The following is a 122,009-nucleotide window of genomic DNA, read 5'->3' on the forward strand; positions in this document are numbered from 1 at the left end:
AATTGTACCGTGGAGAGTGTGCGACTGCTGCTGAATGTAAAATTAGTTCCGTTTCTGTTTTGACCTTAGTGGAGTGTGCTTTGGTGCAAAAGAGAGAGAGGGGGAGACTGTTGGGGAGAATAATGAAGACGATAGAATGTTCATCAGCAAAGATTGCAGGTGTTTGGGAGCTCTCGCTACACACCTGAGGGGGTAAAACTGTCTTGAAATAGAGCAGGAAAAGAGAGATAAAACAAAAACCTTTGGGCTATTTTTTTAAGTGAGTACTCTGTTGATTTAGCATTGTTCTTCTCCAGTATGACTATATCAGACTGACTGTGGATTGTTGTAAAAAATCAATCAGAGATATTTATTATTCCATGCTTCCTATTCTTCGTCAAATCCGGGTGTCTGCCTTTCCCACAATGCAGCTCATTGGTTTTAGTCATTTTATGCTAGTGGTGTCTACCTGTACCTTTTGAGCTGTAAGTCTGAAGCTGAGATGAGGAGTGGACTACAAAGGTCTGGAGAGCTCACTTCCTCAGGACTTTTTTTTTTCAAATATAAAACCTTCAATTCTCCTCTTAAACTCACAGAGGACATCACTGGAGTCAGCACACGTTCCTCCACCTTGGAAGTTTTTGTAACTTCAGCTGCGGTCACATGCGGTCTTCATCTGTATACTATTACTCGAGTGACATCACTTGAGGCAGCATCAGTTTCTATAACATGTTGTCGCTGCAACCCAGGCAGCAACTTCCGATTTTGAAAAAATGAATCTGGCTCCCAAGAGACCCGGAAGTCACATTCACATCTCGTTCAGAAATGCCGGTTTTTTACAAGTCGGTCTGATAATTAATCGTCCTCGTCGGCACACGCCGTAAAAGGGGGGAATTTTCTTACAACTCATCTGTTTTGATTTCATAAGGGATACCGGTTTTGCATGGTTTATGTGCGTAACTGACCTCATTGATGGCGGACACGTTGTAACTGCTTATCAGGAGGTTTATAACCCGCCTCAGCTCCAGCTCTTACCGTGTCGCTAGGTTGACTGAAAGTGAGGGTGAGACAGCATTTCATTGCGACCGCTATCCGCAAGCCTCCTGCAGTAACAGACAGGTGATGTCACTCAAGCTTCATCCGCTATTAGAGGCGAGAAGGAAGGCCGAAGATGGGACCTCTTAGTCATAAAAAGAGGCCTTACCTTACCTTCTTATTTACACTCTATGCAGTAACCCTGAGCCACAGAGGTTTGGTGGGCACACTTTTCTGGGACTTTCTTTTACAATCTTAGTCCTAAAGTCTTCAGCCTCAACCAATGATGACTCAAGTGACATCGCTTAAGTCACTCCAGTGACATCACTTGAGTCATTTAACAAAATTTGTGTTGGTGTGTGTAACTTTGTTGGCTCGTGCTAAATATGTTTAGTGAGTTTCTATTTAGCCTTTTGTAATTTCAAACTCAGCCTTAAACTCTTATTAAAACTGTAACGGAAACACGAGTTCCTGTTAAGACTGGTCAACAGACTTATAAGGGGACTTACCCTTCACTTTGTTAATTATCTTATGACCCCCTTGGAGTGTCCCCTCCTTTATGCTGAGGGTCATCTATGAAGAGAAAACAGAGGATTTCGATTTCAACACGAACTGAGGATCTACACGGTGGAAATGCTTTCTGTCAAAAAGCGTCCGTGTTCGCTCTCATGCATGTTTGTCCGCATGTGTTTGTGTATCTGTCTTATCGAGGCAGAGTGTGAACGTGTGTGTCAGCGTTTGATGGATTTGCGTGAGAAGACAGGATCAGAAGGAATGCTGTGACCCGTCCCCGGGGTCCGTCTTCATGACTGAGTGGACTTGCACTTTGCAGATTCAGGTTCAAAACCGCTGCTTATTATAGACACACTTTAGATCCTAGCAACAGGCTCTTGCCTTTTTCCACGCGGCTCAAGGTTGAATGGAGCATGTACTTGTTGAAAATCTAACATGTCTGTGCTAAACTACAACATGTGCATCCTTGGTCCTTGAGGAGCACTCTAAAAGAGGCAAAGCTCTCTGCTTCTGCCTCAGCTGGCTCCATTGTTGATCTCTGGCTCCTGCAGATGCAAACGCATTACAGCAATATATTTGTCACATCCAGGCCAGTGTGTGTGTTTTTTTTTTTTTTTTTCTCAGAAGAGTCCTTTTCAGGCTGCTGATATGGCTTAGCTTAAATCCCTCGGCCCTGTGACGACACACCAACGCAAATGGAGCCAGACAGAGAAGGGTTCAGGGTTTAGACAGCAAGGGATGAGGCGAAGCTGCTAATTATTGCTACTGCTTCCTCTTCCTCATCAAATCAAAACAGATGTATCTCTTAATCGCTAGCTCGAAATAGACAGAAGTATTGCAAACAGCGTCAGGGTGTTTGGCCATTCTAATCTCAGATATCATTTGTTCTCAGGCGTTGTTTTTGAGTGCTCACTCTTTCAGGATTGGGTAAATAAAAAGATTTGCAAGCTGTTATGTAAAATCTTTATCTCAATATATTATCTTTAAACCTAGATTAAAATGTGTATTTACTCAAAACTATGTTTTTATTTACTAAATGCCAAAAAGGCACATTCCATTAACCTAATATTAATGAAGGACTCACACAGATTTGTAACCTATGGTTTATCCCAAAATATGGTGGAATTTCCAAACTACTGTTATTTGGTACCTCCATTTATTTTTCACGTGAAAACAAGCAAACTGCTCATTTCTATTTTTAAACATATTCAAATTTGTTTGGCCTCAAATGTATGATCTGTACAAGCAGAATACACCTTTAAACTCAAAGTGTAGGAACATTTTTTTTTCAAAAGCTCACCTGATACGTTAGATATATTGGTGTCTTTTCCATCTTTTTGCCTCGTATTTCCTAATTTTCTTCTCCTTTCTCTCCTTTTACTTCTTCTTCATCTACTTTTCCCCTACTTCGCCGTACATTGACTGATGTGTTTTTATTGGTTGCGTGCCTTCCCTTCACTTCTGCATGGCTGGCTCATTTTTCCGACTGGCCCGGGCGTGAGTCAGGGCTCCTGCGGTGAAATAGGAGGCTGGGGGGGGGGGGGGGGGGGGGGGGGGGGGGGAATGATGGCTGAGGGTCTGCATGTGGACACTGGACAGGACGAGAGGAGCTGGGTGAAGAATGGACCCTGAGGCCTCGCTAAGGATGCGGAGCAGAGAATTAGAGATGGGAGCACCTATAGGCCAGGGAGAGGGAGAGATGAGGAGGCTGCATGGCTGATTCAGAGACTGACAGGCTGGCTGGCTGATTGACAAGCTAACAGGCAGAGCAAGGAGAGCGTGGGTTCACAGCTCCACAATACTGCCAGCAGGCATCCATGCGGCTCTGAGGTCCACCAAAGGCCTGGGTGAGTAATAAGTCATGTAGCTCTGCCCCCCCCCCCCCCCCCCCACACACACACACACACACACACACACACACACACACCTTCACTAAAGGAATGCATAGATGATGAGGAAGAAGAGGAGAAGAAAGGGAGGAGTTACTGTAAGGAAATGTAGGAGGAGTCAAGATCCATGATGGTTATGTGCATGTGTGTTTACATGTCTCCATGCAGGAGGGTTTGCATTTTACAGTATTAGTCTGCATTTAGTGTTTTAATATATGGAGAGATCTCTGCTGGAAGATGTTTGATCCAATCAGGCTTTGCCCTGATCCCTCTCTCTCTCTCTCTCTCTCTCTCTCTCTCTCTCTCTCTCTCTCTGTCTCCCTCTCTTCTTTTCCCCTCCTCTAACTCTGCCACAGAGCTGACAGCTTGGCCCCAACAGCTCGCTAACCACATTACCTGAACTCACCACAGTCATTATCCTGCACAGGACTCACTGGAGCCTGAAAGTCATTCCAACTTCTCTGCTGGTAGAGGTTAATAGGTGTGTGGACGTGAGATTACATCCCAAAAGGCTAAACGTGGTGTCGGGCAAATCCCGAAATTCAATTCTTCCACAGGAACAGCTTGGAAGGACAGGTACCAGAGGGTGTTTTTTTTTTTTTTTTTTTACCCTCTCTTTTTTCTTTTTAATGCAGCTCACGCTTCCTGACTCGCACGTCAGATTTGATGACAAGAGACAGCCACAAGTGTCTGGAACATTTCTGTACATCTGAAGGCATAAACGGTGCACCTCTGCTCCTGGAGGACATGACGTTTCTTATGGACTAAATATTGAATAGCCTAAATCTGCTCTTAACTCGACCTATAGATGAATATAGGTTGAATACAGAACAGGACAAAAATACAAACATTAATAAAAATATCATCTAATTTATTGCAGAGAACATTTTTCCTATGATAAGTATGAAAAAGAAGGCTTTTTTAAGTATCCTGTTGCTGATTGTGTACAGCTAGTGGCTTTGTATGATGATAAGATAAGCATACCTTTACTTTGGAATGTTTTATTGCCATTAACTTACAATTCATTCAGTGTTTCTAAACAGATTGAGCCTCTCTAGTTATCTAGTAACATAAAAGAGCATCAAATAAAAATGAAAGGTAAAAACATAATGAACATAATAAAATGTTAAAGTGTAAGAGGGGTACATTTACCTAAAATAGAATAGCAATGGAACTATGACAAGTGCAGCGACAAAGGTAAGCTAGACCATCTAGAGAAGCAATGACATGAAGTTTAGAGCAGTATTGTACGTAGGCCGTAGGTAAACATGAATTTAAACATTTTATTTACTCGATTTGATAACAAGTTCAAATCAGGTTGTTTCTTGAGATTTTGACTTCTTCAGACCATTTCCTCCAGATACCAACGCTGCTTCTCCAAGTTCTTTTCCGTTGGTCTCTAGAGATGTTGACTTATTTTTCTCTATCTCAGGATGACAAAATAGGTTTTCCCATTATATCAGATTCATTTATCACGTTATCTTGAGATTACAAAGCTTTGTTTCTTGATCATTTTTCGGGGGATCTGAAAAACAAAACAAATAAGCTGATAACTGTGATAGGCCAGACCATGACACGCCATGTTGCCATTTGCCTTCACTAATGAGACAAGTTAAGCATACTTAAGCATACTTTTTTTTGCGCTTTTCCGATTCTGGGGACACGAAATAAATGAATCAAGACCTTCAGAAAAAACAACTGGAAATGACTTGTTATCATTGGACAACTGGGTAAATCAAATATATGGATGCATGTCCTTTTAGAGCACCCGTAGTGTTCTCAATAAAGCAAAAAAAAAAAAAAAAAAAAGTAATCCAAATCTAATTAAAACATTTTTATTAAGCAGTTTAAGCTAAAGAATTTATCATCGCCTTTTTGCATGAATGTTTGTGCAAAAAAATCACACATTTAAAACTGTTATTCAGAGTGTATTTGGAGTTTTGTTTATCTTGGATGAAAATTCAGTATAGGCAAAGCAATGTGTTGATTGAACGCTGTTAATAGAGCTTGAATTCTGGTTCGACTCTTTATAGTAGATGAAACTAAATGGATGCGACATGGATAGATATGGAACCAAATGTTCAACATTAAAGACACATTATATAACTCATAACCGTTTCCCTGTGAGGCTTAATGAAGTCTCTCAACGTGATCCCATAGTGCCAAAAAAAAAGGCTTACGCTGTTGCACAAACTAAAGAAACTCTAGCTGGCTGTGCATCCGCTTTATGTGCTGCCCTACATAAAGTTTCATTCTATATGCTGCCAATTTGCCCGAGATTGCATGTTAGCCGTCAAGTGAGATGTGTTGAGCACACAGCACAGACATGATCTGCAGAGCCAGCGACGCAGCCACAGAGAGTATGGTCGCTTACACAAACATTACATCAGACTCGTCACTACGGATACGGCAGAGAGGCAGAGACGGCTGGACGTGTTACCTTCACTGCTAGCTGCCACAGTGCAGCAGAAGTCACGTATTTAGACACTTTTTTTTTTTTTCATCCGTTTTTTCCATACAGACGAGTTGAATCTGAAGGAACAGTTGCACGGCAGACATACAAGGGAGGGAAAGGGATGTTTTTGACACAAATAATCATCCTATCCTAAACTTTCAAAAGTCCAAGCTGACTGATAATCACCGGCAGGATTCTGGGAGTGCTGAGCCCATTAACAAAAGGGGATTTTTTTTTTTTTTTTTTTTTTTGCTTTAAGGGCAGAAAATCTCTATGTTTAACTCCTCTGCATTAGGAGCCAATTACACGGCTGAAAAAAATGACCCGGGGTAGTTTGGTGTCCAAGGTTGTTTGTGCTGACATTCTGCTTTTTCAAATGCCAGTCTGTTAATTATGCAAATGGACTACAAGGCCTCCTGTATAAACATATACGAAGGCCTCTTTATGTGCACATAGTCCTGTGTATTCGGCGGTATTAGAGACAGCCAACCTCGTGTTTCAATGTATTTAAACAAAAATGGAAATATGAAATGACCCCTCTGGCTTCAGTTTCTCTTCAGACTCTCAGGCCCATACTCTCCTCCTCCTCCTCCTCCTCCTCCTCCTCCCTGTCCTCTTTTTTCCTTGTGGTGCAGCTCTTTGCGCAGCGATGCTATGCGACACTGGCCAGCTTTAGAGGAAGCCGAGTCCACATTGCATTACTTCAGAGAGGGAGAGAAATCCAGTATCAGATGTAATGGGTTTGATTCCAAAGCCCCGGGGCTGTGTTCTGCGCCGCTGTAATGGTGGTGGGAGTCGGCAGAGATCCCGCACTCATCAGACCGCTGCCTCATACACACACACATACACACACACACTTTCCCTTCCTTCTCATGTCTGCTCCCTCTTTCCTTCCCTGCCCCTCTCCTCTCTCCTCACTCACCCCTCTATTTCTCTCTCTCCTCAAATGACCAGAGGTGTCCTCCAACCCTCCTCCCGACTCTTCCCAACCGTCCTCGCCATGTTGTTTCCTAATTACTGTCTCCAAACAAGGGGGCTTCGTCCCCAGCAGTCCTGATTTAAGTGTCTGCGTCTTATTCGCAGATGAATAATTGTTTTTTTTTCCTCTTCTCCTCTTCAGCTGAGGCCAGATTTAGTCAGGTATTCTGGAGGAAGGCATCATGGGATAATTTCGAAATAAGCTCCAGGGTAAGTTTCTCTTTCTTGTTTTTTGCCACTTTTTTTTCTTGTTTTAATTAAGAGCAGCCTGCCATCATAAGCAGGGCACCTCTCCAAGACAACATATGATTGGTTAGAGGAATAACAAGGCTTGTTTGCCACAGTCACTGTAGATAACAGATAGAAAAACGGATCCACTAGTGGCTAATCATACACACCAGAAGTGTTAATTGGTATTCAATGAAATATCTGACCTATATAAAATGTTCAGGTGCAATAAAGACACCTGTGACTTTGCAGAACTCTGCAGCTGCACGCTTTATCATGCATTTAACAAGCGAAGCCTGGTGTTGTCTTTTTAGGAATGGGTGCAAGATTTGGCTCATTGGAGTGGAGGTAAAGCTTTATGGCTCTTTGGCAACCATGTCCCGCATGCTTTATGAGAATAAATGGATGGATATGAACCTTTTTGAAACCCTGTTCAAGTGTCCAGAGACATCTGGTGGAAAGTCAAGAGACAGAAGTAATTAAACAGTGTCTAAGAATATCTCCTGTGATGTCTGTTGCCGATTGAATTACGAGCTGTGTAGTGTGTTTGCATTGATGTAAAGCACAACTATTCAGTTAATGGTCTGTGGGCAGATGCAGGCCCTTTAATGATTTCACTCCAGTACTGTCACAGCTTATTCAATATTGGGAAAAAAGGGATTTTAAAAGGTGATCTTTTGCATTTAGATACTTACAGCCATACAGAGGTAATGTCAGGTCATCCACCAGTAGATTGTTTTTTAGGGTCCAGATCAAAGTGATCCAGATGTGTTTTGATCAAAGCTTTCCCAGTCTTACCCAGTACTTCCAAACAAAATGTACTGGGCGTTTGGTCCAGGAAAAGCCCAAACTAGATGACCTGATTTAATCTGATTTCAGGATCCGTTTATTTAGTTTGAGCGCAGATCGTGATGATTTGATCCAATCCAATAGCAATATCCTGATCAGTTTACTTCTCAAGATCTGGCCCTATGGAGGATACACATTTTATACATATGCAATTTAGCCCATTCATTAGTTACATCTGTTTTCAAGCACATAAATAAAATTCTAAAATAAATTGTTTGGACACAGGCAACATAACAAATCAGGACAGTACACTTAATAATAATAATAATAATAATAAACCTGTAGTAAATAACACATATGTGTTTATCAAAACAACATTGTGTTTCTCTTCTTAGATTCCAAAGATGCATACATTCAATTCCTAGCTTCAGATGGCAGCCATAAGAAAAGTACATGCCCAGCCCCTTTTTATATGTAGTCGTGATGTAGTGTACTTCCTGGTCTACTTTCCACTTAGTTTTGGAGGAGATTCCACCTTCTGCCACACGTCCCAGCAGCTGAAAAATGGCCCTTAAATGCCTCTAGTGTTGCATAACACAAACACCCAGAGAAAGCTGATATCCCCTGCCCCCCCCCCTCCATCTCCTGCATCTGGAGCCTTGGGGGAAAACAAAAGGGGTTTCCTGGGTCTGCAAAAAAGATGTGGAAGCATACGTTTACAGCTCTCTCCGTCTGCTGGGGCTCCCCTTATTATTGTGATGGATGGGGAGGGAAAAGAGGAGAGCGATGGCCCCTCGCCTCCTCATCACCTATCCATGAAGCGAGCAGCTCGACCGACGGTGGGGTAATTACTCCGTCATTATAAAGCGCACTTGTGCACAAGCATACACACTCTCACACTACATAAACACAGTCCTCGACTCACCAGATGGGGTCCCCGATGTCCTCAGCCAATGCCCCACTCCTTCCCTCCCTCCCTCCTCCCTCCACACTCCTCCATACATCTTGCTCTTCTCTCCTCCTCTCTACTCCAACGAGGGAATTCCATTCTTCCAGGGAAGCTTGCCAGCTCTGGACCATGCAGTGTGTCTGTGTCTGTGTGTGTGTGTGTGTGTGTGTGTGTGTGTGTGTGTGTGTGCAGTGTGTGTGTGTGTGCGTGTGCGTGTCTGTGAGTGTCTGCTTGCATTGTGTGTGCAGTGTGTGTCTGTGCATGTATCTGCACAGGCTCCCATGCATGTAAAACACCTCTGTGCAAGCTGCTTGCAAATGCAAACAGGGCCTGTTTAGCACTGAGGCCTCTCATCTCTGACAGGCTGACAGATGTGGATGCAGACCCCTTTGCATGTATCACCCTTAAATCACGTTAAATAACAACCTATGGATTGAACATACTAGTTTTCCAATTAAAGAAACATTTATCTCAAGTGATTTGCCACACTCTGCATTTGACTCACGATTATTATTATTATTTCTAAGGAGAACCACTCTTTTGCTTTTTTGCAAAAAGTTGTTTAAAAAAAACATTAGCACAAACTTGATTTTTGAAGTCAACTTGTGCTAAGGCTGGGTGTGGTCAACAAATGCTCCAGTGCATAATCTTTCATAACATCTTAACTGGTAGTTTTCCCACTTTTTCTCAGATTAAACAAACACATAACGAAAGATGAACAATAGTTTGAAAGCCTAAGTGCTGGAAGATTGCTTTGTTTTTGGCTTGTGGACAGAGCCAGGCTCGCTCTTTCACCCTGTTACCAGTCTTAATGCTTTGCTAAGTTGACCTCCCCTTGACTTTCGCTTCATATTTACCTAAACATATTAGTGATAATGCTTGTTTGTGTTTACAATAATTTCCCAAAACTATAGAATCGATCTCAAATGAAAGCTCTTGTGAAGAACTTTGACTTTGTGTCCATTACATTCTGCTTTCCTTTAACATCCAAATGTAGCTCTGTTGAGAATCTTAGCCTTTGAAAATGTAAAAAATAAAAAAAAAGGAAAGAAAGAAGGGTGTTTTGGCAGCATGATGTCAACCATGTTGTTTGACAGCTACCCCAAACTACAGGGTACAGCTATTTGAAAAAACAATATAGAGAAAATCAATTTTGTCACTGATTGCTTATAGATAGGTCATACCGAGGCCTCACTATTCGTTTTCTAATCGTTTCATGATCACTAAAAAAATCCTCACAGGAGCTTTAAATCACTCCAATTCTTAGACTGGGTGTCTGTGCAACTGTTTCACAACGTTTATCTGTGGAAATATAGTAAGATAGTCACATAGTAAGCATCACTGTTTCATGAATAGATGGTTGTAAAATGTGATTTTGGGTAAACTTTTTAATTAGTACAGTTTTGTTCCTATTTTGTGTAGCAGTGAAATGTTAAAAAAAAAAAAGCTTTTTATTGTATTTAAGCATGTACAAATTGTAAGTCAGAAACTGGTAGTCTGTTGCCTGTGAGTAAAATGGTATATAAGCGCAGGTGCAGAACTGATGTATCACAATTACATAAAGAATATGAGAACTTCACATCTGGGTTAAAAAGCAACTGCGCAGTTCTAGCTAGGCATGCAGGCTAAACTGTGCACATTATAGCTACTGAATCAAAACGTACCACAAATAAAAATCTTCGTTCCTCTGGATTCTTGAGCTGTATCGATTCAAGAACGACAGCCAGGAGGAAATAAAAACAGTGACGATGCTGGAGATAAAGAGCCACTGCATGGAAATTCAGCACAGGTAGGCCTAGAGAAATCATAAAACCTTCAAAGTCTTTTACCTGTCCTTGGCTGACACACACCTCTTGTTGCTTATTTACGACACAAATTGTAAGGGGAGTTGGTAACCAAATAAAGAAGGGGAAGGTGTCACACTTCTTTTGGTTGGGTCACTGAACACACACCTGACAATGCCATTGAAGAGAGCCAGTCAACCTTGAAGAGTTGCACCATTTCTTGCCACGGTTACTATGCTCTAGTACGTGTGTTAATGAATTATGTATATTGATAGATTCCCAACAGAAGCTGGAGGATGGGCATTTTTTTTTTCTTTCCATGAGAATAAACAAGACAAATTATACACCGTGGAAGCGTGCAGCCAGTCTATGAATAGAAGCGAGTGAGGTTGTTATTGCCCCGGGATGTGGTTGCATTTTTACAGGTTGGACTGTGATCTTCTCTTGTCTCTACATTGTATCCAACACATCTCTGGGGTTCTTAAGGGATCCCTTTAATCTCTAAAAAAAAGCAGGGGTGCATCTCATGAAAGGTGTGTGTGGGGGGGGGGGGGGGGGGGGGGACTTTTATGAGGCCCCCCCAAAAGGATTAATTTAAGATTGGAGACATCATACTTTTAATTTATCTGTTTCCGGAAAACAAAATCGAGACCCCCTGAGAAGCAGGGATCTCAAATTGGAGCTCCAAAAAATGAAATCAAATGCATGACATGAGCAAAAAAGTGAGTGTCGCCTGCTAGTCTGTTCCCCCTAAAAGCCTTCACAGGAAATCAATAGTGGTCTCCATAAGACTTAATCTGGGATCCACACTACTACCGTGGCAGGCGGCCAGCTGAGTGATGTGTGCGGTTTAAACGGCCCCCGCATCCTGCCCGCTTATCTGTAGGTGTCCCGATGATCAGCTCCGCGCTCGACTCATTTTGTCTGACCATTTCTTTTTTTTTCTTTTTTTTATGCTGTATCCCAGCCCTCCTCCATTCCCTTCCACCTCTTCCTCATCCCCCCCGCCCTCTCTCTCTCTCTCTCTCTCTCTCTCTCTCTCTCTCTCTCTCTCCTCTCTAAGTTCGATGTGATCGGCTCTGGGCCCTGCCGTGAGTTCTCGGTGCGGGCGACAGCGCTGCTGAACATGGCGTCAGACGGGATGATTTTAACGAACCACGACCACCAAATCCGGGTTGGAGTCCTGACAGGTAAACGCAGCTACACCCGTCGGCTCTTTTACATTTTCGCTCACATTTCCATGAATCCAATCCCGCCGCTTGGATCTTCATACATGTCGGCTGCTTTTTTTTTCAGCGGCGGCGGCGCTTCTCGGTCTCTTGGTGTGTGTGTGTGTGTGTGTGTGTGTGTGTGTGTGTGTGTGTGTGTGTGTGTGTGTGTGTGTGTGTGTGTGTGTGTGTGTGGTGTGTGTGTGTGGTGTGTGTGTGCAGCCTCTGATTTAAAGCCTTCCTTCACCGGGATGCATTTTTGCCACATTACACCCGGTTTCTAATCTTTCTTAAGCGGTCCTAAAAAATGTGATCTCTGCATCGCTTCATGTAGATGCCTTGTCGAGCCGTTTTCCCCTGCTGCAAGAGAGGAGCTCAGTTTATGTGTATTGAATAATTCATGTCCCCTATCTGCTTGTCAGAGCTGGAAATTACAGCTGACCGTGTGTTGTGCGGCTGCTAAAGATGCCCGGGCCGATAGATTGCATTATTGACACCACAGCTGACCACAGCGATTTTTTTTGAAGTGTTGCTCACGACAGTTTGCTGAAGGTGGATGTGGTGGTGGTGGTGGTGGTGGGTGATGATGATGATGATGATGATGATGAGCGCATTCTTGGCCTATTAAGATGATGTCAGAAAAAAAATGAGAGAAATGCGCGCAGACTTTGGATGTGGCATTCTTTTTGTGAATGACAGTGCCGGTGTTTGAGTAAAGGCTATACATGATGACACATGATTGCGGCTCTTGCTTGGATCGGCTCGGCTCGGCTCGGCGTGGCTGCACTCACACATACAGACATGTACACACACACACACACACACTACACACACTACACACACTACACACACACACGCGCGCGCGGGTAAATCCTCCTGACATTCCTCCAAAGGCGAAGAGATGACAGCGCGTCTCTCGCCGCTCCAGACGTTATGTGCCTTGGATGCGATGTGCGGCTGTGAAGCAGCGGATGGTGTTAGATCTGGCCTTCATTTTTGTGTGTGTGTGTGTGTGTGTGTGTGTGTGTGTGTGTGTGTGTGTGTGTGTGTGTGTGTGTGTGTGTGTGTGAATGTGTGTGTGTGTGTGTGTGTGTGTGTGTGTGTGTGTGTGCATGTGTGTGTGTGTGTAGCTTAATGCTTTGTCATGTTTCTGATCGTCGAGGCGAATCCAGCGGTGGTTGCCATGATCGGAAAGTAAATGAAACACTTTTTTTTTTTTTTTTGGAGGAGGGAGGGCGGTGATGATGGAGGTGTTGGGGTGGATGCATGATAAAGGCTGTCCAGAGGAATACCCCACTCCCTCCTCCTCCCCCCCCCCTCCTCTCTCTCTCTCTCTCTCTCTCTGTCCATCCTGTGTGTGAGGCTCGCTCGATCAATATTTCATGAAAGCCATGATCTCACACATACGGTATTCCTCTGGTATGGAAAACCCAGCACTAAAGAGGAAGAGTTGGAAGAAGGAAGAGGTGGTGTGCGACGAAGGAGCGACTGCACAGATAGACTATCTCCTGAAATCTGCCAGGGAAACCCCCATCACCAACCAAACAACAGCAACACCACAACCACCCGTCGCCCTCCTCCTCCTCTTCTCCTCCTCCATCCCTCCTCCTCCTTCCTCTGCTACACTCCTCGCGCTAGAGAGAGGTAGAGCGCTGTCCGTGGTGCTGAAATCCAGCGTCACTCACAAATCAGTGCGGTACTGACCCCACCACAGTAAATACTGCATCAGATAGAAACACCAAGGGAGGTAGAGGAGGAAATACCTACCTCAAGATACTTCCCCCCCCCCCCCCTCTTTATCACCATATTTGAGAGCTGAAATTAGTGTTTGATGAGTAATTTTAGGTAAGAACGTGGTCAGGATTGGATGTTTTTCAGGGTTTTATTTGGTTTTTGAACAAGCAGAGGTCCGGCCACATCAGAGGGGTTCATTTCTCCGAGTGTCATCAGAATCCCAATGTGTAATCTCTCCGTGCTGTGTCGACAATTCCTGCACATCGAGGCAACAGACAGGCATATATTTGTTCATGTTCATATAAATGTGTGTAGTTGGAGATATAGACGGCTAGCTGTATTAGAAAGAAAAACTGACAAAAAGGAAAGAAATCAGTCCCTGGTGGCTTTAAGATGATTGACCCTTAGCCAGCTGAACTCATGTCAGTTTTTGCCCCGTTTCAGCACTATTTTTGGTGGCTGAAATACGTGAATAAGGAGACACAACTGCTTTGGTTTGGATTTTTTAAGGTTGTTTTTCTGTTTTTTTTTGTATAGCCATGTGGAGGTTAATGCCACATTAGAAGGGTTAAATTCTCATTGTGTCATCAGAATCCCTCTCTGTCTTCCCAACGTGCAACCTAGCGGTGCAGTGGTGACAATTCCTGAGGCATACAACAAACAAACAAACGTATTTGTCTTGTTCATGTATTTGTGTGTTTGGAGTTGGAACGAACCTGCCCTGTCATGGAAAGAAAAACCAAAAAAATCGGTGCACGGCGGCTTTAAGTTGCCAGGTTTTTGCTTGACCCTTAGCCTTTTAAGAATTTAATCGTAGCAGGATTACTCATGGCACTCGTGTGATATTATTTTTTCGTGACGTGATGTGTTTTGACAGCCGAAAGCTCCCCTGCTGTGCTGCCATGAGGATGCAACGCTCCAGATAGTCAGGTTGGCTCCATCTCTCCCTCTCTTAAAATGCAGAACCTTTAGTTGCCACACCTCAGTCTTCTGCATCCACCAGTGTTTCGTGCAGCAAGCTTGATGTGTGAGCAGAATGCTAATAGGAGGCTGGAGCAGTGCTCAATCTCCCTCCTTCCTGTGGGGGTCAAAGGTCAGCAGTCCACTCCTGCATTCAGTCCAGGGGGTGGATGAGACCTTGGCTCCACTCTCCTCCATCACTTAGCCCCACATCTCTCTAGACAGGTGACAGAGCCCAGGGGACGTCTCTGTTTAGACCCTGGACACACGGAGCAGGGAGGTGAGACTGACGTGACTGTGTGTGTGCGTGTGTTTGAAATAATCCTTTTCTTGGAATGCTTGAAAAAGAGGCGGGGTTTATCTACAAGGCAAGGGAGGAGGTAGAAATCTTGAAACAGGATAATTGGGGTGAGCGTGCTGTCACTTGTCAGAGATGTCACACTAAATGTGACCTTTGTTAGAAGTAGATGAAAGCTCCTCCTGCTGTGCTCTGCCTGTTGTGAAGTGTGTGTGTTTTATTTTTTTCCCTCTCTACCTGTGTGTGGGTATTTATCACGAGTGCCCTGTAACTATCTGCCTTTTTTTTTTATTTCTTCTTCCTGTTGAGTTTTAATTGTCCTGAGTTTCTCTCCATGGGCCTGCCTCGGGGTCCTTGCGCTCAGGTATACACACACGCACTGCAGCTTAATATGCATGCATTAGTTACTAAGTATATGTGTGCATGGACACAGATGTAAATTTGGCCTCACATTTGTGACCAAACAACAAAGTATTTTAAAGATAAATTGCTGCTAGACATTTACTGCCTTGCAGAAATACTAGTTTCATAATATGATGATCCATATTTAGCAACATATTAAACTCTCAAACTGGGTTTTCTTTAAAGAAATGATCAGCACACATTAGAACCAGCATGTGATATACCAAATGTTGGACTCACATATGCAGATTTTTTTGTTGTTGTATTTGTTAGCATGCACCTGCTTTCTGTGTGTACCTTGTCGTATGTGCACATGCATGTGACTCTCTGCTTTTTTCTACAAGAACACTGATAGTGAGCTCTGGCTGGAAACCCCTAGCGTAGCAAATCGTCACAACCCCAAATATAGCTGTGGTTTATGCGTACCGCCCATGATCACTCACACAGGAACAGAAAGAGAAAGAGATGGTCCTGCAAAGAGCGTTTGATCTGCATAACCCCGGTGTGTATTTATATGACCATACAGTTTTATTATACTGCAGCCTTCTCCATGCACGGGCCACAGATGCTCTCGGATGTGTGTTGCTTCACAGCCGATAGAAAGCCCCATTGATGTCGGCTGCTGACATGTGTGTTAACTCCAGCCCTTCCTCATAGAGATGTGGACACACACTCAGTTTTCAATAAGGAGCCAGGGCAGCAAAAGGTCAACCCTGCGACAGACAGCAAACATTTTTACCCCTTTCTATCTCTCTCTCTCTCTCTCTCTGTCTTCATTTTCTTCTCCTAATTTTCCATCTCCCTCGATTGTTACAAAAGATACGAGTTCAGACATGTGTGGGCGGCTTTCTAAACTTGCATGTCTATCAGAAGGACATGAATTAACTGGCAGACAGGCTTCCCAAAAACAACCACATTTGGATCCATCTCCCAAAACGTCTGTTTAGTTGGACTAAATCTGCGACTCCCAACAGAGCAGAGTGGGAGCTTTTATTTTGGCGGGGTATGGGGGACATTTTTTTGAACATGTGGTGTGCACTTATTTTTTTTGGAGTGCCTCAGAAAGTGGGAAGGGAAAACATATTGGGAGAAGAACAACAACATTTTCATTACATTAATATGTCTAAAACACATGTTGACAGGAGCTCATAATGAAAGTAAACATGCTAAAAGTAAGAACAAAATGAGACTTCCGAAGCTTAAGATGTGAATTCGTAGTCCTTGAATGTGTTTGTGTGAGTTCCCCTTTTGAATCACTGCGGGTGAACGTGCATGTGTGGTTTTGCGGACATGTATATGTGCCTCCTTGTGGGTGTGTACTTGTCTGGCTGCAGATGGGATAATAACTATTTAATCTGCTTTTCCACATAATTTAATCTCTGGAGGTTGTCCCAAACTCACCTTAGCAGCTCAGGCGCTGAAGAGGCTAAGTACAGAAGCAGGAGTCAAGTCAGCAAGAAGCGCCGCAGCATGCCAGAGCACCTTGACCGAAAAAACTAGGAGAGGCCGTCATCTGACAGCGCATGGCGTGGGAGGCTGCCACATTATGGAGCAATCTCCTCTCGCTGTGTCTTCCTGAATGACTCAATCTAGCGTCTAGTCGATGTGGTTTTCACAATTAAAGAAAGATACAATCACAGTTGTAACACCATCAGACAGTGACATTCAGTGTGACATGAAGATATTTTGTCATTGTTGTGCTTTTTACATTAATGGAATCAGCGCAAATGTCAAAAATGCTTTTTCATAAGTATTACTTCAGGATTCTGTGCTAATTTGTTTGGACATTTCAGCAATTGCTATGAGCAATATTGATGGAAGATTTCTCCGATTTGATAAAAAAGCAATGATGCTTCCAACTTGGTTCATGCTTTCACAACAGGCCATATCTGTAGGTGGGAAGTTGTTGAAGGATTATGTCCGTGTGTTGAACTCTAAACGGGCGACTCAGTTGCCTGCATAGTGAAATGAAATGGAACAAGGGCTTGTCAGAAATGACTATTGTTTACGGACTACTTCTAAGATCATATCGGTTGTAGTTTGATAAAAAGCTGTTTTGCAAATAAATTATTCAAAGCACGTTATTAATTTAAACTAACTAAATCTGGTTATGTTGTGAAACATTTCACTTTAGTCATTTCCTTCTTTTGCCTTAAGAGTTTTTAGTTTATTTAGTTTATTATTAGTGGTTTGTGTGAACTGGCTTGAACATTTGTTTCTTCTAATCGTACTTACAGTATTGTTTACCTAGAATGGCTATGCAGAATCAGAAATATATTGGATATATATGTTTCATTGCCTTAGTAGCGTGAATCTCTGTATATAAAAGGCAAGTTCAGATGATGGAAAATGAAGTAAATGCAGAAGTGCAAAAGACAGCAGATCCTCAAGTATCCACTTCATGCTGGCTGCAAAAGCCATAGAATCCCCATTAAGTCCTATTTTAAAATGTCCACTTTTACAGCAGAAATAAATATGTTAACAGCCTTGTTCAAATAATGGTTTCGGTCTGAATGAGTAATTTCTTTATTGGTGAAAAACTGATAAGAGGTTAAATGAAGATGAAGGAAGTTTGAAAAACGTGTTATTTTAATGCTATTTAGGCTAATAGTCGTGCATAATTTGGGGCGTGGTTGATTTGACTGACAGGTGAGCGCATTGTAGCTTAGCCAGGAAGCTAAACGCTCGCCTTCACTCTACCTCTTTGCCTGTAAGCAGATTGATTGAAAGTTATTTTTGAGATGGCATGTCCGATACGGCGAGCAGCATTGTTCAACTTCAAAAGCCCTCTTCAGAATCCAGTGGGTGATGCTACTGAGATTATACGTCCATGTTCTTACACAGTCTATGGTTTCACCCAATGAGCTCCTTATTTAAAAAAAAAAAAAAAAAAAAAAAAAAAACCTGCTGATGAATGCTAATCAAAAATGTATTTTTGTTTTTGGTGCATTAAAATAGACGTAAAAATAAAATAAAAGAAACTTTGAAAATATCAAGCAATATTAAATGAAATGGTTAGATTATATAGATTTTCACATAAAGTGTGAATGAGCTGAAAGCAGCCCAAAGGCTATTAAAGCTAACTGAGGTTTTGATAAGAGCGTAGTGCATTTGAAACTGTGATAGAACAAAACAAAGTTACCTTAAAAACCTTTCTCCTTTCACTCAGTAGTAGCATAGGTAATACGTTTTGTCACATATTGTCTGCATTTGGCCAAATATCCAATGAGAGTGACAAAAATACACCATCCGACTATAAAGCGGACCCTGAAATGGACTTCAAATGAACGCTATTTTGAACATGTAAAAAAAAAAAAAAAGAGAGAAAAAAAGATGTCGCCTTTAAGATCAGATAGAAGTTGCTTGTTCAAAGGGAACTTCAGTTTTAAATGTACCAGAGCCTCAATGAAATGCCTCAGGACCACTCAGCCCACCTGCACATTATGTGAAGTCTTTGCTAACTCCCTGATGGCCGCTAGCCTGTCTGTGTGCTCCCATTAGCATCACAACGCTATTATTCATCCTCTCCATTTTAGCCTCTGTTGACTCCGAGAGAGACAAACGTAACATCCTGCCATAGCTTACATCATGCCCGCATAACAAAATACACAAAATAGATGTTAACATTCGGTTCACTGGTGGTATAAAGATACGTGGTCTGGATGGGAATCAGAGAGCCCCAGGCGTGTGTCTACCCACTAGCATGAGTTTATTCCTTCTTTTTTTTTTTCCTGCTTTGACCCAAGTCTCTGTGTCTGTCTGTGGCTGAATCATCTCTAAGCTGCTACTGGGGTGTTCCCTTGCAACAATATGTGGGCATCTGTTCAGCAATATGCTAGTTTGAGAGGGATACACTTGGAGCAGAGGAAAACGCACACATGAATTGGGTTTATGCTAGTTCCTGTTTTGTATTTCTCACCAAATTCTTTTTTAAACAATGAGCCAATTGTGTGGGACTGTTTCGTACAGACTTGTATTATTGTCGCCAGTATCGACCTTGACACGTTTGCATCGAGAAGTGGAAACATTTTCAACACTGTCGTCCCAAAAGCCTTAAACACAAAATGTTAGGACTTGAGCAGAAGAAATACAGCCAGAAAATTGGACTTACACTTGTTTATTCTTCATATTTCCCATCAGATTCAAATACTTTTGTCATCATCGTAAAGCCAAATGTGAGGGACTTTTTTTCAGGATTGTGACCTTGACATGCTTGCACTACAACAACAGAAATATTTCCCAATCCCAATGACCTTAGAGACAAAAAGCTTTGTACGAGAATAAGGAAGCACCTGGACGGTTCGCGTGATCCCTTGGATTAGAAATATATTTGTTCTCTTTGTTTGCATGTGGTCGAACAAGGATTTATCTTTGGTTTTGGGTGGGGCTCGTACTGTAGCAGTACTTACCACGGACTGACCCTTTTTGCCTGTTATTTCTCTCTCTCTGCATCACACATGTACACACACACACACACACTCGCACACAGCTGTGTGACAGTGGACAGCAGTAAGGCAGGACCAGAATAGACAACACGGGGGCAGCGACACAAACACAGAATGTGAATTAAGTCTTCTCTGCAAAGGAATTATTTTCGGCATCGAGTAGTGGGGAGTGTGTGAGACTCTCCTCCCCTTTTGCACACACCCCTCTCTCTCCTGCTTTCTTTCTGCCCAAAGAAATAATCCTCCCGTACTGTAAATACTCTTTAAACGTGATGCTGGTAAGAACAAGAGGCAGACAGTATTTGGCTAATGAGGAGCTGCGTCTCCTCCACTCTCGTAAGCTCTCGTCGTCTCTCCAGAGAAGAGCTCCGTCGGGGCTGCCTGGTATTCCCAGACTGGATGCGTAGGTGTAGGAGAGTTGGTCGGTTCCCACTCCCTCCAGGCCCAAAGCACTGTAACAGTCTGTCATTCATTTGAGGTGATAATCACAGAAAGCTCGCTGAGCCAAAAAAAAAAAAAAAAACACAGAGGGAGCTTGCGTTCAATATTTTCGGGAGTAAGCAAAAGACCTAAAAGGATTGTGGTGTTTTTTAGTGTACGCACATCTCCTGTTGATTTGACAGAAAAACAGCCATGTAGGGGCTTGGAGCCATTGTTTCAGTATGGTGAAGAACAGGAAAGTCTTTTCTGGAAGGAGTAGCAACACCTTCCAGTACGTGTTTGATATTTCGTGAGGAGATGCCCAATCCCTTTAATTTCATATTATGTGCAACCTCCCAGGTGAATGTCCTTGTACATCCCAAAATCTTAAGAAATGTTGCAGTTTTGGGGATTATATGCTATTTTTAACTGTCGATTTTGAAAGTTTTTGATGCTTTTTCAGTTCATGTTAAAGATAATTTGTGACTGTATCACACTGCTGCGGTCTAACGACCATTTGTGCAGCTAGCTTTTAGCTTTTTTAATAGCATAATCAAACAATGCGCTGTTAGCATACATACACTAGCTAGCATATGGTACTGAAATTACTGAATGCCTGCACACACACACACACACAGACGCACACACACACACACGCACACACACACAAGTAGCAGTCATTTTTAACTCTCTTTCCATGTCAAGACAGGACGTGTTCAGGTATAGTTCTGCTGTGTTTCATGCATGTTTTGTCAGCACTCAGAGCCCACGACACCAAAATTGTACTCATGCTTGACTAACACAAGAAATTGTAATTAAACTTTAAAACATATTTGCTTCAAGTCACAGTTTTGAAGGTAAAGTGCAAGTCAGCCGTTACACCAAACAAGTACACTGCTTGGTAGTTCAACATGACTCTGGTCTTGACAAGTCTTTCTTCATGGGACTTTGTCAAGAATAGAATAGATTTGCATTAAATTAAATATTACATACAATGATCTGAGTTAAGGCTATCACCTAGTCTCTATGGCAAGGAGCTCTTATGTGGACTTATATTGTGCATTTTCAAAATCTCTTATTTCTTAAAGTTGAAAGATATCTGTTTAAAGTTTTAATGCTAGTTCCCTTTGTTACATTGATAGCAATTCATTTCTTGACTTTTGGAGATGTATTCCAACTTTCAGCTACTGGAGCTGAGATGATTCAAGGAACCTTTTGCTCTTAAGATAGAAGACACTTCCTGGTTTTCTGTACTGGTTCAGTATTTCACACTTCTCTGAGAGACAGCAATTGTGTCCTCCCCTCCTCCCCGCTTGTGCCGCGATAACCTGAGCGGAGAAGAGGCCGCTGAGTGATGGCGATGGAGATCCAGATAAAAGATACAGCTGTGGGTTTTAACTGATGAGTCACTCTTGTAGTCCGCAGCCACTGGATCTAGTGTCCCGGCTTGAGGTGTTAATTAAGGACAGAGGAAGTCGAGGATTCAGGAGGGACAGGGAAGAAAGGAGAAGAGAGAAATGGGGGGGGGGGAAAGTCAAGTCATTGATTCATCAGTGTCCCTCCTGTGTGCTGCCATGCCGCCTTACGTCTTTATCAGTCCTCATCTAATAGGTGTCTGAAACGTACACTTCTCTCATGTTTCACTCAGAGGGGAGGTCAGCTCGCCTGTATCCAGCATCCATCACTGTGCTGATGTGACCGGGAGCTCCTTATCGATAGCAGGGGCTAGCTCACAATGCTAACAATCGCAGCAGAACAATGTATAACCTGCTTAACCATTTTGAGCAACTGTAAAGTCAACACACACATTTTATGACTTTACATATTGCAAAAGTGTACAGAGTATACATCAGAGTTGATATTTCTGGTGGGCTGCTTAGTACGCCTAAGGTTTTACAGTTTTCTTGACAAGCTTTCATCCCATTCTAGAAGTAAAGTATTTCTAGATCAGATACATTGATCATGTTTTCTATACATTTGAGGGACAACTTTCCTACTTTGATCTAATTCTGCTTTAGCCTGCTCATGACAGCTACAGTAGTATACTATATCTATTAGGTTAAAACATGTATGTCATCATCACAATGATGATCCAGAATGATCTCTTTCACCGTCTAAACTGAAGAATGTCATTCACAGTGATGTCCTGATAATAACCATTCTACTTTTTATGTGTACATGTTTTATTTCAGCAGATCATGAACGTCTTCACTGCGTTTCACTGTCCTGTTCTGCCAATTAAGAAATCCCCCCCACCCCCATCGGGGAGCCAGGCCACCACCCCTAACAGATAAACCTAGAGAAAACACTGCACATGTAAACTTATAGCTCATTTGCTATAGCTTTTGAATATAGTCAGACATATACTGTAAAGTGGTTGCACATGAAGATATGCATATCGTAGCAAAGATTTTGGCCTTAGGTGACGATCTGCGTTCTCTGAGTGCCACTAGTTTAATTAGACATATCTCTGTTTTTATAGTTCTTTGACTGATATAGGCATCATCAGATCCTGAGGGATTGTGCATTTACTAGATCATGTGTAGCACTACTCAACCATTGAAAACCGTTGTCTTTTTTCTGCTGTGGAGGAGCTTTGACAAGTCTGGAAAAAATAAAAAAATCACTCACGCGACATCGCATGGAGCTTGGAGCTTAATGAACTTACAATGCTGGGACAAACAAAAGATGCCTTTTAGTTCTAATTGGTCTGAAGCTCTTTTTTTTCTGGAGTTTGAACCATAGGGACCAAAATGTTGAACAAAAAGTCAGCATTTACGTTTGTTTACCTTTTTAATTCCAAAAACGTCTTCTCACCTTTTTTCCTCTCTTTTTTTTAATCCACTTTTTCTGAGCTTTACCGTAGAGGCTAAAAGTTGTTATCAAAAGTCGACATATGGTTTCTATATAGCAAGCATTCTTTTTTTACCTGACTGTAAGATGCTACTGCTGACTAACTGTTGATACTTACTTTAAACATCTTTTGTACGCATTAATCTACTAAATAACTAACTTGTGAAAAGCTGTCAGATTTTGACACCCCATGGGCCACATTAGCTTTGACAGGAATAAGCAGTCGAGCGGAGGCCTTTTAGGGGAACTACTTCTAAGATCTTCCATGAATTGCCACAGCTATTAAATCTCAGCTCAGTGTAAGAAGAGACAGGGAACTTCATTTATGTCAACATCACTCAGCTTTTCAGTATTTCGACATTTTGTTGTTGTTTGCCAAACAGAGAGAGAGAGAGAGCAAAGTGGAGTTTGAAGAGGGTCGGGTTGGAACACAAGAGACAGAAGAAACAGAGCGAGTCAAACGGAAGATAAGACGAGAAAATAAATTGCACTATCAGGCTGTTGCTTTTTTTCCCAAAACTATCTGTTTGATTGCAAATTATAGCTTCACAAGTGTTAGTCAAAAATGTAAATAACACCCAACACCAAACGTTGTGCTTTGAAAACATCACTCATTCTTACAGCAGGAACAAAGACGTGCGTTACCGTCAAGGTGGGAAACACAGCTGTAGCAGTGTAGCTCTGTGTGACTTCTGGCCATCACCCTTGGCAAAGGCCCCGTCAGCTCTGTCCTGACACACTGCCAGGGTGTCCATTGGTTTGTCACTTCTTGAAACCCCTCGCCTTCTCGCCCTCCCTTCCCCTCCATTCATTCCCCCCCCCCCCCCCCCCCCCGAGGGCCACAAGACCGGACATGTCGAGGTGCGACGTGTTGATTGATGTGTGTGACACACGCTCCTGAGGAAACCACCACACTGTCTGGTGAGCGTCTGGGGATTATATTTTTGTAACAGATGCAAAGGTGACAAAGTGGGGGTGATGATTTTTTTGGGAAATGTCCAAATTTGACTTACAATGTCGATGATGGTTCTAAATTGAAAAGGCTTTTCCCTGTTGTGTTACTGTTGCTATGGAGCGACTTTCAGTTTTACAGCCGTCAGTAGATTAGTTCAGTGTTTCGCTAACTTTTCCTCTAACGCACCCCATTTGGAGGAGGTATTATTATTACATATTTTTCATGCAAATTTTTTTTATGCATGGGTTGTTTTTTTATGTTTAAAGAGGGGTCGGGACAGTTTACATGACGGACAAACTCGCACCTGCTTCCGCACACTGAATGCACGCCAGAGTGAGAGAGCGCTGATATTCTATATTCTATAATTGCTAATGTTTGACCTCACACAGATTTGTAAACTGTGCACAAGTCCCCGTGCACAGTTTATGAAATCACTGCCCAAAGATTTACAAAGAGTACATCTATCTTGTTGCTGCTTTAGGAGGAAATGTAACTCAACTGATGCACTACTAGCCCGGTTTTACACAAAACTACAGTAGGTTATATACAGATTCAAACCTGCACACACCAGATGACACTTGTGATACCAACATGCTCTCGCTCACTAATCCCCTTAGCCTACTTAACTTTTCTTTTTAATTTCTGTTTCTTGGGATTTATTGAGTAGGATTATCTTTCAGTGGGATATATTTGATCGAGAACCTCTGACTTTAAAAAAATAACATCTTAAACAAAAGGTATATCTGCATTTTTATATAATACTACAGTAAAGAAAATGAATGTGCCTGCTTGCAGATTGTATGTGCATTATATCACAAATCATTTCATATGAATTATGACTGAAACCGAGTCGTACAAGACTTGAAACTTAAGATATGAATAGAACATATTCGCTCTTCATTTTTTCACTTTTATATCGCATTTTTATCTCAGACCGTCTCCCTTTTCACGCTAGCTATTTTCGTCCACGTCTCCGCATCTTTTTCCCCCCTCTCTTCTGTTCACCTTTTTTCGCTCTTTTAACTTTTTTTTTTTTTTTGTCCATCTTCGCTCAACTCACTCCCATCTCCCTGGATAAACCAAGGAGCGAGGGGAGCATGTTCAGGTGAATAATGGAGGAGGGCAGCGTCTCCCTAACTAGGTGCCTTTGATAGCCGACCTCAGCCTCGGCCTCTCTGTGTGTAAGTGTGTGTGCGTGTGTGTGTGGTCAAGGTGTGCTTCCATTCTCCTCTATAATTCAACGTCATGGCTCTTTCCGTTTTTAACCACAAAACCCTTTCAGATTGCGGCACCTGGGAATCAATTGTTAATACACATCAGAGCCACACATGCTTGTCACATCCATGCGATATCCGCTTTGATTGACATGACGTGACATGCCTCGACAGCGTTGTTACCACTTTGCATCATTTATGCTCTTACAAAAGGGCATGACTGCTGTTTTTTTGTTGTTTTTTTTCAACCTGAGCTCATGACTGTGTACGTTTGAAAGAGTGAGTCAGTTGAGTAACCGGGCTTCTCACTCAATTTGCTCTGTTCTGCTTCACTTCCCTACCTGTTCCTTTCTATTCTGTCTTCACTTACTGTGGCAGCTGATTTATGGAGACAAATAAGTCTCAAAGCTGGTGACCCATGTATGGAATTCTATATTCAGAGTTTGCCGGCAGCACCTTATTGCTATATTTTGCTGTTGATCTGAGGATTTGTCAAGATTGTTAATATTACTGCTGAATATATTTGTCCATTTGTTATTAGTATTTTTTTATCATTTTGGGCCAATTTAGCTTTTCTCTATCTCGCATGAGTCTAACGCAAGCCTTTAAAGATCCTGCTTTGGATGTGTAGAAGCACATTTTGCTCTGTTGTCTGTTGTCTGGATTAAGTAAGGGGCAATGCCTTTTGAGGTGTTTATTTACAAGCTGCAATAGATGAAGAGGACAGAACTGTCTATATCATACTTTCATATGAAACTAGGCCTGTGCGATATGAGAAAAATATGCAATGTGCAATAACATTGTTTGTGAATTTGATGACAATATGAAGTGATAGATATACAATTATTTAAGAGTTGTGACTTTTAGCTTGAAATCACAGTTGCTGTGTCTATTTCCTGTGCGTCACGTTTTACACGTTACCTGTATCCTTACTGTATCCTTTGTGAATCCAAAATAATCCAAACCCCTTTTTTCAACAGTAAAATGTCACCAATTCATTTGAATGCAGCTGATACTGAAGCAAGCTTGAGCTTCATCTGACTGCATCAGACACTGAGTGCTTGTTAACATTAAGCTCGTCCTTATTTAATACAATAAATCCAGGCTTTTGCATCACGTTTGTCACCAATGGTCGTTTTTTGATAACCACAAAAATTGCAATTTGTTGCGCAGCTCTAAATGAAAATATGCAGAACACACAGTGTGTCCAAGTATAAGTCAGAATTTGAGAAGAGACAAGTGGAAATATTTACTTGATTTGCTGTTTTGTGCATTGATAGGAAAACAATCTTCTCCTCTTCTGATCATTTGTTACTTCTGTGTCTAGTTTAATGCAAAAGTTGCAAAAAAATGAACAGATTCCAGCAGACAAATTGTGAGGACTTGCTGCTGTCTTACAGTATATAAAAAGTAACCGGAAATCTTAAGTTGTTAACTTTTGGCCGACCAACTTTTTTCACTTTTATTTTGTTACTTTGGCTGGGAAACAACTCAATTGCGTCAAGTCAATTGTGTGTTAATGTAAGACCTGTATCCCTTTATTTAATTGCTTAACAGAGAGAGATGACAAAGTGAGTTGAGACATGGATGAAATGACTTGAAACTGTGGTCCAGAGCAGGACTCAAACCAGAGACCATTGTGGTTCGTGGTTGGTGTTGCAACAGCGAGGCAGTGAGAACACCCCAAACACATTTGAAATAGAAACCAAGAAAATCATACAGCAGATTAAGCAATAATGAGAACAAGTGTTGGTTGCAGGCCTAAGGGATAGAGAGACGCATTTGTGATAACCATCATTTATTTACATGTATCCTTGTCAGTAGTAGTGAGACTTCTTTTTCTCCATACAAGTTAGTAGAAGTCGCAGGTTTTAAATTCCTGAACAGCATCACACTGAATCCAATCCCTGAAACTCCCAGAATGCTCCAGGGGCTTGCCTCCTGGTTTTCCCTGCGCTGACTTGTATGTGTTTGTGTGTTTCAGTGGAGTAAGTGATGAGATGTGCGAAATATGGCAAGTGGAGCACTCTATTAGACCCCCACCACCACCACCACCACCACTTCCGCCTGCAGGCCTCCTTCTGCTCCAACATACAGAGGCAGCGACAGACTGAGACGTCACAGAAGATGTGCTGATGTGTTAATGGGTCTCAGTTTAATGTTACGGGGAGTTTTTGTTAGAAAACGAAATGGCCTTTTGTTAATATAAAAGTCCAAACAAGGAGAGGAGAAGCTGGAACTCCACACTGCATTAACCTCAACCAGCATTAGCCTTGAGAAGAAGGACACGCTTCCAACGGTGCGCGTGTGTGCGCGTGTGTGTGTGCGCACATGTGAGCTCTGACAGTAGGAAGCTGCAATGTAATTGCTGGCACTGTCCAGAGGATTGAATGTAATGAAGGTAGCTGCTTACAGGCTGCTTCATTAGTACAGCGCGGCCCAGGGCACTCCCTGTGTGTGTGTGTGTGTGTGTGTGTGTGTGTGTGTGTGTGTGTGTGTGCGTGTGCGTGCATGTGTGTTTGTGTGGTGTGTGTGTGTGTTTGTGTGTGTGTGTGTGTGTGTGTGCGTTTTTGGTTTGTGTGGGCATCTAGAACTCTGCATCCTGGGAAATAAGGGGAGTCCAATGGTTTGCACACACACAAATGTATTAGTAACCCACCACTCACACATTAACAAACACATCAACAAGCATTGGAAGTGTGTGGTACGTGCTGATTTCAACTTGAACCCATATGAGTTCATCTGCCCGGAGTGTTTGATACTTTGAGTATGTCTTTCTCGACAGCATTACTTCCTGCATAAAGGCCTATTTGCTGTAGTTTTGAAGACTTTCTGAGTGTACGTATCTTATGGTTCAAGAGAGAGGCCAATATGGCTTTATCTTAATCCTTCATTATTTGACCTACGGGGGGCGACTACACTGGTAGCAAAAAGAAGTCTGATTATATGACACAAGACCAGGAAAAGACCTTCCCCCTTACTCTTTATTTTCCTATATAAACATTTTGCAAATAACTTAATCATCTCAACTTCTAGTTTCACGTCTTCTCCACTACAGAATGATGTTATTTTGTGTTCTATATTCCAGTTTAAAGTTTACTTGATGTTAAAGAGGATGGTGCTTTAGGGCAAGGCTAACTGTAACTGAGGTTAGAGGCTAGAGCCAATGAAAAAATGGATATAACAAAATAAGTCCACCCGATACGGGCACTTCTGGATTCAATTAACTAAAAAATGACAATGACTAAAATGTCAAATTCAAGGCTTCAAAACAGTGATCCCCAAACCAATGGATGACATCACGTCCGTTTCGTTAATTCCTGACAAGAAAGGAAGAATTCATAGTATAAAACACATGATCTCTTTGGTTTTGTTATCAATTAATGATAACTTTTTAAACTGTCCATTGAGTCACTGGGCGTTTACAAGTATGTCATGATAAATCTAAACCCCAACCAAATCTTTTCATCAATTTAGCCACTGGCAGTTCTACATGTACTACATCATCCGTATGCCAAATAAGCAGACATGCTGTCAGAACTCTTACAGATGTGGGCAGATGATGAACTGTATGTCACAACTTTCCGGTTATTGGGGCTACAGATGAGACAGTCAGAGTTATTTTAGCAGACTTGCCTCGGGGTCATTCATGATTCACTGTGCAAAGTTTTTGGTATTGTCACTTTGACCAGATTTTCAGATTCAGATCAGCCTCTGTTGTCCACCCTGAGGAGAAATGTGTCTTTGGCCATCTGAGAGTACACAGTGGGTGAAGCAACACCCATGTCTAATCAAACTACAGTTAAAACCACTGCATGAAAAACCAGATTGTTGGCAGTAGTTATCAGTAAATGGCAGTTTACCATGAAGGGTTAACCCTGTGCCATAGACACACCTATATATTCCAGACCATTCACTCAAAGAATACTGCATTAGGCCCTACCAAGATGTTGTACTTTTTCTCAAAGGGAGCCGGTGTCTGCAAAGATATACTGAGGAAATCAACTATTATAGATGGCGTTGACCTTCAACAAACAGTACCAGAAAGTTCCTCCTCCTCTAAGAAGCCTTACCCTTAGTTTAAATGTCTCTTGTTTGTTACTGCATAGTTTCGGGTGCTGCAGAGTTCCGCTTTGCTTTGTTCCTCTGATTTCACAATGATTGCGGGCACAATATGCTAAAGCTGCAGCTGTGCTGATCGGGCTTTTGTCTCGGCTTTCAGAAGTGTGGCTGGCATGAAATGGGATTTGCGGGCCGGGAGCTGGAGCTGGGGCTGGTCATGAGCAGGGCATGCGGTGGACCAGACAAGGCTGCCATCTTTGCCGCATGGGAACCAAGTGGAGATGCAGTTTAGATTCACTTTCCACTTGATGAACAATTTGTCACTTACAATATGGTAGTTTCTGCAGCTCCAGAGATTGACTTGACAGCTGCACCTCTTGAGAGGCGTTTGCACCAATCAGTGTGGGAAAGGTGCATTTGCCTTCACCATCAAACAAGTCCTCTGGTCAGCGAGGGTCAACTTTGATCAGAAAACCTGCTATCGATTCTGAGTGGCCATCTGCCAGCCTCACCTTGACCCTAAAGACGGACGGCAGTCAAACCGCAACCCCTGACCTCCATCTATCCATCTCTCTGCCTCTGTTCTTCCCTCTCTTCTTCTATCCTTTCAGTGAGAGATCACAGAGTAGCAGGGAGATCGTTAAGCTTCCTCTATGAAGACCAATCAATACCTGATCTGATTAGACCTCAGCACATACGTTTCACTACAAACCCCTAAAAGCCAGCAGATAAAAAAAAACATTACTAATGTTAGCCAATAGCTATCCATTTCAGCCCCCGCCCCCCCAACCCTTCTGTCTTTAGTCATATCCAACTGAAATGAATGAGCTAAGTGTTTTTTTTTTTCATACTTGTCCAAGGATGCAAAACTGGAATCTGCAGCCAAGCTGTGGTAGTTCTGGCGCAGCCCTGGGTTTCCCTGCATCAGCAGCTTGTAAGGATGAAGGAGTAGGAGGAGGAGGAGGGGGAGGGGGAGAGACGGAGGGATGCGATGGCATAAGGGGAGAGAGGAGGGAAGCTTCTAAAGGGAAGAATCGGAAAAGTGCAGTGATATTGATGCCAGTGTAAGCACATTTCTATTGAAATCAATAGAGTTGCTCTCCAGCTCATTTTGGCTTCTAACAAGAGAACGGTACCTGGCTCACTAATGGAGCAGACATAGATAACACACACAGAAGGAGCTGAGCTGAAGAAAAAAAAAAAAAAAAGGAAAGAATGTGCCAGTTAGGTGTGAATTCATTTGTTTATTTGTATTTCTCTCAGTCTGGTACTTGTTATCTCTTGCATATGTTGTTTTCTTTGCTGCAGTCAAACCTGTCAAAATCAAAGGGTCAGTTCACACAAACTACAAAATGAAAGATCATTTTCTCACCTAAATCTAGAGGCATCTGGGCATGCATAGAATTATTTTGATGCCCAGATTATTTTTTTTCTCATGAATCTCTGCTGCCGCCTCCACATAGGGAACCTTTCTCTAAGGATTCAGATGGATAGAGGGTTTCATGTTAAAGACGGCTTCCAGTATACAGAACCTGAAGTGACTAAATCCAATAAACCAAGACACCTTCAAAAACTTTAAAGTTATTTTCGGGGGGGCCAGTTTTGACTTTATTTGATAGGACATCTGAGGAGAGACGGCAAACGTTGGGAGGAGAGAGAAGTGGGATGATATGCAGCAGAGGGCCGCCGTCGGATTTGAACCCTTGGCCGCCGACGTGGACTGTAGACTCCGCACGACAATACAGCTCGGCTATCTGCCACCCCTACAAAACTTTTTCAACTTATTTCTCTCCTCATTCCTGTTTATTAGAAAGTACCACTGCACACGATTATTCAAACAACACGTGCAAATAAAAGTAAGACAAAGATGTTTTATCATTGGAAAGAGATATCACTCTGTATGATCTCTTCACAACCATCATTATACTTTGATTGTAGTAGTTTAAGCATACCAAGTGAGTGATCGAGAGTTACTACGGTGAACTGTGCATCATGCAGAACATGTAAGATCTACTGAACTTAACATCTCCTGTTACATTTCATCAGTATTTTCATCAGCATTTTGTTTCAACATGTAGCTTAGTTTATAAGCTTTGAAGTTACAACATTTAATCATGCTTTTTTGTTCTGTGGGTTTCTGGTTTTTCATCCAGTGAAAGATAATACTTGATACTTCATGCATTTCAAGGTTGAGCTACTAAATAAATAAATAGTTTTAGTACCACAATTTAGATTTGATTAATGCGATTAAACTCCAACACATAGTTTTCTGGAAAGGAAACAGTTTGATGCAACTTCTAATACTTTTTGACCACCATTGATTTTAATAAATGGTAAATGGTCTTGAGCTTATATAGCGCTTTTCTAGTCTTGACTACTCAAAGCTATTTTACACTGCATGTCACACCATTCACACCCATTCACACACTGATGGTAGTGATCGCTTTGTAGTATCTTCCATCAGAAGTAACTAATCCCATTCATACACCACCGCCTGAGCAGCAGGAGCAATTCGAGGTTGAGTGTCTTGCCCAAGGACACATCGGACATGTTGCCCAGCTGGGGATCGACGACTCTACCAACTGAGCCACAGCCGCCCCAGAATACTATTGTACCAGAAAAAAAAAAAAATTAGAGGAAAGCAAGAACATGTCTTTTATTAAAATGTGCATAAACTTGTTTCTAAATCAATGCAGGTAACTCTATATTCCATATCTGTCCTGTGGCTCATGGTCTTCCATATATAGCTTCAGCCCTCCTTTTAACCTGCGTGCTGCCCTTTTAAACAGTGCTTATTCTCAGCTTCACCACCGAGTGCTACTTTACCTGTAATGTGTGCTATTAGTTAAATGCTACCTCTATTTGTTTTCCCTATCTCGTACTGACAGATACTTCAAAGGCAAATAATATGGCTTTTACAGTAAACTGCACAGGTAAATGGCTGCACTGTACAGTTCTTGCGCTTGTGTGTTTGGAAACAAATAACGTACATGTACTTTGTGTGTGTGTAAACAGCTGCTGGAAATGCCACAGCGAGCTGGCTTGCCGTGGGCCCTCTGCCATGGAAATGTCATGCTACATGTGGAGGAAAGCTGCATTATATACCTCATCCACTCACAGCTGCACACACACACACACACACACACACACACACACACTCCCTCTACTACTTACACACACGTGCACACTCCTGCCTGGCTATATGATAATGCCACAGCGAGCAACAGACACATTCATCAAGCCCGTTGTCATTAGAAACAAGCCTCATTATACTCACAGCCTGTGATTTATGATTAATATTTGCAAGGGGGTGTGGCAGATCCTCAAGCCACTCCAATCCATTGATTTCACTGAAGAAGAAAAAACAGGTGAGGGGGAGAGGGATGGGGGAAGAAGAGGAGTGTAAAGTGTGGAGGACGACATTGAAGCTGCAGGGGCATGCCGTTCATGGCGTGGGAAATGAGATGAAGGAGAAGGAAAGTAAAAAAAAAAAGAGGGTTGTACGGTGCCATAATCAAGGTCCCTGTATTCCCTTATGCTGTAAATTGTCTCTGAAACTTTTCTCTGTGGCTTCATTAGTAAGTGTCTTTTCAATATTTATGGCCCCGTTAATAAAACATCAATACGAGAGGCCCTTTATGTAGAGCTGGAGGCTGTTGGATGCTGCAGTCTTGGGCTTTGCGCTGATATTTAGATGATAAAGAGAGGGTCCAGGTGAGTGCTATGCGAAATGTGAAACGTGACGGAGAGTGGGCTGAGTGTGGGTCTGTCACGAAGTGTACACTGTGGAAAGTTTTTGGACATGCACTGGAACAGTCAGGGAAGTTTAGTTCACATCTAGAGCGGAATAAAAATGTATTCTGTGCATTGATGCCGGTGATTGCTGTGTTGATTACTCAGTAGAGAAATAAATGTTAAAAAAATATATTTTTTTGTTTTCACAATATCGAGCCCCCCCCCCCCACACACACACACACACACACACACACACACACACACACATTGATACTTTAAAGCGATTAAAAAGGTCCTTTAATTTCCCTTAAATTCCTGCAATCAAATAACCTCCTCACAAACGTGCAAGAAGGAGTTAGTTTTGTTTGTATTCTTCTCTTCATATTCACGCTGTGTGTGTTTGTGTCCCCGTCAGACCCACAGCTACACCGCCACGACAAAGACAGATGGTTTATATTCACGGCTTGGCAAGTACCGATGTTTGTAAAGTCCTTTTGGCGTCTCATTAAGATGTACAAGTTACGTTGGTGTCTGTTACAGACCAACACACAAGTGTTTTCATACTTCAAAGCGATTAAAAAGGTCCTTTAATTTCCCTTAAATTCCTGTAATCAAATAACCTCCACACCTGTGGCCGGACGCCGGCTCTTAGACCCTGAAGCTGCCTTGAGCAAGACCATAGACTGTAAATACTAATGGATGAAGCCCGAGTTACGTCACCCATCTGTTACTGCAGGGGGGTTTGGCGGTCGCCATTCGGGAAATCCTGTCTCACCCTAACTTTCAGTCAACCTAACAGAAGACTAAGATCTGGACAAACCGTTTCACTGTGCCCGCCTGACAATCAGCTCAACTACGTGGCTTCTTGTGAATAACGCTTATCCTTCATAAAAATCAAAACTGATGAGTCATCAAAAATGTACCCCCATGTACAGTTTGTGCTGATCAAGATTTACTAATCAGACCAATTTTGTGTTTTTTTGTACCAGGTTGTAAACATGTTCATTTCTGCTGTAAAAACTGTTTTTTTTTTGTTTTTTTTTAAATGGGGTGTGTATCTGACTTCTGGTGCTTCTGCAGCCAGCTTCAAGCGGACTCTCGATGAACTGCAGGATTCTGTACTTTGTATTGGCTTCATTTTTTTAACACCGGAGGTTGTAACTTAAGCGAGGCAGAAGGCAGTGATGGTCGATGAGATGACACAGATGACAGGGAAGCGAGTGAACATGACTAATATAAAGCGTTGAAGCGAAAGAAATAAGAGGTTTTTTTTAATGGTTGTTACTTGTTTCACAGCTGTAACGTTCTAAAGGACTATATTACATTTGTCTGCAGATCCTCACAAATGTGCAAGAAGGAGTTAGTTTTGTTTGTATTCTTCTCTTCATATTCACGCTGTGTGTGTTTGTGTCCCCGTCAGACCCACAGCTACACCGCCACGACAAAGACAGATGGTTTATATTCACGGCTTGGCAAGTACCGATGTTTGTAAAGTCCTTTTGGCGTCTCATTAAGATGTACAAGTTACGTTGGTGTCTGTTACAGACCAACACACAAGTGTTTTCATTCTTGTTTAGTCCTGTCATACAGAGTGTTTGCTGTGGGCTCTTAAGTACCGCACAATGACTGACACACAGAGATGTCCCAAACAGAGCAACATGATGAGAAAACCTGATATAGACACATGCACTACACAAGTTAACTGAGTTCTTCTCTTTACTGTTTGCCTGTGTTGGTCTACTGTTATTTGTTTGTGTTCAGGGACTTCTTTCTACCGTCATTGTGTGAAGGTTAAAAGCAAGAAAGTTCACAATTTTGGGTGCCAAGGGCTTTTTGTTGTTGCCATTATTTCAAAACAGGTATTGATAGTGTTTTTTTTTCTAGTTTGATAATGAAGTATATAATTCTGTTTATGTGAAAGCCCTGGGTTCTATAAAATTGGAATGGAAAATCCAAATTCAATAGTTTTGACTCAATAACAGCAAACTGCACCACTTTTCATTTTTCAGTCAATGATATAGAGGAATTACAAAGTATAGCGATAGCCTGATCCTTACCAATGCCCTACTGTAGAGTTTGTTTGTTTGTGACGGTGGTGCGTGTTTATAGGTGACGCTGACTTTGTTAAATGTGCTGATACTCTATTCGTGGTTTGGACTTTCAATAAATACAGATGTCAGTTTCCGTAGTGTAGTGGTCATCACATTCGCCTAACACGCGAAAGGTCCCCGGTTCGTGACCGGGCGGAAACAAGCAGATGTTCTGTGGGCGGCAGTAGCTCAGTCTGTAGGGACTTGGGTTGGAAATCGGAAGGTCGCCGGTTCAAGTCCCGGCACAGACCAAGTCCGGAAATTGGTCTGGTAGCTGGAGAGGTACCAGGCCACTTCCTGAGCACTGCCGAGGTGCCCTTGAGCAAGGCACCTAACCCCCCCCCCCCACAAGCTCAGGAGCGCCCGCCGTGGGCAGCCCCCTCACTCTGAGACCTCTCCATTAGTGCATGTCCACAGGATCCTGTTTGTGCATGTGTGTGTATTTCAGTTCATGTTTGTGTAGCATGTTTACTAGACAGAGTGTAAAAACGAATTTCCCCTCACGGGATCAATAAAGTATAAATTCTAAAATTCTATTCTAAATGAAGTTAGTTGGAGAATACTTGTTCTGTTATGAATAGTTGCTTTGCCAACCATGGATCCAAATGCCTCTTTGAGCCTTTCCTTGTGTGTTGTTTGTGTATCTTCTTACCCATTTTTAGAGTCTCTGTGCAGTCTGAAAAGTTTTGGCCACACTCGTAAAAGAAGAGATTCCGTCCAAGTTAAACTGAAACAAACTTGGCCTCCTCATGCTTGCTTATGCATGCCAAGGCAAAAACAGACGATTACATCCTTGGAAAAGTGATAAGATCCCATAGAACAGGATGGAGGCTAGTCTGCCAACTCCAGATAACTAATGAACTGTAATGGTAAAAAAAGAACATTTATTAATACTAGGTACGACTGCAAAGCCCTTCGGCTGAATTTTTCTAGATAACATTTAAAAATAAATTGGTTATCTCAGCGATTCTATTTCAGATTGTTCACCCTTTTATGTATAACCCTGATCTACCTCTTTTTTGAACTATCTATATGACAATAAAGGGGGAGGGGCATGGCACTTAGTTGAACTCTCTCCGTCCTGCATGGTTGCTCCCATCATCTCTCTCATCTTCCCTCCTCGTGTTCTCTTTTTTCCCCTCTATTTTCTCTAACCCCCACCCCTCTCCCCCTTGCATGTGTTATATTTATCCCCTCCTCTTTTGTTTTATTCTCCCCCTGCCAGTCATTCCCCCTTTTACCTACTCCCTTTCCTCTCCAGCTCTCTTCACCTGCACTCCCTTCTCTTGCTCTCTGAGTATTCCCAAACGCAGCTTCCCCCGTCTCTCTGTTCCCCCCCTCCTCTCATCCAGTGTGAATTGCTCTCTAAATCCTGTCAAGGTTAGGCTCCGGCTCACCCTCCCCTTAACTCGACATGTCCGTCCTCTCCTCCTCTGCCTCCTCCTGTTCTGGGAGAAAGGGCTCGGGACAGTTTGAGGAGCTTACCTTTCCTGCATGGGGACACAGCTGTGAAGAAGAGTGTGGTCTTCCCACATTCTGTCTTCCTTTCTGTGCACATCTGGTGTGTGAGAGAGAGAGAGAGAGAGAGAGGTGCTGGCCCTTGTTGTGCTCTGTTATTTTGTCCTTGGCTTAGCATGGGCTCCGGATTTTGGCCTGGCTACGCTGGAGCAGGTTTGGATTTGAGATGCGGATCGGCCCACTCTTGTGCCCACATGGATGAGCTGGGCTCCTTTGGCGTAGTACGCTGTGGTTATTAAGCCGTTGGAGTAATTATAAGCTGCAGTATTAGAGTTGGCCCAGTCCTTTTGGGTTTTTCTTATTTTGATTTATTGTTGTTGGTTTTTTTTTTCACTTTTTCTCTTCGTAGTGTTCCAATGGCAGGCTTGGCAGTAGCAGGTGGAGTGTCGCACTCCTTGCATTATGTAACTCTACCCCAATTTAGATCTGACTTCAAATAAATGAAAATCAAGCTGCTGGTTGGCTCCTTTCCCCACGGTTATAAATAGCATTTTCAAATCTTATCTAGAAACAGTGTTGTAAGGGGGGGGCTTTGAAATGCAGCCCGACGATTAGGATCCCATTGTTCCGCTCCACACCCCCTCCATTCTCCAGGCTGCTTACAGTAAGCCAAGGGATCTGTGTGTGTGTGTGTGTGTGTGTGTATCTATCCCTGCACATGTGTACGCATTCATCTGTATCACAGTGTGATTGAGATAGCGGCTAATGGTAAGATAGCATGAGAACGTGCCTGGTGTCGTGGGTTTGGGAGTTTGTGAGTAATTGGTGTGTGTTTGTGTGTGTTGCTGCTGGGTGTGTCTTTGATGATGGATGCTGCTGCTTACCCCACTGCTCCTCTCAGAATTAACAAGGTTGCTAAGATACAGTGGGCTTATATTAGATTAGGTTATCTGCTGTTATTGCTGTTACTATATTTTACCCAGCACCGTGAAGCCTTTATTAATTTGGAAATTTACCCTGCCATGGAATGAAGATGCTGGCATGTGTGCACCGCTGCTCCTCTGCTCCTCTTCTTCTGACTAGAGGGGTTAGTTGTAGTACTTAAAGCCCCCCCAAGCTAGATGTCTACCCCACCCAATTACAATCAGGAGGCGGGTCCACACCTCTATTCATCATTAAAGCCGTTTAATCCAAGGCCGGGGGCCTGAGTGTTTCTATTCGACACAGAACAAGCCAGTAAGGAGGGAGGCAGGAGGCAGTGATATCACTTCTGTGGCGGCTTATTGGTGTGCATAGGTGTTGTCCCTCCCACCAGCAGATGTCGGCCCAATCCAGTGTTTGACCTCCATAGTAGCTTCTCCAGGGCTGGAGGGGCCATTGGCACTGCTGTCAGCTGATAAAGAGCAAGAAACAAAAGGAACGCCAAGTGGGCTGATCAGACGGAGGCAGTTCTCTGGATATGCTCATTTCCCTGCACACATGTAGATGTATTCATACATTTTTTGGGGGCAAATAGAATCAAGCATTTTTGTAAGGTTGATCTGCAATAAACTGGAAATGCATGTCCCAAAAAATGTGAAGGAAAGGAAGGAAAGTTTTAAGATTTTACTGAGATTTCATTCCTGGACTAAGAACGTCATTTAATATCCAAAACACTAAAGAGAGCCACATTCTGTCTTTCTTTCAAGAGCAGCAGCACAAAGTGTGATAATGATAGACGAGTGATGTCATAATTGGACTGGGAGCAGATTTTGGCTCAAGCAACTCTGGACGCTCTGTCTGCGCTGTGATTTGTGGAGCAAGATGTGTAAAACTGCTGATCCATGGCGAGCTGTCGAAGGGTGGGTGTGTGTGTGTGTGTGTGTGTGTGTGTGTGTGTGTGTGTGTGTGTGTGTGTGTGTGTGTGTGTGTGTGTGTGTGTGTGTGTGTGTGTGTGTGTGTGTGTGTGTGTGTGTGTCTTCATGTACCTGAAGAGTGTCTGCGTGTTGTGGGAAATTTGTTCATAATTATAAAAATGCATAGACTAAGATATTGTGTGTGTGTGTGTGTGTGTGTGTGTGTGTGTGTGTGTGTGTGTGTGTGTGTGGACCTGCTAAGCGAGAACCCCATTAGTGTGAGATCCCGAGGAGATAATGAGTGCTGACTGCTTTATGTCCTGGAAATGATGGAGTGGAACATAGTAGCAGTTTATGAATCCTCTCTGCCAGACTGACAGCACATAGCCCGCTAGCTGGCTAAGCTACTATATTACAGACGGACAGCAGCTAGCCTGTTGGCTAATATAGAGTATCTCCTTCAGAAAAGGACACCTAACCTGCATGCTGATGTTGTCTTTAATAAAGACAGACCAAAAATCATCTCTTTGCTGTCGGTCCTATCTATAGCTATCACTTCCTGCACTTTGACTGTCGGCAAAACTTGCTGACTGCACCACTTTCCAAATTTCAAGTGATCAATCTGATTTGCTGTTATCCATAAAATAACAGTCCTCAGAAGAGCTGAACATGAGTGCTTTGGTTGTCTCTGATGTTGCATTGGCAGTGTTTTACAAAGCTTGGTTTTTTTTTTCCTGTTCACACATATATTGCAGGATTTCCTACCTTTTCAAAACGTTGAAAAACATTTGTTCCCGTGTGAATAACCAAAAAGTTGTAAATTAGGAATGTACAGAGTGTACAAAGTCACTTTAAAAAAAAAAAAAGTGTGACAGAATTTAAACTGACTACCTTAAGGACAGCAGGGAGCTAGAAAACTAAGCCATCTGTATTACTACTGTAAGAGTCACTCACTGTATATAGACTCAAGCCACCACTTTGCCATCAGCTGTCACCTTCTCCTAGTTGGCTAGCTGATCATCTACCCATGGGCTGTTCTAGGCTGGGGCCAACAGGAAGAGCCCCCCCTAATAACACTATACACAGTATTAGACTCACCAACCGGACTCACAATCTAGTATTAAATACTGAAACAAATATAAATCATGGTATTTAATGATGTGCGCTATTATTTGGCATAATGTTTTTTTTTTTTAAAGCGATCATCTTTGTCTATTTTTCACCTGGGTTTAACGTTCCCCTCTGACAAAACAACTGGCCCCAGTTTGCCCCCCTCAGTAAAAGTGGTCTAGAACCGCCACTGCATCCACCTGGTCTAAGTTGATTCGCTTGTTTCGATGTTAATGACTGAGGACAATCAAAAAAGATTCCAGTCTTTATCTTATAGGATAAGATAAATATAAGATAAATATATTTATATATGGCAGGAGCCAGAGTTTTTTTTAAGTTATTTTCACTTCAAAACGAGCAGAGTTTGGATTTTAAAAACCACCAGCTCCTGATTCAAAGCCTTTACAACTCTCACCCTAGTCTAATGGTTTTATGGAAAGAACACAATGTAAAAGATCGCAGAAGAGGAACAAAGACATGATGCTGAAACATGCCCTATTGATGGCTTTAAAAGAGATCCCTTTACCCCAGAAGTGGTGGTCCATGTGTTCTTAGAGCCCTGTGTTCACTGAACGCACTTTTTATTAACATACACGCTCTAAAATTCAGCGATCTAGTAGATCTACAAACTGCTCAGATAATGTACAAGGCACACATTCATTTGCTTCCGAGCAGTATTCGGAGGTTTTTTGAAACTAGAGAGAGCCGGTATGAACTAAGGGGAATAGTTTTGTATAAAAAACCAAAGTTAAGGACAAACATAAAGAACAGGTGTATTTCAGTAAAAGAGGTTAATTTGTGGAATACTTGTGCCATGGAATTAAGAATGTGTAGTTCACTTTCCAGATTTAAATTTTTGTTTAAAAAAAATGGTGCTTAACAAATATAAAATTATTTTTTGTGAGTGTAATTTCTGTTACGTTTTTCGTTTGTTTCGTTTTTTGTATGTTTCATTTGTTTTGTTTTGAAAGAAATTCCTAGAATAAATGTTGTTCTGATATGTTTTGTTTTTGTAGTCAAACTAGTAGTGTCTTAAATAATATGATCCGTAATAAGGGTAGGTGTAATAAGCTAAAGCTTCAGCCTACACCTTTTCGGTCAAGATGTTTTTGTTTTTTTCTTGTGACTGAAATAAATGATTTCTACTACTACTATATTGTATGAAATTGCTATGATTTATTTTTAAGTTTGTTCGTTTATTTAACATGGACATATGCAAAGTAGATGCCATGCAAACAGGTTTTTAACTGGGGCTAATTTGCAACTCTTTTAGGATTCAAACAGAAGCATTACAACTGAAGAAATACAGAAATAGTGATGAGCTGCCTATTCAGTTCAAACACCCCAAAAAAAGGAACAAAAGAAAAGGGATGTTTAGCTACAGTTCAGGAAAGAAAAATGTTACCCACTTTGGAAATTTGTCACAGCTCAAAAACACTATTGCCAATCCACAAATATGAGGGGATTGATAAATGTAACATCTGTTCACTGTGCGGTGAATGACTAACACATCGACCTAAGGAAACTTCCAACACATCATCATCACACACAACGTTTGCTCTGCAAGAAAAAAAGGGCAGAACAAAAAGTAATAACATTGTTTGTGCTTTAAAATTACAGGATGTAGGATGATCTTAACTTCTCTGTTGAAAGACAGAGGATGGGAATAATAGCACTTGTTATTTGGTTGTATTGTGTTGACATGGTCGTAGGATTTACACAGTATTACTTCCATAATACGTTTTTCTCTTTTATTCATTTTTTTTCCCCTGTGAAGCAATAAATCCTGTTTTTTTTTCCCCCATACTTTTTCATTCTTTATCAGCATGTGTTCCTCCCTGATCAGTTCTGGGCTCTGTGGTCTCTTGATGACTTCCCCTGTGTCCTGATCTCTTTGGTTAAGCTATTAACCCTTTATGACCGTGTGTGTGTGTGTGTGTGTGTGTGTGTGTGTGTGTGTGTGTGTGTGTGTGTGTGTGTGTGTGTGTGTGTGTGTGTGTGTGTGTGTGTGTGTGTGTGTGTGTGTGTGTGTGTGTGTGTGTGTGTGTGTGTGTGTGTGTGTTGGGGTGCACACGCCTCAATCCCCTGTGATAGTAGAGTTGCACTGCGTAATTCATCTGAAGCTCAGGCCTCCTGCTTTCCTCCCACCACTGTAGCCTGTGGACATCTCGGCTTCTGCAGCGGCACATACACACACTTACAGATGGAGGCAAATATGAGATGAAAGGAGTCCATGCGGACATATAGATACCAGTAAAAAAAAAGATTCAAACCTAAAATGATCATCAATGATGCTACATTTCAAGTACAAAATGTCAAATTTGAGGAAAAAAAGTTTAAAGAATTAGTTTAACAGTGGATAATCTATTAAAACTGTAAGCTGAAAGTTCAATAGTTCAAATATAAACTTGAGTCATTTAAAAAAAAATGCTGTTGTGTATAATCCTCCGGTATATTGCTCACGTTATTTTAATTTTCAGTAGTTAATACAAACAAATTGTATTAGTTTGTATTAGATTTAGTACATCTTTTATTAATTTAGTTAATTTAGAGTAAAAATTCTACATGTTGTATCTTTCAATGTTTGATGTGACACTGTTTTAACCAGATTTTTGCTTCAACTTGTCCTTAAACGCTTTGCCACAGAGTAGCAGGATGACATATTGGAAGTGACCAACTGTCTGTCTGGCCTTTTCTGTCTGTCTGCTAGTAGTTGTCTAGCCATGTTGAAGCATTGACCTTTAGCTTGCTGTGTACTGTTGGGAGTAGTGCCCTCTGGGGTTGGACAGGGTCACTGCGTTACGTCTTCACTTTAGCCGTGACCTCGGATGCAAGGGTTGTGCGGAGAGTTGGGTCCGCCACGTCTGCTGAGATTCTAAAATCTCCGGTTTCGCCCACATTGCAGGTTTTCGGATGATGATGCAGTGCACAGCAGATTCACCTGGAGGAAGGTGCATGGGCGGAGCTTGAAAAGTGGGAGGGAGCAATCTCATGAACACTTGTGCACCCCCCCCCCCCCCCTTCCCCTCTCACTCTTCTTCCTCCATCATTCCTCCCTCCTTCTCTCCCCCTGTCTTCTGCTCTTGCACAGGATCACATTAATATTCCTTTGAAGCCTGTTTCAACTGCAGCCAGAAATTCCTCTCTTCCTCTCTCCCCCTCTATCCCCCCCCCCCCCCCCCCCTTTTCTCCCTATTTCTTTTCCTGATTCTTTACCCTGCCATTGTTTTTGCAGAAGGGATCACTTTCACCACTGTTTCTTCTAACCGGTGCAGCATGCAGGGAGGGGCACTCTTATTACCTTCAGTCAGGAGTTCCCCCTTGTTGCACACATGCACACACACACACACACACACACACACACAGATGTGCACACACGCACACACGCATAGAGGAACGGTGGGTACCGATGCCTTTGACAGAGCGTGTTGATTGGTTCAGAATGGTTGCTGCCTCTTGTAGGAGAGTGGAGTGGCTATTTTTAGATCAAGGGGTAGCTGGGAGAGAAAGACTGAGAAGGGCTGTGTGTGTGTGTGTGTGTGTGTGTGCGCGTGCATGTGTGTGTAAGGAATACTGCAGTCTTGAAGGAAGTTCCCCATCGCACACACAAACACACACACATGCACTTATGCAGCAGTGCCCCTCTAAAGCCAGGGTGGTGTGTATTCCATGTGCCTGCTCCCCTTTTTTCTCTCCTCCCTCAACCTTTTTTTTCTCGCTGTATCTTGTCTCCCCCACCTCCCCCTCTCTCTCCCTCCCGCAGTATTTCTGTCTCTCTTGTTTCTCTCTCTCTCTCTCTCTCTCTCTCTTTTCTGAGCTGTGCAAATGTCAGCACTCTCCCATTTATTTGCCAGAGCCCAGAGCAACGTCCTGCACCCTCTGTTTACCTCAGTCTCCACACTGCTGCCCCGTCGGCACTACTTTCCTCCTCCTACTCTCTTTCTCTCTACCACCTTATATCTTTTTCAATCCCCCCCCCCCCCCCCTCCCTCCCGATCTTTGTCTCCATCCTTTCCCCTTCCTTTTAAGCTCTTTCCATCACATCCCCTCCCTTTGACACCCTACTTCCATTTTTTACACCATTCTTGCTTCAGCCAGTCCCCCCCCCCCCCCCCCCTCGTTTATGGATCATGGCACTTCATTGGAGTAACATGATGACATTTTCAGTCTTGTCTACAACTAACACGTCAAGTTTTTGGGATTAAATCCACTGCACCAACACTACCAACACCACCCTCGCAACCCCCCTCGGGTGTTTCCTTTTACTTCTATTTTAAGATGCAAGCTTGTCCGTTCACGTTTGGCCCGGTCGGATCAACAACAAAAAAACACCTTGTTTGTCCCTCTCCTCATCCTCCTCGCCTGTCTCTGTCTGTCACTTTTTAGATTTATTTTTTTTCTGTCATTTCCCTCTCCCCACGTCTTCGTCTTCCTCACTGTCTCACTCCATCCGTCTGTGATCAACGCGATGATTCATGTGGCTTGCACCTGCTCTGCAGTCGAGGGGCCGCCCTGGTTTACTAAGGAAGGAGAGGGTGGGGATGACAAAGGTGTGGCTTCAAATGTCAGTTTTTGCTTCTTCTTTTTTTTAACTCTGGGATTGTTTATGGTTTGTTTTTAGTGATTTTGAAATGTTCTATTTCCCTTTGTCATGATGCATTTGATGTATTGCGTGAAGCACTTGCCTTGTTGCTGAAATGTGCTTTATATCCAAACTCTCCTTGCCTTTATTAACCTGGTGGCCCTTTTCGGTGGAGCATCCTATTCTCCTTTAGGGTAGTGTTAGTGTTAGTGTTAACCTAACCATCAAGAGTCAATCGAAAGTCTCTGTGAGTACCCACAGAAAGGATGTTTCATTGTCAAGTCACAGGTGTACATTTTGGAACCAAAGTAAGAATGAATCCAGACACGCTTCCAAAACAGCAAAGACATTTTCAGAGATGTATTTGGATTGCGGCCACTTGGATTCGTGTTTATGTAGTTGTAACAATCTGTTGAAAAAAAAAAAATAAAGATCCTTTTTGTCTTTATCAGAATACCATTTCTGTCCATTCATAAAGTTTCCAGGAAATCAGAATGCTTGTTTTGATCATTTTTTTTCATGTCTTGCACATTTACCTTACCTTAATGTATACCTCTGTATCTTCCCAACGCTAAAGGATTGTGTAGACGTTCTTCGTTTGGGGTTGTTTGCTAAAATTGTATCTAATGAACCGCTTTCAAAAAAATGTCAACATCCCTCGCCTTTGACACTGGTTACCTAAAGTTAGCTACTGTAATGTGTTGTCATTGTGTTCCATTGTTCTGACATTTCCAGTCCTTTCCAATTGCTGCTATGCTTTCCATCCACGGAGCACTTTGGTGGATGCAACAGTGGGATTTGTAGTTTTTTTTTCTGATGCCTTCTATAGCCTTTCTCAGTTACTTTAAGCAATCACACATTAGCAGCTTTGACCCATGTAAAGAAAATTGTTGACTTACCTTTATGAAAGAGATCAATTTACCCTTGTGTCAATAAAACAATATCAGTTTCTTTATTTTGCTCCTGCTTGTCGACTTGTGTCCTAAAGGAACTTTCCTCTCTCTGTCTCTGCAGTGAGTGACAGCTGTTTTCGAAACCTCGCAGAGGACCGCAGTGGCGTCAACCTCAAAGATCTCGTCCATGATCCCTCCCTGTGAGTATTCGCTTTTTTTTTTTAATGACAATTCAAGCTACAAGAAAACATCAGACACCACCTTCATGTTAGCGACCACTTACTCCAAAGTCCTTTAACAAACCTTCAAGCTTCAACACAGAACAAAGACACATAGGCCTTCTGCATACGTGTGTGTGTGTGTGTGTGTGTGTGTGTGTGTGTGTGTGTGTGTGTGTGTGTGCGTGTGTGTGTGTGTGCGTGTGTGCGTGTGCGTGTGTGCGTGTGTGTGCGCTGTCTTATTCTTGTTGTTCAAGATTGTAACTAAGAAACTAAAAATAACTCTTCACAACAACATGTCGGGGAGCTCAGTGTCGCCCTATGGAGAGAAATTCCCAGCATGCATGGCAACAACAAAAGAGCTGCAGAACTTGTCTGTTTAAGGATTTCTCATTGTAGCTGCAAGAAGTCATTATTTGTTCAAAGAAGCTGAAAGAGGTGAAATCAGCGATTGTTTCCGCTACAGGGATTTACTCATTTTGTGTTGTTTTTGCAGCTTTAAAAGGTGCGTTGTTTCAGGATTTATCAATGCACGATTGATATAGTTCTGATAAAGATGACTCAGATGGTGTGTTCATGCGTCATTTTGTTGTTTTTCTTGTTATGGTGCAAATTTCACATTTGCATGAATGCACAAAGTTTCCCTATATACTGTAGATGTGCGTATGAACATACTATTGCACAGGGTTAGCATAACCCTACTCTCTTTTGGGAAGGCTTGCGTCAAAAATGTAGAATCTGGCCGCTGGTTTTGCTCCTATTTAACCTGAAGAGGGTCAGACGGTCTTGTACTGGTGGTCTGTGAACATGTTTGGTCCTCATTTCCAGTTTAACTTGGAGATGAGAATGGAAAGGGTTGAGGTCATGGCTCCACGTACACCAGTCTGGTGCTTAAAACTGGGATTAAGACTCTTTTATGGACCTCAAGTTGGTGTTGAGTTAAAGCAGGAAAGGTCAATACGAAGAATCCAACAATCAACGTCATTTATTTGTCTTTTACATCACAGGCTTGCACATTGTAAAAACTGTTGTATCCTTCATATTTCATACAAAAGACACCATAGAGACAAGATTTTGATGAATTGAACATTCTGTGTAAGTTAACTAATTCCCATATACACCAAGAAAATAGTGATTCTCTGCTGCATCTCTGCGACACAGTCCATCAACTTTGACTGCGTTTTAGCACCTACTGTATGGCATCATGTATGTCTCAAAAACATCTGCCTGTCAAGCATGATCCAAGATGTTATAATGAGCCAGATCTGTCACTGCATCTGATTTAAAGCTGCAAGGTGAGGCAAGGCTTCATCCCTTCCATTTTCTCCCCAACTAGACATTGTAGTGTGTTGGTTAGAGAAGCATTTTAGGTTAGCTTTAACTTGGCTCTGGTCCCTGTCTTCCCAGCTATAAGGTTGCCAAAAAGTTGGAAGCTGTGATCATGAAAAATTCATTTATGTTCTAGCATTTTAGCATATGGTCCAAAACATAAAATCAGGCCCCAGTACAACACTGTTCACATACTTTTGCATGGGCATGAACTGAATATGTCTACAACAGCAGTTCACAGCAGAAGCGAGGTTATTTTTCATGTCAGATTCGATGTCACCAAGATGTACAAGTGGAGCTCAAGCGACGTTAGGTCTAATCAATATCAGGGCACATATCACACATTGCATTTTAAAACGCCGCCTCAGCCTGTGACTTGAAACAGTGTGCACGCTGTGACCCCGACATGCAGCCTCAGATCCGCTCCTCTACACATCAGAAACATTCTCCATACAGACATTGATCTGCTGGTGCTGCCCTGCTCCTCTGTCACAATATCACACCAGTCAATATCAGTGGAGTGTAACCAGTCCCTCCGCTGTGGGACCCCTGGCCTGATCCATGCTTGTCATGTCCTATACAATGTGTTTATTTTGAAGATGATGTGTATTGTATGTGTCGGCTCTGTTGTGACACAGAGAGCAGGCATGAGGAGGCCATGTCGTGTGCATCAGAGCGCCAGAGAGTGATCCATCGCACGCCCGTTTGTACAGAATGCACACTGAGGGAAACTTGGAATGGTTTTGTTTTACATCCATCCATTCTTGATCATGCTTTCATTCATGTCTGTTTTTATTGTGACTTTGCTGCACATGTTTTAAACATTTGTACCAGTGCTAAGAGAATAAGAAATGAACAATGAACATCATATTGGCAGAGATTAGGTTAATAGTAAATGAACTTGCTTTTAAATGACATGTCACATTCGCCCAACATCCCTCGCCTTTGACACTCACACCACCTTCACATGATGGCAGATGCTACCACATATGGTGCCCAGTATTATTACATTCACAAGCATTCAAACGCTTGGAGAAATGTAGGGGTCAGTGTCTTGCCCAAGGACACTTGGGACATGGGACTGCAGGAGTTGGTGATAGAACCCCCGACCATCTGGGTCGAGAGGTGACCGACTCTACCACCAATCTGTCTTTATTTGTATAGCGTCAGCTCATAACAAGTGTTATCTCGAGACACTTTACAAAAAGCAGGTGAAAGACCTTACTCTCTGAGCCACGTCTGCCCCTTCAGTCGTTCGCTTGTTCCAAATTCATTCATCTTTGCAGGACCTGCCTTTAAAGTCTCAGCTTGTAAAAGTTGTCAGATGAAAAAGAATTATTCTTATCAAGGTGATACTCAAATTAGAAAGCTGAAGAGAGACGGGAAATGTTGGAAGAAGAGAGTCTAGGATTACATTCAGCAAAGGGCCGGAGGTCGGATTCAAACCCACAGCCACTGCAACCAGGACTATGGCCTCTGTACGTGAGGCGCTGCAACATAACCACTGGGCTATCGGCGCTCCCATAAACGATCAATTTCAACACCTCTAATAATTATGTCACCAGATTTCCACTGGAAGTAATCAGTCAAGTTGGACTTCACCACATTTCAGTATAAATGCTTCGTTCCACCTTAACAATGAATGACAACAGACAACTCATTCACTTCTAAACTGATAAACTATGCATCGAATGACAACTGATAAATACTCTTTGGGTTGATAGACCTCAGATCTGCTGCGTGTTTGCCTGCTTTGAATACAGAGTTGGAGGCTCTGTGGTCCCCTCACACTACTAAAGAGGCTCTTTGGATTGAGGTCTTGTGTTCCAGTTAACTGAGAGGGTTGATCTCAGATTAAGCAGGTGCTGTTAAACATGTATATTGGACGTTCAAACGGGCAGTAACTGTTAGCTTCCCTGTCTGCTCGGCTGTGTTATGGTGTCGGTAGCTGGTGCAGATGGGCTTTGGCTCACCTCCTCTGGCCTGAGATCCTCCTTGCCATGTTAATCCATGCCAAACTACAAGTCAGCAGCTCCATCAGGTCGACCAGCCGGAACGCTGTGCCCTCAATGTGCCACCACTGCTGTGACAGAGACGGAGAGGAAAGAGAAGAGAGGGAGGGAGTAGGGGGGGCCGCAGCAGGACACGTAACATAAACTATAATCACAGGCGCACAAACACACCCACACATTGGCACATGCAATCCATCAGTGTGCCCAGTTTGGCATTCAGGAGCATCCAGAGGTGTGTCAGGTGGAGAGAAAAATGATATGTGGCTAAAAGAGAGGAAGCAGAGCAGAGGGGTGGGGGGGGGTCAAAGAAATGATACCCAGACTCAAGGACACACAGATGAGGCAGGCGTGGACTAGAGTGTGTACATGCACGTGTCCTCACGGGAATTTTTTTGAATGTATCTTTAGCCTTTCCTGTGCGAGTGAGTGCCTCTATTTGGATTCATACATATCCGTCACACAGTGTTTGTCTGTGGGTGTTTGTGTTGCTGTGTGTTGGAGGCTGGGTGAGCCTCCCTCCCGGACTGTTGAGCCAGCTCTGTGTCTCTGCCCTCAAGCGACTTGTGTTGTAACATCCTTTGTCAATTTTAGAAATTGTCATGGCTAAGAATAGCCAGGAGTCAATCAGATGGGTGACAGAAGGCCCAATTTCACAGTCAGGGGACAAGGACACACATACATATACTTTTTCTCCACGCTTCCACCAAGCATCATAATAGCTGAAACAGGTTTGGATCTTTAAATCAACTCTTTAAGTTATGCTAAGCTATTACAACCACATTTGTCAAGCTGCTGTGAGCATTTTGATATAAACAACGGCACGAATGGACTATTATTATCTTCAAACTCTGCAGCCCCTCTCTGTAGTTTTAGCATCCTTTAGCTGTGTTGTTTTGGTAACAGGTCCCCAAATCATTGGCACCCCTCCCTCTGATGTTTTGTCCCGGAAAAAGCAGTCCAAAAAGTTTTCAAATCCCACGTAACGCCCACTCGCCCGGAACCAAACGATAGACTGGCAAAGTTAGCAGCCAGCTTGTGAACATGATGAAGCATGTTAATGCTACCACAGCCAATTTGATTCCCTCAGGACTTTGGTTGAGCCACAGAACAGAGCTAGAAGGCGATAAAATACTGGAATCACATCCAATTAACAAAAAACAATCATTATTGACCATATATGTATCAGCTGGCTTTACTATATGCAGGGAAAAAATCATTATGGTGAGCAAATAAAAGCTGTTGATGGTTTTTCATCTAAACAGATATCTGCATCTAAGTGCAGCCAAACAAGCCATTCTAAATCAGAAAGTTCAACTTGAGCGCCAAATCCGTATGAAGATGTCGTGAAAGCCAATCAGTGTTTACATTTACTGACTTCTTTGAATGCATCTTTTCTTTTCTTTTTTAAGACTGTAAACGATTTAGCACACAGAACAGGAGGTTTTAATATTAACCACTGGTTACATCAGAATTTCAGAAAAGTTTGCCATCATTCCCAGAGGCATATACTGTTTTCAGACAATAGTCGATGGGTTCTGAGATTGGGTTACTAGCTACCAAATCACCAATCTAAAGAGTTTAGATTATAGTATGAGGATAAGCTATTGATAGCCATACGTGAATCCAAATAGTCAGTAGCCTAAAGTCAGGGTTGCTCCCATGGAACAGTCTGATCTTATGGTCCGTTACATGGATAAATCAGTACACTGAGTTCGGCTCCAAGATTCAGTGTTTAAGAGTCATTTTGCATGTACACAAAACACAATTAAAAATACAACACCGTTCTTAAACCTCTGCTTTGATTGGTCAAAAAATAATGCATTTATTTGCAAAACTCCACCAGCAACTTTACCATGTGACTAGTGAGATAGTAAAGCCCGGAGTTTACCTGCACACCTCAGCGGAGATGTTTACATTGACAGTAATAGAAGCAAACATCTGAACCGAAATTAACTTTGGTTATTTAAATACATGGAGCCTGTTTGTGTAGAGAAGACGCTTTGGAAGAACAGAAAGTAAATCAAATGGAAATTGAACCTGCATGACATTTATTCAGTAAATAAACAGATCCCTTGTTGGGTTGAGTAGTCTGCAAAATATGTTTTACCGTGTGTGTGTGTGTGTGTGTGTGTGTGTTTGTATGTTTCTCAGCCTGTGTGCGTGTTGTTTCATGAGTGGAATCATGAGAGTGGAACCCCCTGCTGAGCACTCAGAGCTCTCATCACGGTCGGGGTTTGAAGAGGTGGACTCCTCCTCCTCCTCCTCCTCCATCCCTCCATTCTTGCTTCTATCAGTTAACATGTTGAGAGGTGACCCCTTGAGAGCTTTGCTACATATGGACCAAACCAACAACTCAGCTGTAATGGGCTCGACTCCATGTTACAACTGGGAGTGTGGTGATGGCCGGGGCTCTCCTTTTCCCTCCTCTCTGGATGAAGTGTGTGTGTGTGTGTGTGTGTGTGTGTGTGTGTGTGTGTGTGTGTGTGTGTGTGTGTGTGTGTGTGTGTGTGTGTGTGTGTGTGTGTGTGTGTGTGTGTGTGTGTGTGTGTGTGTGTGTGTGTGTGTGTGTGTGTGTGTTGGAAAGCAGGAGGAAGAAAGAAAGAGAGAGTGAGATTGAGTGCCCTGTACAAAGAGCTTGTATTATTAATGAAATCACCCCGGCAGATGGGTCTTATCTTGGAAGTGTCCCGCAACCGCTGAGATTTGCAGCTGGCTCAAATGCACACACACACATACACACACACACACACACACACACACACACACACACACACATACTTTCCCTCTTTCTTGTTAAGCGTGCCCCTGACAGTCCATCCCTCCCTTTTTGTCGCTCTTTTCACTCCGTGCCTCTCTCTCTCATCCCCACTTTCTCTCTTTATCCTCCTCTCTGCACTCGTCTTTTATTCATAGAAAGATTTGGCACAGGCGTCCAGGCTTTCAGGCCAAAACTACTGCCATCCTCCCTCCGCCCCCCCACCCCCACCCCCTTTTTGCACACACACACACACACCCATCTAACTCACTCCCCTTCCCCTCCTATGTCTTCCTTCGCCCGCATCAGGATTTGTCCACACCTCAAGCGAAAAAGCCTTTATTCCAAGCTGACTACCTCCAGCCTGCAGTTTGAAGAAGAGCTTTATGTGTCGTAACCCCCTGCAGCAGAAAGAGACATAGATGGGTGTTTGAGATTAAAATGTTGCAGGCCCTTTCCCCTCTAATAGGCTCCCCTTAATTCAGGGCACATCCTCCCCAAATACAGCAGAGCGCTCTATCTGCAAGAAAGCCAGTCATACTGAAACGCATAACTCTGCATTCATTCATGTGTATATAAAACACATATACATACATGTGCTGCATAAGCATATACTGTCATGTGCATGCACAGATGTACTAGTACAATACTTATGCAGGCACACAGTGAATACTAACATTTATACATGTATACACACATTTACATTTATGCATATGTAAACATTATGTGTGTGTGTGTGTGTGTGTGTGTGCGTGTGTGGCTACACTAACACGTCCTTTGACTATATTACTGTTTTGTGTCCCTTCATTCTTCTAGGGTGCAGCGTGTTAATAGAAGAAAGTTACTGTTTGGGAGGCGGGGCTTCTGTTAGTTGCTTTTTTTAAGAACTTGGTGTCTGGAATTGAATCAGTGATGTTGCAGTTACATATGAGAGTTCTTCTTGTAAAGGAATGACGATATGTTGACATCATCTATGCCATTGTTACGTATCTATTTTTACAGATTGTAACTTTTTATTGAACTTCCCAAGCTGCAGTCATTGGTCACATCGCCAGAATGAAATGTTGAATAGATTACTTTAATGACGGGATTAACAGCACTGTTACTATACTTGTTCAGTGTATGCGTTTATACTTTATATTTTCATTGTATTTGTGTTTGGATGAATACACTTAACTTGCATTGAAGCCCTACCTATATGTATTGGTTACGGAGCAGAGTGCGACGCTATTCACTGTATCCGCTATTTTATTCTTTATTTATCCCCTCTACCATTGAAACTGGTATCTGTCTCAAAAGTTCAAAATGTTGGGCAATGAAAGCCACACATTTACATGTATAGTCAAACCTATCTTTAACCAATAGAGTCTAAACCGGTGGTTCTCAACCAATGGGTCGGGACCCAGAGGTGGGTTTTTCAGTGGGTTGCGAATGTATGCCAGGACAAAAGCCTGTGTAAAAAGGTCTGTGAAGCATTTTTAAACATGTTTGTTCAGTTTCTTGCTTCAGTGACATGTTTTGTACTCACTGAGGTCCAGACTCCACAATTTTTCATTTAAATTTCTCTGATTGGTCAAAGGATATCTGAAATTTGGGTGGCGAACCACTGGTCTAAACAACACTCCTGCAGCTTTTATCATTTGGTTTATTAGAAACTGCTGAAACAGTTAGATAGGGTTGCTGAGTTAACTTGTGCTTTTTTTGGAAGGTGTTGTTTCTGATTTTCTTGGAACATATTGCATCATACTGGCAGATGATTTTGTTAAGTTTGTTTCACCAACCTTGTTCAAATCAATGAGAGTAGGATAAAAGTCAAAAGCACTTCTCTACTCTGCATATGCACATATGTGAATGTATACATAATGCACAACATACACTATACCATCCATGTTACATACAGTCCATACTTTGTATTATTTACACACACACACACAAACATACTGTGTATACTTGTAAAGATACATCCATATTTAAATATACATGCTTACACATAGGACACACATGCAGTTAAGATCACATATATGGTAGTGGTTACAGTGAAGGTTAAATAAAAATGTGTATATGTGAAACACACTACACCTGGGATATGTATCAATGTACATTTGTTGTGTGTATAGTGTACACAAAGGTGTACTGTGAAAAAATTCACAAACACAATAGCTACATACAAATATATAAGTCTACTGTCATATTCAAACAGTATATGCGAGGATTGTTGTATAAGTGGGTGTTCATATATGCCTGTAAACATACAAGTTGAGTGACGACGTGAAAGCACACACCCACGAGTATTCAAATGACATAATAACTTAAACAGCTATTTATTAACATGCAGCTAAATGCAGGCTACACCCACGAGCTGCAAAATGTCCAGTCAACAACATATTTCTGCTTTCACACAGAAATGGCATCCCCAACAGTTACCAGAAACCATAAAAAAAAAACTAAAAAAAAAAAAACACTGGCACACAAAACAAACTCTCACACACTCTGTGACGATGAACAACACAGCAACTGGAGGCTTCAGGCAGGAGGGGTTGCCTTGGAAACGATGGGAAGGAACCCTAGTTATTTGTGTTGAGCATATTTTCATTTGGGCTGAAACAGAGAGGCATAAAAACCCCAGGAGAAGGGGAGAGGTGATTTGTCCTGACAGCTCCTTCACTCTCCCGAGGTGTAACACACACACACACACACACACACACACACACACACACACACACACACAGGCACATGAACGGACCAATGCACATGCATGAACACAATCAGACACACAAACACACACACACACACACAGACAAATACAGAGATGCCAAAATCATCCCCACCTCGCTCTTTCCTAAACACATCAAGAGAAGAAAATCACTCGTGTAATCACAGGAATGACAGCAGGAGTGTGTGTGTGTGTGTGTGTGTGTGTGTGTGTGTGTAGTGTGTGGGTGCACAAGCAAACACAGGGCACTACACGAGTGCTTAAAGTAGCCATGCATGTGCAGTGTTTCATGCAAAAGTTCTTCTTTGAATGACTCTTTCTCTCCTTCTCTGTGTCAGACGCACACGGATTCCCCCCGAGATTCATGCATGCATGCTGCAGTATTTTTTTTTTAGTTTGGCATTGATATTTCAAGGGTGCAAAATGTGCTCTTTCCACTCCTCTGAAAGGAAAAAGAAAAAAAAAAGTAGACGCTTTAAATGTTCCCAGAGTTCATGGGTGTTTGTCTGAGTGAGGGTATCATGGCGTTTAAGTGGCTGTCGCGGAGGGGGAACATGATGCAGTAGTCGCCCAAAAATAGCGCATCTTTAAAAAAAAGAAAAGGGTTACATAAGGGGTGTCTAGTGCAGAGCCTTCACCTTGAGCCTGGGGTTGTTCTTTTTGGCACGCCATACCCTGTCTGGCCACAGGAGGTCACTGTGGTTCACAGTTTTCCACATTAGCTGCAGCAGGAGCAGCTCTGTCCTTGTCAGAGCTCCCTCTTCAGTGGGCCGTCCTGTGGAAAATCCGTTCAGGAGGGGACGTTCAAGGGCATTCTCTCTCTCTCTCTCTCTCCTCATTCTTTTTTTGTTGTATCTTTTTTCCTATCACTCGTTCTTCCATCACTCAATTATCTTATTTTCGTCCATTTCTCAGCCACTATTCCAACATCATCTGAAGACATAGACGCTGTACTTGTTTAAATGACAGATGTAGGGTTATTTTTCAAGTCTTTTTTTGCAGTCAGACACAGGAGACAGTTTTTTACTTCTACAAACGCCATATTTACAAGCTTGAGGGTGCATCTGGGACATTTTTAAGACGGTTATTTTCTGCTTTATTACCGTTAGAAAGAGCGCAAAATGTGTGCCCAAAAACCTGCGCCCAAAGTTTCTGATCCTCTTTGAAATTGAACCAAGACAATATAAATCTAAAATGAGTCATCCTGAAACACGGACTTCTAATCTGCTCTGTAGTTTCTTAGCTGACCTTTTTGACCTCTGTGTAGACGGGTCTAAAGAGAAAAGAGGATTTTCTGGCAGGGATCAATAGAGCATCTTGTCTTGTATCTAACACGTTAATAACTGTGTGTGTAATCTAATGACTGTCTTCCTCTCTCAGGTTGGGGGGGATGATCTCGGCCTACAAGATAGTGCCAGACGAGATAGACGAAATTAAGGTGTGTAATCTATCAACCTGTCTGTTATCAGCTGTATCTTTCTCTCGGCCCTGTTTTTTTTTTTTTTTTTCCAACACAGCAGTGTGGATTTTTGTGATAATAATGAATTGTGTGTGTGTTTTTGCGTGCGTGTGTGTGTGTGTGTGTGTGTGTGTGTGTGTGTATGAACAAACAGGAGACTCTGGTGGATTGGTGCGATGAAAAGGAACTTAACCTCATCCTAACAACAGGAGGCACAGGCTTTGCACCGAGAGATGTCACGCCAGAGGTGGGTTGAAATGTGTTTATGACGACTCTCTCCAGAAAACAACAAAATAAATGCATTTCTTGTTTACATGTTTCTTTTCTTTTTTTAATTGAAGAAGCTGGATTCGGACGTAATTGCAGCTTGCAGTGTTTGTTGTACTTTATGACATGGGGGGGATGAAATGTGTATCATCGTCCTGATTCGTGTGATTCAATCGCTTATGTCTAAGATCAATATTTGAATTAAGCAATGGTCCTATCAGATTTCACTGCCAGTATGACAGTATATCTCCTCACATCCAAGAATGATGGATGAGAGATAATTGGCTGAAGAAGAAGTTTACAGTAGGATAATAAAAAGAGGAAAAAAGCCAGCTGAATAACGTTTGACTACAGTGAAGAGAATGAAAGAGATGAAGCATAATACATGGGGAAGGTTAGAGTGTGTAACACTGCATCACATTAGCTGTGGCTTTCATGACACAAGCCCGTTGCTGTCCTCCAAGTTCGATACTCATTCCAGCCATCACTTTACGAAAAATATGTATGATTGTGTTACTGTGTCAGAAGAGTAGCAAGCGATGTCTTAAGTCTGCAGTATTTAGGAAACATGCAAACGTTATAGCAAGGCTTGACATTTGCTTTCAAGAAAAGAAACCTTACAAAATAGGCAACAAGGGCTATTTTGCAGTGAAATATGAAAACCATCTTCTTATAAGGTCAAATACAGGAAGTGATGTCACACCTTTGTAATAGATAAACTGAAAAGACCTTATTTCCTAATGGAAAGGTTCTGCTTAGATGCCTCCTGTCGCTGCCTGTGCAGCTCACTCTGTTTTTTTATGAGAACACATGAGTGTGATGGTGTGTGTGTGTGTGTGTGTGTGTGTGTGTGTGTGTGTGTGTGTGTGTGTGTGTGTGTGTGTGTGTGTGTGAGTGTGTGATTGTGTGTGAGTGTGTGTGTGTGTGATTGTGTGTGAGTGTGTGATTGTGTGTGTCCGTGTGAGTGTGTGTGTGTGTGTGCTGCAGCAGTGATTAAGACACAGTGTAATTAGCCCCAAGATCACATGGGAAATAAAGAGGCAGAAGTTAGATCCTTATTGAATCTTTTTTTAAACAAATATGGGATCATGTAGCAGACGCGTCAGAGATAATGGGTGGCAGGTGGCAGCATGCGTGTGATGAGTGTTTGGACCTCTTTTTATGAGATGAACTACAGGACAAACTCACTGTCCAATACTTTATTTATTTACACTATTCATGTGTTTTTTTCCAAATATTCCACAGATTGAGAACATGCATGATTACGGGGATTCTTTTTAAGGTTTAAAGTGGAAACAAATCATGAATTGAACTATTTTGCAAATCAAAATCTGAAGTGTTACAACCTATACGGTATGCCATCATCATGCTTTATTACTTGTTTCTGACCTGCCAGTTCAGAACGAGGGGAAACTCAAAGTTCCAATAACATTAATCACGTAAACTTAAAGTTGCTCTTATTAAAACTTTTGCTATGAGAGCTGTATGTAGCTGTGGTTGTGATTTTAAAACCTTGAAATTGCTGATATTTGCCTTAAAGTCATCATATAAGGACAAAGTTTGAAAGTGTGTAAAGATCATCTGTACCCAATTTATTAGCATGCATACAAACGTTTTCATGCCTGTTTGCAGTCTGGTGTATTGAAAAGAGCGTGAATGAGAAAGACTTGCATGTTCACACCATTGTTAGCCAAATAACTTCAGATAGGAAACATTTTGCAATTTATATTGCTATGCTTCTGTTACACACATACGCACACAACCGCAACACACACACACTCGCACACACACACACACACACACTCGCACACACGTTTGAGCAGTTTGGCAGGGGATGAGCTGTGCTTCTCAGCAGTATCATTGGTCCTCATCAATCACGGCAGACAGCAGCCTTCCTGGAAGAGGAAAGACGCGTAGACAGTGTAGTCCCTGATAATACCTGCTATCTGATTCAGGCCTGTGTGCTGCAGACAATCATATCTGTCAGTGTGTGTGTGTGTGCGTGCGTGTGTGTGTGTGTGTGTGTGTGCGTGTGTGTGTGCGTGAAAGCCGTTCAAGACACACATAACTGCTTCCTGTTTAAACTGAAAGCAGGACAGAAGTAACAGATTACATGTTGTGCTTTTACTTTAATAGAAGAGCAGCTGGTAGGTCAACAGGTCTCAGACTCTCTCAAAGTAGGTACAGGGTGCAGATGTTTGAGTGTAGCAGTTTGGCTCGTTTCACATTTGCATCTAACCCTTTAACACTGTGTAGTCTATATTTCACTTACGTTTGATGTCCTAACTCTTTTTTGACTGAACTGTAATTTTGGAGCAATCTTGCACAACAACTTCCTTTGGTATGAAAAAAACGCTTCTATCGTACCCAATCTATCGCATTTGCAGGGACATATCCAGCTTGAACTCTCGCTCAGTTACCTTTAATAATCTTCCAGTCTGTTTGTTGTCTTGCTGCTGTAATAATAACATATTCAAGTCCACTTCCTACGAGACAGACATGTAAATACACTTCACCAGCCACATGTTTTGTTCTGCATATTTGCAGCTGATATTTTTGGAGTTTAATAGAGGAAGGTGAAGAGGACTGCAACAACGGTTAAAATCCGTGTCAATAGTTTTCATAACTGCTGCCTGCTTCTTCTTTTTCAAATTGAAAACCTGCCTTGTTTCATTTCAGAAAGGTTTTCAAAGCTTCATATAACTTTTTATTTCCGATGTTCTTTGGTTTTGTTTCGCAGTTTCATCACATTCCCTCATAGTCCGTGCTCTTCCCCATCGCTCATCATGAAACTGAAAAGTAAACCTCCTCCATTTTCCTCTGAAGTCAGACATTAAAACATACTGCCCAAAGAATACAGTGTATTTGTTACACTCCATCTGAAGGCATGCCTGTTGAATCACTTCTCTTATCCTCTACTCACTTGCTTTTATGATTCTATGACGTTTAAATCCAGCCTCACCCCCTCCCTCTCTCTCGTTCCTTCTTGTCTCCATCTCACCCCTTCTCTGTCCCACCCACTCTCTTCCCCCCCCCCCCCGAGTCCGATGCCCACGATCCTCATCAGCGGCTCCTCTCCCTTTGAAGTCTTTTCTCTCCCCTCGCTCCCCTCGCTAATGGTGCGTTTGAAGTGTCACTCAACTCAAGGGCACCCAACACACACGGCTGGAGGAGAAGGCGTTATCGTCTCCACTGTCTCGATGCCGAGAACGTGCTGCATGCAACTGCAGTCCCACAAATATATCAACACTCACGCCCACACACGTACAAAACAAATACAGTTGATGCAAAGTCTCTGCAAAGATGGGGAAATCTGCAGGACCACTACCCGTCGACACCACATGAATCCCAAGAGGGTTTTTTTGTTTTTTTTGTTTTTTTTTACAAAATAAAAGCCCAGCAAACTTATAAAAATTCTTAAACACATTTTCAGTAACATTCAAGGCGGTACGTATCAACTTTCCCAAGACTGAACAGTTCAATTGTACAGAGTGATTGATCGAATGGTTCCTGATTGCTAAACGGGCTGTAGATTGGCGGAGGGGGTCAATTAAGGATTTTCCAGCCTGCAGACAGCTGTGTGATTGTGGACGATGGATCGTATATCGATCCAGATGTTGACAGTGAAGACATGCGTTCAGGAGGTTGTTGCTGAGGTGTGGGACAATTATCAGCACTTCCTGCAGCTGACTTAAATCTTTAACTCTTTTCTTTTGCTCAGATTTCTTTTAGACATTTGCGTTCTTTTATTTCTCCTTATTCCTCAGTTTACATTTATGTACTGAAGCAGAACATTTAATAGAGCATTTGTGTACAACTCTACCGCTCCTCCATTGAACCCATTTGCATGTTTTGTTTTCACATTGTTTTCAATCGTCTGTCATATTTTGTATCTTATTGCATTAAAGTCTCTTGACAGCAGGAGTAATGCTGGTCAATTGCATTTTGTTTTTTTTATATCACACTTTTCTTTTGGCACCAAAAACACCAAGACAAACCTTGTATGTATAAACCATAGACGTAAACCACCATATTGACACCAATGAATCTGAGGGAAGCTGGCAGATAGCTTGAACTTCATCTGACCGCGTCAAAATGGTGTGAAAGCAATGACATTACACATGGCCTCCATCCAACAGGTAAAATACACATGACGGATGATACACAGTTTTCTTAATCGTTGTGATGAATTCAAACTGAGCGATCACTGCATTAACACCCGTGTCTTTCTGCAAAACTCTCCCTGCAATTGAAATAGTGTTAGATGAATGAACAACTCTGTGGAGGATTGCGGCTAATGTTTGAGCAACACATGGCTGCCTGTAACTGAAGGAGTAATGAGGGAGCGTATCAATACATCATTTTGTGATTGCTTACGATGTACACATTAGACACAGTAAATAGCATTAGCTTAGTAAGACTAGGATGTTGCTAATGAGCCTCCTCTTCATCTCACCTCTTCAGGCCACTAAGGAGGTGATAGAGCGCGAGGCTCCGGGGATGTCTCTTGCTATGCTGATGGGATCTCTCAACGTCACACCGCTAGGCATGCTGTCCAGGTGAGCTGCACAACAAAAAATAAAACACTATAAATGTTGTTGTTTTTTTTTTCAAATTCACCGAACCTTAAAGTAAAAGTTTGAAGTTTTTGAATGTGATCAGAGAGCAACAAACATGCCACCTATTAATATAAAACAAACGAGTTACAGGGTGAAGTGCAGCACTCTGTGAAACACTGAATCAAGGACGCATGTATTAGCATATTATACACAGCTGTTCAAATACTTTATTCTGATTGGCCAATTACACATAGCAACGGTGTGCTATTCCTCAATTTATCACCGTAAAGAAGAGCACTTTGTGGGTCGCTGGTAGCCTAGTGGTTAGTGCTTGTGCCCCTTGTACAAAGGCTATAGTCCTCAACACAAGCGGCCTGGGTTCAAATCCAGCCTGTGACTCCCTTCCTGCATGTCAATCCCCTCTCTCTCTCTCTTTCTCCCCATCCCACATTTGTAACACTCTCTTTCTTCTTACTGATATAAATGTTCCCATGTGTTCTTTTTTTTTTTTTTACAGACCTGTGTGTGGTATCAGAGGGAAGACGCTCATCATCAACTTACCAGGAAGCAAGAAAGGCTCCCAGGTAGGAAACACCGCTAACATCGGCTTCACGTGTAAGGGTTATGTGTAACAGAGTCACCTGGTTAGATAGAGACATGGAGGAGAAACATTGCACATATAGCACATAGTGACAAAGACCTCTGGTCAAATCGGGTGCAAATGTAAGAGGCACAACTTCTGTTTCAACACATCCTCATCCAGGGTCATCATGCTCCCATGCATTGTCACCCCCCCTTTGGCTTCTCTCGTCCTCTGTTTCTTGATGACTGTTTCTGATGTTGCTCTATGTAACTGGATATTGTAAATCTAGGGACAAGAGTTGAAAATTAGCAAGAGCTTTAACCTCTCTGAGCAACACATCAGTTTCATGCCCTGTGTTGGAACTGTGTTGAATTGCGTTGAAAAATATCTACACAATCAAAGTTTGAAAAGGTTTTCTTTTCTTTTTTTTAACCTTCTCCTGGGTCGAAGATCCTGTGTTGTTTGGAGTGATTTGCATAAAAGGATGACACTAAACTTTCTTTTTTTGAAATGGGACAATTTTATAGCCCAATTAATTCCCTGTTGACTGCTTAATGGGACTATCACTAGTAAATGGCTTCTTTTATAACAAATTCCTGCAAAAGGTCGGGGCTACAGTTATGGCTCTATGCACAGGACATCTTCAATATGTGAAGCAAAAAAAAATGATGAATGAATCGTGAACAGCAACCCTGTCTTTAATGCTCCCACTGTCGTAGAAATTACCTGTTTAAATGGACATCATTAGCTTAGCATTTTGTTAGCAACATGACTCCTTTTGCTAAGGTCAACTTCCCGATACACTCTTCTTGTACCTGCTCTGTGATCCGTGAATGTATCTACATGCAGTCAATATGTGTGTGTGTGTGTGTGTGTGTGTGTGTGTGTGTGTAAGCAGCATGTGTATTGATGTGTGTGTGTGTGAGTGTGTACTTCTGTGTGCACTAATGTGAATGATTAATTGATGATGTCATGCAGCATAGATCTTTGTGTTTTTGGTGTTCATGTGTACAAACGCACAAATGCAGAGGTCATGTGTGGGTTGGCATTGTGTGTTTGTTTGTTCTCGTATGTTTGAGAATGTAAACCGCATATAAATATATATGTGTGTGTGTGTGTGTGTGTGTGTGTGTGTGTGTGCTTCCACCCCCTGCCGTCCCCCTCTCCCCCTCCATCTGTCTCCCTCTCTGCGCCACTGACCCCACACATCTGTCTCTGTCTCGTTACACGCCAGCTCCTCCTGATCGATTTTAGTATTTCTTTTAATCAATTACGCCACCTCTCCCCCATCCGCTGCCATATTAGTGTCTCCCTCATCAACCCCCAGTTAAAGTTAACGGCACAATCTGCCCAATGCAGGCTTCTATTACGATGATGTCCTGTCATAAAGATAACTGGGAAGTCCAGCCGAGCCAGCCAGAAGAAGGCCTTTATATCAGAGAGCAGCTTTTTGTTTTGTCTCTTTGGTCCCATTTACACACTGAAGATTACACTCTTTGAATCGACATTTACTGTTCAGTTAGTGAAAAATACCGTCACAGCATTGTGTACTTTCAGCAGTAAAGAAGAAGGCACTTTCCAACACTGACTATTAGTTTCTCATGGATATCAGTCCTAGGTCTCCTGGGTGACATATCAGAGGAAAGTGTCCAGAAATGCCCACAGAGTGTTACCTAGAGATCATCGTATTTTCTACATTTGAGCCACTGATCAAGCAGCTGAATTTTTGCATTCATTATGCTCTTAACACCATTTGTACTAGCAGGCACAAAAAAGAAGAACAGTAGATGCTTGACATACTTTACTTCACTAAAGGGCTTCTTTCAAAGAACTATGGGGAAAAAAAGACCAAACTGGGGTTAAAATACGCTGAATAAAGTATTATTTCAGGCCTCCACTCACACTGTCAGCTTATCTAGCTTATATGTTCTTATGCTGTTATACAGAATAAGTTGTGCTGTCATGTTATATGTTAACAGTGGACTCCCAGAGGAGTATATCCCATTTAGGACTCCATCCATTTAGGACTCCATCCATTTGTCCATCAGTGTTTCTTAAAAAAAAAAAAATCCACAGAATTTTGGACTAATTTCAGATTTTTGTGACTTCAGTGATCCAGATATTTAAACAGGTCCCCTTCATGTTACCAAGGATCTGTTTTAAATTTAAAATCCCAAAGTTGGCCGTTTCTTTTAGTCCTTTTCTCACTTTCCATCTCTTAGCTTCTACTGTCCCTGTTTCTGTTTCCTTATCTTTTTTCCTTCACGTTTTCAATGTCTGTCTCGTTTTTTTTTTTGTTGTTGCTCTTACTGAATCTCTGCCTCTATAAATCTCTCGAGATTTCCTCCTCGCTGTCTCTCTCACTATCTCTCCATTCCTTGTCTCTTCCTCTTTTGCTCACTGTCTGTCACCCTCTCTCGTCATCTCCTCCTGCAATCTCACTCTCTTACCCCCTCTTCTCCTCCACTCCTCCACTCCCCTCCTCTGTCTCTATCTCTCTCTCTCTATCTCTCTCTCTCTTGCTTGTGTTTCTCATCCACTGGCACTACATCCAGGGATTCTGCTCTTTAGTGTTCTTGACAGTTTCTCTCCTTCAGGACAAAACAGTGAATAAGAGCAGACAAAAAAAAAACTCCCTCCCGACACACCTAAAAAAAAATTGCCCAGCATGCACTGAAAACACAAAATGGGGAGAGAGAAACATCTCCGGGCTCCTGACACCGTCCTCACTCCTTCGTTTTTCCTCATTTGACCCTGATTTTGTCCCCACCCAACTCTCCTTTCTGACAAACGCTTAGATTTGGTCTGAAGACATGAAGCATAAACAGTCTACCGGGTGGGAAAGTTAGCTTGCGGCTTCAGAGGGGCATCCTGGTCAAGAGTAGCATCTTCAATCTGCTCCATATCTCTGTCTTGAGTCCATTTTTCTCCATTTTCATCCACAGGAGTTGAGGATGCTATTTTAGTCCCGTATGCATCCTACAATCTATGGATCTATGGCTTTGAAATTCAGTCAAATCCAGATTAACATCGTCATGTTTAATCATGCTTACAAAAAAACATGATGTGGAGTGGGAATGTTGCTCCCAAAGCCGGAGTAAGATACTGTAAAGCGTAGGCGGCGATTAATAATGCATCCTCTCAATGCTTAAAATACACAGCAAGATAAATAATTTCATAGATTAGCGCTTGTCTTGGGAGTGAGGAGAAAGGAACGTTTAGCACAGCAGAGGAGCCCACAGGCAGACTCTCGCACACACACACACACACACACACACACACACACACACACACACACACACACACACACACACACACACACACACACACACACACACACACACACACACACACACACACACACATACACCGGAGAGAGATAAGAAACAGGGAGGGAGGAGGGAGTAGAGGTTTGTATAAATGTGGCCAGAGGGAGGCGTTGTGATCTGCTGAAGACAAGGAAGAGATCTAAGGGTTACACACTGTCGCTGTTAAATAGAAATCAAAAAATAAAATTTTATGGAGATTTGCTTTAATACCCTTATCCTTTACCTTTTTGTTAAGATGTATGTTTGGGCTTCTTTGCCTTTATTTGATAGGAAAGTGGATAGAGTAGAAAATCAGGATAAGAGAGTGGGGATTGACATGCGGGAAAGGAGCAACAGGTCGGACTGGAACCCGGGCCGCCAATGTGGAGAACTAAATCCTCCATTAGGCCATCTGCACCGCTAACCCTTTACTAAAGAAGGGGCCAGGCCTTCAGCCTTAGTCTTTAGATTTTTTCTGTTGGTGCCGTTTGCTGTCAATGTTTACTTGTTGCCCTAGTTCAGGATTACTACATTCCTTGAAGCTCGTGTGAGGAGTTATAAAACACACTGAAACGACTACTAATGTCGGTCTATGAGCTACAAAAGCAAACATACAGTATCTTAAGCTTATTGACTATTGCTCTTTATTAACGTTTAGTGCCAAGAGTCTCTGCTGTGGGGTAGGTATCACACAAAGTGATTTACATCACATTTTCCCAGGCAAGAGAGAAGTGGTACAGCTTCGTCCACAGCGGGCGCCAAAATCAACACAAACAAAACATTTCTCACAGGAGCTTTGTGTATTAACTATTTATCACTCGAGCTTTTTCTCTTGAACTGAAATGTGTTTCTTTTTCTTCCACTTTGCACCTTTTTTGCCTTGTTTAACATTTAAAGCCTCAGAGCAGCTTGATAAGTGTTACACTTATGTATAATTTTAAACCCTCAGACTTTTCAAATATACGCTAAGGGAGTTGCAAACGAAGTTTGAGTCACTCAAAATGTAAACATGTCACACAATCTAACCATGCAATATTCATGCAACATTTTCAGCTACACCTGTTCTTCTGATTGAGTCAAGAATGTAGAAAACAAATGTTAAATAAATGTCATTGGGAGCTTTGAACCTTTTGTTGTGCATTTGCAATGTGGCAGAAATGCTCTTGCCAAATTGAACATGTAATAAACTGAGGTAAAGGTGAAAACACCCTCTATGTTTCTCTGTTATTGTTTGTGTTGGTAGGTATTGTTTGAACAACTCAAGACATCTTTCCAAATCACTGATTTTTTCTTTCTGTTCACTCCTTCTACTCATCCCTCCTCCTACCCTTCCAGGAATGCTTCCAGTTCATCTTGCCAGCGCTGCCGCATGCCATCGACCTACTTCGGGACGCAGTGGTGAAGGTAAAGGAGGCTGCAGACGAGCTGGAGGACCTGCCATCGCCACCACCGCCTCTCTCGCCGCCACCCAACAGTTCGCCGCGTCGCCAGACAGAGGACAAGGGCGTGCAGTGCGAGGACGAGGACGAGGAGAAGAAAGATAGCGGAGTGGCATCCACTGAGGACAGCTCGTCCTCCCACATAACAGCCGCATCCATCGCCGCCAAGGTAACTGGGCATAGGAAAGGAGAGGGCGGTGTTTGTTTTGAACAAATTTCTGTTTTTCACAGATATCGCTCCATTTCATGCAGCCATCTTTATGTGTTCACATACGTCTTTCACACAAGCAGGTTCCGTATGGAGCATTCTGATATTTAAAAAATTCTACCCAAAAACAAGTGTATTAAATAAAAAACTGTTCAAGCTCTGTGAAGAACTTTTAGGTGGTATCAATTTGGAACCCCTGACAAAGCATCGCATCTTAGTTCATTGATGATATTGTCCATGCAGCATATTTGTAGGTTCTGGTTTCTGACAAAAAAAATCTAATCTTTCTGAAATTATTACTAAGTGATCAATCTTCTCTGTGATGGTCTTGTTTACTCAGTACATGTGCTCTAACAGAGAAGACACAGTCACCCTTTGTCTTGAGGCTGGACTGTGTAACATTTTAGCAGGTATTGCCAGAAAACCATTTAGCCTGCGAGTCAACTCGTAAAAGGTTAAAAGGTCAGTGAAATAGCATGGCCCTTCATTGCCTTGAAAGCAATCAATAGCATCTTAAGATCAGTTCTAAAACTTACAAGAAGCCAGTGAAGGTGAGTTAAAAACAGGAGTGGTGTATTCTCTACGTTTAGTGCCAGCTGGAGACGTTTGATAGAGTTACAGTAATCTAAATAGGATCTAAATAGGAAGTTTTCTCTACAAGTCATTGTACAACTACATGTTCGTCAAAGGTTAAATCACTTTCAACTTTACTCCTAAATATCTTGCTGCTGTCACCAGATTAAAGTACGGCTCACCTAGGTCTTGAAGAACTTGGGTTCTTGCTTTTTTGATGCCAAAAAACTAATTTGTTGTCATTCATCTGAAGAAAGTTATTTGCCATTTGATAGCCTTCAGACCGTTTCTGAGGCTGTTCAGGCAGGGTGGTTGTTTTTTAATGGTTAGGTTTAACTATCGGCATAATTGTGGAAAGAGATAAATGTTGTCAGATTATATCACCTGGAGGGAGCATGTATAGGGAGAAGAAGAGAGGTCCAAGAATTGAGCCTTGAGGTACCCCACAGGTGATGTCTGCTGTAGTCAAAGTTGATGTGCCTTTGTTTACAGCAAAAGTCCTTTGGAAAAGCAGGACTTAAATACAAAATTCCTCACATTTCTCTTTGGTGGCTTCATGGCTGTTATTGGTGGAGGGGCTAATGACAGAATCAATAGAAAAATCCTATATTAAGACATCTGACTAAACACTGAACTTTGTGTAATTAAAGTGGGATCCATTGTAGTAACTAAAATAAAAAAAAACTTCAACATCATCTTGAGTTTAAAAAAGAGAACCTCTCTTCCACATAAAATTACCATTTTTCTTTGTCATCTTTCATGACTTTTTGCCATACATCTTTGTGTATGTGTGTGTGTGTGTGTGTGTGTGTGTGTGTTTGTGTCTCGTTTGTCTGTCACATGTAACATGAAGTATCTCTCCATACCCATCATCCTATCCTGCCCTGTCTGCAGCCCGGACCCTGCTTCATGGCTCTGTTGTCACGGTAACATCCCACCTCATTGTCCAGTCACAGACGGATGTTTGGTAAGACTCCGCCCCCTCTGATATCACATTACTTAGTCATCATGGTGTCACATTTTTTTAGGTCATTTGTCTTTCATCTGAGTCAGCTCTGTGAGTAGGCGTGTTCGTTTACATTTGACACATGACTTCCTATCCGAGGTGTCAGAGTGTTTGTCCTCTTGGCTGGTGTGTGTCAGTATTTCGCTTTGTAGAGTCAGGATACTGGTTATTATATTTGCCTGTGTGCGTGTGTATGTGTGTGTGTATGTTCCCAAATCTTTAATATCAGTATTTGTGCCCATGCGGTTATGGTATATTTGTTTTTTATGCAGATTTATGTGTGTGTGTGATTAGATCCCAGACTCCATTATTTCGCGGGGTGTGCAGGTGTTGCCCCGGGATACAGCCTCTCTCAGCACCACGCCCTCAGAGTCGCCCCGTGCCCAGGCTACCTCCCGCCTCTCTACCGCTTCCTGTCCCACACCCAAAGTGAGTACACATGCAGTTAACACACCCACTCCCACTTTACGCATACCTTCAATCAAACATTCATTTAACATCAGTGTACATCTATCCCTGTGAGGAATTTATTTGGATGTAGTCATTTACTGAACTTCATTCTCAACTTGTGTTAAAGCTACTGTGAGGATTTTTTTTGTTAAAAATGTCTGTGCTTGAGATTTATTTTGAGTTGCACAGTTGTATTACAACTTTCTTCTGAACTGGACGAGGCCAACGTCTAAATGGGAAAAATAGCCTGTTGAGTCAAGAGATCTGACAAACAGAAACTCAAACATGTGGCTTAGATAAGTTGAGGTGTTTTAAGTGTCATCTGGAATCTATCTCAAAATCTTGCCCTGCATGCTAGCAGTGACTCCACTATTAGAACATGTATTGTCCAAACATGTCAAACTATTTTTAACTTTTAAACCAACAGACGAGAAAGTATTTAAAGTGGTTTGATTTAAATAATTAATAAGAAGAATTGGATAAATTAACCATGACATCTTCTGAGCTTGCATGTTAAGAACTCTTTGAGAAAGTGAGCAAACTCACTCTGCTGATGAAACTCCAGAAAAAGATGGTGGAACGATTTCCACCATCTTTCAACCATTTGCAAGGTCAAGAGGAAACGCTGCATTTTATTGCATTATCTCTCCAAATATGATCATTAATCAAAATCTAAAACCCAAGTTATATCAAAACGTTAACCAATCCTCACCAGGAAAGACAAGACAAGAAAAGAATGTACATCCTTACTAACACACATACTGATAAGACTCACACATGAACACAAAAAACACAAAAGGCCTTTCAGAGCCCATTTTCCCGTCTGCTCAGCTTGTTTGTTTGTCTGCTACAGCTCATTAATTTTTCTCCACAGGTTATTACAGCTACTCTCTTGTGCGCTAACTAATACTTATAATCAATGGACAAAGAGGTTTTTTTTGTTCATTCTGGTGAGAAAAAGGATTCACTTCTTGCCTGTGATGTCTCTGCTTTTTTTGTTATTTTACTTAGAACCAAACATCCTTAGAGTACATGCTTACACATCAAACCATCACACACAGACACACAATCAGAAACAGTGCTGTTCTCTTTCAGTGTCTCAACTTGGCAAAGTGTATGTTGCATGTTTGTCTCTGTGTCTTCTTCATGTGAAACCCTTGACGTATGTGCGCGTGTGAGGCTGTGCTCGCATACTTACAGAATTATTACAAAGGTCTTATTTTAAGCTGCAAACTCTCCAATTGCTTCTTTCAATTTCTGTTATTTTCTCTCTGTTCTTTACTGAAGCGCTTTGGGCTGCATGTTTTTATGTATGAAAGGTGCTGTATGAGTAAAGCTGGGTTGTGTTCTTTGTCCCAGCTTTAATGGGACACTAACATTTTGCTTGGTTACAGTTGGAAGCTTCTTTTGAAGTGTGAAAGATTTACACAATTCTTGATGCAAAAAAAAGCAACACATTGGATTATTGAAATGTCTGACAATCCTTCTGTGTTTTCAGCAATCTCTGCAGGGTTTTGTTTTTTTCCTACACACAGATTGTTGTCAACTCTTTCCTCTCTGTCTTCTGTTTCTTTCTCTCTTTCACCTCATCTGTCAGTGTCACATCTCCGTGTGTCTCCCGGACAGCAGGCAGGTGCTGTAGGAATATATGATGGGGTTGTCATGGGAATAGAGGGATGGCATGTAAGCGGCAGAAGGATGGAGCAAGAGAGGGCGAGTGCAAAGGCAGGTCATGAGACAGAGGAAGCAGCCAGAGAAGATTTCCTTCCCTCTCTTCCTCTCTCTCTCTCTCTCTCTCTCTCTCTCTTTCTGGTCTGCAGTGTTTGGCTTTTGTAGAGCGATATGAGGTCAGTAGCACAAGAAAGTCGGAAAGGTTTTGTTGAAAGTCTGGTGGAAATCTAAATATTTAAATATGCAGCTATAAATTAGTCAAGATGTGGAGAACAGAACAGCAAGTATTGTAATGGCACAAAGAGAAGAGAAAGTGTTGGATTTCAAGGATCTAAATGCAGATTCCCTGAGGTGGTCCGAAGACGATCCACAGAATGAAATATACATCACACCATTATATTATATTGAAATCCAATCCAATTAGGTACAAAGTCTTGTTTCCATGCTCTTGGGCATCCCAGTTGGCATGTTTTGTTTTTTCCTCTGTCTTAGCTCCTGCTTCTCGTCTTTTGTGTGGGTGCTTATACACATGTACATATTAGCTTTAGCTTGAATATAAAAAAAAAAAAAAACCTCTGCAGTTACGTCCTCACCAGCTCATGTCAAAAGTGGTACTGATTCTACTCGTTGTCGAGATGCCGGCTGGCCTGGCGGTTGGTCTGCACGCCCAATGTACAGAGGCTGTTATCCTGCTGGTGCACTCGGCTCCTGAGTTGTTGGAACACATTTTTTTAAAAGAAATAACTTTCAACTCGTGTCCCCCAAAGGAATTACGTTTTTCAAATCCATTTCAGAGCAACTGTGCTAATCTTACCATTTAACTCTGATTGAGAAGACATGACTCATTTGTGTGAGACCACTTGAAGAAATCTTGGTTTATGCTGTGAACATATTTCCTTTTCCAGTACATAATATCGATAAAAAAAATCGATTTTTCTTTGAGGAGGCCAAAGCTTACTCCAGAATCTCTATATTCGGGTTCAGCATTCTGCTCAGATTCTAAATAGTGCACTGAAAAAGATTTTGTCACATCCTCAACATTGTTTTTTAGTCAATCAATCAATCAACTTTTATTTGTATAGCGTCAACTCATAACAAGTGTTATCTCGAGACACTTTACAAGAAGCAGGTAAAATACCTTACTCATTGTCTGTTAACATTACAAAAGAGCAGGTAAAAGACCTTACTCATTGTTATGTTACAAAAAGCAGGTAAAGGACCTTACTTATTGCTATGTTACAAAGATCCGGCCTATCCATCATGAGCACTTTAGCAAAGCAGCAAAAGTTACAGTGGTAAGAAAAAACTGCCTTATTAAAAGGCAGAAATCTTCGGCCGGATCCCCGGCTCATGACGAAACAGTCTTCACAGGCCTAGACTGCGCCGGGCTTGGAAAGGGATAGGGGGAGAGATGGGATAAGATGCAGGAAGAGGGATAGAGAGCAAGGGGGTGGGGGGAGGTAGACCGTCCATCAGCAATCCGGTGGGGAGGGGAGGGGGTGTGGGGGGTTGTTCTGGCAGGCCGCCAACCCACGATCCGGTGGGGAGGGGGTAGTGGTGGGGTGGGGGTTGTTCTGGCAAGCCGTCAACCGATGATCTTGAGGAGCCTAGGGGAGCTCAAGAGCTCCCAGGAAAGTAGGTGGTTAGTGACTGAGATTTATAGATAGATACATGCAGTAATATGATGTACTGTATATGCAGAGAGAGAGAGAGAGAGAGAGAGGAGCTCAAGGTGCCAGTTCCCCCGGTAGTCTAAGCCTATAGCAGCATAACTAAGAGCTGGTCTACACCAGCACCAGCCCTAACTATAAGATTTATCAAAAAGGAAAGTTTTAAGTCTAATCTTAAAAATACAGACTGTGTCTGCCTCCCGGACCCCGGCTGGAAGGCGGTTCCAGAGGAGAGGAGCCCGATAACTGAAGGCTTTACCCCCCATAGTACACTTGGAGACTGTAGGTACCACCAGCAGGCCTGCACTCCGGGACCGCAACGCTCTCAAGGGACAGTACGGCACTAGTAGCTCCTTAAGATAAGATGGTGCCTGGCCATTTAGAGCTTTGTAGGTGAGAAGAAGGATCTTGAATTCTATTCTAGACTGTATAGGGAGCCAGTGCAGAGAAGCCAGGACAGGAGTAATGTGGTCCCATTTCCTGGTTCTGGTCAGTACACGAGCTGCAGCATTCTGGACCCGTTGAAGAGTCTTTAGAGATTTGCCAGAGCACCCTGACAAAAGAGAGTTACAATAATCCAGTCTGGAGGTAACAAATGCATGAACTAGTTTTTCTGCATCACTTTGCGACAGGATATTCCTGATCTTGGATATATTACGAAGGTGAAAGTAGGCTGTTCTTGAAACTTGACTGATGTGAGAGCTAAAAGACATATCTTGATCAAAAATAACTCCTAGATTCCTAACAGTGGTGCTAGATGCCAGGCTGATGTCATTAAGGACAGTCACATCACTAGAAAAAGTCTCTCTGAGGTTCTTAGGGCCTAGCACAATAACTTCAGTCTTGTCTGAGTTAAGTAGCAAAAAATTTCTGGTCATCCAGGTCCTAACGTCCTTAAGGCATGTTTCTAGCTGACATAACTGACTGGTACCATCGGGCTTCATTGATACATAAAGCTGAGTATCATCTGCATAACAATGAAACTGTATGGAGTGTTTCCTCATAATATTTAGTGACATGTAATGAGCAGCAAGGGCTGCAATGAAACAGTATAATATTGAAACTGCAATTTGGCCAAGTGCAATTTCCAAAATGTAAATAAAGGTAAAATGATACCCTATCAAATGTGACAAAATCATGATTTAAAGTTTCATTAGGGAACAACAAAAGTGCAGCAAAAATGGCCACAGCTATCGGTATATGATATATGATCATGAATATCTAAGTGACCAATAACTGTTTTTTATTTCGCCACCTACACTTCTATCAGTGTTTGGCTTCACTCCTGTTTTCTTCTCCACATGAATACATTTCCCAATTTTTTTTAATCATGTGCTGAACTGGAAAGAAACGATATTTGCCTTATTTCTTTGCAAAATGTCCCTGCCTTCTCATCTACTCCGCCGAACAAACCCTCTGCGATTTGTTTGCCTTTCTGCCGTGCCTTGTGTTGAACACAGCTTGATTAGAGAGCAGACTTAGCTAAGGTGTTCCTGACCTGAGCTGAGCTGCAGAGTGTGGCTCTGTAAATAATTGGACAGTGGGGAGCTTTAATGCTGCCTCTCCTCTTGTCCCAGCGCTGCTTCCAGCTCCACTGATGCAGCAAGTTAGCCTTTTCCCATCAGCCCTGACGCACAAACACACACACAACGCACACACACCTGTCTCTGCTGAAGCCTCTTTCTCCCAATGACCCAGTTTGTGCGCCTGTCACGATCACATGCCAGCCACATTAGTCAGCGTTTGTGTGTGACATGCATCTTTGGATATGTGTGTCTTTGTGTGTGCCAGATAACAGACACTTGATGTGTTCTCTGTGTCGAGCTTGAAGCTTGTTTAGATTCCCGACACAGGCTGTTGCCCTGCGACAAGCAGCCATATGTTCTTTGAAATTCCCACGTTGTGAGCGGCTGCAGTCGCTATGTACACAGCGTCCCTGGAGCCTGAGGCAGAATGGCTCCGTTCACTGATGCATTTCATGTGCCACTGTGGGCTGTTTGAGTGTGTTAGCAGGGTCTTGTTGGCAGCGCTGAGTGGTGGCTTTCAGAGGAGAAGGTTTAGTGTTGGTTTTAATCTTGTCAACACCAGAGCTGCTGTTGCTAACGTTCCCATACAAGCAGGCCTGACACCATGGCTAACAAAGTACAACATATGCAGGAAACACTCTCTGCAACAACAAAAAAAACATGCATAAATACACTTGCGGGTCATGTATTCGCCCTTACAGTTCAAGTAGCATTAATCAAGTCACGCTGATGTGTGTGCTTTCAAGTGGAGGACGTGTGTTAGCAAAAAGCTACATGTGACATGCAGACAAAGAGGGCGAGTGGGTTTGGATATTTTCTGTTGACTGTAATAGCCATAGTTATCTGCATTGATTTAAAAAAGAGTGTTGTCTGTTCCATTTAGATATTGTGCCATCCTTTTTTTTTTTTTTAATAAACCTTCAAAACGTTGATATATTTGTGCAAACATGTCACAGTTACAAGGCCTACTTACACTCTCAGCTTCATTTTTTCCAATCTTTTAGGCGCTTAAGATGCTCTCCCTTATGCAAAGGTGTACGTGCAGAGGACAGGGCTACTTCCTTATCACGGTGACATCATGTGCCAAACCTTCGGCTGATGCCTGCGATGTCTCTGCTGCATGGGGAGTGTACAGACACAGACAACATGAGCTTGAGTTTACTTGACAGAGACACACACTATGGATCTCAAAGTAAAATTTCATCATATCATGTAATAATGACTATTACAAAAATAAAAGCACATTTTTCAAGGTAGTAGTTGGAGTTCGATTTGCCAGCATTTAGAACCATCTGAATAAAACAGCTAGAGAGAAGTCTCTGTTTATCGGTATACAGCCTACATTTTGATATTGGTAGTTCTTGTTTCTGTTTGTAGTATGAGGTATCATTCACCTGCTTTTCAGTTGGAGTTGGATGTATGCAGGAAAAAAAGTATGTGAGTCATCTAAGAGAGTTTGTGCCATAATAAATTAATTTTGAGTCTCGCGACTGATTTTGAAGTCGGGACGAATTTTAGCTCGATCCCGAAGTCATCCCGTATATACTGAGGCATGACAGCGAATCAGCGGCCCGATCACCTGCTCCTGACCGGTCGGATGATTTTCTGGCTATTTTTTATGCTTTGGTCGTACGACTGCACACTCTCTGCCCTGAAAAGTTTGCCATTTCTCCTATGCCATAATGTTTTCAGACAGAAGCTGATGGTTTAAGATTAAGCTGAATTACTATTTTTTGCCAATATGGTAGATTTGGGGCCAAATGCTGCCAATAGATTGAGCTTGTTTTTAGCGAGTTCAGTACATGTTTTTAGTATGTCTATGGTCATTATAGTAGCAATGACATGGAAAAAACTGGTTTACTGTAAAACAAAGTGGCTTTGAAATAGCAAGCTTCTTTTGCTGTGTTGCTGTAGCTTAGCGTGATACATTTCACTTGGGGTAGCTTCAGTCTAATGAGGCTTTTAGCTTAGCTCCACATATTTTAAAAGTAGCTTGTCCAACACTATGATAATCTTTTCTTTTTTTTTCAAGCTTCGTGTGAACAGGAGGTGATGCTCATGTACAAATGTCTTGTGTCCTGCTATTATAAGTACTGTGTTGACATGCAGGCCCGAGAGCAGAGGTAATGAGGACGATTTTACAATCAAGCCAAGTCAATTTATAAAATATGCATATGTGTTAATGTTGTGTGTGTGTGTGTGCATGTGTGTGTGTGTTAAAGTAGCTCTGCATCGTCTTACAGGTTTTGTGGTTAAGCATAAAGCCTGTGTGTGTGCGCCTGCAGGCTCCCGAACACACTTGCCTGTCTGCAGAGCAGGGAATACACACATACAAGTACACACATAAAGTGAGTTTGGACACACAGAATCATCCTTCAGGGCGAGAGTGGCTGTGTCACTCTCAAACGCAACAAGCACACACGCAGCCCACAGCCCACAAATGCAAGCAGATACAAAAGGATTACAAACTGAGCAGCTCTACAACCATTCATGTAACCAGATTTTCTTTCTCTGTCACTCTGTCTCTTACTTGTACACACAAGAAAGCACACGCGCGCGCACACACACACACATGCAGAAGACACAGGGAGTGTAGTTGTACCCTTCCACTCTTGTGAGCATTTAGTACAGTTATGTAATGCTGAGTTTGGATTAATGAAGCATATGCGAGATGGGGCTTTTTGACTTAGATGATGGTTGACAGTTTGTGGGATTTTGTGTGCGTGTGTGTGTGTGTCTTGTTTCTGATTTTCATTGAAGTATTCAGGGCTTCACCTTGTATGTGCCCCGGTTTTCTAAGACACAAACACAAAAAAAACACTTCGGCCTGACTGAAGGCAACGTCATTTTGTTACAACATTCAGGAATTTAGTTTTTCTTTTCTTCTTTTGTTGTTTTATGATTGTTTGGTTTAACACAACATGTGATAGAACTGAGAGCTAACTTGAGCTACATCTGACTGCATAGGAATGGTGTGTACGGGCCTATATCCAATAGATCAAATGTATACATGGTGAATGAGACAGCATTGATTGTTTACATTTTTTTTTTATTCTATTGCAGTAAATTCAAAACTGTTGCGATGTGTTTATTGCAAATACTCAAATTGCAAAACAGTGAAATTGCTATAAATCGCTCTGCCCTTGTGGGGATACTTTAAGGGGTCCAAAGATAAATCTAAGATTATCATCCATATCATCATACAGCCGTTAGTTTTTAATAAAAGCTCAACTGTTTATTTATCTGACCTCTATTGTAAAATACTGAATACATTTATCTCTTTAGGCCTATGGAAATATTTTTACTTTTTTCTTGGTTCCCCCCAGTTGACATCTTGTGTCCACACCTTAACCTGCAGAGGGGTTTCTTTTAAGGGCACACATTCCACATTTCTGTAAATTCAAAGGTGAGGTCATATTTCTTGAACTAATTTGATTTGTAAAGATGTGTAAAGTTCTTGCTGTTCATACAGGTGGTGAGTTAAGTATCAGGGTGGCTAATACTCATAGTGGACAGAAAAAAAAAAAGATTATTGTCCTGATGTGAAAAGTCTCCCATAAGCTATGTTGTCGACATATATACAGACATACAGAAATGCACTTATTAAATACCTTACTTTGGTCAGCTGTTATTAAGGCAATCCATGAAATATGATATGACCATGACATGCGATACAATATGATACAATGTGACACAATACAATGCACTGAATTGACAATAGTGGAACCTCACTGATCATCATAACGAATGCCTCTAATCTGTCTGCTGCCCCTTTCATTTCCTCTCCTCTTTCCATCAGAGCGCTCACCTTGATGCATCTGCAGGTGCTCACATTATTTATGCTCTGTGTATTGTATGCTGTTCCAAACATCCCATCCACTTGACTGATATCCACATTTGTTTTGATTAAAGTAATCCATGCTCTTGCGCTCTCGTGGTGCCTTATTTGCACAGACTCTTTCAGGTGGCTGGCTGTGCACCTAGAGGACACTTCCTCACTCTGCACTGGTCCTTTAGCAGTTTTTTGATTAATGTCTTGATGTACGGCGCTGGAGCCAAGGCCAAGGCTTATGGAAATCAGCCCATCTGTCCTCACTGGAATGTGGGGAATGACTCACAGCACTATTTGCAATTCAGCACACGTCAGTTCCATGACCTTCACCATGGATGGATTGCCATTCTGGTCACCTCCAGAGACCTGAACAAGAGCGTGTTAGCATGCACACGTGTACCGATAAGCTAGCTCATACAGCAGAAACATGTACCAGAATTGTACTATTTGCTCAATTAAACAACTGCAAAAATAGGAACACAAACTGTTCAATGAAGAAACTACTTCTGCCTTAAATTCAGAAGATCTTCGTCAACGTAGGTGGGGGTTTTAATTTGGTAGAGAAGCTTAACTCTAAACTCACAGGACACATTTTTAGCTGGTTATAAAACAGACCGACAATAATTCTGATGCCTCTTGATGAGCTGAAAAAAATCAGACCGTCAGGAATAAAAATGTTTTATTTCAGAATAAAACGATGCCTGTTTCCACTGCTCTGGGGTAGGCTTAAGACAAGCCAATTTACAGCACACCTCAAAAACAGACTTAGTTTACATTTTCCACAAACGAATCAAAACAAAAGAATCACGCTGACTGATGTTTTTATTGCGTTAAAGAAAGCTGTAGAAGATTTTACAATTATTGAACACAGCTTAAACGTATACAGAACAGGTTAGCAAAGAGATAAGGGATACTGTGTCAGGGAATCAGGGAAGATTTGCACAGTTTGTTATTGTTATGTATTATGTTCCTCTAGTTGCACTCTCTTCAAAGTCAGTACAGCAGACTTAATAATCTGTTCTTTGCAGGATTTCACAGCTCTCATAACAAACGTGTTAGTCATGGTGTGGGAAACAAGCACACACAAAAAAAAAAAAAAAACGTCGTCAGTAGACAGATCACAGAATCATCACTTGCAAATGAGCGTTGACAGAGGATTATTGGCAGCACTGAGTGATCAGACAGAGGGAGATGAATGATTTATGACCCTTGTGAATGCGTAACCACCCATCCAATGTCAAATCATCGGGCCGCAGCGTGATGGATCGATGATTTACGGCCTGCGTGGCACATTCTCTATAAGCAACCAAGAAAAGTACAGGGCAGCACAATCATCAATAAACAGTAGGAAGCGTGTATTAATGTGTTTTTATGTCTGTGATATGTGTCAGGCTCTTCTGGAGTAGCATTGCACATTTCCGTCGGGTGCATGGCTCTGTTGGCCCGTACAAGGATCTGTACTTTGGGTGTGCTTGTGTGCATGATTCTGAGTGTGTATGTTTTATTTGAGTGTATTTTTTTTCTTTGTCTGGAAAAGCATATCGAGGAAGTATCAGGTCACACACACTTGATAATCTGGAACATTTTTGAGTGAACCCTCTATGTAGTCTTGTAAAGTCAATATGCTGTCTTGTTTGTTCCGATTCCTTTTTGCTTTTCTGATTGTGGAATTGTAGTTTGTTTTTAAAAGGATGACACATTTTAGGATCTTTTTGAGAAAAATATGAATGCATTATGCTTCTATGTAGGGATGATTGCTCAGCGAATACATTTATTTAAAAAGATTGATGAATTATGTGACATTCACAGGTTCGCACCCCTGTCTTTTCCCCATAAATGCATACGACATCATGAAAACAAAAAAAAAAATACAACAGGAAGATACACGTTACATACAAAAATAATGGATCTTCTATTTTGAGAAAGTCATAAAAGATGGTCAAATCTTAAACTGTCAAACTTTAGCGTTGAGCTGTACGCTCGAGCTGTTTGAGTTTGGGGTGTGTCATCACTTCCTGCATTGAGGCTCCGTGAGGTTCTGCTTTGGTCTTCTTTTATATGAGAATGTTAAGTCATTGACTTTTTGTAGACATTCATTGCCTCTGAGGCTATAATGAGACTATCGCCCGACACTCTGATGGGTGAATGTTTAAACTTGCAGCCTGATAAAGATGACTGGAGGCGAGACTCGGAGCTGGTAAATAAAATGTAAAAACTCCTGTTGACAGAATAAGTATACCTGTAAACAGTAATTATTCGAAAGCCAGGGGCATGGCAAACATTCCTTCTTTACGTTTCTATGGTCTTTCCCTGAATTTATCCTTGTATCTTTCTTATTTCAGGGCCACACATATTCAGCCTGATTTTTCTCCAGCTTGAGGCCATTATAACCAAAAAAGCAGAAGTGGAACTTTTAATTAGCATACATTTGAATTTCTACCTTACTTGGCATAATATTAAATTTAATTATACTACCATTGGTTTTGGAAGGTGTCAACCAGTTAAATTTTTTATACATTTACGAGACTGATGCGGGAAAATGCGTTCAGATCATTTTCTTGTTTTATAATTTTTTTGTATCCTTTGTGTAATCAAGCCCATGGCCGCATGCACACATCAGAGAAGGTATCAAACATCCCTATTCACAAGTTTGATGAACAACCTTAACTATGACGTGAAGAAGAATAAAGTAAAGAGGACTCAGACGTCATTACTTGGCATTCGTGGAGTTCATTACATTACACATTCATTACATTCCCTTAGCTGTATACAGTATGTCCTGCGTCATTCAGAATCCTGCATCATCACTGCACCAGACAGCAGACACACAGACAATATGTTTTATTCTATGTCAAGATCCCTCTAGGATCGGGAGAGTCTGGAACGTCAACAAGTTCCATGTTATTGTGTCCTCCAGACACACAGTCTGCGCACAATAGTGCCAAGTGTAAAGGAGAGAGAAGTCATCGCAGGAATTTAATATTTAATTCTGTGTAAGGCAGTGTTCATCATTAAAACACCAAATGGAGACTATCCTTTGGAAGAATGGAGTTTAGTAGAGTCCTGGCACTGGTAATAATCTTCAGCCTCTTTTCACACATGCAGTCCTGAAAATGTTAAGACATTTTCAGAACATCGCGCCCCTGATATCTTCCTGAGTCGCTCTTTCACACACTTTCCTCACAGCAGGAGGATTTCCTTGTTGGACGGGATGAGGTGTCTCAGGAAGCAAGACATAACGAAGAAAAGACGCCACGGAAGTCACAGTATCCAAGAGGACGGACGGCGCAACCGAATCCAACGCTATGCTTTATGCGATTTTTCACTTTTTATAAATAATAAGTGTGACTGCACGTATTTACTGAATAAACGAAAGAATGATAAATAACTTGCTGGTGAGCAGAGAAGAGTATGAAGCAGCTTCATTACCTGCATGAAGATCAAACTGGTCGCTCATGATTGCACGAAACAAACTTGATCGCCCCGACGGCTCACTCGCTCGCAGTTAATGTTCATCAATTTAACCTGCTAAGTTCACACATCGGGTCTCTCTGACTTCTTGCAGAAATTTTACTTTGGTGGAAAAAGGTCTGAATGAAGTCGAATGAACAATAATTTGGACTCTTTTGTTCACACATGCAGCTCACGCATAAAATTAAGGGACATTTTCAGGAGTGTATTGCATGTGTGAAAATCATTTTGGTAAAGGTGCATCGTATTCTGCTAATACCTCCTATAGAGTTTTGTACTTAAATATATATTAGTATTTGCATTAATTTATTTGTTATTTCCATGACTTTGGATGTGTTTTTTGTGTTTTTTTGTGTACATGTGTGTGCATTTAGTGAGTGAGTGTGTGACTGGATGGTTTTATTGGTCTGTACGGACGAGGACAGTAAGGTCTGGCGCAGTGTGACGCGGCTCCGGCTCTATTTTACAGCCTGTGTCGTCATTCCTTACAGGTTTATTCCCCTGTGGGAACCATAGATAGGACTTGTTATATGCCTTTGTGCTCAAGAGGAATTATTCACATTTGGTTTTACCCGACAGTATTGACCCCTTTTGTGTCGGTTTCCGCGTGTATGTGTATGTGAGCGTGTATCTCTGTAGTCGAGCAGCAGTACCAGTAGATATGTGTTATTGTCCTCCTCCAGTACAGAAAGGCTCATAAAAGTGACTCCTCATCTCCTGGCCTGCTGGAGGTGTGGAGGATTTATTGTGGAGTGAGTGAGAAAGTAAGGCGAGAGAGAAGGAGAGAAGGAATGGCGAGTGGGAGGGAGTGAAAAGAGAGAGAAGAGAGGGAGAACTAATGAGTTAGAGAGGACAAGGCGACTGAGTGGGAGGTGGGGAAGGAGAGATGGATGTAAATTTCAAAAAAGAAGGAAAGGAATACCGAGGAAGCTGAAGACAGAAACAAGGATGTGGTCAACATACTGCAAGACATTTTTGTTTTAGACCATTAAAAGATTTTTTTAAAGGATTGTTTGACATTTCGAAAAAAAATTCGGAAAACACAATTTTCCTTGCTTTTGCACTTGCAGCTAGTTAGCTTAGCCTTACGCAAAGACGTGAAAACAGGGAGAGACAGCTAACCTGGATCAGTCAAAGGAAACAAAATACATCTACCAACACCTCTTAAGCTTACTAATTATTTATTACTTTGTACCTTATTAGCAGAGACGTCACATAGTATCTGCTAGATTTCTAGCTTGCTTCTCAGGCACAAAAAGACGGGACTGGGAATGAGATACATCATGATTACCCCAACTTAGTATCATAACTTTATTCTTCTACACATTGGTTTTTGCCTAAAATAAGAAGAGGAATATATAATGTGGTGATTAGCTTGGAGCTCTTTGGACAAAGCTAACCTAGCTGTTTACTGTACACCTCTTTCCAGTCCCTGTGCTAAGCTAATCCAGCTAGCTTTGCAATTACCATGGTTTGGCTTTTCTGAACAACAGAACTCATGGGAAGAAGAAATGGCGTGGCACGAAGCTCAACCTTGTGTTTTCTTTCTTTTTCATTTCATACTTAGTTTTATGATTTAAGCTAATATAAAAAGTATTATCAAATAACAAGCTTTAGAAATGCTTTTAGGCAGCTTTTCGTACTAGCTAGGCTAACCTTAAAGACCATAAAGATCAATCCGTCCACCTAACTGTTAGCATGAAACCAAAAGGCAAGTTTCAGACATTCTGCAAATGAAGTACAACCTGAACTCAACCAGTTCCTATTTGTGTTTGTCTTATATATATATATATAGGTAACCGCAATTAAACATAATTACTTTTTACTTTTTTTATTACAATAGACTTTAACAAATATTATTTCCAAGTCAATTAAATCAGTTAAAAAATTATACCTCTATACTGGAAGCTAAAGATATCCCAAGCAGCTTGATAGCCTAGCTTAGCTGAAACGACTAAAAAACAGGGGGGAAACAGCTAGCTTGGCTCTGTCAAGCTTGGTCATTAACATTTTATTTGAGTTAACACATAATATTATGTAATATTCTTGACTCAGACGTCCTGGAGTCTGATAGTTTTCTAGCTATAGCTCACAAGCACAGCAAGACTCGGTGCACAGACACAGTGTTGCACATAGATTTTACCATGTTCACTTTTGTTTGACACTTTTTTTGTTGTAGCCTATAGTTTAACTTAAACAGATATACTGTGTTGATAAGTGGGCTAAGAGGCACTCTTATGCATATTTTGTTACTTTGGATGAGCCAGGAAAGCTAAATTTTCTGTTTTTTCAGCCAGGCTAAGCTAAGTGGCAATTTCTTCACAGAAACCATTAGACTGATATTAATCCTCCCATCTTACTCTCAGCATGAAATCAAAAAGATGATTCTGTAAAAATAAATCTGGTGGCTTTGTCGAATTTCTCTACATGTTCCCCTTGTATTCAGTCTGTTTCAAAGATTTTCTATTTGTTTGTTTTTTTTGCTATCTTTTCATTTTGAAACGTTGTCGTATTAATTTGAGGACCGCAGTTTTTACATGTTCATTTGGGAGTTTAAGAAGAGTCGGAGCGGGCAGGAAGAGAGTGGGAGGTTGGGAAGGAGATATAGATTTATTAATTTTTTTTAAAGAAGGAACACAGAGGAAGCAGGGGCGAGTTTGGCTAGTGAGGCCTGCGCTGCCCATCTGCCTAACTGTCCCTTTTTTTGTCCGTTCTTTATCCATCTGTCCATCCCCGAGGCAGATTCCTGTACTCACCTCACATCAGCCTCAGCCCTGGCATCGCCGCTCTCCCCTTACTCCATCATCTCAAATCAACATGAAAACGACAGAACGACATGCAGAGTTAGGAGAGGTGAAAAAGAGTGAAGGTTGTGAGGAGAGGAACAGAGTCACTTTTGACAGTTTCCTCAACAGAAACTGGGGAAATACACACAGGCGTACCCACACAGTCATGCGCGCACACACCTCATTCATGCGTGTATGATTTAGCGCAGCACACAGTGCCGTATGTGCAGCTATATACCTCCTCCTCTCCTCCTCCTCTTCCTTCTCTCTCCTCATTGTCTCTTTGGCTGTTGCATTTCCTTGCAGCTCTTTCACTCTCTAGCAGTCTCCTCTTATCTCACTCTCTCTCTTCCTCTCTCTCTCTCTCTCTCTCTTTCTCTTACGCTCTCGCTCAACCTCTTCCAGTTAGTGAGTGTGTAAAACTGTGTGTGTGTGTGTGTGTGTGTGTGTGTCCTTGTGTGCATGTGCCGGGGAGCTCATTCTGTTTCGACTTCAGGCAGAAGATGGTAAGTAATGTCTTTCCCTCCTGCATATCTGAGAGAATGTTTACAATTTTTGGATGTGGAGAGGTGTGATTGTTTGTGCAGAAGTACCTTGTGTGCATGTTCAGTGAATGAAGGATTTTGTATTATGAGCAGTGTGGAAATGGGAGTGGATGAAATACATGTACAGTGTGTATGTATATTTTTTTAAATAATTGGTGCTCTTGCATATTTACATTTGTGCATGTGTGTGCTGATGCCTGAAGGAGGTATGCTGTCAAATTATGGAGGAGTTCAGGGGGTAGATGGGTGAGTAATGTAGCGATGAGACTGTTGACTACATAGCTTAAACAGGCAGGAGAGCTGCAGGATGAAGAAGAGGAGAAAGGATGAAGGGGCTGTGTTGTGTTTACTGTGGTAGAAGGTGCTGGACTTCCATATAAAAAGAGAGGAGCTAATACATCCCATGGACATTATCAGTGTTTAAGTCAAGCAATCACCTTCCCCTAAACTGATTCTACTACATCCTACATTCTCATTTAGCCGCTGCTTTTATCCCAAGCCCCTTACAGCGAATGGAATAAGAAACCCCTTGATCCTGATTCCTCTGCGGTTATCCCTTGTCCCTGGAGTTATCATGTGCTCCCCTCCAGGCACCGACATAGCAGCTTAGCCGGAGCGCTACTGTAAATGGAAATGAGGGCAATATGGATGAAGAAGTGTGGAAGCAGCACCTTCAAATCCATGATGGCTTTAAAGCGCTGACAAGGTTGAAGCAGCAGGGTATTGATGTAGCTGTGTAACCTCTGCCGATACGTCCGATTCAGCGATAAATTCAGAGCTTCATGTCATGCTACACAAAGATTCCCACAGTGTGCGAAGAATAGAATCATGCAGGGCTAGTTCATTCCTTTTGTTCCTGTTTTTGCTGTTTTACCCATGTTAGGACAGACAAACTAATTCAAAATGAAACACCTAAATTCACCTAAATCTTTTAGCTTATAAAGTAAAATGCGTAGTTTACTGGGGGGAAAATGCTTTTGCATCCATTTTGTTGTATTCAATTTCATTTTCTTCCCAAAATGTGTGTAAAAATGTATCATTACTTGTGACATCGTCAATGGAGTATTTGAAAATACTACCACAATCTTGTCTGTAAGCTTATTATGAAGTTACTGCAAGCAGGTAGCTTAAGCCTTAGATCGTGCAAAGCCTCAAAACAAGAGCAAAGAGCTAGCAGGGCATTGTCACAGCAAATAAAATACACATATCAGCACCTCTAGAGCTTACTAATGAACATTTTATGTTAGTTAATACTTTTCTCTCTGCTAGTTTTCTGGGTATAGCTAACAGGCACAAGACTCAGGGAACAAGTATTCTTGTATTCTTAACAGTTTTTGTAGTTGCATGTTTCAATAAAAAAGTAAAAATGTGTTTATAAGTGAGTTTTGGAAGCGCTAATACAGAGTTTGTTGCTTTTGGATCCAAGAAAGCTGTCGTCCTTCTTTCGATGTTTTTTTAGCTAGGCTAAGCTAAGTGTCATTACCTTCGCATATATCAAACACACAAGATTGATTTCAAGCTTTCTAGCTTACTCCCAGCATGAAATCAAAAAAGAAAGATTTTCAAATTTTAAGATAAGGCGAAAGACAAAACATGTTACTGGACTAGAAAAAAGAAACATTTTATTTGTTTTCCAAAAAAAAAACAGGTACTGGACACGTAATATTCTAGTCAGATAGTCAGATTGTTTTTGAAGAAAGAATTTAATTTTCACAGGAACATTTTTTCAGTGTGCTACTGTACACTTTTTCCCCCTTTTAAAAAATCTGATTGGCTCGTTCTTTATATAACCTTACAGAAAAAAAGAAACATCAATGTCAAGCTGTAAAGAAGAATTGTTCTACCATATCAAATGTGAGGTGCAGGGAAGGATGGCTGAGATAGCCGGGTTTTGCAGAAGGCGGGATGTATTAGAATATGTGCGATATATTGTTGCAGAGAGTAGATGACAGGAGGTAAGGCCAGAAGGAAAAGTGCTCCTTTGTCCCTGATTACCACATTCTGCTCTTTTTGGCACATTGCACCCATGGACCATTTGGGTCAAATTGCTTCGGGCATTAAGTCAAACTCACTTCAGTGGAGCTTGTTCATGTGTGCATATAGCATGTGTTGGGATGTCTTATTTTTTATATATGATGTATTCATCACAAATCTACAAGAAAAGTATGATTTTACTGTCAAAGAGTGTTCCAGCAGGTCTTTCATTCGACACATTAAGATCATGCTTCTGTACATGTGTAGTTTGCATGCACTGTATGCGATATTATATTTGTCTGGAGTTACTCTCGCTCACTGACTCTGAGAGTTTGCCTCGAGGGAGACCGAGAACGAATAGAAAGAGTACGAGAGACCCTTGAAAAGAGAGACAGAAAGAGAGACAGACAGATAGATGGAACAGAGTGGAGAAAGCAGGCAGAAAATGAAAAACAGCAAGGGGAATGGATGGGCGAGATTGTCGGACCAGCTGTACTGAGCGTGCTCAGTCACCATGTGGGCGAGGAGGGTGGGGGGGGGGGGGTTGCTAGTGAGCAGTATAACACAGGCCTGTCAAGTCTGCTTTGCCATGCTGGCAAATCACTCAATAGCTCATTAATTTGTGGTATGTAGAGACATGACGAGGGCCACAGGAGGGCAGTGATGGATGACAATACAACACGTAGCACATGCTTCCGGTCAGCTGTGGTTACTGGTTGTTTGGCGTCTCCAGCATGGCTTCCTTCCCATGCTTTCTTTACTCTGATGGGGGACATGGAGAGCAGGTTGTTTCTTCTTTCAATAAATCACTTTTTGTTAAGATGTTAGCACAAAATTCTAAATCAGTTTTGCATTGGCTTCATTTGCAACAGTGGACAAGGAGAGTCCTTGTTTATTTAGTTATACGTTTTGTTCTTTCATTTGGCAGTTTTGACTTTGGGTCGTACTACATTGAAACACCTATTTTTAGGGAATTTGCCAATAAAACCTCGAGCAAAGGATCAATCAGTTCAATCAAGCAACTCAGGAACATTTAAAATGCGTGTCTTTAAATGAGTTGTAGCTGACTGCATAAGGAGCCACATGCCTGCAACTGCCAGCAAAGTAAAAGCTTCCTCTATACGCTGGCGCAGACCATCACTCTCATTTATATGAATGCCTGTGTACGTGTGTTCAGAATCCATCATAATGGTACCCTGTGGAGTTTTTGACCACCACTATGTGATACACATTTCACGGACAGTTTCACACTGTTTCATTGATCTTCAGTTGTAAAAGTGCAACCACAATGAAGGCAGTAAATAAGAAGAGTGTGCTCTTGTGATTGTGGTTTTAAGCAATGTGGTGTTTTGAAAAACTTGGCAAATGATTAATGTGGAAAAAAAATGCACTGAGCATTTAGGGAGAAACAATGAAACTAAACAGAAACTTTATTTACAAATGAAATCCCCGGGTTGCCTTTGATGGCTCGTGTCTATAGCTACAGTGTGTGAATTCAGCAGTAATCTAAATTTAACGTATTGGTTTGTGATTTTACCAACATTTGTGAAACCTGCTGTGATCTGGATGATTTAGTTTTGGTTTCAGTGTTTTTGCAGTCTTGCTGCAAAGAATGCTTTTTTGTCAGTGATGGCCAGGCCCTTAAAAGATGCTTTAACTTGATGTTTAGATTTTGCATTTTAATGTTTGACAGTATATTAGTTTGTATCCATTTGTTAAAGTAAGATGTTGCCCATTTGGAAACATTTTGTGCTCATATGTGTAGAGTTTTATAGGCACCCAGTTCTAGTGTCATAGGATTAGACAATGTTGTAAAAACTGACTTTCATATAATTTGAAAGATGGTTTATAAATTGAAAGGTATACAGCTTTAAAGGAAGAATGTGCAACTTTTTGATCCAGTAGATGTCGCCCCTTGAGCACCAGCATGAAACCAAAACAAACGGCTGTTTGGCAATACCTCCGCCTTACTGAAGTCTCCGCTCTTCTCCATCGACACACCTACAACCCCCTTCCTTTCGCATTCGCCCGAAGGAGTCAAGCCCAATCGGCGGACAAACTTGTCCTTTGCTCGAGCTGCAATTGCCTTTGACCTGTAGTGTTGTGTTAGCAGGCTATTGTTAGCGCTCTTCAGTTATCTTGAAGCTTCACATTGCATGTATATTTACACGGACTGATCGTGATCTAAAAGCGTTTACGTGATTCAAACGAGCAATGTTGGTGAAATGAGCTTTCTCCCAACAGCCACCTTGCTGCTACAGCATTTAGGAGATCCACGTGCAGTTAACTCTCAGTTTTTTCAATTTTGAACCTCCTGTGGTTTCCTGCCAGTGTCCATTATCTGCGCCGTGACTTTGATGAGGGCAACTACTGTGAATCTTCAGGATTTAAATGAGTGAGGGATTGGATGCTCATCTCCTCGACAGCCCTACTTAAAAAAAAGAAAAAAAAAAAAAAGCAATCTATTATTTAATCAAAAATGGAACAGTTTCATGAGGAAAGGTCAGGAATATCTAATGTCTTTAGTCATTATTTACAGTAAGCTTGGCTCCCTTACAAGCCATTATTTTGCCAGGAATACATTCGATTTTGAGTTGACATTTTTGATTTGATTATTTAAATTTAATTTCCCAGCGATATCTCCTTTTTAGAGCTGGAAGCACTCTTGGATCAGCAAAAAACTTTTTTTTTCGATGTTTTGACAAAACACCACACGACTGGGTGCTTTACAGCTGCTGTCTTGGACTCTCCTGCCAGTAAATTAGCAAGCATGACAACTGTACAGAAATCCAGATCCCAATCATTTCTTATCTGTCCACCAGAGTTTAGAGTAATCTCTGTGAGCATCTTGTACAAAGAGGCAGAACTGTAACCTCCTTCCAACCTCATTAGTGTAGGTAATAAAACTCTTCATGTGCCGAGCTTGCCTTACTGCAGCATGAATGGAAGTCCTCCAATCATGGCTGACCCCAGTAGACCAGTGATAGGTGATACTTTGGGATGCTAGAAAGAAATTACATTGCAGTTTATTGACGCATGTTATTTCCCATGTGATTCCAGGCATGTTGTGTTGTGGACAATAACTGTACGCTTAATCAGCGACGAAGGGATGTTGAGTCTGACCCATTTCAGATCAATGATTGTCACTTGGATTGATTGCAAAGCTGTTGTAATGAGGTTTGAAACATTTATCAATAACTGATCTGGATTCGTGGAGCCTTCCAAACCATTGATCTTTAAATTTAGTCTACCTTCAGAAAATGTGCAACCACTGGAGCAGTGTGATGTTGATGGTTACAACATTAACAAGGTTATGTACTTTTAGAAAGTGTCCTACCGATTGAAGCATGGCCTTTAATAGTCAAGGCGGCGAGTTGGTAATTTTGCTTGAACATTCAATATGTTATTCATGTATTAATGGCATATTGATAAGTCATCATTTGGTTTTAATTGGCCGTTGCTTTTGTTGGTGGTTTGAGAATAAAGATAATGTAGAGAAATGTGTCTGTACCTTTACAAAACACAACAGGAGCCTGTTTGCGTCTTGTTTTTTGTCATGAGGTATTCAGCCAAGACCGCCTTTTACACTGCTCGTCCAGACTCAGATTTTTGAGTATACAAGGAGCTCTTACATCCTGGATTAGAATGACTATGGGATAGTATAATAGTATTGCAACAAGTCATTCATATCATTAGTGAGATACTCTTTCTATTATAAGCCTGTAGCAGTGAAAGCTTTGATGTTCAGTTATAACAGAGGACTTGTGGATTATATTTCAAGCCTTATTATTATACAAAAACACACTCGACACAAAGCTGATACACATGTACGATTAAGCTGCAATTGACAGTGTTCAAAATGTGTGATGTTTTTCTCCTATTGTTGTGGTGGAGAGCCCCAATGCAACTCCTTCCTGCTGTCCTGACCTGTCCTTTTCTGACCTTCCTTTGGTGTCCTGACCTCATCTTCTTACCTAGGCTTTACTTTGGTGTCTTGACCTATCCTGTCCTGTCCTGTCCAGCCCGTCATTTCCAGGACTGTCTCATCCTTCTTTGTCTGGACCCGGACTTTCCTGACCTATTCTATCCTTTCCTGACTTCAACTTTTCCTGTCTTCTAAGCTCCATTCCTGCCCTGACCTGTACTTTCTTACCCTGACTTGTACTGTACTGTGCTGTCGGGTTCTGACCTCTCCTTTTATGTAGTTGTTTGGACCCGAACCTTCTTTTCCTGACTTGTACTTTCATGACCTGTACTGTATACTACCTTGACACAAAATATTGTTTTATGACCAATATTGTCCTGACAAGTGTCTCTGCACTGACTTATCCTTTTTGTTCCTGTACTTTACGTTACTGTCCTAACCACTATCCCATGAGACCATGTCCTATATTGCCCTGACCCGTCTTGTTTTGTCCTGACCTGACCTGTCCTGTAAGTTCCTAACCTGTCCTTACCTGTTCTGTCAGTTCCTGTCCTGTACTTTTTGGAATGTCCCATCCTGGTCTATCCTGACCTACTCTATTGTCTGGACCTGGACTATGACCTATTCTGTCTTTTCCTGAAGTAAACCGTACAGTTCTGTTCTGTCCTGTCCTGCACTGTCCTTACCTGTACTCTTTTCCTAACCTGTCCTGTCCTTCCCTGACGTAAACTGTCCTATTCTGTCTAGACCTGTCCTTTTTTCCTGTCCTGACCATTATTTTGTTGCCCTGACTTGCACTGCCCTTTCCTGTCCAGTCCAGTCCTGTCCTGACCTTTACTTGACCGTCCTGTCCCGTACTCTCCTGACCAGTCTTCTTCTGACCTGTAGTGTCCTGGACTAAACCTGTCTGCCTCTTCTTTCCTTCCCTGTCTGGTCTGAACTTCATTTTCTTGTTCTTTTCTGTCCTCTCCTATAGTCCTGATCTAATCCTTTCCTAATCCTTTCCTGTACTATAATGTTCTGACCTGTACTTTCCTGTCCAAACCAGACCTGTAAAGTCCTGTCCTGTACTTTACTGCCTCCTTTCCTGTCCAGTATTGTCCTATCCTGATCTTTAATCTCCTGTACTGAACATGTCTGCCTGTCCTGTCCTGTCCTTTCCTGTTCTCTATCTCTTGTCCTGTCCTGTCCCTACCTGTCCTGTCTGCCATGCCCTTGGCTGCCTTGGCCCATCCGAGACAGTCACACAGAGAACTGTTAGCAGATGTCCGTCTGAAAGACAGAGGGCGCTGTCTGCCTAGTCCGTCAGTCTCTGTGTGCCTCTGTCCTCCCGCTCGACCTGGCTTTGGCTCTGTTAACCCTCTTCTCCCTTCCTCTCTCTCTCTCTCTCTCTTTCGCGGCACCAGGCGCGGCTCCCCTCCTGTTCATCTACCCTAAGCATTGCTGAGGTACTCCTGCATGGGTTCTAATGCATTGATACGGCCGTCACCATGGCATCAGTGTCTTCTCCCTCCATCTCCAAACACACTCCTTACTCCCTGCATGCTTTCCCTCCTGAACATCTATCCCTTTGTGTGTGCTTGTACTGTCCTGCCTGCTGCCTTCCTGCTGTCTCTCTGTGGTTTTCTTTCCCATAATCCTTTCTGTTCCTCCTCTGTTTTTGTGTGGATGTGGTCCTGTTTGTGTTTTTTCTTTTGATTTTGTCTTGTAGTAAAAATGTTCTGTTGCCTCATTTTTGTACACAAACTGTATCTAACCCTTCCCACACTCGCACACCCTCCAAAAAAAAAAAAAAAAAACACTTCCATCACTTGGCATATTCCTCAAATGCGTTTCAACCTCAGAACTGAAGTTGAAAGATGCTTGAATTATGTATTGAATGAAAGTGATATTGCTTGCACAAACAAAGTGTGTTTTTCTCCCTCTGTGTACACACCTCGGTTCCTTTAACACTCACACAAACACACAGCAGCGTGTAAAAGGGAAAATGCCGGATAAATGTGCCGTGAGCCTTTTTGCAGCTCCTGTGCTTATTACTCTGGTCATGGCCCAAAGACTCTGATCTGTAAAGACACTGCCTCAATGCAAGGGCATGGAGGATCGCTGACACTTGCCCTAATCTGGTATTGGAATCAATGATTACTTGTAATTGCAAAGTAATGGAAACTGCAAGAGTTTGCAGACAGTACTGAAAACATATTGTACCTTAAAGGTTATATAAGATGTGCATACGATCATCTCTTTTACCAAAAGGTGATCCATTCCATGTTGATGAAAAGATCATGTCCTCAAGTGGTATATTTTAAAGCCTTACAAGAATACAAAATACACTACATAATGTAATCATTAAATATGACACACACTATTGTACAATACCATAGGATACACTTTATAATCCCCAGAGGGAAATGTATCTTGGACTAAAGTGCTGCACATATTTAGCAGTGTCCACAGCAGCAGTAAGCTTCAGTTTAAGCTTCAGTTTCTTATTGTTAATTAAATTAGATACATTGTTTCTAACCGTACCTTAAAGACATTTACATAAGATGTTTGCCTACTTCCATGATTTCTAGTAAAAAAAAAATTCTTAGTTTCTTTATTTGTTGTTCATGTTACTAATCTATTTTAATAGGAATGTGCTGCAAATGTTTTTTTTCCTGGTCTATAGTCATTTGAAATCCCAATTGAAGTTATCCAAAATAAAAATTGTACCGCGACCATGTTTGAAAAATAAAATTCATTGTAATATCAAAAATTGATGTTGGGATCAGCCTAGAACTAATTAGGTATCGGTCAATCTGTATCTTCAATGCTGAACTTCCTAGACTTTATTCTAGATCTTATTGAACTGCAGAAATATGTCCAAAAAAAAAAAAGTCTGAGCATTGCCTCCTTTCCTTAATAATTTACCATTTTTCTTTGGCAGTCCAGAGTAAAGTGAAACACCAAAGTGTAACTGAATCAGAAAATGTATAACTGCCCCTCCCAGAACGTCAGATATTTTTACAGACAGAGGTCTTGGGCACAACCAGAGGTCAGGCACTCACTTGTGTTCACTTCTTAACTTGCACACACACTGATAGAGGGATGTGTCCACAGTCGCAGCGCTATACTGGAACTGTATTTTTTCTGGTCTTCACCCATCTTTGTGTTTTTGTTTTGTTAGTGGTTAGTGTTTTCTAGTAAGTTGTTGGGCACTATTTTATATATATTTTTTAATTTCCTTTGATCGGATTGCAAGATGTGTTAACTGGCTTAGATGTGGCATGTGTGCGCGTGTGTGCTTCAGGTGTGTTCAGGAGACAATGTGAGCAAGTGTTTTGTTTTGAAGTGCCACAAACTGAAGTGTCGTGTTGATCAGAGTGGGTGTGGCATGCCTGTTGCCTGCACATGCGTGTGTGTGAGAGTGTGTGTGTGGCCTGAAGGTGAGTGACTATCCTGTGGCTTCCCCCAGGCCTCACGGAGAGAATTCAGGGCTCACCTGGATGAGGTCATCACGCTCAAGTCAAGGTACTCTACCTTGGACCAGGTAAACCCGTTAACCTTCTACCAAATCTCTATTCTACCTGCATGAAGGCCAATGGCATCCCACGTAGCACCTCACCGCACACACACCAACACACCAACACACACACACACACACACACACACACAGGCAGGGAGGCAGCTGAGGAAGAGAGGCACACAGAGCACATAATATTATAGACAAGGTCACTCTGGGAAACTATTTGATATAGCATGTAGCTTAGGAAGCACACCTTGTTATACTTTGCTGATAATCCAAAACAATAAAAACACTATACGTAGTTTTGTTTAGCCTAAGAGGAGATCAAAGATGAATCCATGCAATTGAAGATGTCACAGTGCAGAGGATTAAAGCAGGGGGATATTCATAGCATAGACCACATGGACCCCATTTACACTTGGTTAAACATTTGATCTGTGTTGTGATATGTTTGGAAGCAATAGAACGTATGGAAAAAGATTTTCCAGAAAACACATTTGGCAGTTTTCCTGACATGCTTTATGATCACTTTGTGTGAAAGCAGCCTGGACTACCTTAAAGGCTCCGTTAACAGGCCTCTTATGAGTGAAGGCCTTTCACCTGTACAAACAGTTTTAGTTTAACATTACATGTAGATATTTCTGGGAGAACTGCATTATCAGTGCTCACCAGGAAAACATACAAACATCATCGCTCCCAATAAAGATTTATTAATTTTTGACTCTAAATCTAGTGTAAGCTGTGGGATATTTTTCCCTACATATGCTGCTAGTATTGTCATAAATACCTCAGTCCCTTTACCTTCAGAAATTCTTTCCCCAAAGTTTGACTTAATCTTTGCTTATTTTTGGAAAAGTATTAAATGTAAACGTTTGGAAAGTCTCCCTGCTCTATGAACCTTTAAAGAATCCATAGAGCAGCATCCATAGAGCAGCATCCTGTCCATCGACCTACAACATGCCTAACGGGCATACTGAGATCTGATCACAATATTGACAATATTTACACATTTTAATTCATCCTTATTAATATATGTATAAATGCATAGAACAGGGAGCTACTATTATTTTCTAGATAACATATCCACATACACATGAGATGTTTGAACCACTTGTTGATTGGGTCTTTTTTTTTTTTTTTTTTTGCAAAGACAAACACACATATTACACTCCCCCATTCATCACATATCTGCAGGGGAAGGTTAGCAGAACACAGGACATTCAGAGAGAGGGTTCTCCGATTGCTCTAGTGATACACATGGCAATAAAGTTGGAGAAAACTGAGAACGAGTCAAAAGAAATTGAGCAGCAGTTGAGTTTGAGGATTTCCCTGTGTATCACCATACTTAATGGTCAGCGACACTCCTTTCCATTGCCTCTCTCTTTCTCTCTCTCTCTCTCTCTCTCTCTCTAAAGATCTCCACCAGCACTCATGTTCTCGCATCCATCACTCATCTGGTCTTTTTGATGTGATCAGTGTATTTAGCTGGTTATATTGTGGTGTTTTATTTCCGAGGAGTGTGTGAATGTTAGAGCTTCATCCGAGTTTGAGCGCGAGTGTGTGTCTAGGTTAACAGATGATCGCTGCGGCAGCGATTGGGGATACCAAAATAGCTCCGCAATCAGAGGCCTTCACCAGAGCCCACTTTTCTGCAGCCTGTGTCACTCTTTTGTCGCCCCCCCCCCCCCCCCCCCCCCCCCCAGATGGAAGGAGGACTCGGCTCTGGATTGCCAGAGTAGAGTTTCATCCTCCCCTCCACCACTCTGTCGTATCACTCCAGCATCTCGTCCTCTTCTCCCTCTCTTGCCCTTGTCCCTGTGGGACGAGGGAGTCCAAGCCGGTTTCCTTGCCCTGTCACAACCCTTTCCCGTTCACCCGGTACAGATAAATCTGCACCCGTTTTGCATAATTCGTCTGACAGCCCCCTTTGTTTTTAGTGCTGAGCTCAGCACCTCAGCAGTTGCATCCCATCATTTCCTGGAGCGTCTCCTCAGCTGGCTGCTTATCGGCCTCATCGATTCCACCCCCCTGGAGCCATGCATCTCGCTGACCTCTCCATGCTCACTATTCTTGGTCTGTAGACTCTGCCACAAGCACAGACCATTGATCATCCTGGCAGATCCTCATGACAACCTGTCGTCAGGCTGTTTCCTTGAGGACAGCAGGGTTGGCATGTAGAGTGATTAGTGTTTCTGGCCTTTAATTTGTGTGTGTGTGTGTGTGTGTGTGTTTGCTTTTAAATTCCAAGCATCCTGCGACGTTCAATTGAGATGTTTTAGTCATTGTCAGGCCCAAATCCTCAGGAACACACACACAAACACACACACACACAAATACGACAGCAATCGCTTTCAGTGACTTTGTCTTATTTTCTTTTATGTTTTCTGACCTGCTCTCTTTGCGTTTGTATGTATGAGGTGTGAGTGCTGACATCTGCATCCCTCACATGAGCTCATTCTCTTCTCCCACATTGTCACTTTCTCAGAAACAGGGGGATTATAGTAGAGGAAAGATTAGAATGGCGTGTGAGAGTATTTGACAGTCTGCTTTGTCTTCTTTCTTTTTTTGCCCTCCCCCCCCCCCTCCCCTTTATTCATCAAACACCTTCATCCTGCTTCTGCACTCCACATACTCTCCTCACTCCCCTCCTAACTCACCCCCCCCCCCGTGTAGCTCGTCCACTGTGTTCATCTCCTATGCAAACTGCCCCCCCTCCTTCTCCCCCTCATTCCTGTCTGATGGTATGATCCTTTCTATTTAGCTTTTTGTCCATACTGAGGTCTTGTTGTAGTGTCATCACTCCACACTGCATCGTTTTTCTTAAGCTGTATCTTAGCTGACATTGACTGTGTATTTACTGCATTTACCCAGCTGCAGGACAGAGTAATAAGAGATTTCATTATGAAGGCGTGTGTGTGAAACTGGATTAGGAAGTAGTAACTTGTGGTCCTTGTGGTTTTTGTCTGTGTGTTTGTAGAGACTAGCAAGGCAGTGATGTAATTGTTCTGCGTTGTGTCTTGTTTTCTTATTTTGGATGTCTGTTGCAGTTCGTTTTCTTTTTTTTTTTTTTTTTTTTTTTTAGCAAAGCACACCTTGTACTTAAAAAATGTCCCAGCTGTTGATCGTTAGTTTTTCCACATGTGCTTTCTCAATGTCTGCAAGTTTGATCTGTGTCATGCTATAGCTGTATTTAGCTCCCTAAATCCCAGAACCTCTTTTTCTGCCTTTTTGTCACCATTCTTCTGTCCCACTCTCTCTCTTTGTACACGACGCTGGTGCAGCTGTGGCACAAATCTCCTGTCAGTAACAGCTGGTACCATCATGGAGGTCCACTGGAAAAAAGGGTATATTCAGAATAAATGTAAAAAAAAATAAAAATAACAAGGACCCCATACAGAACAATAGAAATACCTGCCGCACATGTGGTTCATTTAGTTGAATTATGATAAGAGAGAAGCAGGTCATTAGATCTCAACCATCTAGTTTACACAAAGCTAAAGCAGAGAAAAGTCACGTTACGTCAACTAACAGCGACTCTTTTGGATGAAGCTAAGGTGGATGTGTCTAACAAACAGGTTCTGTATAACATTATAACATAGTGCGGTATTATATGCTACAGAGACGAGACTTGTCAGTAGTCAGTCATTTCATTGTTGTGTTAAATGTGATTCGTTGAAATGTTGAAAAATCGCCACCTTTATTATTTAAAGGAAATGACCGGAGAGTTCAATGACCCTGCAAACTTTCTCCGAATGTCTCAATCCAGAACGACAAATGTCAATGGAAGAAATCAAACAGGACTCATTTTGAGAAGGTTAGGATGAATGATTCAAAACGTAATCAAGTAGTCATCCCCAAAGTTGATGCAATGTGGCATCCAATATGGCCTCCAGTACGGCCTCCAAATGGCGCATTACACCACGTTGAAGCTGACTAGACATGCTCTCTATTTCTATCTTTTTCTGATTCTTTCTCGGCTCTCTCTCTCTCTCTCTCTCTCTCTGCTGCTCTCTTCCCTTATCCTGTCAGGGTTGCTTGTCGTAGTGGATGCCTGTATGTCTGTCTGTCTGTCCGTCCTCTCGTCCGTCAGTCTGTCTTGTCTGTCTGTCTGTCTGTCTGTCTGTCTGTCAGTCTGTCTGTAGTGTTGTGGTTGCCGGGAACAGATGCACTGATGCCTGTGATTCGATGCTTTATCTCCACTAGCTCCAGTGTAGGTTGGAGGGGCTTAAAGATGATCGCAGGAGGACCTTCAGCTCTCGAGTAACTATCCCTCCCCTCCTCCTCCTCCTCCTCCTCCTCCTCCTCTCCCTTCTTTTACCTTCCCCCCTCACCCTCCTCCGAGGAGCGCGCAAAACAAACGCCCCTTCTCCTCCTCTCCTCCCCTTCTTCGCTTGCCTAGCTATCTCTTTAGCTCTTGCTCACTCTCTCTTCTGTCTGTCTGTCTGTCTGTCTGTCGGTCACTCTCTCTCTCTCTCACTTTTTTTCTCTGTCCTGTCTTCGAGGTTTCCCTCTTCCTCCGTCTCCCACGCTCTCTTTTCTGTCTCTCGTTGTCCAGTTTCTTCCGTCTGTCTCCTTTATCTTTCTCCATCTTTGTCTCTGCGGTTTAACATGCTCTGCTTTCAGTAGCTCTGTCTGGTGTGCTGGATGTCTGTTTAGTAGATGCCATCAGGCCGCTCTCGTGGTCTTTCTTGTTTTTCGTTCTTTTCTTCCTGTTTTCTCCTCCTTTCTGCTGTGTCTCGGCTCTGTAGTTTAGTGAAGTCTGTCTTTAAGTACCTGCTTCTTGTTTTTGTTTCTTTTCTTTACGGGCTGTGGGACCACGTCATGCTGATCCTCATCCATCCACCTCCTTTTCGCTCTCTCTCTCTACCTACCTTCCTGTCTTTTTCTATCCCTCAGTCTCTCCATCCCTTCTCCCTCTCCTCCTTCACCATCCCATCCCGCCACCTTGCCCCCCACCTCCCATCGCCCACCCAATCACTTTGGCTGTTTGGTGCCCAGTGGTGTCACAGTATTAGCGTAGCTATGATGGCACTGAGGGAGGGGAGGAGGGAGAACGGGGGCGGGTGTTTTGGTTCTCCATACACCACACACTGCCCACAATAGATTCAAGGGAGGTCACAGGTTATTGGCTCGTAGTTGTATTAAATGACAGTGTCAAACCCCAGAGAGCGGGAAAAAAAAAAGAAAACCCAACATTTAATTAAGTACGTCAGTCAGTCAGGCCGGAAAGAATGCCAAAAGACAAACAGAGCTGAAAAATTCACCAAAATCTCCATCTTGGCCTTCCTTTAAATGAGCCAAAAGACACTTTTTAAAAAGCAGTTTTTTAAGTTTAGACAACTGCCTTGAATCCCAAAAGACTGTAACATTTTGGCATCAGAATAGATCTTGGCTGAATTTCTAAGCTCCCACTACACCCAGAGCTATATCTGTGTAGTGATACTATTTTTCTGTGCCAATCTTGTAGCTTGATAAAAAAGCAACTTGTGATTCTCCTTCCCTTATTTAGTCTTTCCCTGAGGCTGAGCTTCCCAAAAGCATGCTTGTACTGTAACACGGGATCTTCTTTATAAAAGGGCTTTAAAGCTGCTGTGTAGCATCTGTAGTATTTATGTATCAGAGCTATGTTAAGTTTTCTATAATAAGACGAACATCAACAGAATGATTACCAGGAGGCTTGCAGCTTGTACCATCAGTGACGAGGTGAAAGGGGACCCCTGGTATGTTGTACCACCACTATCTATTATGTAGCCTATTATTGGTCGACAGTGTACCTAAGACTAACGCCATGTATTTGCTTCCATTGAGAAGTCACGTCTTTCAACATCAAACAGGATTACAGCGCTCCTCTCAACCTTACTGTTCTCAATTCAACACTTATTTTGAGCATCTTTTGAAAATGAGCTGCATCCAAACGGACCGGTACAATGGTACAGTCATACAAGTGTGTATTCCTTAATCTGCTTTTCATAAGGTGTTGGTCAAACAGTTTGTCCCCAGTGCATTACACGGACAAAGAAAGAGTTTATTCTGACTTTGGATATCATAGCTCGACAAAAGAGAATGTACAGTATGTCTAAAGTCACAATTCAAAGTATCAACAATGGAAATGTAGAAGAGAGCTAGCCTGATGCTTCACAGGCCAAATAGTTGTTTTAACGTTAGTCACACAGGCAAATAGCCAAACATAGTTTAGATGAAATTAAATGATTTTAGGAAGGCACCAGAGGTGGCCAATCAGATTTTTAAGGTGGGCCCATGCCACCTTTTTGCCAGACCTCTGGACACGCTCCTGCAGTATACCTTGAAACAAGATGGTTTTAGGAAGCTCGGCCCAGATTTACCCCCTCTGCTCTCCTCCCTACATTGCCATAGATAACAAGTAGATAAACCCGAGTGTAGCTGTCAAGCAGCATCAGCCAATTCCCAAGGAATCCAAGCATCCTGCACCACATCTGAACAGCCACTATCTATACTGGACACTACATCTCCACTACATTTGATGTTACACCGTAGCACAGTTAATACATCTGTTTTGACCTTGTGATACGATACTGTCACTCTGTATGTTGTCGCCTTTGTCTATATATTCCTTATAGTGCCATGTAATTAAGTGCATTTATAAGTGTGCATAATGTAAGTAAGTAAGTGATGATAATGATAATGCAGGACAAAGTGCACAGTGTAGTGTGACACGGCTCTTGCCACTGCTTTTGATTGTTTGAACGGCTTCTCATGTCAAGCATCTGAGCGGCTCAGTTTATCTCAAATTACCACTACCTTTGCTTTCTCTCTCTTTCCATTTCTTCTTGACCTCTCTCCCAAATCGCTCCCTCCATCTTTAGGTGCAGTCACGATGCAGCAGCAAAGAAAATATCCTACGATCAAGTGAGTACTTCAATTTGCAACTTGAAAGAACTCTCTTTGACTTGATAGTCGTGTCTATATACGTGACTAAAAATGTGCTCTCAAACATGCATAAATAGATTCTAAAGTCTTGTTATGTGACAAAGAGAGCATGGTATGCGTGTTTGGCTGTGTGCGACTGCTGTGTTACATTTGCTGCTGTGTGTGTTGGAGTGTGTGTGTGTGTGTGTGATGTTTTGCCAGGGGTTGTTAAGCCCCATGTTAAGCATCAGAATATGCTGTGGAAGCGTAAGAGTATGTTTAAAGGAAAAAAATTGGGTCAAGGGAAATCAAAGCACAGCGCCTATTCTTCGCTGTGAAGCAGAGAGAATAAGAGAGATCCAGAGAAAGAGAGAGAGGGGGAGCAGATTACATATTAGTTACACCTTGCTTTGTTCCTTTTACCTTTTGAAATTATTAGAAGTATTATTAGACCATTCAGGCTGTTATCGAACCCCTTAAATATCCAGAAAACAAACAGCCATATTTCCTTGCCAATCCCTGCACACGGTGTCCAAATTGTGTGGCAACATTAAAAATTACATTTGTTTATTTCTATAACTGGATGTTTTGGGATTTTTTTAGGAGACCTTTACTGCTAAAGCTGCAAACCCAGTGTATTCGGATTAGCTGCAATGTCTAAGTAGATTTTTTTTTTAAGACTTTCTGAGGCTTTAAGGCTGAAATATTATTCTTAAAATACTTCTTAAATACACCAGAGATAGTCGAGTGGTTCAGTTTCCTGCCTTTGGAGCCACGCAGATGCCTCCAGTGTCTTGAGTCCCTGCAGAGTTCTCTGTTCTTTCCCGTCCTTCTATTTTCCTTTCAACTTTCAAACTGTCTAAATTAAGAATTAAAATGCTAAAAAAAAAAAAAAAAAGCCAGTTGACTAATCTGATTGAGAAGTTTTAAATTTTTCAGTTTGCCCTATATTAACTTTATACCATTTGATATCCGTTTCAGGGTTATATTGCATATTACAGTAATTGATGCTGTCTCATACTAAGCCTTTCTACCACAACTAGAGTGTTAAAATGATACACACATAATCCATCAGATCAAAATATGTCTATTTGAGAGGACCAGTGACAGAAAAATATTAATAATGTTGTGTTGTGATAAACTATGTAATCTATGTAAATTATTTAATGGGGTTAGGGTACAAGGCGACAGGTTAATTCTTTTATCACTCAATTTGTTTTTGATCTTCCTTAAAACTCCTGTGCTCCCTCATTGTATTTGGGTTTTCAAAAGAAGAGTTTTAAAAGAAGAAACCATTTAAAAAAATCAAAATTGACAATAAGAAATGAAGTCTTTGAATTAAAACATAATTAAGACCCCAATAAAAACAACTTAAAAAATTCCTCTCAAATAAACAAAGTTAACATAACTTTATAATTTAAAAGAAGGGAAAAGTCCCTAAGGGGGGTTAGGGTTAGGGTTACTGACCCTTACTTTTTATTAATCTAGACAAAAACCCCAGTATCCATATGCAGACCTTATATGATATATATCCTGAATTCCTCAATCTGTCTTTGACGACCAGTACAGCTGTACTTTTAGAGGTCTGCTCTCACAGATTTCCTAAAATTAAATAAATGAGATAAATATCTTGTCTCCACAGTGAGTGTTCTGGTTTTGTTAAGTCCCACACAGCACTTCTTAAGTAGACAATATAACATCAGTGTAGATGTGAATTTGATGAATATATTTTTGTAATATATTCCATTAATATTTAATAAATTGCTGTGTTGTAAAGGCAAAGCTTTTATTTTGGTAATTTGGAAGTTATCTTAAGTTTATGTTGAAAGATTAATATGTTAAAATGAAAATCGCTCACTATATTAATATCAGATCACTTTTTTAACCTTTAACATCCAGTACTGGTTAGTGTATCATGCTGTACTTATCATGTGTAAAATAATGAATGCTTTTCTGTGCGTTATCCTGGACAGAGGCAAGTCATGCTGTTTCTGTTGTGCAAACCTTTTGGATTTTGTGGCACCCATCTTAAAAGTGGACTAATGTCACGTGTTTTCACAGGTCACAGTGCGGTGGACATCACCAAGGTCGCCCGAAGGCACCGCATGTCCCCCTTCCCCCTCACCTCCATGGACAAGGCCTTCATCACTGTGCTGGAGATGACCGCCGTCCTGGGCACTGAGATCATCAACTACAGAGGTAAGGAGGACGAGTGATTGGTTACCTTAAAACTTGAACGCTGTGGAGTGAACATAAATTTAGTTTGCGCCCACTCAAATGTTCTTTTGTCCTCATTTTGCACATTAGTATCTCCAATATAACTCTCCATTATGTCCGCTGACATTAGCCACTGAGCGTGCTGGGATGTGAAGGTGTGACAGCCTTCAGGTGGATGTGGTCACTCTTTTACAACATTTATTTTTCATCTAGATAGAACAGATTATTTTTGGGTGCAGCGCCCGGCCTTTTTCATGTCTATTCGCTGTGTTTCATGTTCACAATCATTTATGAACATGAAAACTCTGAAATCCAATGGACCCATTGGCTTTTTGTCAATGTGACCATTGTCTGCGGCATTCGTTGTGTAGTTTGCGGAGGATGTGATACTGACTGAGAGTATAACAGGGTTTGGAAGTCGAAGAGATTTCTGATTCACATTCATTGGGGTTCACTTTGTTTTTGGTTATAAAAAAGTACTTTAAAATATTCCAGTTTAATGCATCTTTGTAGTAGTATTTTGTTTTATGAACTTGAATGTCTAAAAACACATTTTCAGCACCTGTGGGTCTAGTCAGCCTTCTTGCAGTGTGCTGAGGGGAACACCATCAGGATAAAGACCAGAGGGGAAAACACACATTTCTACCTTATCACTGCAGACGATATAAAGTGAAGATTGGACGCAATAATGGCCTGTGGCTCATTGGGTTCTAGATCCATGACAGTAGAAAAAAAAAAAGCCTCTTTCTTTCCCAATGTGTAAAGTGTTGTTTCATGTTCTGGGAGATTGGAGTGATTTGCCGGATTTGCCGGAACACTGCTAGGAGGAGGAAAGTGGGATATAAGGGAGGAAATGAGAGATGAAATATTTAAAGAGATAACAGCTGGAGCAGCTCCCCTGCTGGACTGAGGTCTGCATCTGTGTGTGTAAAGTGCTGACTTCATGTAGTGTAGTGTGTTGATCAGTGTGTGACATATTTTTCCAGATCATAAGTGTGGAACTACCGGGATCTATCTCTTCTTTTTTTATCGCCATAAGGTCCTGTGTCCACTAAAGCCATTTATTAAACTGGTAGCACCCATTTTTAATACAAAACCAAAGAAGTTCAGCGTAAATTAACGTTTTTTGGTAAATATAAAAAAACTGTTACTGTTAATACTTGACAGTCTGATTCTTAATGTGTCAAAATGTACTTCATTTTATTATACAGATCGGGGTTTTTTTACAATATGTCCCAATGCCCCTTGGTCTTATGACAATATATCTAAGGGTTATGAAAATGTGGATCTACTCCGTGATGTTTCGACGCATATTAATCTTCAGAAACAAGACCTGACTTCTGTTCTATTTTTATACACAACTCAGACACAGCACATGGATGTTACACGCTGCTTTAAAAGAGGCATGGAAGGAGTAGCGTTTGTGAAAAACACTCAAAAATATCTCAGATAAAGAAGATGTAAAGATCGGAGAAAAACATGTGACATGCGTTATTTACATTTGCTTGTTGTGACTGTTATCTAGAAAGCTAATGTTTGCGTGCATGTGTGGGAGGATATATGGTTTCATGCCTTTTTTTTTTTTCCTTTCACTGATATCAAAGCTTAGATCTTGATATTAACACCCACATAATCATAGAATAAAGGCTCTGGGAAAAGCTATTTATAGCCACACAGCAGCTTAAAGTATTTTAGTGCCAGGATTTTCTCCTCCGCCCACTCTCTCGCTGTCTTTTCTGTCTTTTTTCCTGCTCTCTCTCTCTTTTCTTTCTTTCTCTCCCTCTTTCTCTGAGCTTTTGTCTCGCTGCAGAGTCTCTGTTCTTCCTACACAAATGATTCCCGGGTGTTTTTAAGTTGTCTGGCTGGTGGAAGTGGTTGAAAAAATTGGATGGGGACACTTGCAAGCCTCCACTTGTTGTATGAAAATAGAAAAAAAAGAGAGTGTTTGTGTCTGTGTGTGTTGGTCAGGTGGTGAGTCATGTAGAGAGATCCTGATGCGTGGTGTCACACTCTGTCCCCCTCTAAAGCACACATACATATATACACACACCTCCGGCTCATCTGCCCCGCTGTGTCTTCATCTGAATCAGATGCATTTCCTCTTATTCTCTCCAGTTCTCTCTCTCTCTCTCTCTCTCTCTCTCTCTCTCTCTCTCTCTCTCTCCCTCAGACCATAGCTCTCCGCCCCTCATCACACTCATGTTCTTCGTCTTCTCCCACAGATGGGATGGGTCGAGTCCTGGCTCAGGACGTTTATGCCAAAGACAACCTGCCTCCCTTCCCTGCTTCTGTTAAGGATGGTTATGCTGTGAGAGGTAAGCACCACCATGGCAGGACGTTTATTGAAATAGCGTCCTGTTTGAGTCAGTGTTGCCAAATATATGTGCAAAAAAAAGATGCAAAGTGCATGATTAAAGTTATGGAAGAATATTCAGGCCCTAAAAAACGTGCTAATATAGAAGAAATAGACACTGTTGAATTCAGATATTTAATTCATTTATAAATTGAAAAGGTAATCCAACCCTTTATTTTGACTTTTTATTAGGATATAATCAAGGAGCAGTAATGGAACACAAGCTCTGCAGACAGTTTCTAATTGATCTTTGTTTATTTAAGTCTTACCTTAATTTTATGTTTGAGCTTGAGCATAGAATTCCCAAATAAAAAATAGGTGACAACACAGGAATTAGATATAACATAAATATAGTCTCCAGCTAGCTATCTATCTATCGATGAGTTAAGGCTTAATTTACACCTAACTGCCTGTTGTCACTGTTGCCCATTAATACAGATACATTTTACTCTCACTGGTCACCAGTACTAGCTTACTGACAAAATTATTGTCTTTAGAGGTCATTATTTAATATTAACATCTAACTATACAGTAGGTGTAACTGATTTCTAGCTAACTTAGCTAGCTAACTGATTCAATAATTTGGCTATTTCTTAAAAAGGTTAGTTTCTTTCAAAATATTTCAACTATGTAATTCATCCCCATTTAAAGGAACTATCTAAATGACAGAATAAAATCTGGCTTGCTATATCTAAAAAAAAAAAAGATTAGAAGTCACTAAATATGTAGGTAGCCTACTGTAGCTAACCAAGCTTGCTATGTTTGACTGAGGTGTTAACACATCTTACATCTAGGCTAACTCAAATATGGTTACACTGATCGAATAGAAACTTTGAAGATTTAAGATGAAAGTTTATTAAAATAATACAATATATAAAATACGAAATAGATAATTGGTTTATTTCATAGAGATAGTTTTAATTCCTTGAGCTGCACCACCTTTTTAAAAGGTTTTTTTTTCCAGAGATGCAGGCAAGGTTTGTGAGTAGTGTGTGAAGACATGGCTGAGCATTCAGGCATTAAGAGCCCAAGTTAACCTGGAGAGCATGCAGACTGCTTGTTCGCTTCAGACCTCTCAAACGCTCTTGCTCTCAAACATCTGCTGTTGACTCCTGCTGATAAAGTATGAGGAGCAGAAGCCCACAGGTCTCTATGTCCAGAGGGTCCAGCACCTGCAGAGGCATACATGTGCAGATTCTAGAGATTTGAGTGAAATGACTGAGGGAATGGATGGAGACAAAAACATATTGCTTTCTCTACAGGGAGTGTATTTTTTAAAGTGTCACTGGAGTTAATGGGGGGAGAGAGAAGACAAACTCTGAATAAATTATGCATACCAATCGTAGTTTACAACTTCCCACTGACAGCATCGCCTGAAGAGAAGACTGCTTTTTTTCTCGTGCTCAAAGCATGCTTGAGTTTGAAAAAATAGGAGTTAAAAACATGTATGCTGTTTGCTGATACGCCAAAAACAGAAAAAGCTCGTTCAAAAGAGATCCGGCCGCATGCAGGGAAAGAAATAGCATGAAGTCTTAGTGACAGACAGCTTCAGTGAATTAAGGCACAAAAACGTCAATGGGTACTTTCAAGTTTGAAATGTGTTACGAGGGTCTTGTGTTAAACCTCAATACTTCATTCCTTCTTTTTTTGGTTTATAAATAGCAGAACAATGAGAACGCTTGTGCATTTTCTGTTTTCTCATTTATTTAAGTCTGCAACTTAAGCTGTAGTTTGTGTATTTTAGACCTGATTTTCAATAGATTTTAAAAGATAGTGGTACTTTATTCACGCTATGGTGTGAGGAGGCGTTATAAAAAGTATGACTGATGAGTAAATCAGTGTAAATACTGTGCAGGTCTGTTTATAAGCAGGTAAAGAAGTCACTGTTTCTTTCTGTTTGTTCTTCTGCAGTCCACTGAAATAAAATAACTCAGCTAGAGGACACACTCCTACACACGCACACACACACACACACACACACACAAAAAAAACCACAAGTTTTTCTGCTACACACGTGAGTAATGCTTTTAAATCTTTCTTTTATTTTAGCGGCTGATGGCCCAGGCGACCGCTTCATCATTGGAGAGTCCCAAGCTGGAGAGCAGGTGTGCATGTCCACACTACTAGACACACACACGTTTATCTTTTCTAAAAGAAAAAAAGACCGGAACACAGTCACACTTGTGCAAATGTTCAAATAACCTGTGTATGAAATGAATTAACCTCACTTCTGTCCTTCACCTCACACCGTGCAATTACATGAGCTGTAATTGCACACCAGTGTGTTCCCCCACAGCAGACGATGAAAAGCCCTTCACCCCAAAAAGCAGGGGATTACAAAGTCAAAGTGCTTCTTAACTACGAAATAGATTTAACCTCAGAGACAAGAGCGAGCTGCAGAGATTTATCGACTTACTCCACCTCTCGTCTTAAAATCAGCACACATGCAAACACTTACTCTAGATTCATGCTTTCATTATGCTGAGCTCAGCTTCTTATTCTTCATATCTATTGTTTAACATGCAGTGTAGTGGTTGTTGTCATTGTTTCTATGTTTTCTGGGCTCAAAGCTGTCTTTAGCTAGATGATTTTTGTGTGTGGAAACTTTAAGAAATGGTGTATTTGTATTTTAAACCCGTCATCTCACTTTGCTGTTTACTCCTGACAAACTTTTAAAACATCTTTCATGGTTTATCTTCTTTGTGTATTGGATATAACTTTAAGTTATACTTGTGTCTCCGTACAGCCCACCCACACAGTGATGCCTGGCCAGGTGATGAGGGTGACGACGGGTGCACCCATCCCGTGCGGGGCTGACGCCGTAGTCCAGGTGGAGGACACCGAGCTGCTCCGCGAGTCTGAAGATGTAATTCTGACTTCAGGTCTTTTTTTTAACAATAAACAGGTGGGGAAAAGTTAGAATCACGCTTGTGGTCAACTCAACACAACCAGCAATCACCCTGTGAAGGACATTCGTAACTTCTGATTTACAATAACGTATTTACAGGTACTACAAAGGGTTCACACCTAGCCAATAAAAATGGATTCTGGTTGTTTTAAATGTCACTGAGAAAGTTACTTTTATTCTTTCTTTCTTTATTTATCGTACTTTCTTTTCTTTTCTTTTATTGTGTTGTGATAATTATTTTGATTGTATCTTTATATCTGTATCATTTTGAACTTATAAAATCAAATAATCACATGGAATAAGTTGAGCCCAGACATGAATAAGACTCGATGTATTCTGTGTATAAAAAAACTGCACAGACACACTGTGATGGCTCCAACAGCTGGTTTTGTTTTTCAGGGCACGGAGGAGCTGGAGGTACGAATCCTTGTACAGGCTCGTCCCGGCCAGGACATCAGGTTTGTAAATTTTTTATTAAATACCATGGCTGTGTTTGACAAAATCTTTGTGTTCATCTTCTATTAAGCAGTGTCAAACTGCTGAAAGATACTGCAGGAATATAGTCTGAAAAAGACAACTAAATATATGACTTATTTTTTGGGCTATACTGCTGGGACCTTTTTTTTTTTTTGATCATATGATGATTATATCTAATTATTTTATTAGGATAAGCCCCTTGCAGATGTACCATCTCTTTTTTAAGGGGGTCCACACAGAAGACAATGATGGTGAAAAGTGACAACAACTCAATAAGAGAAAAGAAAAGAACGGGAAAAAAAACTATCAAAACAAAGAAAAATTGTTCACAATACTCAAACAGACAACAAAAGTAACTCACTAAGATAAACTAGAGAAGTGGATGAAAACATTACAACCAAATGATGGCCAAAATGACCAGGAGTAACAAAGGAGAGAATATGAGCGGATAATATGATGATGTTCTTAATTCTTACAATAAACTTCTACCTACAATAGACATAACTTATCTATAATGATTTTTTACTCTGTCCTCTAGGGTCTCTGCTATGTTTCTATATTAACCTTGCAGCATACAGCTACTCCAAATATGAATTCAAATCATGTATTTTCCTCCCCGCATTTTCCCTCTTTCTTCCTCTCTTTTCCTCTGAACTATTGTCTCTGCCGTCCTGCCATAGGCCCATCGGTCATGACATTAAGCGTGGAGAGTGTGTGCTTGCAAAGGGCACCCACATGGGCCCGTCTGAGATCGGTCTCCTAGCCACTGTGGGAGTCACAGAGGTGGAGGTCCAGAAATTCCCTGTGGTGGCTGTTATGTCCACAGGAAACGAGGTAAGTGTCAAGAAACAACACATGCATCATTCAGGATTACTATTCGGCCTAATGTGAGGTTTCTTTCCATTTGGGAAATTATGAAACAGCCGGTTCTTGTTTAGGCACATTAAACCTTCTTTTCTTTGCCTGCAAACACCAGAACAACAGTCGGGGCTGATTATGCATGAAGTTTATCGCGTGTGCTTTCACTCCGGTGGGATTTTTTCTTATTGTCAACAGGTGGCTTCTTTTTAACATTAGGATCATATTTGTGTCATTTCTGTGTGACAGATGTGCTGTTTAAACATCACAAGGTGTGTAACCTTCACAGAGATCCTCATCAGACCCCGGATACCAATAACACCTTGTTCTTTGTTCTGTGCTGATATGTCTAAATTGTATAAATCAGTCGCGAGGCACCGACATCTTGGCCGTGTTCCAATACTTGAAGTGGTTTCTTGTCCTCAGCTCAACTTCTTTGGGCAAGTCTGCTGTAAGGAGAGGAATAGATATGGTTGCTTTGACCGCTCATTTTTACCGGTGGCAATGCTAATTCATCCATCTAGGTTTGAAGTTTATTTAGTGTCCTAATGTAGAATTGATCTGGGGTTTACATCTTCAAGTATACAGTAAGTCTGCCTGAAAACCCATAGTGAACCTGCTTGATGACATGTATCTTAGTTTGTGGTGTTTTCTCTTCCTTTAATGATTGCAGTGCTTCATGACACATCTTCATCCTTCAGTCTCCCCTTCAAAGAAACTCAACATTTAGATTTGTAGTTCTCTTTCTAAAAGTAAGGATGGAAAAAAATGGAGGAATGAAAATAGAAGACTGCGTGCGCGAGGTTTTCCTTTAATTTTGAATGAAAACTATCGCACACTACACTTGATGAAAGTCGCTCGTCTGGCCTGTAAATAATTCATGTAGAAACAGATGATGATCTTTATAATTTATCATCTATTTTTGCTTTTTTTTTTTCAATGAAAAGATCCCTCGTTTAGTTGCTTAATGAAATTTACAAGTCACCCTCACAAGTTTTACAAGTCCAAAACTCCAAACAAGACTTGGTTAATGGTTTGACAAATACATTGGCACTCAAACCAGTGAATCAACACTTATAGGTGATATTATTGTTTAATTGGCCTTTTCTTCCCAACCAGTGCACTTAGTACCAAGAAAAGAGCTAAATATAGAAAATATGACAAATACAAGTGTCTCACCTTTACCACATCAGGCTGAATTGTTTTGTCCCAACTAAGCAAGACAAAGAGATGCTATAAATATTTAAAGAATAATATAATATACAATTACCTTACAATGATATGTCCAGGTCTGTTTTTTATTTAATGTACATCTACTTAAAAGAACAATAGTCATTGAAGGTATAAAGGGAGTATCTGTGTTTTTGCCTGATTTGTCGTTACAGCTGCTGAATCCGGAAGACGACCTCCATCCTGGGAAGATCAGGGACAGCAATCGCTCCACCCTGCTGGCTACTATCCAGGAACACGGCTACCCCACCATCAACCTGGGCATCGTGGGAGACAAGTACGTCCTCATGTTTATTCTCCCATACAATAAAGTGATGCACATAATCCTGATTTACCGTAGCCCAAAAAAAGCTCTTCATTTTCTTTTCCCCACCATTACTTCCTCTCCTGTGGGATGCTCAATTAACATGCGTCTGTGTGTGTGTGTGTGTGTGTGTGTGTGTGTGTGTGTGTGTGTTTGTCTGTGCCCTGCAGCCCCGATGACCTTCTCAACGCTCTGAATGAAGGCATCAGCCGTGCTGATGTCATCATCACCTCAGGAGGAGTGTCTATGGGAGAGAAGGTATGACGGCAGGGCAAAGAGAGCACATGTCCAATCGTGGCATTGTGTTTTACTGACACCTAGTGGTGGAAAAGAGCAATGACAGCCTTTCTTTTAGAAGAAATTAAGAGGCACATAAAGTCTTGCTTTTAGGTGCTGAATTTTCTGAAACTTGTATTTTTATATTATTAATGATACAATAAGGATGAAGAAAGGGATGTTTTTTTTTTGTTAATGATGATTTTAGGATTGATTCAAACTCTCTAGAACAGCTGACGATGTTGTGCCCATGTGCATTACATGTCAGCCCCTGTGTGTCCGATCAGACTTAAAGCTGTCCGTTTACACTTACTGACTTTGTTTCCTCTCCGCTGTAGATCCTTGCTTGTGTAATAATTACTCTCTGATGTACATCGTTTTGGATAAAAGCGTCTGCTAAATGAATAGTAGAATTGTAGACAATCAAAAATATTGGATCACAAATTGTTTTGATGAGTTTTTAGCTGTTTATGAAATGGACTGAAATGAATACTGGTGTTCCTTAAAGACCTACAGAAGCAAACAGTACAATCAGCGTCAAGCTTTATTATTTCTATATTTCTATTATTACTGCCTGAAACCACTGCCAAACATGTCAGGTGAAGAGTTTAGCAGCATGCTAAGAAAACAGCCTTTGTTTTCATTCTCCACGGCAAAGATTCACAGTGAGTGATAGATTGTACGATCAAAAAAAGCAGGTGGAGATTTTTTGTTCAAATGTACATGTATAAGACAAGATGAGCAAAGAGATAATGGATATAAAAGACACAAACTGAAAGTTCCTCACAGGAGCTTTCATTTAGATGTTTCTGTTCATTTTTAGTATCCACACAAGTTAAAAAAAAACATTCTCAAACATCGCCATATGGTAAGGGTCCAGTTTTGTGATGACCCTTTAAAGTTGTTGTTTTTTTGACAGTTTTGGTTTTTCAGTTGGTTAAATGTGTGTCTTAATTATTTGTCTTTTGTGTGTGTGTGTCTTTTTTAGGACTACCTAAAACAGGTGCTGGATATTGATCTCCATGCTCAGATCCATTTTGGTCGTGTATTCATGAAACCAGGGTAAGGGAAATGTATTCTCATGACATTTTTTTACAACCAGAGTTTGAAATAGAAGGAGTTTTAAGTTAACAAGGTTATCAGTTGAGATAGTAGATGTACATTGAAGGCAAATACAATAAAATAAGATGGAGAATTTAAAGTGACTAACAGTAAAAACACTGAGGACTTTGTAGAGGATTAGTTTTAATTGCTGTTTCTCTTTACAGTCTCCCAACAACATTTGCCACCTTGGACATGGACGGTGCTCGCAAACTAATCTTTGCCCTCCCAGGTAGTGTGTGAAGTTGAGAGTAAGAGTGATTCACTCCGCTGTTCCTGAAGAGATGTTACTCATATATTTCTCTCTCTCTCACTCTCTCTCTCTCTCTCTTGCTCTCTTTTCTCTTCTATCTCTCTCCTCGCTCTGTCCTCCCTTCTGTCCTAGGAAACCCCGTGTCCGCTGTTGTCACCTGTAATCTTTTTGTCATCCCTGCCTTGAGGAAGATGCAGGGCATTTTGGACCCTAGGCCCACCATCATTAAAGCGAGGGTAGGATGCATGGTGGTGGGTGGGTGGGGGTCACCTGACTCAGTGGGCAAGACACTCAAAGTTCATAGTCTGTGGGTGGTTACAAAAGTGTTGTTTTTGGGTTTTTTCGCACAATAAGCTGTCATAGTCTTTGTGAAATTACGCAGGTTTTTGTCTCTCTCGGTGAAAAAAAGATGCCAGTTTTTATCTCAGAAAGGTCAAAAGTTCATGTCTGTGACTATTTGAGCACAGATGCAACAAAGTACAGCAGAGGGAAAATATAAAACGTGAATCTTACAATCATGTTTGCGTTTAAGTTTCAGGGTGTATCATTGCAGTCCATTACATCTTAGCCCTCGATTTAACACTATTTTCATCATCCGCCTGATACATATGTATGACCAGCATGTTTTGCTCTCCACTTGGCAGAGGAACCAATCACGGCCCACACTGACCTGCAGGCCTGCTCCCTGCTCATGAATATTCATAATCATAGAGAAACATTTTTTAAAAAAGAAACGTAATATCAAGCACAGTGAACAGCCCCAGCTCGTGTCCCCAAACTAGCAGCATGGAGTGAGAGGTCTGGTCCCCTGCCATCAAGGGTGCTATCCAGGGATCTCTGCTACATCATTTGCTGTTATAAAGCAGTTAGAAAATCAACCTGAATGCATTACTGCCACTTAGCGGTGGGACTGATGGGCCGAGGACACAGATGTAGCCAGATAATTTCCCTCAGCAGATGGCTTCAGACCCAGGTCAGATAATGTTCTGGAAAATCCTCCACAGCTGCCAATAAGTCGGAAGAGTTTCCGCTGCTTTTATGTTGCCTATTAGGAAATGTGTAAAGTTTAGAAATGTACAAAAGAATTTGGCAGAATGCGCATCTTTCCGCCTAGTGAGTCACATTTGGTGAGGATCCATTTGCCATTTAGTTATTTATTTTTTTGTAGCTGTATTATTAAATCAGCTTTATTGTGCTGCTGTGTTAGACGGAAATTTGTCATCCAGGACTTCTCTCGTTCTGGCGGAAAAATCAATCCTCGAGGCTAATGCTGAACAAACATGAAATGGGACAGAGCCCGAGCTTTGGAGGGATTTCTGGCAGAACTTCACAAGTCAGATAGGAAGTGTAAAGAACAACCTCTCTCGTGGCTTTCATTGAGGTCATGAGTCAAAAGCTTTACCAGACTAAAGTCCAGAAAAGGTGATCGGATTTACACCAGAAGCTATCTTTAAGTCGTACAGGTAGATGCCTGGTGTTGGAGGAACAGACGTATACAGTGGTAGAGATGACCGGTTTACATATATCATTAAAATGTACATTTTATGTTTCTTTTTTTTCCAAAGTTGTCATGTGATGTGAAATTGGACCCTCGCCCTGAATACCACCGCTGCATTCTGACATGGCATCACCAGGAGCCTCTGCCGTGGGCACAGAGCACAGGTACCAAAATCAAAGCCTCGACCAAACTGTACTATGATGGATTGTGTATGACACAGATATGACATCATGTATTTGTCTTGAAAAGAACTCCCTTTTAAAGGAGATTAAATTCATCTCAAGTGATATCTTGGTTAAAAAGAGGAAAAAAATAATAATCAGAAATAAGTATGATCTATTGATTAACTTAAAGAGCAAGGAAAGTTTATTGATAAAGCACTATTGATACATACAAAAATTCAAAGTGCTTTGTATAGTACAAAACTAAACAGTAGGAACATTAAAGGCGTTAAAAGAGATATTATATTGTGCAGAAATAAGACATTAAAATATCCAAAACAAAGAAAGAAAGATGACATTAGGCAAAAAATATGTATAAATAACGGTTAAATTAAAAGAACCAAGTGAAAGAGTAAAAAGAAGGAATTCAAATACAACGTTTATTCAAATACAAGATCACTTAAAAAGTAAAAAAGCAATCAAATTAAAAGAATTAAGTATATGTAGCTAAGAAGTGATTGAACTTACGGTAAGGCAGCAGTAAATAAAAATGTTTAAAGAGCTGTTTTAAAAGTGATCATCCATTGAGAAACATCAGTTGTCAATTTATCACTCCCCGTCAAGAAAGGAATCAAAAGGAACAAAATCTATTTTAAATACATATAGTTGTTACAGTGACAAATCTCAAAATGTACACATTGATTTACGCCCTGATTTACCTCATATAAACATCTGCCCCAAAATGTATTCCAGAGAATAAGTGGTGTATTTTTTTAAGTGCTAACTCATAGAATTGATCAAAACTTTCATGTTGTTTAATTTTGATGGAATGAAACACAATGCCATTTCCCAGTCTCCATCCTAGTTAAGATTCTGAGTCTGAAGTATTTTGTCCCCTGCGTGGCCCCCTCCTCTCTGCTGCAGGGAACCAGGTGAGCAGCAGGCTGATGAGCATGCGCAGTGCTAACGGGCTCCTGATGCTACCTCCCAAAACAGAGCAATACGTGGAGCTGCACAAGGGCGAGGTGGTCGACGTCATGGTCATCGGCCGGCTATGATGTCACCACGGAGGGACGGAGCGTCGGCGTCATATAGCGAGGGTTGGAATGGGTGGTTCACGGTGCATGTCCACATATCATTGACTATTCTGTAATATGCAACGGCACAGCTAGTTTTTATTGATTTGGATAACGTTGAGGTATAGTCAACATCTTGATCACAACCTAGATACATATGAAAGAATTAATTTAAAAAGATTATAGTATTTCAAACAAAGAAAATATAACTTTTAATGAAAAAATCTAATTATAAAAAGAGATTTATTCTGTAATATATTATTATGATTATTCTTATTATTATTATCATTATTCTTCTTATTATCATTATTATATTAAGGCAACTCTGTTCCTTTCATTGCAATTGCTTTGTGTGTTCAATGCTAGACCTTATCTATAGCAGTAGCATTTTAATAGACAGCTGTAGGTGCCTGCCAGGACAAAAAAAAAAAAGAAAATTATTATTTTCTCATCTTTAGTGGAAAAAAATAATCAGTTTTTTGAAAAATGAAGAAAACATTGAGGAAGACTCCAGATTCCCCATGGTGCTCAGCTAAGAGGAAGAGGGGGCACATCGAGACCACTTCCTCTTTCGAGCGCCCATCAAGGTGACACTTCTGTTTTTCTCTCATTAGTATGCATCATAATGGCTTCACAAAGAGCTTTGCTTGTTGTTTATCTTGTGAGTCTTGTTTATGTGCGCAGTGCCAAATGCCTGGGCAGGGGGGAGAGCTGGTGTTGGGATGGGGAGGTGGTGGTGGTGGTGGTGGTGGAGGGAGGGAGGGAGGGGGTGGGTGGGAGGGGGAACACCCCAGTCTGCCCAGACCCTGAAGCTTCCTTATACTCACGGTGACCGGGTGTAAAACTCCGCCCCGAACTCCCCCAGGGGCGAGCTCAACCTGGGAAAAATAATCTTTTATTTGAACAACTATTTAAGAAATTCAAAAAAGAAAGAAAAGAAACAGCTTATTTAAGTGCTGACAGCCTTTTTAACCAACTTCACAAAAAATGTACAGAAAAAAAACGAGAACCATATTGTACAGATATATGTGACCAGCACTCCTAAGGAAATTATTAAGCAATGAGGAGACATTGAACAACGCTGTACTATAAACATTTTCTGTAATGATATGAAACTGATGAAAGAGACTAAGATAATAAAAATCCTTGATCATTATGTAAAAAAAAAAGTTCTTGTTGGGTTTCCTTTTTTAATAAAATATATCTAAAGAAAAAAAAAACAGTGATGTTCTTCTTTGGTGCTAAAGTTTGCTAGCTAGTAGCCTGAAGGTTAGCAGAGTGCATGAAGTGGGAATGAATGAGTCGTCGTCTTAACTGCCTCAAACCACGGAGTTAGACTTTTATGAGCAAAGAGTGGAGGTGGAAACAGTCCTCAGTGTGAATACTGTATGTTTTAGTATAATGTGATTATGTTCATGTTTGGCTCTGATTGAAAGATGATGTCACTGGATAAAAGCTTGTGACCCGATACAATAAAAAGCAATATGTGTGTCCCCTGACCCTAAACATCATTTGTACCACAGCTTATTTGACCTGCAGTGCAGTTTGTTTGTAAGCAGTGACCTCTAGTGGCCGTAGTGACAGTATAAGAGACAAGGCAAGTGTCACAGAGTATAAAGGGACAATTCATAATTTACAGCACTCAGGGATCATGAACTCATCTAAAGAACAAAAGACTGTCACTAGGGAGACTCGTAGGATTCCAGTCCTATTGGTCCTCTTTTCTTTTTTTTTAAGGTCAGTATAGGAGTACATAAAACACACTTTCATCTCAGAGGTCACTAGCATACTTTTCAACACAAACCTGAATCTTTCTTCAGATCTTATGAAGGTATTTTTGTGTATCAACCTAATTAAACTGCAACCATTTTCACGCTGTTAACCCAAGTTCCCCGTGTCTGTCTGGTGCGAATGTGTAAGAATGAATATGCTGTGCCTGCCATCATGGAGCCGTGTGTGGTATAAGAGGCTGTGAACAAGTATTTATGAGGTTGTGTGGGTAAAGGACTCGCTGTCTTTCCTCTCCAATTAATCATCTGACCCCCTCAGATCTATCTTGGGACACACTCGGAGGGGATTCAAGTCATAGGTTTACAACCTCTGTACAAAACCACATTTAAAGTACTTGCATCCTGCTTCCTTTAAATGAGCTATAACAAGGAAATACAATTTTGACAAGTGTATTTGCTGATAAAGCAGTACCTGATTACTTCTTCCACTGCTACTCCTTAGAGAAACAAAAAGGAAACCGCAGCGTTGGGGTGAATCACTGCGGAGCAAAGAGGGTTTTTAACCGTCTCTTTCTAGGAAGGTAAGTATTGAAGAATCCGGAACTGCCAGCAGAGAGCCTAATGAGGAAAAGAGGTTAAGCACAGAGGTGTCAGAAAGGATTAACTTAATAGAAATACAGGAGAAAAAAAAGGGCCGCTTCAGGCTTTGGTGTAGATATTTCTGAGGCTGCATGAGATTAGACAGTTTCTGTTCTGCTCTGTGAGGTGAAATGACAGAAGATCCCATTAGTTGGAGATGATTAATAGAGCTGTGACAAGAACTAAGTTGAATTCATCTCTGTGAATAAAATGTGTGGAACGTAAGAGGATCAGTACGAAGATGATTGCAGAGTATAACAGAACATTCTTCATACCCTAAAGTGCATTGAGTGCATGTTTATTTATTAGAGGATACGCTGACAGGGGAACACAATATTTACCCGGAATTGTATCTGAGATACTCCATTCTTTTTCCCATTCAAATATATATTTTTGTACTTCTTCAGGCCCTTAGTGTTAAACATGTTGCCAGGATGAATATTGATATTGTAAAGTCTGCATACATCAGAATGGCCCCACATCAATGTGGCTACACATGAGGAAGTAATTGGGAAATATTTAAAAGTCACACTTGTATATATATATATTTTTTTAATATATAGAAAAAATATTACATCATATTATTTACAACCTGAAGGGTTGGACTGTAGGAGGAGGAGTCAACATTTAGAAAACAGTATATCATGCACTGTTAGCCAGCGATTTAAATAAGTAGCCTTTATTCCTCATTTTACTGTATTAGCCTCTTTACATTCCTGTTCTTCGGGTAAAGGCCTATTTGTTATTGTGCTGTGCTTTTACTTATGTGGAAAAAATTGCAGTAAGTTTATTAAATTGTTGTAGCCTATTGATGCTTTTTCTAAAGGAAAACTTCTGAACAAGAATTAAAAAAAAAAAAACGGATATAAAATTTAAAAAACACACATCTTTACCACTTGCGATGTTCAAGTTTACACATTAATGCATCAATAATTATTGTAGACTATTTTGAATCATGAAAATGTTTGCTTTAAGTGCTTAAGTAGGCCTATATTTGAATTGCTAATGATTTTGGAGTTATACTTTCAGTACATTTTGATTGCAGGACTTTTATATGGGGCACCTTTACATTACTTTATAGCCAGTGGTGTAGTGCAGGGTATACGTAGGTATATGGAGTATACTCACTTATTTTTCAGTCACCCTAGGGTATAATCACTTCTTAATCCTCTGTGATTGCTCAGCCTGAGCTACACATGTGCAATGACACAACCATAGGATTCAGTGCATTACATCAGGGATTTTCTCTCCTTTATTACAGGAAATACGTTTTAAAGTAAGATTGCTTATCTGTAAATATTACAACATAACTTATTACTTCAATTACAAAACCAAGTCATGTAACTTGTTACTATAAATGTAATGTAATCTGAGTACACAATTGGATTGCCTTGTAACGTGTTAACCCCCAACACTGCTTAAGAATAAGTTCAGAATAACTAGTTCAGCTGAGGAGCTGTTATTATAAAATCGCCTCCTCTTCTGCCACTTATGTTAATTTCATAGCAATCCATACTCCCTTAAGCCAAGCGACAGAAGATGGGTGTCAATGTGCAAAATCAAAAGGCCCAATTTTTAGGTAAACCAAATATGCCATAGGAATCTTATAAAAGAGGTTGTCTATCCTCTGCTGGACGGGCCACTTAAAAAATAAATGTTGAGGAAAATGTAGAGTATACCCATTTCTTCAGGCACCACTACACCACTGATTTTTTTTTTTTTTTTTTTTTTTACAGGGACATTGCATATTAATAAACATTTCGGTAAATATGCCAGAGTTAACCAAAAGGCTAATTTTCATCTGTTGTCCCTGGCCAGATTTTTATAAAAGGCTCCATAAAAAAAAAAAAAAATTCAAACAGGCTAACTTCTCTCACATAGCCTACTATCGATGCAAACTGAAGCTTAATCTTTGAGGCTGTGATTTGGGAGTTGTGGTTGCTACTACCTGTCTGTCAGAAAGGGGGCGCTGTAGAGCCATCCTGTTGCCAGGGGAGACGACTGAAAACACCGGGCGCAGCCAGCCAGTCTCAGAGCAATGGCCACAAGTGTCCCGACTTGTGCCTGGACCCAAACTCGCTGTAGCGGCTGAACGCAGTCCCGTGAAGACGCGGAGGCAGATAAAGCTTCACCCACATTTCGACTGAAACGCACATTTGAGAGTGTGGGATTACGAAAGGAATATCCGCTTCGCAACAAAGAACCGACGCAGCTTGCTATCTTTGAAGTGGTAAGTACGCGCAGTTTGTTACGGGACAACTACCGTTAAGCTACGCTGTTAGCGGTGCCAGGCTACTGAGCTAAGTTCTTCGCTATTGTTACGTCAATACGAGTTAAGTATATCGCAGTATAATTACAACCACTGTGTTTTCTGAACGTCACTCTTAAGTCTACTGGGCTTGAATGTGCTACACTGTCCCTCTTTTGTCAAGTTGCTCAAAAATAGACAGTTATTTCTACACAATAAGACTCGGTTGTTTTGACTCTGATCTGTTCAATGTGTCAACCTTAGCTTGACCTTACCAGTGGCTGTTGTTAAATCACAGAGCTGTGACTTATGTGCGAGAATATCTTCCATCTTCACCCTCCTAGATGTGTCGCTAATTATAGCCACAAATCTGGTTATACTCTGCTTGATGTGTGCTTCCTGATTTCCATCGACAGGGGAGATTTTCTGTTATTGTTCCTTTGTCATACATGTCAGATTTATGTCAATATTCTGTTTAGTGGGCTAATGTTAGGAAATCTCTGGTAATGGACCTACAGTAGAGATTGTGAGAAGCTGCCCCAATTAAGGAGGCCTGCATAACCGTAGCAGTATTTGTTAATAGTGTTCATTTGAGATTGGCTGTAGTGAAAAATGCCAGTATATTACAATGCTATACTGTAAATAGTTGAAGTTTGAGTACTCTTTATTAAGAGAAGTATTTTGAAGTCCACCCACTTTCAACCATATCCCATGACCTTCTACAGCGAATAATACCGGTAGTACTGGAGATGTTTGAACCGCACATTACTTCTAAATGTAGATGTAGTAGACATTAGTTGACATATCCCTTATGCCAGACTCTTAAGTGACCTACTTTGAAAGTATATTGTATTTTGATTGTTACTTCATCCTGCTTAGTTAGTCAACTAATACAGCCTGATGTCACTGCCTCATCAGTTGTTAAATTTCACAGAAATATGCCCCCTTCTTGGTAACCCTGGGGTACCCTTAAAATCTTTCACAACATACTCTTCCCAATTCTTCATATGCTTAAATCTGGAAGGGTGTGTGTATTTCCATTCATTCTCTTTCTTCTACACAGTTCCTCCTGTCTCCTCCCAGCATCCATCCCAGTGCTGTAGTTGCCACTTAGCTATAGAGTAGGCATGAGATCCCAGGCTTAATTAAGCCCACAGGAACAGATGGCCCGCTGGCAGTCTCTCCTGTTTGTCCGCCGTACACCGCCACTCTAAACGGAGCTAAATACGCCAGCAGGGGAGGGGTTTTGGGGCTTGGACCATGAGCCGGGAAGGGATAGACCTGCCAGACGTAATTAGCTGTGGGAAGTAGGTAGAAGTGGGGGAGGGCTGCCAGGAGGTACAATGTGACATGTGTGTATAACTGACACGAGCCTTAAAGGTGGCCTTTAGTGACGACGTCATGTTTACCCTTTATGTACTTTAAGGTTTAAGAAAATGAACTTGTAAGTGATGTTTTCACATTTCTGCTTCCAGGAAATATGTTTATTAACATGTTGAGAAACTTATTTTCCCTCATCCAAATCCATAGACTTGACTAATGACTGGTACCAATAATAACCCCTCCTTTACCAGTGCAAAGCATATTTTTACAATTAAACAACTCTATGGATGCGATATGATTTCTCCCATTGTTTTTGTTTAGTTTGTTCTTATTTGTTGGCCCTGGTTTTTACAACAACACAATCCACTTACTTCCCTTGGTGTTTAAAAACTGTAAAAAAATCATGAATTGTAAATAAATGATAATTTACCAAGAAGCAAGCTTCATGTTAGCAGCAGCTCAGTTAGAAGAAGAAGAAGAAGAACCCCTGGCATTTAACATTATATTGCATTATTTTTTTCAGTTTAAATTATCTCAAATAAATACAGTCAAAATGATTGAGTAAAAGGCTTTTTGCCAACATGATGACTAACATAACACTCAACCAGTTATTCTTCATCTCTTTATGGTATTCCCTTTTAAACCGCTGTTCAGGAGAGGAAAAACAAGTTGACTCCACGTGATTAACAACAGTGTATTTAGTGGAGTTCTCGTTAACAGTGTTTTGGGGAGAAGAGGCATTTTTAATATGATTTAGGTATTGGTGTCCACATCACACCAGCCTGCAGTTTGTTAATGCCGAAGCAGAGCGTGCTGCCTAAGCCACAGCATGGCATTTGAACAGTATGTGAAAGATCAAGACATGCTTGTGTTTTGCAACACATTCAGTGTATCTGGCTTTTTTGCCTTCATATACAACATTCAATAAATTAGTTTTTTGCAAATGTACATCTGTTATTATTAAAGAGTAAGCCTTTTCCCTTTTAAAAAAAAAAATCGAAACGATAAAACAACTTCAAGCAAACATCCTCCTACTACCAAGTTTGCCGATCCAGGTTAATGCAGGCAGACACTCTCAAAATACATGGTAATCTTTTCCTGTCACAAAAGTGGCACAGACAGTAGTAGTAGATCAGTGTCACAGATTGCATTCAAATTTGCAACAAATTGATTTAAGTGTCTGTACGAAGAGGTAACAGATGGATATTTGGTTGATCTGTTCTTGAGTCTGGGGCAACTGGGGACAGGTGTGTCAAGCAAAGGGCTGGATGAGGCTGAAGTGAAGGGATTTCAGATGACCAAGGTTAGAGAGCTTTCCATGTTAGGCGTTAGATTAGCAGGGTGATAAATGAGAGGACAAAGGATCATAGATTAACCCTGATCAACAGAAAGTTAGCCAAAAGAGAAATTCTAGGTTCTAAATTATTTTTAATGTTAATATTTGTACATTCAAGATCAAACAAAAAGTTTTTAAGTTTGTGAAATGGATTAGTATCTATTAAAGAATAAAGACATGTTGAGAAAATGTGTCAACTAAATTAGAGTTCAACAAAGCATCAAGTTACTGGGGTGATCTTGACAGAGTTATAAATGGTCAGAAAGAAGATTAAGATTGGACTTTATTGATCCACGGGAGGGAAGCAGCTCAGCCTTGAAAGAAAACACAAGCTAATAACATTTTAATAACATTGATTTTAGAAATCAGCGGCAATGAATCTTAGCAATGAATCATGTGTTGTGTAAAGGCATTGTTAATGTGTATCAGTGGCAATGGGAATTGATAAAATCCTGGTCAGAACAATGTCACTGTGGATTTTGCTGATTCTCTAGTG

General features: G+C 41.4%; 1 protein-coding gene and 1 non-coding gene across 6 annotated transcripts; both read left to right on the forward strand.

Annotated features, from left to right (window-relative positions):
* The first annotated feature begins 11,642 nt into the window (after positions 1 to 11,642).
* Positions 11,643 to 114,674, forward strand: gphnb (gephyrin b). 5 transcript variants are annotated; one of them, XM_061051824.1, is made up of 25 exons: positions 11,643 to 11,789; positions 44,975 to 45,053; positions 55,261 to 55,318; positions 55,494 to 55,586; positions 60,071 to 60,165; positions 60,683 to 60,749; positions 65,392 to 65,664; positions 67,577 to 67,711; positions 90,539 to 90,580; positions 92,587 to 92,661; positions 96,841 to 96,897; positions 99,483 to 99,525; positions 101,587 to 101,724; positions 103,965 to 104,057; positions 106,145 to 106,200; positions 106,842 to 107,000; positions 107,403 to 107,461; positions 108,161 to 108,313; positions 109,714 to 109,845; positions 110,043 to 110,130; positions 111,137 to 111,210; positions 111,417 to 111,484; positions 111,635 to 111,738; positions 113,068 to 113,164; positions 114,086 to 114,674. In XM_061051824.1, exons 1-25 carry the CDS (start codon positions 11,726 to 11,728, stop codon positions 114,217 to 114,219), a joined length of 2,436 nt encoding a protein of 811 aa, XP_060907807.1. In that variant the 5' UTR covers positions 11,643 to 11,725; the 3' UTR covers positions 114,220 to 114,674. The 5 variants fall into 5 exon arrangements, with proteins under 5 accessions (XP_060907807.1, XP_060907808.1, XP_060907809.1 ...); XM_061051825.1 differs by having other exon boundaries at positions 111,417 to 111,481; XM_061051826.1 differs by having other exon boundaries at positions 11,644 to 11,789; positions 106,842 to 106,961; positions 108,161 to 108,314; positions 109,724 to 109,845.
* trnav-aac (transfer RNA valine (anticodon AAC)) lies at positions 35,065 to 35,137 on the forward strand. The gene has a single exon. It is a non-coding gene; the product is annotated as a tRNA-Val (tRNA).
* Positions 114,675 to 122,009: the final 7,335 nt, after the last annotated feature.

This window comes from Labrus mixtus, chromosome 12 (genome assembly GCF_963584025.1).
Source record: "Labrus mixtus chromosome 12, fLabMix1.1, whole genome shotgun sequence".
Taxonomy (NCBI): Eukaryota; Metazoa; Chordata; class Actinopteri; order Labriformes; family Labridae; genus Labrus; species Labrus mixtus.

Coding starts and splice junctions, on each gene's coding strand:
- gphnb (XM_061051824.1), top strand. CDS start 11,726: ATGGCGTCAGACGGGATGATTTTAACGAACCACGACCACCAAATCCGG. Junction 110,131..111,136: donor GAGTGTCTATGGGAGAGAAG/GTATGACGGCAG, acceptor TGTCTTTTTTAG/GACTACCTAAAACAGGTGCT. Junction 113,165..114,085: donor GCCGTGGGCACAGAGCACAG/GTACCAAAATCA, acceptor TCTCTGCTGCAG/GGAACCAGGTGAGCAGCAGG.